Source organism: Monodelphis domestica, chromosome X (assembly GCF_027887165.1).
Source record: "Monodelphis domestica isolate mMonDom1 chromosome X, mMonDom1.pri, whole genome shotgun sequence".
NCBI lineage: Eukaryota > Metazoa > Chordata > Mammalia > Didelphimorphia > Didelphidae > Monodelphis > Monodelphis domestica.
Window position 1 is genome coordinate 46,742,065 of NC_077235.1, and position 144,179 is coordinate 46,886,243.

Genomic DNA, 144,179 nt, shown 5'->3' on the forward strand with positions numbered 1-144,179 from the left:
GCTGTGTGACCCTGGGCAAGTCACTGAACTCCCATTGCCTAGCCTTCACCACCCTTCTGCCTTGGAGCCCATACAGTGTACTGATTCTAAGATAGAAGGGGAGGGTTAAAAAAAAGAAAGTGACTTCCCCAGGGTCACAAGGCCAGTAAGTGCAGAGGTAACATTTAGGTCTAGCTTTTTTGCCTCCAAATCACTCCTCTTTTTCTTCTCCCACAGCCAAGCTTCCTTCTCATTTGTGTCTTGTTCAAAGTCTCAAGCAGAGAAGTCTCCATGCCATGTGGGCATGCAAAGTCTCTCCACTCAGCCACATTGACAGTAGTCATTTATAGTTTGGGAGAGCTGCCTTGGGCCTCGAGAGGTGAAGGGACTTGCCCAAGGTCACCTAGTCAGTATGTGTCAGAGCAGGATTGGAAGGAGACCCCCAGGCCCTCCCTCTGTCTGTCTCTGTGTGGTGTATCCCGGCGACTGCCACTTGGGAATCTTCTCTCCTTTTCTAGAAGCTTTTTCCTAGTGGGGCGGGGGAAGAGTTACTAATTCAATTAAAATGCTGAGCTGATAAGGCTGGCTTTCTCTCTATTACTGCTATCAGAGTGTGACAGAAATATTTTCGTAAGTGAAAAGAGAGAGAGATAAACAGACAGACAGACAGACAGACAGAGACAGGGACAGACATCCACAGTCTCCTTTTGGGGAGAATCTATTTCAAGCCTCTCTGCGGCAGCTTCTTTCCAGCGAGTGAGCCAGCAACAGCAGAAATCTAAAGCGGGCACCTGGGAATGCTTGATTAATGTGTCCTTGTATTGTAAAGCGAGGGGCCCCAGAGCCCTCTTCCCATGGCTTCCCCCGCTTTCTGGTGTCAGCCAGCCCTGAGCTCCTCATGGCGAGCAGAACTGAAATTCCCCGGGCGAAGCAGGCCTCGAGTCTTGGTGCCACCTCCAGCATCCCCGGAAGGCGCCAAGGGGGGCCTGCATTAGCCATTCACTACTAATTCGTATACATGAGCGGTTGCAAAGCAGTGCCCGAGTCCAAACAGTAGAATATTCTCTGCTAGGGCCGGAAGCTGTCGCCATCACTCTGGGTACCAGATGTTGAGCCGGCTCTGTGCTGCCAGCTTTCTCCGAGGCAGCCCATTCTCCTTTTGGAGGGCTCCAATCATCGGCAAGTTTCTCCCGCCATTGAGTCCTCAATCTGCCTCTCTGCAGCTTCCAACCCATTATTCCTACCAAAGAGCCAGAACTGAGCCCTATGTCTCTCCTCCAGGGAGAAAGCCCACTGGATTTGGCGGTCCTGGGTACCAGTCCCAGGCTGGTGACTTACTAGCCATGTGAGCTCACTCCATCTCTCTGGCCCTGTTTCCTCCTCCGGAAGTCACGGGGTGGGGGTGAACCCAAATGGCTAGTCTGGCTCAGATACTATGAGACATGGTCTGCCTAGGGCAGTGGGTAGCAGGATTGTCATTTCCTTTTTCCGGGAAAGTATGCCTCCCTCCATGCAGCCCACCATCTCACTTTGGCTGCCACATCACAGGGATGACACTGAGCTTCTGGTCCACTAAAACCCCCAGATCTCTTTCAGACAAACCGGCAGCCAGCCTGACGACACTGATTTTTCTGAATCAAAGTATATGTCTCTTAAATTCTGTCTTACCACTTTCAGCCCAGTGTGTTAGCCGCCTGAGAGCTTTGGGGATCTCGATTCTGACGTCCAGCATATTAGCTTTCCTTCCCCATTTCTGTGTCATCTGCAAAGTTTATCAACCTGGTCTTTATACTTTTGTCCTGTTTGTTATTTCTCCTCTATGTCTTCAGAATCTTTTTTAAAGAAAAACCCCTCACCTTCTGTCTTAGAGTCAATACTGGGTATTGGCTCCAAGGCACAAGAGCTGTAAGGGCTAGGCAATGGGGGTCAAGTGACTTGCTCAGGGTCACATAGTTGGGAAGTGTCTGAAGCCACATTTGAACCCAGGACCTCCCATCTCCTGGCCTGGCTCTCAATCCACTGAGCCACCCAGCTGCCTCCTCTTTCCTTTTTAAAAATATTCTCATCTTCTGTCTTAGAATCAATATTGTATATTGATTCCAAGGCAGAAGAGTAGTAAGGCCAAGGCCATGGGGGTGAAGTGACTTGCCCAGGGTCACACAATTGGGAAGTGTCTGAGGCCAAATTTGAACCCAGGACCTCCCATTTCTGGGGCTGGCTCTCAATCCACTTAGGCACCCAGCTGCCCATCAGTCTTATTCTTGACCACCACCCATCCTTTCAGGGCTGACTTGTCCATGGCCACCTTCCTACCTTCTCCTTCCTCTGAACTCTTCTTTCCCAAAGTCTCGGGTTTGGGTCAGATTGCGCCTTTTCCTCTTCTCCTCAATCACAAACACCAGGAACGAGTGGCCACTTCCCCCAGAGTTCCCCTCACTCCCACCCTAGCAACCAAGTCCTCCTGGTTTCCACGGCTAGATTTCCCCCTCGATGATTCCTCTGCCTTTTGAAAAGTGCAATTACCCCTAAGGCGAGTCCAGAAGTTATTAGCTGCTCAGCTTTGGGCAGAGAGACTTCCAGCAGATGTGTGGATAATGGAAGCCCCCCTCCCATCACCCATACATCACACATCCCTCGGTGGCAGGCTTGTGATGTGCCTCCTGACCTCCTAGATTTCCTCTCTGGCCAGGTGACCTGTAGCACCCTCCAGGACAAAACTGCTTCTATCTCGCCTCACCCAGACGTTCGGTGCCATCCTCCCAACCTTGGTCCGGTCCAGGCTTTGCTGTTTCTTAATGAATGATGCTTGCTGACCCCCGCCACCCCCTGCGGCCTCTGCCCTCTCCTGTCTCCTCTGCATGAGGAATGCCCTGCCAGAGCCACCGTCCGGGCCGGGGGCTCATCCCCCTTTGTCTCAGAGATAGCCATAGTCCAGCAGCACTCAGACCTCTTCATCTTGCTTCTGTCTAGACTCTGGGCATTGGTGCTGCAGGCAGACGTGGCGAGGGGGGGGGCGAGATCCTCCAGTTCTCTTCCTGATTTGGAGACCTTTGAGCTGCTGGGCTTGGCTCCTGCAAACTGCTGGCTTTCACCATGGCTATTCTGCCCATTCTGCAGCTCCTCTCTATGGTAACTAGCTTGATGGACCAAGGACAGAGTTTCCTCCCTCTCTCCCCGCCCCCACCCTGGCCATTTCAGTTTAAGCCCTCTTTGGGAGCCAGGGTGATCCCATGCCCCTTTGGGGGAGAGGCAAGCCCCCAAACCCAGGCCCTGGGGACAGAGGGTCGCCTGCACCCAGCCAGGCTCATGGGCGGCCAAGCTATGGCCCATCACTCTCCAGTGTCGCATCCTCCTGTAATGCAGCTGCTATCTGGGCTATCTGCTTCGGTGTATGTACAACACAGCCAATTTCCTTCCTCCCTCTTTCTTTTCTCTATCAGCCAAGCTAGATGCCACAGAGGGTAGCCACAGCGTCGACAAATAAACACTGGCGACTGAGAGAGAACTGAGTGGGTCCCCGGTTTCTCTGCGTGCCTCCATCCTCATCCGGGTCGCGCCCCTCCCTGGTCACCTTCCTCCCCTGACCCATGGCCAGCAGCATCTTTCCTCCTGTCTCCTTCCTGCCTCGGGCTTTGTGCCTTTTGTTCTCCAGCATCACTGCCATTTCTGGATGTCACTGCTGCCACTCCCCCTCCTTACCCCAGAATTCAACCTTCCCTTGGAGCAAAGAATGGTAACAAAGCCCAATGGTCACTGGAGCGACCCTGTTTGACACCATGAGGAACGTGCTGCTCTTGTCACCGTCCCAAGGAGGTCTTTTCCATGCTCCATTCTCAGGGTCCCCCACTCACTCTGGGGGCTGCCTTACTCACAATCTGCGCCTTTATTTACATCATTGTGTTCAACGTGGGTATCGTTCTTCTGATTCTGCCCAGTCTCTCCTTTTTTAATTGGAGGATAATTTTTGTCCTCACATCACCTTCCCTTCTGAATGTATGCCTGCCTCTCCCCCAAACAGTGAGTCATTCCTCATAACAAAGAATGAAAAGGAAAAGGGGGGGATAGTTCAACAAAACTAGCCAACACATCCCATGAGTCTGAGAGAGCATCCCATGTTGTGCACCCCCGGTCTCTCGCCTCTGCAAAGGAGGGACGAAGGTCTGCCTTCTCATCCCTTCTCAGTCAGGCTGGGTCACGAAAGAGAGTGTGAGCTAGCTGAGGGCAGGCCCTGGACCAGGGGAGGGTGAGAGCTAGCCGAGGGCAAGGCTCTTTCATTTTTGGCTTTGTTTCCTCAGTGCTCATAGCAGGCCCTCAATGGATCTAGCACAATCGTCCCAGTTGCCGTGTCCCTGTCGTGGCACATGTTGTTTTCCTGTTTCTGTTCATTTGGTTTATCTTACCTTTATTCCCATAAGCCCTGCCCTGCCTGTCTGTCTTCGTCATATTCATTGTTTCTCCCAGCCCGGTACCATTCCTTTGTGTTTGTTTGCCCCCCACGCGGGCCGGCCAGCCGGTGGCATGCTCTGGCCCCTCAGGAAGAGCTGCCGGTCTACCTGGAGCCTTTCTTTGTGGCTCTGATCTCCGAGGGGTAGAGGGCAGTGGGTGCTCTGGGAGGAAATGGCTGTGGAGAGAGTGTGCCGCTTGCCCGAGCTCCCTGCTCTCTCCCTGTTGCTGCTGTCATGGATGCTCTCTGCCCCTTCTCCCGAGCCTGTGCTATCACAACAACGGCAGAGCCTCCTCTTGGCTTTTCAGCCTGGCCCTTGTTCAGTGCAGCCCCCCCTCCCCTCTCTCCGCTACAGCCTTCCCCTCTGGATTGCTGCTACATTGTATGATTGTAGGAAATGAAGAAGTCAGTGTGCGTGGAGCATCTCAAATACCACGGGGAAAACACAAGAGCGAGAGCCCCCAGCAGCGTGGAGATGCTGATGACGCAGGGATCTAAGCTCTGTCCACACCAGCAGGCCAGTGCGGCCCCCAAGATCCCAGATATGGAAATGGAAGGGACCTTGGAGGTCATCTAGTCAATTCACTGCAATGCAGAGAAAAGAATACTGGATCTCCTGTCTGGGCCAAACTGGAGCACCCAGAACCCAATGGCTGTCATCCGACCAGGACAGAACCCCAAAGGACAATCACAGCCTCATTTCTTGAGGCTCTGATTTGGTTAGTACAGTTCAGGATCTGTTTACCTTTCTTTTGGCTACCACATCACCCCATTGACTCAGCTTGAGCTTGTTGTCCACCAAGACCCTCAGATCTTTTTCAGGAAAGTGTTGGGCTGACCATATCCTCCCCATCTTGCAGTAGAGAAGTTGACTTACATTGACTTACGGAGTTTCCGGTAAGTTATCGGAGAAGACGCCTTCCTCTTCAGCCTGTTGCCATTCTGGGGCAGGAGGGCTGACTGCTGGATACTTTTTACCATAATATTTGAACCAGCCCCAGCCCCAGTTGGGAATGAATGGCAAGGTCTTGCTGCTTCCCAGGTTTTTCTTTCTTAAAATTCTCCTTTTTATTGGTAGTTTTCGTTTTTCTCCGCTCTGCATTTCCAAACATACCCCTTTGCCCTCTCCTACCCCAAGAGCCTTCCCTTGGAACAGAGATGTAAAAAAGAGAAAAAAGGCAGTCCAGCAAAGCCAACACAGTAGGTGTTTCTGCCAGTGTATATAATATTCTCTCCCCGTAGACCCCCGCCTCAACCCTTCTCCACTTGGCCCTTTTCTCTGCACAAGCCCATGCTTGGAGGCCAATCCTGGCTTCTCTGACTATAGGCAAGTCCTGTGACTGCTGGGAGTCTCCGTTTTCTCAGCTGCAAAATGTGGAAGACAACAGACTCCATGAGGGCCTGCTCTGTCCTTTAACCACTGGTGTGACCTTGAGCAAGTCACTTTCCTACTCTGTCCTGTGAGAGATCTCTGGGTCCCTCCCTGCTCTCACATAGGCTCCAGAGAGCCCAGTCAAAGGGCTATTGGGGGGAAGACTTTGTAAACTTCGAAAATGCTCCTGAAAAATGAGCTATTATAAATAATAGCTTAATTATTGTTATTACAGATGATTATCATGGAGGTTAATAACAGCAATTAGCTCTCAAAATGTGGGTTGACAAAGGAATTACTAGGGGGACTCTCCATCTCGGAATATTTTGGAAAATCACTGCTATAAGCTGTCCGAGGCGAGAGCCATAGGAACAGAGCAGATGTTCTGCTGGCCAACAGACCAGATGTTTTGCTGCTACTTGATAAAATGAGTCATGAAGTGGAACCTATTGGCATAGTGGGGCCACTAAGCAGAGACTGCAAAAACATACACAGAAAAAATAAACAGGTTTGTCCATTAGCCGAGGAGCTCAGGGGACTGTGGAAAGCAAAGAACATCAAAGAAAGGCAGCTAGCTATTCCAGCGACTGGGATAGTCATCTTAGGGAGCCCGGGCCCTTCCCCAGCTTGCTGGCCAATCCAGACGCTTGCCATCTCTCCAAAGAGTGTCAGCAAATCCAGCACCTACAATGCCGAAACAGCGCCCCCCACCCCGCCCCCAGGCCCTGGGCTGCCGCTGCCAGTAGGGAAGATGGCAGCCCCTGCTCCGGAGGACCAGATAGGAGAGTCCCCAAATAGGGACGATACAGCATAGGATCAGAGTCTTAGAGCTCACAGGAACTGCAAAGGCCAAGGAGTACGGCCCTCTCATTTTACAGAGAGGGAAACTGAGGCGCAGAGAGGGGAAGTCACACACAAAATCAGCTTTAGAGCTGGAAGGAACCTCAGAGACTCTCTAGATCAATCTCTTGATTTTTACAGAAAAAGAAACTGAGGCCAAGAGAGGCTAAATGAGTTGCCTAAGGTGACACTGGTGAAAAAAAGCTAAAAGTGGGATTAAGTTCTAGAATCTGATCCCCCAGTCTGGGATTATTCCACTGTATCACACTGACACCTCCATGAAAAAATACAAAGGCAAGGTCAAGAGTGAAGAGGGTGAGAGCTTTCAGCCTCAGAAGGAATCCAGGGGCAAAACGCATTGTGGTCACTGTTAAGGAAAAATAACATTCGGAGGAGTCTGGTAAGTCTCCTATAGGCAGCTCTTCCCGATGTCCCTAGTTCATGAGGCTGGCTCTCTCTCTCTCTCTTTCTGTCTGTCTTTGTCTGTCTGTCTCTCTCCCTCCCTGTCTGCCTCTTCCTTTCTGTCTGTCTGTCCCTCCCTCTATCTGTCTTTCTCCCTGTCTGTCTGTCTCTCTCCCTCCCTGTTTGTCTGTCTTTCTCCCTTTCTGTCTGTCTGTCTCCCTCTCTGTCTGCCTGTCCCTCCCTCTGTCTATCTTTCTCCCTGTCTGCCTCTTCCTTTCTGTCTGTCTGTCCCTCCCTCTGTCTGTCTTTCTCCCTGTCTGTCTGCCTCTCTCCCTCCCTGTCTGTCTATCTTTCTCCCTGTCTGCCTCTTCCTTTCTGTCTGTCTGTCCCTCCCTCTGTCTGTCTGTCTCTCTCCCTCCCTGTTTGTCTGTCTTTCTCCCTGTCTGCCTCTCCCTTTCTGTCTGTCTGTCCCTCCCTCTGTCTGTCTTTCTCCCTGTCTGTCTGCTTCTCCCTCTCTGTACATCTGTATGTGTATGTGTGTGTGTGTGTCCCTCTCCCCCCTGCTCCCCGCTCCCTCGTCCCTCCCTCCCTCCCTCTCGCGCTTCTTTCGGGCTCACTCTGGCTCTCTGGCTCTCCCTCCCTCCCTCTCTCTCTCTCTCTGTCTCTCTCTCCCTCTCTCTCTCTCAGTGTGTCTCCTCTCCTGCGCTCTCCATCCTGCACTTCCTCGCATCCTCCCTCCCTCCCTCCCCCCCCAGCCAGCTTTCGGAGGGTAAACAATGTTTGCTGTCGTTGTGGTGGTTGTCATTGTGGTCTTCGTGGTCCTGGTCGTGGTTGCTGTCTTTATTGTCGTCGTCTCGGAATACCAGGTGCCTATAGACCAGGGCACGAACTTAAATGCTTGTTGAAGGCAGGAAGGAAGGGAGACTGCAGGCGGGAGAGCTCACTTGGAGCCGCGAGCGAGCGAGCCGAGAGGATCGGAGACGCCTCTGAGGCAGCCGGGAAACGAGCTGAGCTGGGGAGGAAGAGCCGCGGATTTCAACAGGCGGAGACAGGTAAGAGACAGCGGGAGTGGGGGGCCGGGGGGCGCCGAACGGGAAGGTACAGGGGCGGGCGCAGCCGCCGCTGGAGCCCGTTTGGAGGGCCGGGGAGCGATCGGAAATCGGCTTGTCAAAGGGAAATCGCCGAGCGCGAGCCGGGGAGATTGCCCTGGCCATCTAGCAGCGGGCAGGAACAGCTCGGGCACCTGGCTAGCCCCAGGGCGCCAAAGATTTCGGCCACGGCGTCTCTCAGAGGGCTGCCGGGACTGCAATCTGCTTCTGCAGAGGCAGCACCTGCAGCGACCGGGGGCAGAGAATGGCTGTGTTGTAGCTGGGTGCCCGCGGATAGATCCCTTAACCTCTCGGAGCCTCCGACAACTTCTGACACCAGAAATTGTGGTTGGCTAGGTCGGCAGTCTGGGGGCAGAGAGATCCAAGTTCCTTAATGTGTTGCTATATATTCGCAGGAGCCCAGATCTAGAGCTGCCAGGGACCCCCGAGGCCATCGAGTCCACCCCACCCCATTTTACAGAGGGGGAAACTGAGGTCCGGGCAGGGGACATGCTTTGGCCAAGGTCATGGAGGTAGCAAGTGGGAGAACAAATAGGGAGATCCCTATTTGAGGTCCTCTGAATCCAAATGCAACGTTTGTTCTTGCTACCGCACTGCCTTCTAGGGTGGGGAGCGATCGAGGTCTGCCCTGGGGGAGGGAATGGCCGTACCCCGGAAGGTCTGGCTCCTGGAAGTGCGAGGCTTTGTTAAGCATCTGTATGTCTGTCTGAGACGTTTTCTGGTTTCAATTCCGTATGTCAGAGTGATTGGGATTTGTGAATAAGAGAGCATCCTTGTGGTGAAGCGGAAAGGAGGAGGAAATGGTACAATAGGAGGAACCCGGGCTCTGGAGGCTGAGAACAAGGGTTCGAATTCTCCCTCTGCTGCTTGTTCCCTGTGTGACCTTGGCTAGGGCCCTTTCTCGTCTTGTGCCTCAGTTTCCTTCTCTGTAAAATGAGGGCGGGGGCGGGGGCCGCAGCTAACTGGTCTTCGGAGCTAGGAATCTCCTGGACAGTCGATTGAAATCAGGAGAGCCTCGAATTCCAATTGCGCCTCTGCCCCTCCCTGGCCGGGTGAGCCAAGCAGTTTTTACCCCGTGCGCGCAGTACTATACCAGAGGGTTAATAATGCCTGCGGCATCTCCCCGGAAAGGCTATTGTGAGGCGCCAGGGAGAAAAGGAGTGGAAACCCGTCTGTAAACAGTTCTCCGAGCACGGGCTCGGGGGATTTTCCAGGAGGGGCTTTCCAGCTGGAAGGGGCCTCGGAGACCCTCTAAGAGGAGGGAGCAGAACCGAGGGAAGGGACTTGTTTGGGGTCACAGGCAGTCCCGGGAACAGAAGCGATCCAAGTGATTGGCTGCAAATCACACAGGTAGTGAGTGGAGGGCTTGGGGAGGGGCACTGACTGGGCCGGGGGTCTGGGGGAGGATGACTTGCTCAAGGTCACTCAGGTAGATGCGAGCAGAGGTAGGCTTTTAAACGCAGGCAGGGCTTTTAACTTCCGAGCCAGCCGAGGTATCTATCAGAATTTGGTTCTCAGGGGGAAAAAAAAGAAAGAAAAGGGAAAAAAGAAAGAAAGAAAAAAAACGAGGCAGGAAAATATCCCTGAGCCCCGATTTTCAAAAGGACAAAATTTTTCCTCCCCGCAAAAGCGAATGAGACCCTCCCCGCCCCCCCGCCTCTCCCGCCCCCGCCTTCCCCCCCCCCCGCCCGCTCCCTCCCCCCTCCGCTCAGGCCCCAAATCCTGGTAGGTCATTCCTCACACTGACATCATGAGTATAAGTGCCAGGACTGTAATGCTGTCATTGCCACAGCGCGCCGGAGCCGAGGCTACCTCTCCCTGAAGCTGTCTCCTGCAGACATCAAGGGCAGCCAAGCAGCTGCGGAGCCTCCGCTCTCAGAGCGGGGCTGCGTCGAGGATCGGCGGTGAGCCGGCCGCAGAGGCTACCTTCCCGGCTCGGCTTGTAAGCTGCTGGCAGGGACTTAAAGCGCCCGCAGCGCAGCGGCTCAGCCCGGACCTGCCCGCGGCAATCTCCGCTGCCCGCCCGCCGGCTCGGCTGCCAGACAGCGGAGCACGCGCGCGCGCGCACACACACACTCGGAGGAAGCCGCTTGCTCCGAGGAGCGGAGCTCAAGCAGGCGTTTTCTTCTTTTCCAGCCCCGAACCTCGCGGACACGCTCGTGGCATAAAGAGGAGAAGGACTAAGCTTTGGCCGTTTCCCCAGCGGTGGCGGAGGCGGCGTCGTCGAGGGAAGAGCGGAGCCGATCGCTCGCTGGATCGGGGCATCAACAGGTAAGCCCATTTCTAGGAACTCGGCTGGGAAGGGAACCGCCCCGCCGCCGCCGCCGCCGCCGGCAGCTCTGTGGGACCCCCGACTCCCTGCGGCCGGCGCCTCCGAAGGCTCCTAATGAACTCTTGGCCTTTTAACCCTTTGTCTCTTGCGCTATCTGCCGCCGTCATTTAACTAGATATTGTCTGGCGCAAGCTCTTCTTCCTCTCCCTTCCGTAACGGCTAACGGGGGGTGGGGGGCGGGGGGCGGGGCGGTGGCTTTTTTCCTGTTCGCTTCCACTCACCCTTTTCGCCCCCCACTACAGGGTCGCTCCTGCCACTCGGGGCTTCGCCAGGGCCCTCCCGGTAAGTACTCCCCCCCCCCCCGCCCACTAACGGCCCCAGAGGGTGCGGCCAGCTGTTCTCCAGCTGTCAGGGGCCACTTCTTCATCCCGAGCATCTGGCAGCCCGGACCCTGCCCGCATTCTTCACTCGGTGCTGTTAGAATGAGAAAGCGAGAAATCGATGGGAGCCAGTGTTCCAGTGCGAGCTGGTCTCCATGGTAAACTGCAGCCGCTACCTACCTCCGGTGCCTACCCAGGGGGGAGGGAGGGGGGGCAGCTCGCGGCTGTCGAGGAAGGAGGGCAGAAGGGGGCTGCTGGGCCGTGGCCACAGCGCCATTGCAATTCGTGGCCCAGGCTCGCCCTGGGCCGGGGTGGGGGGCTCGTTGGGCCACCAGTCAGTCACCAGGGAGGCAGCAGGCAGGTGAACTTTGGAGGGTAACTGTTCGCACGCATTTGTTTAGGGCCCTGGAAAGAGCCGTGAGCTCTCCTTCAGACCTTAGCGGCGTCTGATCGCCGCGCCGTCGTCTGCACGCAGCAGCGCTCTCCTGGCTCTCCGCTTCCTAGACAAAGCCTCGACCAGTTTGGGAACCATGGCTCTGCCCCAGGACCTCGGGAATTCCTCCACCCATTTCCCAGTGGGCCCGAGCAACAGCAGCACGTACGTCCGAGACTGTGGCAGTGCGGGGAACGCGAGCATCAGCGATGGCACCATCAGCACCGTCAGCAGTGCCAACGACGGTGGCGGCAGCGGCGGCGGCGGCAGCGGCAGCGGCAGCAGCGGCGGCGGCGGCGGCGGCGGCGGCGGCAGCAGCCTGGACCACTCTCTGGTCAGCCTCTTCCACTGCATCATCCGGATCTCGGTTCTCTGCTCCTTCATCTGCGTGTCCCTCCTGAGTAACAGCATGCTGCTGCTGGTGTTCCGCCGGAAGCCTCCGCTCCTGCAGGTGGCCAACCGCTTCATCCTCAATCTCCTCATCGCAGATCTGCTCCAGACGGCCGTGGTGATGCCCTGGGTGGTGGCAGGCTCTCTGCCTTCCTTCTGGCCCCTGAGCGACCATCTCTGCACTGCCATGGTGACCCTGATGCACCTCTTCGCCTATGCCTCCATCAACACTATCGTGCTGGTGTCCGTGGACAGGTACCTGTCCATCATCTACCCTCTGTCCTATCCCAACAAGATGACAACCCTCTGGGGAGCCATGTTCATCCTGGCCACCTGGCTGGTGAGCCTGATTCAGAGCACCCCACCTGCCTTCGGCTGGGGGGACATCGGCTTTGACCGGGACAGCTCTCTGTGCCTCATCCTCTGGAATTCCAGCGCCTCCTACACGGCCCTGAACATCCTGCTGTCCTTCCTCTTCCCGGGGGCCATCCTGGTGGCCTGCTACGGGATGGTGTTCCGAGCAGCCCGAAGGCAGAACGCCTTAGTGCATCCCATGAGGCCCCGCATCCCGGAACCCGTGGAGTCGAGCACTGTGGTGGTGGAACAGGGGAGCGACGTGGAGGAGGAAGACGATGTGGACCGCAAGGACCCAAAACCTTCCTTCCACATGATCCCCCGGAGGCGCCTCTTCAAGCCCAGCCCATACCACTGCAAGGCTGCCCGAGTGATCTTTGTCATCATCACCTCCTTCATCCTGTGCATGGGCCCCTACTGCGTGCTGGCTATCGTCTCCTCCGTGGTGGGCCCAGCACACCCATGGGTCAACACCTGGGTCTTCCTGCTGTTTTTCCTGCAGTGCTGCCTCCACCCTTACACCTACGGTTACATGCACAAGAGCATCAAGAAGGAACTGGCCTTTCTGTTGCTGCGGCTCTTCTGCAGAGGGCCAATCGGGCAGAACTCCAGCATGGACAACAACTTCCCCATGGCCGACAGCAGGACTTTCCACTCCCACTACTCTGTGGCTTCAGCCTGGAAAGCCTAGACGGGCATCCAGGCGGCTGGCACCAGAGATCACTAGAGAGAGCATTTCTCTGGGCCATCCAGTCACAGGCAAAGACTGACGAGCAGTCATTTCCTCTGTAAATTAGTAGATTAGAAATGGAGGGGCCAGGCAGGGACTCCATGCTATGAGCCAAGAACTCTTGGGACTCTGAGCAGAACCTTCTCTCCTCCCCTCCAGACCCTCCAACCTCCCCCCCCCACCTCTGAGATATTTAAGCACCAAATTCCAAGAACTCTATCATCACACTCTCCACCCTAGAACTGTGCTCAGGATTTTCACCTACCCCTGGAGCTACAGCTACCGTGTCTGCCCAGGTTCCCTTAAAGGAACTTGGGTGGAAACACGGCACTTTTAGTAGCCAGGACCACAGTGGGCAGGGACTCCAGATGTGATAGTCACCTGCCACATGAACGTAGGGAAAATGACTCAAGAAACCCAGGTGAACTTTCCTTTCCAGGGTTTTTGAGATCAGCCACATGGTCCAACCATGGAAGAAGGCAACTGCCATCGCCGAAGGCTCAGTGATGGACAGAATGTCAGGAGGGGTTTCCAAAGTTCTGGCAGCGGCACAGAGAGTGGCCAAAGATCCCAGGACATATGTGAAATGGGAGTCTTGGCCACTGCAAAGGGGGAGGGAGGGAGGGAAGCACACCATCAGCTCTCATTTACTGTCAACTCCTGTTTTTGTAGGATGGAGAAGGCTACATGGGAAATCAGGAGACTCGCCCCAGTGGGCATTATTGACAAATATCTCCTATTTCCTATTGGAGTGATGTCGGAAAGGGAAACACTCTGGTGTTTCCCCTTTCCTCCTCCTTTAACGGACTTCTAGGCACAAAAACAGGATTGTAAAATAAGCATGTGTTCAATTTTCTCTGCCTGTTCCTTCTGTTTCAGAAAACAGGCACTTCTGCTAAGGCATTCCTTGAGGTGAACTGGACAGGGCCAAGGTCCTGCATTGTTGGCACTGCCCACAGGAGCGACGCCTCTCCTTAGAAAGCATGGTTCGGTGACAGCCGTCACACATAGGAACTAAGAGAGGCAAAGCGGCCGGCAGCAGTGGGAAACCAACTCTTGGGATGCCCAATGGTCCCAAAGGGGACGCAGAGACTGCTTCCATGCAGCCCCAGCTGTTTTTCTTCCTCCTGCAGAGCTTCTAATAGCCTCCGAGCTCCCAGCAGGTAAGGGAGAGAGAGAGAGGAGGGAGTCTGAAAAGACTTTGGAGAGGAAAGTATGACACTCCCTGGTGAGTAACTAATGTTATAGCACCACATAGATGGTATGCTTAGCAAATTTGCAGCTGCCACAAAACTCTGAGAACCAACATGTTGTAGAGCAAAGTCAGGATAGGAGAAGATCCTGACACACTCGAAAAGATGGGTCTGAATCCAATCTGGGGAACTGTTGTAGAGATTCATAGAGATTCTTACACTTGAACTCAAAAAATCCCCTCTAAGAACAAGAGGGGAAGGGAGGCTAACCAACAGTTCCAGAAATGACAGGGGGATTTCAGTGGACTCTAAGCTTAACATGAGCTTAGGACAGTGGGACGTGGCAATTCAAATTTCCCCCATGAGCTTGGGCTACATCAAGCTCTAGGGGCAACATTTAGGACCCCAGGAGTGATCCTTCTGCTGTCCTCTGCCCTGCTCAAACCACATCTGGAGCAGTTTGAGGAGGGGGGCACACTTTAATAAGCCACTGATAAGTCCGAGGGCACCCAGAGGAGGCCAATGGCTTCCAGATGACGCCGTAACAAGCCTGGTTGAAGGTACCAGAAATGTATTGGAAGGGATGTCACCCAGAAGGGGGATCGTTAGCTTCGTTCTGCTTAGCCCCAGAGAGCAGAACTGAGAGCAAATGGGTTGATATTTACTGCCCCACCATGTTCTGTTCCCAATTCAATCTAGAAATCAAGCTGTTCCATTCAAACGTAGCCTGAATATTTCTGTCAGAAAAGGAGGGGGCTTTGGGGAAACCCTGACAAAATATCTTTATGTTCCATTGGGTTACTAGAGAAGAACATCATGTCACATAGAGCAGGAAATAACCAAACCCTTTTGGCTAAGGCTATATACATCGGGGTCCCTATTCTGATTACGGAAGCTAGATCTCCCCGAGGTAAAACAGACACTCGGATGGTTGATCTGATCGTCCAGTCCCCTATAACCATGTCAAACAAACTGTGAAGCCAAATAAGTTGGGGGGTGCAAAAACATAAAAATTACGGTCAATTCCAGGGTCCCAAAATAGACGAGGCAATATTGACAACCTTGAACCCCATCTTTTTGAGATCCTGATATCCCATTAGAACTCCTAGGATCTCAAGCATTTTCAGAGACTTCTATCTATTCCTCCTCACTGAATGTGACAAGAGCTCTTGGGGGAAGAAGCTAAATAGCTCTCTAGCTAGGCTGAGAATAGCTGGAGGGTCCAGTTGTCAGTGGTCAGCATCTGGAGGGAAAGAACAAAATAGCATTTAGCTAACCGGACCCGAGCCTGTCGTATAGATCCATCCAGGAAAGCTGGCTTAATTCGGGATCTGTGATCACATGCATAGGGCAGGATGTACACTGAAGTTCATGGATTTTTTAAAGCTAAAAAAAAGGAACAGTATTGTATCTGCTCCAGTTCCTAAAGGTATGGCCATCTTGGTCTTTTATCTGCCCGTCCCCAAAAGGTACTTGAGGGAATCAGTGGCCCCAATGACCCATCTTTTAATCAGAGGAGAAAGAGACTGGATTTGGGCTCAAATCTCAGCTTCTCCTCTTTGGAGCGGTGTGACCTTGGGCAAGTCACTCAAGTTTTCTGAAGCCCCAGTTTCCTCATCTGTAAAATGGGGGGGTTGGACTGGATAACCTGGGAGGTCCCATCCAACCCAAGATAGGGATTCTGTGATTTCAAAGCTGTTTCTAGTATTTAAGGCTGTTCTCGGTTGACTATATTTTGGCTAGAGAGTACCCAGTTAGGCAGATTGTATTGTAATCACATTCTTTTTTATTTTTTTTATTATTTTTTTATTTATTTAAAATTTATTTATGTAATCACATTCTTAAGGCATTTGTTGAAATTGAGCCACTTGTTATTTTAAAAACTCAACTGCCAAAAACCATTTCAGAAAAAAATGTTTTGCCTGCTTCCCTCCGGTCTCTCCTCTTTCTCTCCCTTTTCTTTCTCTCCTTTCTCTCAGCCACCTCTCTCTTCCTTTCTCTCCCCAGCCACTATTCCCTCCTTTTCTCCTGCCTCTCTCCCCCTCTCTTCTCTCTTTTCCTTCTCTCTCTCCCTCCTTCCCTTTTTTCTCTCTTCCCCTTTTTCCTCTCCCCTACCTCTTTCTTTTCCTTCTCTCCCCTGCCTGTCTCTCCCTCCTCTCTCCCATTCTCTCTTCTCTTCCTCCTTTCTCCCAGCCCCTCTTCCCTGTCTTTTTCTTTCCCCCTCTATTTTCCCACCTCCTTATTTCAAGGCTGACCATAGCTAGCCATTAATCGACATTGCCTGTCTTGCTTTACCAGACTGCTCTCAATTCAAAATCAAATTCCCATCCTTCGAACCCTTTGGGGTCCATTTCACAGTGCACCTGCCATTCTCAGATCGTGTTGAAATCCAGCAATTTAATTTTCGAATACCTCTTTCCCCCATAATCTTATTCGGCTTTCATTCTTTTGGTAAATAATTTTTAATTATGGGAAAGATGTATATCACAGATCTTTTGATGGAAGCAAAGACCTTTTTCGGTGTGAGAAGCTAAGAAAAAGGACCTTTGATCTGATAAGATTCAGCTTTGCTGCCATTTTTTATTACAGAACAATTATGTGCTAACTCCAATAAAAGCACTAAATTAGGAAGTCAATTGGCACACGATATTCTGTCATTTGAAAATAGGTGAGCACAAGAGAAAAAGTTAGTTAGCCTCCCAGGCATTTATGAGGCAGCTAGTATATTGGATAGAGTACTGAATCTGAAGGTCTGGGGCTCCTGAATGAAATGCAGGCTCTGCCAATTTACTAGCTATGTGACCTTGGGCAAGTCACTGTGCCTCTGTGGGCCTCAGTTTCCTCATCTGTAAAATGAGGGGGTTGGAACAGATAGCCTCCAAGATCTCTTCCAACCCTCAATCCATCATGCTATATGTCTCTTGATTTTATGCCATTAGAAGATTGGCTGACAGATGTTTACCTTGAGAAGTTAAGATTTGAGTAAAGGAGGGGGTGCTGCCCCCCCAAATGCCAGATGGGAGAGGGATTAGAGTCATTCTAGTTGGCTCCAGGGGAACTAGGAACATTGTGAGAGTTTGATGGTAAGGAAGATTTTCCTGGCAAAGCTCTTCCAGAGTGGGATGGTATACCTAGGCAGGTAATGAGCTCCCCATTCCTAGAGGAGCTTCAAGCAAAGGCTAGCTAGCTATCCCCTTATCTCCTGAGGATGCTGGGGAAGGGATTCTTATTCAAGAAGTTGCAATTGGTGACCTCTGAGGTCCCTTCCGGCCTCCAGATTCTTTGAGTCTGAATAATGGCTTTCTTTTTTTTCAGCCTTTTGTGAGTCTACGTAATGACTTTCTTTCTTTGATTTTTAAAAGGCTTTTGTGAGTCCATATAACGACTTTCTTTTTTGTTTAAGGCTTTTGTGGTTCTGTATAATAACTTTTTGAAGGCTTCATATTTTGGCTTCTTAGGACATTTAAACATCTCATTAGTTCCAAATATAGGAAGTAGAATAGATGTTAAAATGATTTTATTTAGGATTATGAATTTAATAAAAAATAGTAGAGCATCTAGTTTGCCTGGGTATAAGAGCCGCTTTGACGCACAAGCTATCTAAAAATGCTTGGAAAAACAGTTGCGTCCCTACTTAAAGAGATGAGGGACCCTCTGTTGGGGCTTAGAGCCCCCAAGTTTCCCTTTCCTCCCTATCCCTTTAACAGCAGTGGCTGGTGCTTTTGGCCTCTTCATACATCCTCATTGGCGACTTGCCTTCCCACATTTACCTGCCTGCCTAAACAGCCTAAACTCCCTTTCCCTGAACCCAGGACCAGCTAGGTATTCACAGAAATTCCAGGCGAACCCCAAGGGACCCTGGAGCTGAGGAACTAACCTCCAGCTGACTGTCAGATCTGCTAGCCCAGGACCTTTCCGGTAAGTGAAAATAGAGGGAGACAGGAAGAAGGATGAGGACAGGGGGACGGAAAGGCAATTAAGTGACTGGAGGCGAGGTAAAGGACTTCTCAGCAACCTAGGTTTCCAGGTCACCAAAAAAAGGCATGTGGCTATCCTTTGATGTCACAAGGGCTTGGAAGGAGTTTGAGAAAGTGAATTATGGTTCTTTTCCTCCGATTCTGAGAATAATAACCATCATCATCACCCTCCCATTTCTACAGCATCTAGGGACTTACAAAGCTTTTTCTTCACTATAAGCATGAAACCTCTCATATAAGTGTTAGTCCCATTTTAGAGATTGGGAAGTTAAGATTCAGAGAGAAATGAAACTGTCTGCTCAAGCTGAAATAATGCTTCCAGTTAGATGTGAGCAACACATTTAGATGGCACTGAAAGCTGAAGCTTGCTGGCTTCTCTGTGGCCCAGTATGGGAGAGATGTGGAAATCCATCTCTTTTTGGGTCCTATTCATATCCTGCTATGGTGGGCCTTAGGTGCTCGACATCTCCCCCACCCACAGTGAAAAAGATTGGACCATCTCTTTGGCCAAAGATTGACGTATGAGGGTAGAAACTGAACTCTTCCCCCCTTTGTTCATCCAAAAATGCTATCTTTACAATTATAAAAGTCATCGTTAGATGACCAAGAGTCTCATTGAAATGATTGGACTAACCTTTTTTTCCAGTTCTGGATTTGGAGTCAAAGGCTTTGGCTTCCAATCCCATCTCCACTAAGGTTACCTTTGTGACCTTGGTCGGGTTATTTCCCTTCTGGGGCCTCAGGTCCCTCGTCTGTGAGATAAGGGGGTTGGATAAAATGTTATCTCCGATCTCTCTAGCTTGGTAATTCGTCTAAATTTGCCGGCCATCTCTTGGAGATGTTTACTGCTTGGAGTGGAGACATTATGATAATGAGTGTGACTAAAGGTAAAATTCTCAATATGAAACAAAGATGGCGCTAATACAACTAGAGTTAAGGCTCGATAGCCTTCCCCCCACCCAATGCACATTTTGAGATGCAAAATATCAAAAAATATTTCCCCTCATGCTTGGTTTTTTTTTTTTGCTTTGAAATAGCAGCCCTGCTGCCAAGAGGGAATACTCCAACAAAATGTGTTTTCTTCCTTGTTTGAGCAAAGGCTTAAAGGAGCCTCTCAGCTGCTTACCACTTGCTGAGATGGCAGAGGGGGGCCGCTAATCACTGGCTCACACAGCCCACTCCACTTTGGGGGGTTCCCACTTAAGCCTGGGGCTGGGTGGTGGGCAGGTGAGGCTCAGGATTGGTTCTGATGGTCAATCAAAAATCACTGGCTCCCCCATCCCTGCCATCTTTTAGAATCCCAGGAAATATGGGAACTCCTAGTCGTTCAAGGTTTGCTTGGTCCAACGGTTACTGAACATCTCTTTGTCTAGAAGGTTGAAGGAAGCCAACGAGATGGCTTTTAATTGGGGCTTTATTGTTTCTCTATGCGAGAGACAGCATGATACAGGAGAATGGCAAAGCCTTGGAAGCAAGAAGACCTGGGTTCAAATCCTATCTCCTGATATCACTCATCACTTGCTAGCTATATATCCTTAAGCAAGTAACTACTTAGCCCCTAAGCCTGTGTCCTTCTCCGTAGAATAGGGGTATCGCATGTAGCATCCCCTTCCGGGGGGGTGCTGTGAAACCCAAACAAGCTAATGTATATAATATGCCGCTTTGCAAACCTTAACACTATATAAATGTTAATTATTATTAATATTAATATTATTCCTATTACTATTGTTATTGTAAATGTTCTTTGACAACGAAGGTGCTAAATATTAGTCTGTGTCCGTGTAGCTAGTCGCTTTCTTATATGGGCAGTGTATACGCATCGTGCTAGAAAGGGAACTCCTGAAAGAGGGGAGGATTCAATCATTTCTCAATTTCTGGAGTAGAACAGCTCAGTTGTTTTTCTTATGGGTACAGAACAGAGTACAAGGGGTTTCACGTATGGCTAAGAGGCCAGCGTCTTCTGAAGGCTATCGACAAGGTTTCTTTTTAAACTACTGGCCAGACTGGGAGGTGAAACCCCATTCTAAGACAACTGGCTATCAACACATGAGCTAATAGTGTAGACTGAAGGCCTAGCCGGCATTGTCCACAACACAATGGGCACCTGTCACCCACCACCCCCCTCCCATTGACTGCATAACAAAATGGACAGCCAATTACAATCTTTCCCTCCTGGGAAGACCCTCTCCTGGACACTGAGCAGGAGACAACTTGGCACTGCCTAGGCCCATCTAGCACTTAACCAACAGAGATGTGTCCAGAGTAAAGCCTAGCTTTTGGAATCGGGCACCAATTGGCCATGACAAATCATGATAGCTCAACAAATTCCCCAGGAATTCCCTTTCTTCAACTTGTCTTTTTTCTATCGGTAATTCTTGGGAAAACATGACCTCCACAACTTGTCCCCACCCCACCGCTCTTATCCTATCAGTGCTTTGAATGTGACAAATTACTGGAACAGTGCAGTGGTCCAATTGGCATGAATTGGGTCATGGTATACCATTTAATTCTGGTAAGGACTCCAACCAGATGTTTGGAATATATTACCTTACATTAACATTTCTTCCACCTATAATGGAAGGGGGAGGAGTCTATGAGACCTAAAGTCTGCTCCTTTGTCTCCCCAAAATCTACTCAATATCTTTGACTCTGCCCCTTTTCTCACAACTACCCCAAGTAGCAAACAAGCTCTCTGGCCCTGCTCTTCACCAATGGTGTGCACCTCAATTTCTCTAAATTATTAAGACACACACACACACACACACACACACACACAAGAGGCGGAATGGACGGTGAATGGGGAGGTCCTACAATTGAGGGTGGGCACGGCTAGCCTCTAGATCACTTGTATCACACAAGAAAAAAAAGAGAATTCAATGAATTTTGTTACTGCTAGGTTTAAAAGAAAAAATGATTTCTATCTCCATTGAGTCCTCCTCAATTTCCAAAACCTGGGTTTAGAACAAAATTCCATGTGAGGCTCTCTGAGCCAGAAAATAATAGACGTTTATGCTCTTTACTATGGGAATTTTTCATTTCCTTTTTAAAAAAAATTTTTAAAGATGTTACAATATGTTTGTAATAGAAGTGCCTTTTCACAAAATTTGTCCAACTCTGGGGACAAAGCCCCCAAAGGCACAGTGTATCTTAACGGCACAAATTGGGCAGTCTGTCCTTCCTTCCTTCCTTCCTTCCTTCCTTCCACCAGAAGAAATTCCTTCGCCCTCAAATCACCTTCTTCCATAATAGCAACTCCCATTTCTTGAGCACCAGGCTGGCCATGGGACCAAGTCCAGGGTGCTTTATCACTATGCCATGCTGCCCACTTTGCCGTTTTGCCTAGCTAAGTTGGCCCAGTAGGCAGGGGTACTCTGTCAAAGACCAGTAGGCTTGCTTTAATGGAATCATTTATAAAAGGTTTTCAGCACACTTTTCTTGGACAGAGAATGGAGTCCTGCTTGAAGAATGTATTTAAAGTAGATTAAGTAATGCTTATGTCTTTAAATATACTATTACACTATCTTTGCTGTTTTCTTCTGTAAACTCAATAAAGTCTAATTTCACATCTCTGTTGGAAGTGGCTGAGATTTTCATTTTGACCAGACTAGAAAAACAGATGCACAATATGTATATACCACACTTCTAATGAGGGGCACACCTGATGGCCACCACTGGAGGGGGGGTGGGGAGTCAAGGGAAATTCCTCAAATAAAGGTGCCAGATCTGACCTCTGTCATGATCCAGTTAGGAGGGCAGCTCGTAGGATAAAGTTCTCCCTCTCTCCCACCTGGAACAAACACTTTGACTTAGTTGTGGGTCTAGTGGGAATCTGGCCATTGGCCAACATCATGGGCCATATATATCAGCTCCACTCAATTCCCTGCCTCCCTAGTACTCTGCCCACCCCCTCCAACTCACACATTGTCTTGGGTTTCAGGTTGGCATTCCCCAGAAGGTTAGGAAAAAGGAAGGCCCATGGGCCAAAGGAGAGAACATAGGATTCAGAATGAGTATATCAAGGAACCATTTCTGCTGAAGAAGATAGCCAGTGGGCCTTAAAGCCACTGAGGAGGACGGGAGTCGTTACAGAAGAGAGGCATGGGGTTGGAAGGGCCTCAGTCAGTTTTTTGTTCTGCCTATAAAATGAGAATGTCCAACTATGTGGATTAGGTTGGTGGCTCCAAGTTTTGTAGCCACTGAAAGAGTTGGCAAGGAAGTTAGGAATTACATAGGCTAACCCCACTGAAGCCTGCCCCATTCCTGAAAGTGGCCATTTAACCTCTAAATAAAGGCCTCTAGTCATGAGAAACTTACTATCTTGAGAAACAAGCCCATCTAGGATTTCCCTTTAGAAGGGGTCTATATGGACCTATGTGCAGTTCCCCAAAATCTAAGACCCAACCAAGATTTACTATCAAAGTCTATTTAGGAAAAGTTCAAACATCATTTGTTTTGAACCACCATGAAAGGCAAGGTTAGTTAGCAAGGCAAAAACAAGGGGGTGGTTGACAGCCGAGGGTCCTGATTAAGCCCAGAAACAGAGGCAGCAAGTGCACTGACCCTTTGTCACTTTCACGGGTTAAACCCATAGCTTTCCCTGATCCCCAAAGAAGGGTGATCAGTGACCAAATACAAACGGGCCAGGCTCTGCAGCTCAAGGTATGCAGTTTTATTGAATGACAAAGACAGAAGTGTTTGCTATTTCACCAGGTCTAAGATCTTGCCTAACAAATGGACTCTCCAAGCTACATAGCAAGGGCTGGTAGAAAGGCACAGTCAGTTTCTGAGTTGGAAAAATGCACATTTGACATAAGACTTACTAGCCAGTCAGTCTGATGGAGAAACCACTTGTGCTGAACCAAAAAGGGAGGTGGAAGTAGATAGAATACAAGGTATTCTATACCTGGTAGTTTGAAAAAAAAACTGATTTTCAGCTGTTCCTACTGATTTAAATTAAAACCATTTCAAGGAAATCAGTGTAAACCTGCATCCCCTAAAAGTTTGTTTCCTATGAGAGTGCTGTTTTCTGCCATTGAAACTATTCAACTCTGAGGTCTCGAAAAAAAAGCTTCCTCTTAAACAGTTAACATTTCCTTGAGAACTTCACAACAAGGAAGGCCATGGCAGAGACTTAATCCACCTTCACGACACTATAAATCTTGCTGACAAACCAGAAGCAGGCAAAAAATCCAATGGTCCCTGAAATGGAATGAAAAAGATCTTGGTTAAGTAGAAATTCTCACAAATCATAACCCTTTCTTGAAAACATAAAGCATGGCCATTTCTAGGAGGGCTTGCTGATGCTATGAAATTTTAGGAAATCCCCCAAGTGGGAGAGTAGATAGAGCTCAGGTCTGGAATCAGGAAGGCCTGAGTTCAAAACCAACCTCAGATACTTATCAGCTGTGAGACCATGGACAAGTCACTTCACTGTTCTTTGCCTCAGTTTCCTCATCTATAAAATGGAGAAGATAAATAGCCCTCCCCACCCAGGGTTGTTGTGAGGATCAAATGAGACAGCAACTGGAAAGTGTTCAGCACAGTGCCTAGAACACAGTGCTACAGAAATGTTAGCTATTGTAATTATTATTGTTGTTCTAGAAGATAGCAAAATCTTGGGCCACCAACTGAAACAATTGTGAAGTGCTCCCGCTCCATTCCCAGACTTTTTTAGATGTGACTTCATCAAGCTGAGAGGCAGCAGGGTCTTTGAGCTGCCTAGCTCTCTGAGAGGATGAAGTGATTTGCCCAGGGTCACACAGCTAGCACATGGCAGAAACAGGATTTGACTTCACTAAAGCTTGCCTGCCTCTCATCAAAGAAAGCCCTTTCTTTTCTTCAGTAATATTCTATTTTTCCCCATTACATGTAAAAACAATTTTGAACATTTGTTTTTTAAAACACTGAGTTCCAAATTCTTTCCCTTCCTCTTCCTCTCCCCCCTCCTGCGATAATAATCAATTTGGTCTAGGTTTATACACGTGCGACCATTTGGGAACATATTTTCCTATTAGTCATGTTGTGGAAGAAGACACACATAAAAAAAACCTATGAGAAAAAATAAGGGGGAAAAGAATCTGCTTTAATCTGCATTCGGACTCCCTCAGTAAAGAAAGATCCTTATTGAGGAAATCAAAATGATGACTTTTGCATCCTGCATTTAACCCGAGAGAGTAAGTTCTCGGTTTTGGAGAGACCTTGGTGAGGCTTCAATAGGCCTCATTTTTGTCATCTATAAAATGAGGGGCCTGCTGGCCTAGCTGGTTTCTGAGGTTCCTTTTAAGTCTCTAGCTAGCATCTTTTTTTTTTAAACCCTCACCTTCCTTCTTGGAGTCAATACTGTGTATTGGCTCCAAGGCAGAAGAGTGGTAAGGGCTAGGCCATGGGGGTCAAGTGACTTACCCAGGGTCACACAGCTGGGAAGTGTCTGAGGCCAGATTGGAACCTAGGACCTCTGGTCTCTGGGCCTGGCTCTCAATCCACTGAGTCACCCAGCTGCCCCCTCTAGCTAGCATCTTCTATAGTTCCCTATGCCAGGAATTTCCTTCCCTTCCCTTCTCCTCTACCCTTGAAGCTGCCTATCCTTTAAGGCCCAGCTCAATGCTCTACACTCCAGATGGCCATCCTGGATTTTCCCCATATAGTTATCTCTCCCTCATTTAAGTTCAAAATGCTTCCTACTTCCTTGGTTCACCTAAATGTAAGCCACACTGGAATATATTTCAGCCATTATCTTATCTTCCCTCTGAGACACTAACTTCCTGGAGGTCATAGAGATCCTGAGGATTACTGATCTATGGCTTGCCCCCAGAGTGCTCTGCATCTGGCAGGTGCTCAGTTCAGATTTGTGAATAAACAGCCTAGTGAGAGAGAAGAAAGGGCAGTAAGATCAAGGAGTGTGGGATGGAGAAGGACCCCTCTTCCTCCAGTCTGTTCAGTTAGCACCCAATGCTCACATTTGGCAGGGCACCACAGGAAGAGAAACCTAAGAGATGGGCTCTGCCCTCAAGGACTGTCCCATCTCATAGGAGAGGAGGAGAGATGTACCCATGAGATGATCACAGATTTGAAAATGGCAGTATGCCATCCAGTGGCTCAGCAGCTCAGGAGAAAATGGATGCTGCCTGGGTCTGAGTCCAGACTCTAGGCTCCCTCTGCTGAAGCCCAGAAGGCTCCCAATGGAGGAGCCTGGCCTTAAATGGGCCAGGTCCTGAAAGGGCAGGTAGGATGTAGCAAAGCCAAGAGGAGAAGCCCTGCTCATAGGTAGGTGGGAGCATAATGAGCCGAGGTAAAGTATGTTTGGAAGCAGAGCCCATTTTCATTTCAAATAACATCTTCCTTTCATGTTTCACAGGCAGCTGGGTATCTCAGTGGATAGAGTACCGGGCCTAGAATCAGGAGGTCCTGGGTTCAAATGTGACCTCAGACATTTCCTAGCTATGTAACCCTGGGCAAGTTACTTAACCCCCATTGTCTGACCCTTACCATTCTACCCTAAAAGTTGTTATAAAGACAGAAAGTAAGTTTAAAAAAAAAGGAAGGAAAAAAATCACAAGATATGAGAGTAATAGCAAGCAAGAACTTCCAGTTACATATGTTGAGGATTGTTAAGTCCATACATTATCTCGTTTGAGCCTCAGTACCAGTGTCAAGGGACAGGTTGGGATGGATCACTCCATTTTAGAAAGAAGGAATACTACGGCCCAGAGCGTTTGTTAAAACAACTTGGGCCAAGGTAACAATTCTTACAGAGCTAGAATTTGGCCTGAGGCTTTCCAATTCCATACCCATTGCTCTTCCCAATATGCTGGGAACATGGCTTTGATAGTTAATGGTTTCCAGGTAAATAAGCTTCATTTTCTCAGTCTTCATCATAAAGTGGAGGTCAGAGATGCTTCCAGAGCCTAGTATAGTACAAGCTTCAAAACAGGTGCTCATTCCTGCCTTGATACAGTCTTCCCTTTCAAATCTCTGGGTACCACTATCAGAGCACACTAGCTGAAGAGCCAGAAGGGTCTACGGCCATACCACCCTGAACGTGCCCAATATCGTTTGATCTTGGAAGCTAAGCAGGGTTAGTACTTGGATGGGAGACCGCCTGGAAATACCGGGTGCTGTAGGCTTTTTCAAAACCCCCTTTCTTTGAAAATGATCTTTGTTTCCAATGAATAATGTTTGGAAATGACCAAATTTGAAAAAAAAGAGCCAGAAGGGCCTCTGAACTCTTTCACCCAACCACCTCGTTTTACCGATGAGAATAGTGCGAGATTCAAGAGGGAAAGTGACTACTCAAGGTGAGACTGGGAGCAAGTGTCCAAACTTCTGATCCTGCTGAGTTAGCAGCAAACCTGTAAACTCACTGGAGAGCTGGGCCCTTCCTAAAATTCCCTTCATTCACTGCCTCACCTATTTGAATCCTCATAGAGATGAGACTTGGGAGTCTTTCATTTTGAATCAGGGCTATGATACTGTGCTGCTTCTTCCCATTCTAGTAGATTGTGTGAGCATTGTGGTTCAGTGCAAAATAAATCTAAGCAGAGGTGCCTGGGAGAACACAAATGGTAATGCATGCAGTGGCATGAGGCCCTTGACACATGTCTTCCTCAGAAGTGTTCAAAGATCTCTGTGGTTGATTCATAGACTTTGACCAGGACCCATTGGTGGCTGCTGTCACCCCTCAGATTCTCCACACAATTTAATCAGAAGCACCAAATGCCATTTGAGTGACAGCTAGGTAATACAGCGGATGGAGTGCCAAGATTGGAGTCAGGAGGACCTGGGTTCAAATCTGGCCTCAGATATTTCCTAGTGATGTGACTCTGGGCAGGTCGCTTAACCTCAATTGCATAGCTCTTGCCACTCTTCTGTCTTAGAATCGCTACTAAGACAGAAGGTAAGGGTTTTTAAAAATGCCATTCTGAAGAGAATAGTGACTCAGACTGGAGCTGCAACTCAAGGCGATACTCTTTGAGGGAGTGTCACTGTGCATACCTGAAAAGCCACACAGGTACACACAAATACTGAATTTACTGCTCAGCCAGAGAAACCAAGTTAGCCATTAGGCCAAATTCGCCAATTTATAATCATTACATACAGTCCTGCGGCATCTAAGATGATTCATATTGGAGTAAATCCTTGACAGCCTTTGAGCTTGCACAACATGACACACCTTTCTATGGGCTTCTGCATGTGATGTCTTATGGCCATAAAATAGCACAGTGGGACAAATTATTTTGACATCTTTTCTTCAAACTCAAGGCTTCAGCGAGTCCCAAATAAAATCTTATGACCACCACAAATCACGGCCATGTGCTAGCCAAGTTTAGGTGTATCGGTGTTCCATGGGAATCCCACCTACAGAAGAATTCTCGTTTGATGATGGATTATCCTGGTGAAACAGAGGCATGTCTTTGCCTTTCCACAGAAGCTGGATCTATTGTTACAAATTCAATCCCTGATATACCCATTTAGAAAAAAATACAAATTCTTACCTTTAAATATAAGGATTGACCGGACTTTACTTTTCATTTCCAAATACAGCTACGGGGTCATTATAAAAGGCTGAACCACTTAGAATTATAAAGATCACTTACAAAGGTTTCAATTTCTATTCTTAAATCTACCAGTTTCATCTTGTAGGTGAGGGTGGTATACTAGTATGCCTTTTTTTTGGTTCAAAATATAATTAATGCATTTCTAACTAATCTATAGGGTTTCTTCCCCTGGAATTGCTCTCATTTGCCCAGTTTGAAGTAGGCTTTTGAGTACAATTCTATTTTAACTTTCTAATAATTTAAAACTGAATCAAGCTGACTTTTCATTTTAAAATGACTGAGGAATGAAAAATCAATGACGATGCTAGGAGGGGGGTTTGTATAATAGCTAGGTTTTAGCTAAAGATTTTCAACTGCTTTGCTCCCCATGGTCACTATTTTTCTTTTAAAATTACAGTGAGTCAAAGAATAGCTACAAGGAGCCACCCCCGTCCTCTTCCCTCCTTTGGAGAGAGGTAGGAAGCTCATGGGCGTGCTATGGCACATATCTTTTCAGACTTTCTCAATGTATTAATTGGCTTTGCTGACTTTTTCCCCCTCTTCTCTTTCTTTCTTTAAAAAAATATTTATTATATAAGACAGACCTCTGGGAGACCGGAGGCAAAAAGATACTGGAAAGAATTTTTAGTGATATTAAAAAAATGTCAATAAAATTGATTTAAAAACAAAATTAAAAAGCTGATAGAATAAAGGGGAAAATTAGTACATTTTTAAAAAAATCTATTCAAGCATTTCATTGACTCATCAAAGAGGCAAAACTCTAAACTGAGGTCCATCCAAACTCCAAGCAGAAAGGTTTTCTTGGACTCAGTTCTAGTACTGACTCTGCCACTAATGTGCTGGGTGACTTTGAACAAGTCACTTTCCCTCTCTGAGCTTCTCAAACCCTAACTTCCTCCTCTATAAAGTGAGAGGGATAAACCAGGTGATCTTGAAGACCCTTTCCCTGATTCCAGCTCTCCTAAAGTAATTTCTAAGATATCCAGAGGTTAGAACTTCTTAATCCTCTTTTCACCAGTGCCCATCCTGCCCATCCCAAGTGCCCCATGCCCTTTTCCAACAGATCCTTTATAATCTCAAAGTGCACAAAAGAATGATAAATGTGGGGATATGATGCTTCAGTATATACCACTGACTCAACTCAAAAAGCATGGGGGAGAGTCCAGAAATAGAATCAAATAGATAAGAAAGGTGAGTGTTTGATTAACTTTTTGATAGCAAACATTGGAGAAAGGAATCATAATTTAATAAATGCTATTGGAAGGTCTGGATGGCAAGACGGTGGAAAAAAAGTGGACCTTTACTTTCTTTTACAAGAAATTCCAGTCAGTTCAATGAGAGGCTTTTTAAAAAACTTTTTTTTCAAGGTAAGCAGAAAATACAACTATCTATGTAGCCTAAATGTAGGCAGCAAACAAATCTTAATGAATCACACATAAGGAAGAAATGACCAGGACTAGTTAGATACTGATCCCAAATGTAATGCCACATCCCAAAAATGAAAGATCTTTTAAAGGAAAACAAAATTCCCTAGATGTATATATTCACTGAAAAGGAATCATGCAGCTTATTAAACACATTTATCATGAATTTTAACAACATTTCTTTCAATTCAAAATAGGGTTTTTGGTTTTCGGTATGAGTGTTTCCCTGTAACTCTTCTGTTATTCTCCTTTCCTAAGAGAACAATTTTTGGCCACAGTCAGATTTTGTACAAGCTAGATCGGGGGGTAAGGGGGAGTGGGGAAAGGCTTGCCTATATTAACATGCATCATTGGTGTGAGTCGCTGTACCATCTATGACTCCTGTCTAAGAATTATATTGAAGGGGCAGCTGGGTAGCTCAGTGGATTGGGAGTCAGGCCTAGAGACAGGAGGCCCTGGGTTCCAATCTGGCCTCAGACACTTCCCAGCTGTGTGACCCTGGGCAAGTCACTTGACCCCCATTGCCTAGCCCTTACCACTCTTCTGCCTTGGAGCCAATACACAGTATTGACTCCAAAACAGAAGGTAAGGGTTTAAAAAAAAGAATTATATTGAATGACATCAAATATATCAAGAATGGATCGGAAAAGGAGAAAAGAAGGCAGGAGCTAGTCATGGAGCAAGGACAAGTACTACAAGAGAGCCAGTCTGATGCTGCAGAAACGCCAGAGGAAAAGCAGCTAAGGAAGGCCTCCAAGCCTTATCTAAAAATCCTAGATGGAGGGTTTGATCAAAGAAAATTAAAGCATGAAAAGATAGGGAAGGATTGTAATCTGCATTTGTGAAGGGAATAACCTTCCAGACTGGATCAAAAAGGTGTATAAAAATATGAGGCGGATGTACTGTGAAAAACAATTTATATTAGGAAAAAAATGATCCCAAGATCAAGGCCTAGCATCCAGGATTTATGGAGAACTGATCCAAATCTATGAAGGCAAAGAATACCTAGTTTCAAATAGAAAAATGGTCAGAAGACATAAACAGGCAATTTACAAAAGAGGAAAAACAGACTGTAAAAAAAAACACAAAAAACAACCCCAACCTCTGGGAAACTGTTCCACCTCACTAATAATCAAAGCAACATAAACTTGAACAACTCTGAGGTATCCCCTGATTCCCATCAAACTGGCAAAAATAAAAATGACAATAATGCTGGCGAGGCAGCAGGGAACAGGTACCCAGACTGGTTGAGGAGCAGTTCTGCCATACAAAACAAGTCATAAACCTCAGCAGACCCTTTGATCCAGTATTTCTACTGGTGGAAATAATTTTCCATGGGGAAATAAATTTAAAGAATTATCTCCGGGAAAATATGGTTATGGCTACATTCCCTGTAATAGTGAAAAGCTAGAAAAAAGCCTAAGTGCCTGACAGTTGGTGAATGACTGAACAAACCACTGTTTGGCATAATGCGATTGAGTACTAGAATTGCCATTAAGAATGACAAATAGGAGGAGGACTATAAAGAAATATGGAAAACCTCTAAGAGATCATGCAAAACAAAAAAGCTCGAGCAGAACAGTTGGCTAGAACTATATAATCCAAACAATGGAGATGGGTTTTCCATTTTTCTGAATATACAATAAGTTTGGAAGGCATTTCAAGGGAGTTGTTGATAAAATTACACTGACATTTATATGGCTGTGTTTTTTCTTAATTGTAAATAGGTTTGAATATTGATCAATCAGACTTTGGTTATGTAAAGTTAAGTTTCATAATACAGTTATTTGGATGTGAGGAAAAAAGAAAAGGGGGAATTCAAGGACAAAATAAACATCTCCCCGACACGTCAAGGTTCTTATTGAGGTTATCAATCTGGCTGAATAAAAATAATTTCTACTCTATTTCAAAGTTGTTCATTTCAGTTCATTTTCATAGTTGGCCTCTTCAAAGATGAACTTTTGTGTAGGATACAAGAACAAAAAGGGACCTGTATAAGCCTTTGTGGCCTAGGACGTTTCCTCACACTCTCAAGAAGGCAGAGTGGCCTTGCATGCAAAGTGCAGGAAGTTTCCAAGCAAAACGTTTGCTAGAACTTTCCACACTGCTACAGAACTAATGAAAGGAGGCCTTTTGCACTATCATCCTTCCATCAATTAATTGCTCTTAGGGCTAGTCCAAGTACCTCACATCCAAATGGCCATTCTCCACTTACCTGTGAAAAGGAAAAAGAGCAAGACCATGATCATGGTGTAGCCAAAGTATAAGATGACGCTGGCAGGTCCTGTGATTTGGAGTTTTGAGAAGAAGTAATGGACTGCATAAATCAGGAGGTAAATGGCTGTAAAGCTGCTTGTAAGGAATGCCCTCCACCACCAATGGTAATCCTGAAACACAGCAAAATGGGAAAGGGCAGCTATGGTGGGAAGCCAGTACCTCAAAGGCCAAACCCACCCACTGTGGGAAAGGCCACATGATTTACTAGGGAAAATCCCTCTCGTGTGCCCTTGTTGATGTTCTGAAGCTGACCATTCAATGATGGCCTCAGATGCTTTAGGATCTGAAGAAATAATAAGGGGCCAAATATAGTACCTAGGGTTGGCCTATGTTTTAACCCTTAAAGAATGGGTCATGAGAGAAAAAAGGCTTTAAAATTTTTTATCTAAAATAATCACATCCCAACTTTTCCCATTCCCTCTCATCTCTAAAATTTGAATATCCTAAGCTACTGGGCACAAAATGATATTTAACATTAAAAAATCACTAGCAGGGGCAGCTGGGTGGCTCAGTAGATGGAGAGCCAGGCCCAGAGACAGGAGGTCCTGGTCTCAAATCTGGTCTCAGACACTTCCTAGCTCGGTGACCCTGGGCAAGTCCCTTAGGACATTGCCTAGCCCTTCCCTCCCTTCTGCATTGTAACCAGTGCACAGTATTGATCCTAATATGGAAGGTGAGGGTTTAAAAAAATCACTGGTACCAGTTAGGCCCCAAGCAACAACTAAACACCACAGAAGCAAAGTGGTGAGAAAATGGTTCCTCGAACCCAGGCCAAAGCTGCCAAAACACTTTCTGATTTGGATTTGTTTGTTCAACTGTACCATGATATTCCTGAGAAGTAAAGATGAAGGAGATGACACCTTGGCCAAAGAGGACAACCAAGGCTGGGTAGGTGACAAAGGCATCAGGCAGAAGTAGAAAGCTGAAAGGCTTAAAAGGGCTGCATTTTGCCATTTATGGAAGGCTCAAATGGCTGTCTACCTCAAAGATCTATTGCCTCTGCTGGACTGGGAGAAGACTTCCTATGCATACGACTCTGAAGTGACAGGCCAGAAAGTTCAAAGCACTGCTGCCTGGAGCACTGGGGAGGGAGGGATGACAGGTATCAGCTTGGGGGAGGGGCATATGCAGCATCAGAAACAGGAGTGGTTCCTCCATACGTGTACCCTGGTCATATGCATTCCCTGCATGGACATACCTTCAGAGAGGTGACCTAGCTCTATGTGCTACCCACATGTGGATGCCCTACCTGTGACTTCTACAAAAGTCCATTCTTCCAATTGAGTGGGCACAAACTTGGGGAAGAGTAAATCCAAAATTTTTATGGAAAAACATGCTAGTCTTACTTTATTTACCTTGCTAATATCATAATATATTATTGACTTTGTCCTATGGTTCACCAGTAAATGTCAAATAAACAAACCAAAGTCAGAGGCCCAGGGACTTGTGGGCAAAGATTTAAAAAGTATTCTGACCCACAAAGAACCTATGATAGCTAACTGAGAGACCAGAGTGAGGGAACTCCATGGGCTTCAAGAATCCATGCAAACTGGGGCAGCTGGGTGGCTCAGTAGATGGAGAGCTAGGCCTAGAGAATGGAAGTCTTGAGTTCAAATCTGGATTCAGACATTTCCTGGCTTTGTGACCCTGGGCAAGTCACTTCACCCCCATTGCCTAGACCTTATTGCTCTTCTGCCTTGGAAGCAATACACAGTAGTGATTCTGAGATGGAAGGTAAAGGTTTTAACATTTTTAAAAATCCATGTAAATCCATGAATGTTATTCTCTCTAGAAATGTAGATTGCAAGCCCATCACATGTGTTTAGGTTGCTGAGGTCTCCCCACCCCCACAGCCTTAAAAAAAATCACCCCATTCACAGCCAAGCCTCCAAGGATGAGATGCAATTCTTTAGCCCTGCAATATCAGACAAGTCCTTATCTCCCCTGTTAGAGGATTAATAGGCTGCAGCATGAACAGCCAGAGAGAATGGTATTCTGCCTATATCCTCCAAGTCTAGTTTTCACTGCATAACTACATTAGAGTCAAAAGAAAATAGATCAAACTAGTGCATAAGGACCCTGGCTGCACATTATGTTATTCAGGGCTGTGCCCTGCCTCCTTTCCCAGCCAGTTCATCTCCACACTCACACTCGCACTCCCACCTCACTGAGGAGCTTGTTGACCACCTTCTAAACAAAAACATGCCAGGCCAAAACATCATATTAGGAAGGGTCCATAAATGCATATCTAAGTCAAAGGAGATTGAGCTTTTACCTCCGCACATAAATGGAAATAGCAGAGCAAGACTGTAGCTTCTGAACAGGTGATGAGAAGAATAATAAAGACTAGGAAAAGGAAGCCAAACATGTAGTACATCTGATGAGACCTGGAAAATAAAAATAGATCCATGTCTAACTTTTCAAAACAACAAAAAGGTTTCATAAAATCAGTGCCATGATCAAAATAGAAATTAACCAATAATCTGAGGAAGATCAGTTTCCCATTTCTGCTGCTTCTAAATTTGCACCATGATCAATAACACATGTTAAACCCAGTGGAATTGCACATCAGCTACGGGAGGGGGGGGGGAAGAGCATGAATCATGGAACCATAGAAAAATATTCTAAATTAATTAATTTAATTTAATTTTAAAAAACTAAAAAAAATGAAATGTTTCAATTTAAACATAAAAAATAAATAAATGAAATAAGTTTGCACCAATTCTTGGAGATACTCTGCCTCTGGTTTGACCAGCTCCTTTTCTTAGAATTATTGCATTCAAATCTCCTGCTCAAGAAGCCTCACTGGTTTCCTATTACCTCTAGTATCAGTATGGTATTGATAGCCTAACACATCCTGGCTTCCTTTCTAAACTAATTTGCCTGTGTACTTTATGCAGCAGCCAAACTATTGTCTTTTTTCTTGTATGCAACATTTCAGTGCCCACCTTTGGGCCAGGCTGTCCTCCATTTCTACAGCGCTCTCCTTCTGCACCTTCATTTCTTGGAATCTAAACCCCTGGCCTCTTTGAAGTCTCAGTAGAAGTACCAGCTCCTACAAGAGGTTATTTCTGGTTCCTTTTCTGGTTAGAGCTTTATTTCCCTCAACTTTTAATTTTACTTAGAATGCTAGACTGGAGCCAGGAAGATATGAGTTCAAATCCTGCCTCAGAGCTTTATTATTTGTGTGACCAAGTTACTTCACCTGTCAGCCATGGTTTCCACATCTGTAAAATGAGAATGATGATAGCACCTGCTTCCTAGGGTTGTTGTTTAAACCAAAAACATTACATATTAAAAGTGCTTTTGCTATATAAATTTGCCCTTGTCCTTGCCTTATCCCCCCCAGAAAAATGTAAGAACTTTGAGGGCTGGACCTATACTTTGTATCTTTGCAGTGCCAATATCTCCAGGGCCCAGCACAAGGCCTGGCACATAGTCGATATTTAATAAATGGTTCTTGGCTTGCCTTGCTGCTGCTCTCTCTCCCACACACTTCTATTCCCCAATACACTCTTGCCTAAAGTCCATCACGACCAGAACTGTGGCTTTGCATACTGAAAGAGACAGTCACTTTTCGAAATGGAAAACTGCAGATGCTGAATGCCAGCAAGTCCAAGATGCAATAGGAAGCCATGGGGGGCATCCTGGAGACTGCAGGAAGCAGGGGGTTGGCATCAGGCAGGGGGCCTTTCCAGAGTGGAAGCACAAGGGTTTCTGACACAGATGGGCAATTTCAGACTCCCATTTCCAAGATAGGCAGATCACTAGCAATTTTTCAAATAAGAATTAGAACAACTGCAGGGTACCCTTTATATCAAATGACCAAAAACACAATCCACAAAACCCAGTATTGGTGGAGCTGTCAGGAAACAGGTATGTGGAAAAACTGGGGGTAGGGAACAGAACTGTGAATGGCTCAGTCTTTCTAGAGAGCAATCTGGTTCTTTGTGTATGTATATTTATAGTAAATACACACACACACACACACACACACACACAGTACACATGGTACACACATACCTACACCGAGAGCATTCAACAAACCCATCACCAAGCAGCAAACATCTACTCTAAGTGTCAGACCCAAGGGATACAAAAACAAACAATGCTTGCCTTTGAGGGTCTTCCACTCTACTGGGAAAGGAGAGAGAACATGCTAATAAAATAGGGTGTAATAACAATGAATACTATCACTGGAGTAGGGGGAGAATGGAGGAAGGCTTCTTGGAGGAGGCAGGAGCTGAACAGATTCATGTTAAATATTGAATGGGGATAGAAAGGGGCAAGTTAACAGCATGGCCCTGGGGTGGCGGCTCAAGGTAAACCTGTGGTCTGGTATCTACTGAGGCTGGAAGAGGGCAGGAAGGAGCCAGGCTGAGGACTGGGAGTGGCAATGAGAGCTGAGGAGAGGTCCAATTGATCAGGAAGAGCTCTGCAGCTCCATCTTGTCCCAAGCTGCTGCCTCCTCAGTGAGCTTCCTCAAGCCACAGTTTCTTCACTGGGCCTTGGTCTTGCTCATCTGCAGAATGAATGGGTTGGATTCAATGGCTGAGCTCTGATCTCAGCTCTAATGACCTATGAGCCTGCATTCATGGGGGGAAACTAGAAATGAGGCATATTAACGTGATGGAATACCCATCTCCAGCTACTCCAAATGACAAATACTTGGGTTATGGTGATATAGAAGACATTATTAGAATGTTAAGGGGAAATAGGAAAACCAGAATATATACCGACTCTAAACCCAACTACTTACAAATATACATGTAGTACAAAACATATTGGAATATATAATACGAACAGGCAAATTAGACACACAGAGAGGCCTGTGATCTCAGAGTAGAAACTCCCTCCATTGAGAGCAACCCATCCCCAAATGAGTCTTGGAGAGATCCCTGAGGCCTAGAAACTTGGAGTGATTTGCTGAGGGCCATGGAAGTTCATGTCAGAGATAGAATGTGATCTCAGGTCTTCCTGACTATTCTGACATCTAGCCCTCTCTCCACAGTGCTAAGGCGTGTGCCCACTGCTTTCCCCTCTCCCTCCATCTTTCCCACTATAGATCAATCAATTAATCAATCAAAAAGCATTTATTAAGTGCCTACTATGTGCCTTGTAAGGACCCTGAGCCAGGAGCTGGCAATACAAAGACAAAGAATGAAACAATCCCTTCTCTGAATGGGAAAGAAAAGTACTTACATATATAAATACATACAGCATAAATATAAAAGGAAGAAACACAAATATCACCAACAAAGCAGGTAAACACACCCAAATGCTCAAAATCAGGAAAGTCTTAGGGAAGCTTGGAGATTGCAGAGGGATTCTAGAAGGGAGAGACTCAAGGCAAGGAGGTCAATGTGGAGGCCACTGCAATAATCTAGGCAAGAAGTGATGAGGGCCTGTACTAAATAGAGTGGGAGTGAGCTGTATGACTGAAGACAATGGGCTAGAGGTAAGACACTGTAGATGTGGAAATGGCAAGACTGGTCAAGTGACCAGCCATGGAGGGTGAGGGAGACTGAGGAATACAGGATGGTATTGAGGTGGTGGGCCTGGGCAACTAACTGCAAACATGGTGGGACCTTTAGTAGACAAGCGTGTAAAAGAAGTGAGTTTGGGGGGGAAACATGTACAAACATGCATGCATGCACATACATGCACACACACACACACACACCCACACCTGTGTAAGGATTATTTATGCCTGACTTTTAGTTGCAGGCCAATTTTCATGAGCCATTCAGAACATGCTAGCTCCTAAGGGACCTGAAGGATAAGCCTCCACTGGCTGGCTATTTGGTCAGGGAAGGAAAGAGGAGCCTTAGATGCCTGATTCAGGGGTTGGGTGGCTCAGCACTCTCATTCTTACAAATAAGAGCTCCTAAAACTCAGTGAGAAATCTGAACTCTCAGGGCTCAATTCTTGACCAGTGCCCTCCAGCCCCAGCTCCAGTTGCTATTTACTGCTATTCTCCTTCATTAGTGTACAGCTGACTAAATTGGGATGTGAGGTATAAATGTTAAAAAGTCTTCTGGGGATAAGGGAAAAACCATGAAATGCACACCTCATTTTTAAAAAATCACATTTAAAGTTTATAGTCTCATTCTGGGGAAAAAGTGGAATTTCTTTACATGGCAAGTATGACCAGAGCACATATTTTTTATTGGCAAGAAAAACTAAATTCTAAGGAATTTCTCAACTTTGGCTTGAAAAAGGATTGTTCCATCAAAAACATCTGGAAAATACCATTCCCATCATCTGTTTTGCAGCCACGTTAAGGGTTTTGTCGCTGTAAACAATCTACCTTCTGTACCACTTGTACCTCCTGTGGGTTGCTTGGGCTAAGGTGGGCACTTAATGGGCATGATTAGGCCCAGTTTCTAAGGGCACACAGGCTTAGTTCAATAGATTTACTTGGGTCAAAGGCATGGGGCATCCATACACACAAGCACCACAGCACTCCATAGGGGGGCACCTTTCCCCCAATCTCCACAAGCCCAGCTACAGTAGGAAACCCCCACTTAGCCAGTTCCTGGCAATCTTGGCCTAAATCCTGCCAAGAACCAGGAAGTAAACAAAAAGGTCCTGGAGTTTGGGCCATAACTCAAAGCCAGGGAACTAAAGCCCTTTTACTGTACTCGGCAGGAGAGGCCCTCATGCCTTTATTCAGAGAGACTGACTCTGAATTTACATGTAATTCTAACAACCTCAGGGAAGGGATTTTTTCAGGCCATAGCAGATTAAAAGCAATACATAAGAAAAGGGAGAGGGGGTGGGGAGCTGTCAGAAGCAGACCCACCCAACAAGCAAAATCACCCAAATAAATGGCCACAGGTCACACCATGAGGACTCCAAATTGAGAAGAAAAGGTTAAACATTTCTTTCCACTTCAGAACCATTTCTGTCCAAAAATAATGTCTTGGTGTTTTCAGCTCAGATCTATCTGCATGTGTCACAAGGATTTGGTTTTTCCTTCTTTTTCAGTGGGAGCAGAGTGGAGAGGGTATGTGGGAGGAAGAGAGAGAAGATGGATTTTTTGTTCATTGAAAAATACATATTTAAAGGATATATCACCCCACCCACCCCCAAAAACATCTCCTTGTTTTGAAGGATGTTTTAGATACCTAGAAAATCCACTTTTGGATAATGCTTCATTTCTAGGTACTGGGGGGGGGGGGTTAGTTACTGTATCTGCACTGATAAATTCTGCAAAACACGAGACTACCAAACTCAGCAAATAATAGGGAACAGCTAAAAAATGTCTTCAATGAAGAAGGATCGATACTCACCAAATACTGTTCAGAATGAAAAAGAGTTGAATAAAAATACAGCCAAAGGGTAAAATGCCGCCCATGATGATGCCAGGAAAGGGCCTGGTAAAGAAAGACTGCTTAGGGATCTGCCGGGGAATCTGATTCGTACGAACTGGGTGCTCGATGGGCTTAAAGAGAAAAACCAGCATGAGATGAAATGAAGAAAACATTGTACAGAGAGAATCAGCATATAGAGTCCTGGAACATATGAATTCCCAGCCACCAAGTACTTAGCTACTCTAGCTCCCTTTCTTGCAAACAGGATCTAAGCTGGGCCAATTATAGCCACTTGGCCATCCTAGTCAGATCTTACTCATTCACCATTGCCCAACCTCAGTGGGTCTGTCAGTAACCTATCACAACAGGCCAAAGTCCATACTGGCCAAGGGTTCTTCTTTAGAAATAATCTTCCCTTGCTATCCAGATGGTACAAGGTATGATCTGCTCTCTTCTATCCTCCTGCTGGGTTATAGGCCCACCTGAATGTTAGCTTTCCTGAGTTTTCCCCAGCAGCCTCTGGCTATTTCTTTCTATAATTCTTTAGTGTTCTGGCTGCATTTGTGCCTTTGGTCTCCCTGCTCTCTTTTCTCATCTGTGGGATCAGCTAACCACAAGCCCATAAACCTTTTGCATGGCCGCTTCTCCTTGGCTCCTGTCCTTGGCCCATTTGCCCACTGTATACGTCTATTGCATTCCTGGGCTGGTAGGAATCAGTTTTCCTACAATATGTTTTCTTAATTTTGCCACATCAGAAGGAAGATTCTAGAATTCCATAGCTTGGGAAACACATTAACATGTTTGGAAAAACATAAACATTAACAACTATCTTTGATGAAATAAAAGTATTTCTTCAAAACATTTCCAAATTAATTGCTGAAGAGAATTACCAAAGGCAGCAATTTTTTCTATTGTAGATATATATATAGAAAAGATTGAGGGCCAAACTTAGAGTCAGCAAGATCTGAGCAAGTCACTCAATCACTTAATCTCTCTCAGTACCTTGGGCCAGTGGTCTCCATCAAATATCTCTGGATCAGTACAAAATTGTTTAGCATGAACTACTACGCATATGCTGACTTATTTCTAAATTCTACACCTATACCACTATACTAACAATGAGGAACATTACAACACATGCAAAAGTAGACATTTTTAAAGTCTGAGATAAAGATGAAATCATTTGATCTGAGTGTCAGTAGGGAGCCACTTGAGTTAACTGAGGAGGGCAATGACAAGGTCAGGACTCTGAGGTAGTGAAATCACTCCAGCAGCTGAATGGAGGATGGACTGGAGTGGGGAAAGACTGGAGGCAGAGAGAGCAGTTACTTCAAAGGTTCTTGTAATGGGACAGAATTAGGGTGGATGGTTGATGGAATGGATTGGTGATGTGAAGTGTTGAGGATGTCCAGTTATGGCACTGGGCATATGGTGATATTCTCACCAGAAACAGGACGTTTTGGAAAGAGGAGTTGCTGAGCAGCAAAAGGGAGGGGGTGCAGGGGGTGGGCCGGGAGGATAATCACATATCATACATGACTGTTACTCACTCCCACCAAAAACATCCAAAACAAAAAAATTCCAAAAGGTAGGAAGAAGTGTAGGGGCTTACTCACTAGCAACTGGCCAGCAGAGATAGCTACTGAGGGACGGGTATCTACTCTAGTCCTCATGTGACTGGTCCTGTCCAATTCCTGAAGGGTGGTTATATAGCAGACAAGCCCAAAATCAACTGTGGAACTTGGGGGCATGGGGGGAAATGGTGGGATAGGACCTTTCTTCTTATCTTCCCACTGATTAATTATATATTCCCTAGAGGTCAAACCACCAATTCCTTGGGGGATCTCCAGAACTTCCCACTCAGGAGAACATGGTTCTATGCAAATCATTAAGGCTCTTAAAGATAGAAAAAAGATGCTGATCTACAGCAGTGGAGTCCCTACACTGATGAGATCATGAGCATCTAGAGACCCCCAAAAGCTTCAGCTAGCAAACATCTACCCTCAAGTCCTCTTGCAATGCCTCTCTGTGGTGTGGAGGTGACCCTGTGTTCCAAAACATTAGGCCATCAGAGAACAAGCCCTGGCAAGAAAAGCTCTGCCTATAAGCTGGGCAATGGACCATATGTCTTTCATCAGAGAACCAGCCTAGCTAAACTGAGAGGCTCATCAGTAGAATGATGATGAAGTTTTTCAGCCACAGCCACTCATGAAGACTGTCGCCTAGAGTGGAGAGAGGAGGCGGGGATGGACCTGCAGCAGTAGCATAACCCCAGGGAACACCTGGCATGCAGCCGCCGCAGTGGCAGTGAAGGCCCGGATACTGGGAGGATGCTGGGAGGACTGCAGGAGCTGCAGTATGTCAATAAAGAAAGACTTGGGATGCTATTTAAGGTCAGGTGAATATTGCCCAAGTTTACCTTTTCTTTGAATCCAAAATATGCACCAATAAATGTTAAGGGAACCGAAACGCCGAACCACAATGCAAGGATGGCCACCAGAGTACCAAAGGGAATTGCAGCTGATGATCCTTTCACCCAAAGAATAATATTCATAATGAAGAAATCGGCAAAGACTATGCTGGGGGGAAAAAGTTAAACAGATAAGGATCATAAAAAAGGAGTTTCAGAAAAACATCAGACATACTTGATAAAAATGCTAAAGCTGCTTTTGGTAGGAAGGAGATAAGAAGTAGTAGTGGGAGCAAGGTCACACTTTCAACTGGAATTAAATCAAACCCTGCCAATTAACCACATGATCAAGACTTAAATTCGGTTAATTTACAGTGAGAAGTGTCATCTTGCAAGGTCTTTTTAATTTGAATGAAGACAAAGAAAAGAATAGAAAAGAAATACCAAATGGGAAAATAAAATCCAAAATCTGGACATGGAGAGAACCAAAAAGATCCTCTAATCTAGTTGTCTGCCTTTGGTTAGCTCAGAGTCAAGTAAGTAAGAAGTCAAACAGTTGGGAATTACGACCAGTTAAAGAGGGCAGCTGCCATGCCATCCAGAATAGTGCAATCCATAGTTCTTTTTTCAGGCAGACAGAATGTAGCTTGATTTTTGAAATACAAAGTGTTTACAGTGAAGGGAGTTCATTTAACGGCCCTTTTCTCCCAAAAGACCAATAAAATTCCTTCCAACAAATACCAAATTCTACCTCATTGATCCTGAAGAAACTCCAATTTTCTCTGAGTTTTCTTAGTCATTTCTTATGACTCACCTTGCTTCTTACCATAGTAAGTGACCTCATGGCTATAGCTGCCTAGAACCTGCACAGTTACAGTTGATGCTCCTGTTGGACTACAGGCTATTTATCATAAAGAAGAAAAATCTGGTCTTCCTTTATTCTCCTTTCAGTATGGACTTTAAGCCAACTCACAGAAACACTTGATTTAGAATTCCCAAATGCCTTAATGGCCAAGCCATTGTACTAGAGCCAGGAAGGCTTTAGCAACTATGAACTTGGATCAAGGAAGGAGGAAGATAGAATAGAAATGGAATGAAAACTAAGAGTCAAGAGATCAGGGTTCAAATCGATGCTCTGACACTTGATGATCCATAACCATCACCTTGGTTTCTTCATCTGTAAAAGGAGAATAACCCTCACACTGGCTACATGTCAGGGCTGTTGTGAAGATAGCACTCATAACATTTGTTTAAAGATATTATATTCTTGAAGTGCTCCTTATTATCTTTCCCCCATAACATTTTTATTCCATTTGAATAAGTTTATTTAGTCAATTTAGAACATTATTTCTTGGTTACAATAATCACATTATTTCCCTCCCCTCCTCCCACCCTTCCCACAGCCAATGCACAATTTCATTGGGTATTACTTGTGTCCTTGATCAGAACCTGTTTCCATGTTGTTGATGTTTGCACTAGGATGTTCATTTAGAGTCATATCTCCCTCGACCCATGTATTCAAACAGTTGTTTTCCTTTGGTGTTTTAACTCCCACAGTTTTTCCTCTGAATGTGGACAGTGTTCTTTCTCGTAGATCCCCCCAAGTTGTTCAGGATCACTGCATTGCCACTAATGGAGAAGTCCATTATATTCGATTGTTCCACAGTGGATCAGTCTCTGTGTACAATGTTCTCCTGGTTCTGCTCCTTTCACTCTGCATCACTTCCTGGAGGTTGTTCCAATCCCCCCACAACATTTTTGAGGGGGGTGGTACTCTCCAGGGATAGTGTGTGGTAAAAGGGGAAAAAGTGCTCAAAAGATTCAAATCTCAGGGACTTAATTTCTTCCCCTGTCAAATGAGTGGGTTGAATAGCATGACCTCTGAGGTCTATTCCAGCTCTAGGTTCAGAATCCTGTCCATGACCTTAGACAGGTCATTTCATCTTATCTGAGCCTCAGTTTCCTCCTTTGTCAAATGAAGTGGCTGGAACGGATTTTGAGATCCAATCTAGTTCTAGATCTATAAACCTGTGTGTACCCAAGGGCAGGTACTCTACCTCCATGTGCCTCAGTTCTTCCCTCCTGTTCATCATCTCACACCATTAAGATATCCTTCCTCCAAATATTCTCTGAAAAGAGCAGAACTTCTGCTGGCCAGGGCCAACCGTCTACTAACCAACCCTTGATGTCATCCCCTCCTGGCATATTCAGCAGATTGCCTCTTTTGGGTTTCTGACTCCTCATCTAAGCTTTGATTTCTTTCTACCTTCCTCACCAGTTATGATCTTGTATCTCTCCTCTCCTCCCACCATTCTAGTTCCCCCAGGCACAGACCTCAGCATCTAGCCCAACTCCTCACAAACGCAATTGGTTGTAAATTTTGTCATCCTGTTTTCACATCATCTTTCACCTACATGGCCTTCTCTCAGTTACACACCGACAGGTACTTCAGGCCCTCATCTCCTCACTACTGCAATAGATTCATAGTTAATTGGTCTCATCTTAAGTTTCCTCTTTCCAATTCATCTTCCACTCAGCTGCCAAAGTGATTTTCCTAAGTCTATTGATGTTATACACACCCTCCTCAATAAACTTCAGTGGTTCCCTATTACCCACAAGATCAGATCCACAATCTGCTGTTTGGCACTGAAAACCCTTCACAATGTGATCCCCTGCTACTATTCCAGTCCTCTTACACTTCCCACGAGCCCCATCACACACCCTACAATCCAGCTATTCTTCCAATTAGACAGCCCATATCCTATCTCTGCACCTTTGTGTGGGTTGTTCTCTCCACCTGAAATTCATTCTCTCTCTCTCCCTCTCCCTCTCCCTCTCCCTCTCCCTCTCCCTCTCCCTCTCCCTCTCCCTCTCCCTCTCCCTCTCTCTCTCTCTCTCTCTCTCTCTCTCTCTCTCCTATCCAACATCATTTCTCTGGCATCTTTCCAGACATAGTTCAAATCCCACTTCCTGCAGGACATTTTCTGGCTCTGCTCATCCACTAAGACTTTCCCATCTGAGATGACCTTTCATCCACTCTGTATACATCTTGTCTGTACCCTGTTACTGATGTGTTGTCTCCCCCATTAAAATGTAAGTGCCTAATTTAAAAAAATGTAAGTGCCTTGTGGGCCAGGGTTGTTTTTGCCTTTCCTTGAGGCTAGAGTACTTAGCACAGTACCTGGCACACAGGAAGCCCAAATGACTCACTTGGTTTCATGGGACAGTTGAAAGTACTCTTTTGGTCATCATTCTCTCATCTCAATACCATGGGTCTTGTCTCTCCTGTAATACAACTTTGCTCTTTTCCTGAGTTAAGCCCTCAGATTTTATTTATACTTTTTCCATTCTTTTCACCGGATCTTTACCATAGGCCAACTCTTTCTATTTCTTGAAATCTTTTCATCAGAACACTCCTTTCTCACCAGTCTTACATCCTTGGAAAGAGGAACACTGTCTCTAATTCCTGTGTTCACTTTATCACCATTGAGAAACATCTAGGGAACATCTCTCTGGGGTGCAGCCCATACTATGGACTAGGACTTTGCAAGGAGTTTAGGAAAGAGGATCCTGGGAGTCCAGACCTAGGACTAGAACAGGGGAGCCTTCAAGACCAGACAGACCCTCTCTTTCATTTGATAGAAGGAAACTGAGGCCTAGTCAGGGGAAAGGACTCACTCAAGGTCACACAAAAAATCCTAGATCAAGAGCTAGAACATCAGAGGCCATTAGGCACACCCCCTCATTTGAAAGATGAGGAAACTGAAGTCCAAGGAAATGAGGTCAGTTCAAGGTTACACAGGGAGTATGTGACAAAAAAGTAGAATCTTGAACCCAGGTTTTCTGACACCGGAGCCAAGAATCTTTTCACTGGACCAAGCTTCATCAGCTTAACATATGTTAAGCGTCACACAAGACTTAGGGATAATAAGGGACAAAGGAGTTGAGAAAGATGAAGTAATCAGGAAGACTGACATGGAGGTGGTTTTATCTGAGGAGACAGAGATGGAAGTATGCATGCCCTTGTTCAAACACCCAGGAAGACCAGTGTGGTTGGTGTGAAGGGCTCATGGACTAGAACATTGGGAAAGAAGATTGGAAAATTGAACTGGGACCAAATGATGTGGACCTTGCATGTCAAAACTAAAGAAATCTGCCATTTATTTTCTAGGTAATGGAAAGCCCCCTGAAGGTTTTAGACTAGGCACTCTGATAGAGTAGAAAGGGATGAAAACACAAGACTCAAACTCAAGATTTGGGTTTCAGTGCTGCTTCTTATTGCAGAAGCAAAGGATCATGGAACTAGACTGGAAAGGATCCTAGGTCATCGAGACCAAAGCCTTCATTTTACAGAGGAGAAACTAAGACCCAAGGTAGGGACAAGACTGGCCCAAGATCATACAACTAGTAAGTGCTTGAAGCTGGAGTCAAACCCTGATCTCTTTCTGGCTCTGAGTCCTCCACTGTCTCCTCACAATCCTTGTATACTTGGCAAGGTCACTTAAAGCTTCTCAGCCTCAGCTTTCCCATTTAATAAAGAGGCACAAACTATACCTACCCTATCTACTGCATAGGATTGCTGTGAGGGTCCCCTGTCAAAAGCACTAACCTAGTGCTCACTAAGACAGGCATGGGAGAAGATGAGTCTGGCAGCAGGTTCAAGTTTAAATCAGAGTTCTCATCACTGCCAGATGCAGTGGGATGGACATCCTGAAAGTCAGGGTTGAGAACAGAGCCTCTCCCAGAGGCAAGAGCCTAGCAAAGTGCAAGGCCCTGGCTGTGGCCAAAAGGTCAGAGGCTTGCAAAGAACACAGCCCTGGTCATTGAATCCCCAAAGTGCACAAGTTAACAACTACCACATTTTAACAAATGCTTTTCATATGTGATGCCCAGGGTCCCTTCCTCTGAGAAGGCAAGCCTGGTGGGGGCTTATGTACTTCAGCTCCTTATTGCTTTCTTCCAGTTCTCTCTTCTCCTTTCCTTTGTTTCAGGGGCTGAAATGACTATCCCCATTCCCCAGGGTTTGCTATATCCACATTGACACTTGTAGAAGTGCACGTTTCATTTGTGCTCTACCTATTACACCTTCCCTTCATGAACATTCCTCCACGTGTCCACTCCTTTTCTTTCTATCACACATAAAACAGTCTCTTCTCAGACTACACTCAACTTCTTTCTACAGCTTTCCATTCTCTGCTCTCTTTTACTTCCTTCCCCAGCTACCACCAGAAATCTACCTTCTCTTTTCTCTTCCCATTAACTCCCAAGCCCCTCTTGTAGGCCTTCTTCTCCCACTGGGCCACATCCTCTACTTCCACCTGGCTGCATCCCAGAGATACACATTCACTGGGATGATCTGGGGCCCTTGAGGCCAGGCTGGCTGTGCCAATCTCCCTCATATCTTGTCAGATTGTAGTTGGTTTGAATCTGAACCCCCTTTTCCACAGAGAAAATGAGATATACTCTCTGTCCTGTGGGAGGTGCCAAGTAGGCCCTCTGTCCACAGCCTCTCTGCTGGACTGCTTTTTTTCTATTTCTATGTAGACACACAACTACAAAGATCACCTGAGGATAACATAATGGACATGATTCCTTTCTGTCTTGAAATAACAGGCACTGAGCAGGTACATAAGCCTATGCCCTTGCCAGAGTAATATTTTACATTTCTACTTAAAAGGAAACTGAGGCCAAAGAGTCTAAGCAAGTTAAATCCAATATGACACAGTGTCACAAATGGGATGGTCACTTGGGCTCCTCCTGAACTCAAGTCCATTCTTCTTTCCTCCATACTACAGGCCATGACCCTATTAATGGGGCTCTGAGAAATCTCTGAGAAAATTGGATGAAAAAACAAGGTTCACCAGATTTTTTTGGTCTAGTATTTGGTCCCCAAATAATGGGAAAGCAATTGGCTCTAAAGCCTTGATGTAGTAGGCAAAAAGAACACATGGGCCTCTTAGGTGGGCGGTAGGAGGAGGGCTGTCTCCCTTTGGAAGTCTTCAAGCAGAGGCTACATTAGCCCCTTGTCAGCTGTGCTATAATGGGACTTCCTTTCAAGTATGGGTTGGATTTGATGGCCACTGAGGTGAGGGCCTTGCCAACTCTAAGATTCTGGGAGTAAGGAGCAGCTAGGTGGCTCAGTGGATAGAGCACCTAGCCCAAGTCTGGAAACTTCCTCTTCCAGTGTTCAAATCCAGCCTCAGACCCTAGCTATATGACTTTGGGTAGAGTTAAATGACTCACCCAGAGACTGATGGGTTACAGTATAGCTTTATGGTGTTAGGGCCTGGACTTGTTTGAAAGGACCAGTTTTCCATGTCTGTCCAGGGTTTTAGTTCACAAGGGCTCCACAACACTGACTCAAGGAGAGGAAATAAATGACCATCAAAATGCTGGGGTCAGAGGCAGCTAGGTGGCTCAATGAATTGAGAACCAGGAATCCTGGGTTCAAATTAGATACTTCCTAGCTGTGTGACCCCAGGCAAATCACTTAACTCCCACAGCCTAGCCCTTGCTGCTCTTCTTTCTTAGAACCAATATGGAAAGTAAGGGATGTTTTTTAAGTTGTGGTCAAGTCAAAAGCCCTCTCAGAATTGTACAGTGTACCTCACCCCCAATTTCTCATCCTTAAAGGGGGGGGTACTGTTCAGCAGGCAATGGGTAAAAAGCAGCAAGTGGATGGATGTGTCCCAGAACATCAGATAAAGGGAATGTGCTCTGTGTGGCAGCCCAAGGGGCTCCCAAGTGGGGGGGGGAGGGCTCAGCTTAGAGGAGCTATAAGAGAAGGCCTAATCTATGCCTGGGCAGGAAAAGCCACTATGGAGGAGGAAAGAAACCTTACAGGAGGTGACCTGTCAACTGACAAGTGCCAAGGGTAGGCTCCCAGCCTGGAAGAAACTGGAGACAAAGAGACGAAGGTTCCTTTGTCCTAAGGTAAGGACAGCCATACCTGGACCCTCCCTTGCTTGTGTTCCTCAGAGACTGAATTGGGAAAAATTCTCATTCTTCTGAGCACTATCACTGCCTCTACATCCATCCCCCAAGTCACCTTCTTGAAATAAAAAAGAGTAAAGTAGGTTATGATCAGGGCCGGCCTGTTAGGCCTGATGGGACTTCAGACATCCCCTCACCTCCTTGACTTAACAGTTTCATGTGACTGGGTTTCAGTCTAAGTGCCATCAGCCAGTCAACAGAAGCACTGCTTTGCTCTCAAGCTTGTCCTTTGAGATTGCATCAGACAGTAGCTATAGTACAGGAATTGGACTCAGGAATCCTGGGTTCCATGTGGTCTAGCCCCAATCACCTAACATCACTGAACCTCAGTTTCTTCATCTGTGAAATGGAACTGATAATTTCTGCCCCAACTGCTTCATAGAGTTACGAGGAATCACAAATGAAAGAAGAGCGTCCTAAATTTTTGTAAAGGGCTTCCACTGACACGTAGGACAGTGGCCAGAATAGGGGATGGCTGCAGTGCACAGTGCACTATTATTACAGGCCCCTTACAGGTTTGCAGGCTGAGCCTTCCATAAAAACGTGCACTCTCTGGGAGCATGGATCATGTCTCTGTCTTTTTTGGTAGGCTCAGGGCTTAGCACCATGCCTGGTTCATCCGCTGTTGCCATTATTGTTCAGTCACATCCAACTGACTCTTCATGACCCAATTATGAGATTTGGAGGGGGGGGCAAAAATCCTAAAATGGTTTGCCATTATTGCCTTTTCCAGCTCACTTTACAGATGAGGAAACTGAGGCAAATAGGGTTTAGTGATTTGTCTAGGGTAATAAAGCTAGTGTCTAAGGCTGGATTTGAACTCATCTTCCTGACTCCCAGACAGGCACTCTAGTCACTGGGCAATCTAGCTGCCCAACTCATAGTGAGAGCTTTGTAAATGCTTGCTGATTGACTGGATCACATCACTGAAGAGAGGGAGGACAGATGTAGTTGAGTAGTGAGGATGTCCTAATCTTCTGTGGATCTGCCATGCTTGCTGCCCCATGCTCTATAGAAACTCTTCTCTCCAAGGTTATCAAAGAACTGAATGAGGGGCTAAGCCTCAGCAACCTTAAACTACTATTATATCACCATCTCTTCTTGGCTTAACACAATGACCTTTTTCAGCATCATCCTTTTGGATCTCTCCATAGCTCTGGCCATTAATCCCAATCCTGCTCTCTTGAGCAATTCTGTCTTGCTGTCCAAGGACCCAGCATCCTCCCAACTGCCCAGTTCCAAAAGCTCCTGGATTTCTCACTCCATCACACCATACAGCCACCCAAAGTCTCTGGCATCCAAGCCTTGAGTTCCCCACACAAGTCAAAGGTGAGTAAAATGAAGGAGCTGAGCATCATCCCCAGGCTGTAGTCTGGCTGAACAGGAGAATTGTGGGAAGGGAGGAGAGCTAGATACAGGATGGAAGCTGAGGAGGAAAGCAGAAAGCCAGAGGGAGATTAGAGAATTTGGATCCCACTGTGGGCTGGAATCTGCTCTAAATGCTGAGAAGGGATAGGATCAAGGGTGTGGAGAGAGGAATTAGTCTTGACAAGCAGAGGGGCTACCCCTTCATCAGAGACAGGAGACAAAGAGAGAGTGGTTTGGGGGAGTGGAGGATGTTAGAGTGATGTGAAATCTGGATTAGGGCACAAGAGGGCACTCTAGGCAAACGGCCTCAGGTTTGTCGGTGAAGGAAGATGCATGGTCATCAGAGGATGGGGTGGGGGTTGGGGGAAATGCCCTGAGAGTCTTGAGGAGAGGCCAGGTTAGGGAGGGCTTTCTAGTTGTAATAGGGAGCCACTAGTTTCTTTGGGAGGAAGGGTGGTGACAGTCAAACCCATGCTTTTCCAAAATTACTTTGGCAGCTGAATGGAAGCTAGATTAGAATGGGGGAAAGACTTGAAAACAGGAGTTCAAGTCTGTGAGTCAATGAGCATTTATTAAGCACCCACTACATGCTGGGCAGTGTGCCAAGCACTGGCTTTTAGGACAGTTCAGGTGAGAGGGTAATGAGAGCCAGTACCAGGGTGGGGGTAGTGTCAGAGAAGAAAAGGGGGCAGATAGGAAAAATGTTGGGAAGGTAGAAACAACCAAATCGGCAACAGACTGGACGTGTAGAGTGAGAGTGAGGAGTCCAGAATGATACCAAGACGGCAAACGCAGGTGACTGGGAAGGTGGTGGTGATGCCCTTGACCACAAAGGCAGAGTTTGGGAGAGGATGGCTTGGAGAAAAAAGATAATGAGCTCTCTTTTGTACATACCGTGTTTGAGATGCTTTCAGGACACCCAGCTTGAAATAGGTAGTTGGTGATGTGGGACTTGAGGTCAGAAGAAAATATTGTATTGGTTGGTATCTCCAACACTCACTTAGGATAGTACTTGGCACTGAGTGGGCAGAGAACTACTTGCTGACTGGCTGATTGGCTTCTGACCATATTCTTTCTTCCTTCTAGCATGATTTCAATTATCATCTGTATCCAGATGAGTTCCAGATCCACAGGCCTAACCCCTTCCTGACTGCCTGCTTGATATTACCTTGATATTCTACTGGCATTTCGAGCTCTATGTCATCTTTCCTCCTAAAACCCTCACTTCAACCAAGTTGTGTATTTCTCTCCTGGCTTCCCAGCTTCACAAAGTCAGTCAGTCATCTTTGACAGTTCCCTGTTTCTTGTTCTCCAGAATCAGTCAGTGATTCCACGCCCATACCATCTCTCAGAACCATCCCCTTTTCTGGACTCACAGTGCATCTGCTTTTGCTCAGGGTCTTAGCACCTCTCTTCTGACCTACTCTAACAGCTTGCACCTTAGCCTCTGTGCCTACTTCCAGAGTCTCCCCTCCACACAGTGGCCAAAGAAATTGTCCTCTGACTACATCACTTCCTCTGCTCCAAAGTCTTGGAAGAACCTCAGTGGTTCCTTCCTCACCATCTCTGGGATAAAAAAGAAACTTCTCAGCATGCTGTCCACATGATGCCTGCAATCTATCTTCCCAGACTTCTTCCTACACAAGCTGGCTGTGCTTCCCATATTCCTTCTCATGGCTACCTTACATTCCTTTGCTTCCTTCAAGGTTCAAGTCTCCTCCTCCACTAAGCCTCCCCTGATCCTCTGACTTGTTGGTGTCCTCTCTCTCCCAAGCCCTATGCATTGACTTATCTGTACCCATGATACACCTCCTCAGCGACAAGAACATAGCTTGGCAGCAGGCATTTTTTTGCCTCCCCAGACATACCACAGAAATTCCAGGACATTTCTTCTCATTTGGCCTTGCTCTGAGGTAAAACAGGTGATCAGCATTCTCCTTAAAAGAACAATAACAAAGTGCTAACCATTTCTGGGAAGGAGGAGGGAAGAGAAGGAGGGAGACATTTTGGACCTTATAACTTCAGAAAATGTGTGTAGAAAATTGTTATTACAAGTAATTGGTAAAATGAAATATCTCAAAACAACAACAACAAAAGTTCTTTCTCTACCCCAAGTACAAGGCAGCAACATAGCATAGTGAATAGAGTGCCAGGCCTGGAGTCAAGAGTTAAAATCTGGCCTCAGATAATTCGCAACTATGTGACCCTGGGCGAGTCACTTTACCCTGTTTGCCTCAGCTTCCTCATCTGTAAAATGGGATGGAAAAGGAAATGGTAAACCACTCTAGTATCTTTACCAAGAAAACCCAAAATGGGAACACCAGAAGTTGGACACAACTGAAAAGTACTGAACAACAACAGCCTAAGTTCATAAATCCTCTGGGTCAAATCATTCTATTTCCTTTAGCTTGACCCCATATTACCTGGTTTCTAGTCCCTTTCCATGGTGTAGAGTGGCTAGAGAGTTGGCTTTGGTTCCTGCCTCTGATACATCCTAACTGTGTGACCCTGGGCAAGTCACCTAACCTCCTCAGTATTCCTAAGAACTCTCTAAGGCTCTAAGTCACCAAGAAAAGGCACACACTGGGCAGCTCAGTGGCTCAGTGGATGGAGAACCAGGCCTGGGGACTGATAGTCTTGGGTTCAAATCTGACCTCAGATACTTCCTAGCTATGTGACCTTAGGAAAACCATTTAATCCCAGTTACCTAGCCTTAAGACAAAAGGTAAGGGTTTAAAAAGAAAAGAAAAAATAGTGTGAGGGAGGTCACTCAGGTAGCACACACTAGATAAGAGTACCAGGTCTGGAGTCAAAAGAATCTGGATTCAATTCTGGCCTCAGACACTGCCTAGCTGTGTGACCCTGGGCAAGTCACTTACCCTTGATTGCCTATCCCTTACCACTCTTTATGTCTTAGAATTGATTCTAAGAAAGGGTTAAAAAAAGAGAATAGTGTCAACTTTTTCCATCATCGAGTGCAGGATAATTGTGGGATTTATGATCAGTTTGGAAGCTCATCAAGGGCAACATCTTCTCACTCAATAGAATGAAAAAGAGAGTTTTTCTCATGGTGGGATCCCTACATGTTCATTCTAGTTTACCTGAAAAGAGTTAGGGAACAGAAACAGATGCCTGTAGCCTGCATGACTCCCTCAGAGTTCCTTCTCCCCACAAAAAGAGTTCTTGCCAAAGGGCACACTATCTTGCTGAAATTGCCACTACTCAAGTCCCTGGATTCTACCCCACACTCCGTAAGCCAACTCAATGGAACAAGAGGCCACAAAACAAGAGCCAGAGTCTTCTAAATCCTTTATGGCAAAACAGACTCTTGGCTTTGCCTAGCAAGACCATCTGCATTTAGTTGAGTCACACCAATCTGGCATGAAACCTCTCCACAACTGGCTCCTCTAATTATCAGTGAAACCAAATTCTTCCTTCCTCACAGTAGAATGCCATCCGCAAAGAAGGGGGGAGAATCTGTTTTGGTACAAGTTGAAGTGTAACCTGAGAAGGGCTGCTATTAAAAAGCAAAAGCCTTTTAAAAACACATAACAGAATTTGGTATTTAAGAGATCATCAATTTGTTACTGGAGTAGGAAGAGCTGGATTTTAGGCTTCTGCCACTTATCAGCTCTGTAAACTCCAGGGGCTCAGTTTCCTTCTCTGTAAAATAGGAGAGTTGGACTAGCTGACCTCAGAGATCCCTTCCAGGTCTTGATCTAGAATGCTTCATGTCAGCCTAGGCCAGTCATCTCATTTCCCTGAGCCTCAGTTTTCGTCCTCTGTAAAATGAAGGGGTTAGATTCTATGGCCTCTGAGATCTATTCCAGCTCTACCTAGAATGCTAAGTGTGACCCTGAGCAAGTTACTTCATTTCCCTGGGCCTGTTTCCTGTTCTATAAAATGCAACAGCTTGGATTAGATGGCCCCTGAGGGCCCTTGCTTGGCTAAAGTCATTTTTCCATGACAGCTACAGGAATGAGCAAAGACGGGCAGAAATCGTGCTCCAATTCCACAATAGCTTACAGGGGCAGTGGTCCCTGCTTTGCCTTTCCAATGTGATGCAGAAGGCATCCAAGAGTTTCTGAAACTTCCCAAATGACAACCACACACTCGCTGTGGCCAATAACTCTTTTTCCTAGAGGCAAGATATTCAATATACAGAAAAATGAAGAGAACATGGAAATAACAGAAAGAGCTACTTGGAGAACACGGTGGCAATTAATCACTTCACTGCTTCCTCATTATTATCTATAATGATTTCTCCAAGGCAAAATACCCCCAAAAAGGATAAATTTCAAAAGATGGCACCTCCAATACTAACCCAGGGCATAACAGTGCTGTCAGCAAAACATTCGTCTTCCACTTTTCACCTCGAAATGCTGAGGAAGAAATTGAAAAAGTCATCATTACTCAAGAAACCTGATTAAGCGATTTTTCCAATATTTTATAGTGACAAAGGTACCATTTCATTCCTATAGCTAGGTCACAATTCCCCTATTGACTTATCATTTGAAAAATGCTATTTTAAGGCCCTTTAATCCCGACACTGAACACATCAAGAAAGTCGAATAAGAACCATGGCTATACTTACTCTTATACATCTTAGCAGACACATAGCCAGCAGGCGTTCCCAGCAGGACCCACAGTATGACTGCACAGGTCATTAATGCACCTCTATTGGCAGGTGAAAGAAACCCAAGGCAAGCTAAGACTAAAGGCATGAAAAAAGAAAATTCAGCCAGCGAAAATAATCACTTTGCAATTACACAGTGCTTTATAGCAAATTAAGGGTAACTCGATTAGGATTTCACATTATAAGCAGCAGCTACAAAGGATATTCTCAGGGGGCCAATGAGTGAGTAGTACTTCAAACAAATTATAATAATTTAACTCACCTCTCATGATTTTGGGGGGGAAAGAAAAGTATGATTTTTTTTTAAAAAGCAAGTGAGGCAACTTTGGAAACTGAATGAGTTTCAAAGTGACTGAAAATACTTTCTCAGCGTCATCCTCAACAAGTAACATAAACTCCAGTGAGAGTTTGTTCTTCTCAAAAAGTTAAAACAGAAATGGAGACATGAGGAAAAGAGGGGAAAATGAATGTAGTAATAATGATGACAAAAAACCCAAGAGATCCTCTTTGGATCAGAGGAATCAACAAGTCTAAGCAACAATAACTAGGATCTCAAAGAAGGCAAAGAGGAGCAAAAGAAGGGGGGGAGTCAGAAGTGGGGGCATTTCCCTTTTTTGTATTCATTTCCAATATAGTCCTCTACAAAAATGGCAAGCTTCTCTTTGGGCTGAGGAATTAGGGTGTTTCAAGATCTTCCACCAATTCCATGCCCATTACAGAGTTCATTCTGCTGAGATCTAAAAGGATTAAAAGAGTTAAAGTAAGAATTTATGGAAAACATACAGCTACATTTAGCTAAGCCTAACCATCAATATTTTTAGTTTAATAATAAGCAAATGAAATGAAAAATATATCACAAGAAATGTTTCAGCAGTTTTTACATCATTACAGGTATCTTAACTGCATCCAAGTCATATAGGCTTCATTTTTTAAAAAGGACTCATTTATTATATTGCTTGTCTTTTCAATGGGTATATAAGGACCTTGAGAGAGGCTGAAGATAGATAAGAAAAAATTAAATTTAAGAAGGTAAAAAGGAGTCACTTAATCACTGTATTTTTTAAACATCTCATTGGGTACTTTTAAAGTTGAATTATACCATTTTATCTCATTTATTTCACATTTATAGCATTTTCCATAAGAAAAGATCACTGAAGCATTTTTTAAATAAAGACAAGGAAGGACAGAAGGAAATACAAACAAGCCTGGCAATATGGAAAGTTAACATGTTGAATTTATCATATGCTATTTTTTTAAAAAAGCAAACTTTTATAGAATGGAAATGTGTGATTTAACACAAAGATCTCTTTTTCTGTTCTCCTCAGTATTTGAAAATGGTCTCTCTTTTTCTGAGGATGTTTGTTAAATTTGGAAAACAAAAATGCTTTTAAGTAAATCATTTTCTGAGGAAGGAAAGAGGGGATTGATTTTCCACCATGGAGATTTGGGAGCTGTGACAAAAAGACTCCAGTTTTTGACACTGTTTCTAAGAAACTCAACTTCCAAATGCTACTCACATAATGTAATAAAGGTCATAATGAAAATTTGTGTTCCTTGACCCAGGAACACAGCCAGCAGCATTGCCTTCTTTGGAGGCCTGAAGACATCTCCATGAACCAACTTCCAGCCAAACTCTTCTTGGGCATCTTCCTATACACGTGAGAGAAAATGTCTTTGATAATTATACAAGTTCCTGCCTCAGAAATTTGGCATGCATTCGATCCTGAAAATTATGTGAAACAAAATCTTCCTCCAAAGACAGATAAACTGGAAACAAGGGCCTCATTAGCCATAAAATTAGTGATGGAAAGGGTCCAAAATTATCTCTGAGAGCATTTCTCTAATTTTACAGATAAAGAAACTAAGGCCCTTGGGTGTTGGGAGGGAGGTGACTTGCCCAAGGTTATATAGCCAAGATGAGACAAGAACCCTGGGCTCCAGACTTCCACTACAACAAACGTGTGGTCTGTCATAATGCTCTTCCACTAGAGAACTTGGCAACAATCTTGAATGCTAGGTAGGGCACATTAACTAAACAAAGCCTAGCATAACAATTTTGTTTTTCAGATGAGTTGCAACCCGTTGTGTGCTATAATGACATACTAGGGGAATTAAAGGTAACAACACATCTGTTCCCCCCACTGATCCTTTTTAAAATTAAATTTAGAGATTTTTTTCAATTAACAAGAATCTATTTTCTCTGCCTCCTACCTCTCCAACCCCACCCTCCATCCTAATTGAACAAAAGAAAAAGAAAACCTTTATAACAAATGTACATAATTAAGTGAAGCAAATTCCCACACTGTCCATGTCCAAAAATCTCTGCCTCAGGAGTCCGGAGGTGGGCAGCTTGCTACAGCCCACAAATGAAAAATCTAAGACTCCACAGGTAATTACAAGAGTCAAAAATTGAAAACAGGAGCTTATTTCAATGGAATCGAATACCCAGGGCTCTGCAAAACTGAGTTTGCTCAAATAAACCAAGCATTCTTAACTGAGATATTTCTGTAGAGCAATATTCTTTCATCTGCCCATGACCTACGACCCTATGAAAACCAAACCCACCAAGAAGTTGCTTCTATATAATCAAGTCTCTATGTGTCTCCTTTGACCTGGACATTTTTATCTATTCCACTCTGAGGTGTTTTGAGACTCTCAATTTCTCAATTTACTCATCACCTTCAAGGTAAACATAGATTTATGAATGTCATCTAAAATTTCCTGTCTAACTAGTGCATGCTGGGTAGTACTGAAGGCCTTCTATTCTAAAGACAAAGATCACATTGTTTCCCAGTTTCTAGGAAAATTGAGAGAGAGCAGAGTCTTGTTCAATAACATCTATGCATGTTTTACTTACAATTGAATCAATCTGATTGTATCTTGCAATATCTTTATGGAGAGTTCTTAGGATAATCATGGCCACCATTCCAGATAAGAAAAGAACAATGATGAGGGAGTTCATTATACTAGAAGTTAAAAAAAAGTCACTCTCATTTTAATTTCTTATTTGCTGTGTTAAAAACAAGAACAATGCATATTTGTGTACAGCTAAAGAAAGGACAACGAGTTAGCTGGGCAGCCTTGTATTATAGGTCAGCCCAGCTTTCCTAGGTTTAGGTGCACATTCCTGGCATAGACCTATCAACTTATAGATGTAGATAGGAAGCCACTGTTGAAGAAATTTCCCTTTTGCTAAGGCAGATAAACAATTGTTTGGCATTTCATAGTCTTCCCTATAGAGTTCCCTGAAACTTTCAGAAGTTTAGCGATTATGGGGGCAAAACTCAAACCCATGTTTGGCCTCCTCTTCCTGATTCTGAGGCCAAACTCCAGAATTTGTTAGAGTAAAGCCTAAGTTTGACATCTGTTGATATATAGAAAACTCCAAGTTTTATCAAAGGCTATAAGAAGTTCTTGAGACACTTGAGATAGGAAACTGGCTGCCTCAAAGAAGGGGGGGAATCTCCTATTTTTTAAGTAACTTTATTTAATCAGTTATTTGAATGAGGAGAAAACTCTTTTTAAAAAAAGGTACAAATAACACAGAGCCTGATACACTGTGGTACAATCGAATGTAATGGACTTCTCTACTAGCAGTAATGCAATGACACAGGACAATTCTGAGGGATTTATGAGAAAGAATGCTATTTACATTCAGAGGAAGAACTGTGGGAACAGAAACGCAGAAGAAAAACAACTGCTTGATCACATGGGTTGATGGGGTTATGATTGGGGATGCAGACTTTAAATGATCACCCTAGTACAAACATAACTATGGAAATAGCTTTTGATCAAGGACAATGTAAAACCCAGTGGAATTGCTCCTCAGCTATGGGAGTGGTTGGGGGGAGGGGAGGGAAAGAACATGACTCTTGTAACCAAGGAAAAATATTCTAAACTGACTAAATAAAATTTAAAAAAATTTAAAAAAAGGTACAAATGCTTCTTCTCAAAGGAACCTTCTGATCAGGAGAGGTTAACTGGATTCACCCAATACCAACCACACTTGCTGGGAGATCTGGGAATGAGGGTTCAAGACTTCAACCGGGAACAGGGGTTCTCAGATTTGCTCAGTCCACAGATCATGCCACCTATTTTCCCTATCAACTTCTACTTGGTAGTTTGTAAAAAACTTTAGCAAAATTAGTGGCAAGTTTGGCACTGCTTTTCTGAGACACCCAAACATAAGGAGCCTGAGAACAAGAGCGATCGGCAAATTAAGACATCCATCAATCAGCCTGAGCTCCAAGCCAAGCACAGTCACTGTTATGGCATCAATACCAGCAGCCCACAGACCAGCTGGAAGCACTTCCCTTGGACAACCACTAAGGACAGGTGGTTTACCATCCAAATAAAACAGAACTCAGAACAGCTCTGCAGAGGGTATAGCAAAACAGCTCTAGGGCACCACTGAACAGAAGGCAGCCAAGGTATTTGGTCACCACTCGGAAGGGGGGAAGTGGTGGTGGGGGGGTTGATTATGGTTTCTCTTCTCCAAAAGCTCCCTTCTCCTAGAGCCTTGGATAAATAACAGTGCTACCCAAGAGGCAACATAGCTAAGCCAGAGAGGTGGGAAAAAATAGGTGGCTCTTTATGCCAGGAGAGGACAGTGACATTCTGCCTCAAGTCCAGGCAGTGGACGATCAATGCCTGGATTAAAGTGGTATAGGGAATATAGTTCTACCTGGGTATAAGCCGTTCCTCGCCTACTTCTACTGACAAGAAAAGGGAGAAGACAACTAGGACTCCTGGAGACAACTTGCTGAGAGCAGCATAGCACCAAGGATTTTAGATCCCTAGGTCTAGGCTTCCCTGCTCTGTGCCAATATGATCTTTGTGGGAAGTTGGTATGACTTTCCCTCTGAGGCCTCATCATGGGGGTCTCAGACAACTCTGGTCAAACTGAAGCAGCTCCAAAATTCCAGTCCAACCACTAGCATTTGGGAACAGTATATGATAGTGCCAGGCCTTCAGTTCAGCAGAACCTATTCACCTGCCGGAGACCATATGGATAGATACTATACATGTACATAAAAATACACACACCCTAGAGCCTTGTGACCCTAAATTCCTCAGTCTATCTTTATTATTTACTCCTTAAATTCAAATCCCAGCTCTTATCTATCCAGGTTATTCAGGCCTAATCCTCATTAGGCCGGACCACTCTGCACGCAGTATATACCACAGGCCAAGTGGCAACATTCTTATGGTCATCCATTCACATTTATCTCTCTAAACTGCTTTCTTACCCTTGTGGATCACGTCCCAGATGGAAAACAGAAGACAGCTTCTCTGCCCTCCCTGATTCAATCTTCTCCCTTCTCTTGCTGTCGAACTTTCCAGTCTCCCATGATTAGTTGAAATCCCTACCAGTTTATGCTGTTTAGGCTGTTTTCCCTCCCAATTTCTGCTCTCCAAAGGAATGTTCTTAACCCAAGGCCTATAAGCTTTTTTTCTAAAAATATTTTCATATAACTATATTTCAAATATAATTGATTTCCTTTGTAATACTGTATTTTATGTACTTAAAAACATTATTCTGAGAAAGGGTCCATAGGCCTAATTAGATGGCCAAGATGGTACAAACAAGGTTAAGAAAACTCTTGCCTTAATGGAAAATGTACATTTAGAATTTCCACAGAAAACTTACCTAAACCACTGGATGTTGGTATGAGGCATGGACTCCAAAATGTAATCCCACCGAGATGCCCACTTAATGTTATTGTTCTCCTAAAACAAAAAGCAGAAGCCACATAATGTGAATTTTCAAACTATTCCACCCTAATCAGACTGTACTTTAGAAGATCTGATTTAGCTATTTCCTGATCAAATACAATAGAGATACTTGGACTAACAGAATCAGGTCTTGGGAACTCTACATTTCTCCACCCTCCTTAGTTTAACAAGATTAGGAAGGTCTGCATCAAACTCAAGGATTAAGTATCTGAGAAAAATGGCCTTCAACAGACATGTGCAGAAAAAGCGGACAGACTCCTGGGCGGTCCTAAGTCAAGCTAAGCTATCATTGGTACAGATGAGACTTAGGAAAGTGACATAAAACCATCTATATAAGGCACATCACTGGCTCTCTTTACTCTTTTTTCCTGAAGAGGTGACTCTGGCTGGCAGTGTGCTAGGCTTTCTGACATCTTGGGAGTGGTGGCAGTTATTTGTCTGGGTTTGGCAGTGAGCTTGCCCTTGAGCTGATTCAAGTTTGGACATCTTGGCTGAGCCCTTTTGGAGGTCAGGATAATTCCTTTCTCCTTCACACTCAAAACTCTCCTAATCTTCCCACCCAGTACTAGCCCTTTCCTTCTTCCTTCTTAATCTCCTCCACTATATCAATTAAATCACCATAAAATTTCCAGCTGACTTGGTTATTTTATTATTTGGGATTTTCCCTGGTGACCAAATTAAATTTAGATTTTAAGTCACAACGCTAAAATTATCTTTACAATAACCAACCACAGACTAACTTTCTGTTGGTTTCAATTTTCAGATGCAACCTGCCAAAACTCTGCATTCACTTGGCTTCTGTGACATTCCATCTCATTCCACAGAGGTGGGAGTCTAGCCCTTTCATCTACATGTCTTGGTACTGCAATGGGTTGAGTCAGGGCTGGAGGGAAAAGCCTGAATGTGGAGGAGAATCTAGATTCTCATACTGGAAAATCAATGTAAAGTACAATTTTCTGTATATGAACTTGGCCGCTTTGTTGAACGGGCCCTTATGCCTCTCAGTTATCAACATGTGAAATTGGTGTGGCCTTCAGACAGCATTGCCAATCACTACTGTGCAAAAAGGATCTGCTTAGTCTGATAAGGCAGTAAGGCAGCTTTTCTCTTGAATACCTGGCTGTCAGTACCTGCTCACACGTATGTGTGTGCACACACACACACATGCATAAATGCACACACCTGGCCCTGGGGTGGGGGATTAGCCTACACTGGGTTTTAGAGGAATCAAGAAAAAGTGCCAGAAGTTATAAGAACAATCCTGATAGACCCAAACTTCTGTGCCAAAAATCACACATAAAATTGCTACCCCAAAATAATGTCTGCCCTCGTGACACCCCCATAGGCACCAGTCCTTCACCCTCGGGTGCTTGAATGCTACTCAACTGGGTGGGCTTCCCACTTTTTAGCTGCCCCTTTTTCCCTATTATAATTGTATCCCTCAGATGAGCTATAATCGTGGAATGTGATAACAGTTAAAGAAAGCTAGATAGCAGGAACATCTTTGACAAAGAGAAAAAAACACAAGTTAATCCAGATATCATCATCAGCAAAAGACACTTACTTCGAATTTCACTGAGTAAGTATAGATCAGTTTCAACTTATTAGTAAATTCCCCAGGTATTTCCATAGGGGATCCTTCACAAGTCAGATGACCTTCGTCTGTATGTTTATAGCTAATAAAGGAGGAGAAAACAGGGATTTTTAAGAGACCATATTCTCTAAAATTTCTGCTAGATAGTTACTAAGATAATAATAATAATAGCTTTTATATGGAACTTTGAGCTTTACAAAGAACTTTACAAACTGTCATACTTAGCTTCTCAACAACCCTAGGAAACTGATGGTATTATTTTCTCCTTTTTTTACAGATGAGGAAACCAAGGCAGAAATGATGAAGTGACTTGCCCAGAATCACACAGCTAGTAAGTGTTTGAGGCAGAATCAGAACTCAGGTCTTCCTATCTCTAAGTCCAGTGCTCCAACTGTACCACCCAGATGCTTCTAAAGAAACTCCTAATGAGAGACTGAAGATGTCGTCCTCCACTTTGTTCCACATTTAAATATCTGAATATCATAAAGAGTGAAGGTTCTAAACATGTCCATTGATCACAAGATAGTCACCACCATATTCTAAAGGTCAAGAGAGAATTCCTGTCTCAGAGAACAAATCTCTGTCCTTTTCACCAGGCAGCTCCGGAAAGCATTCTTCCAGCCAAAGACTTTGCTCCTCATCTGTGATCTTCCCTTTGGAGTCTTAAAGGTCTTACCTTGTAAGCTCTGCATGGGGCAGGGGAAGGAAAGAGAAAAAGCAGGAATCCCACTGTGAGGATCAGGCATCATGCTAGGCACCAAAAGACATCATGGAGAGACCCTCTGGGATGCCATGAGGAGTGTGGCACAGAACCACAGAATGTTCAGCCTGGAAGGCTCAGTCAGCTCTGCCACAACTGGTTGGGTCCTTTTGCCTAAGTCATATGCTCTGCTCTACTCCCACCCAGCTTTTCTAGCACTGGATGGCTCTAGAGCTCCCCTAGCCCAGTTCTTTCATGTGCCAAAGGAGGTAAGTGCAACCTAACACAGTGAGGTGACCTACACAAGGCCACACAGCTCAGTGGGGATGAGAACTACCTCTGAGGTCCAAACTCCCAAGCCATTGTCCTTGGGGCCTGTCAACCCACCTCAGGCAATCTTCATTCAGAAAGTATCCCTGCCCTTTTCTAACCAGATCTAGCCTCATTTTATACAATCATGATGCTCCAGACAGACAGACATGTTTATTATATGTGTGTAGGAATACACAGGCATGTACATATAGATAAATATTTACACATGTGTATATATGTACACACACACACACACAGTAACCATCATACAACGTTAACTTTGCAAGTCAGAAGGGACCTACTTTGATTCAACTGATTTTAACTCATGTTAGGCCCCATGGAGGGGAAGGGAGATGCCAGGCTTCCAAAGTATAGATAATGTCCACTCCCTGCCCTTATGAAACTCAAGGATATTCCGGGGGAATATGATGCACAAATAACTGTAACAAAATAACAGGTGATTAATCAATAAGAGAGACAAGAGGAAATTGCTAGGTAAGGGCTAAGGGGGAAAAGGCCATTACTGACTAGGGTGTGGTTCAAGGACAGCTTCCCAGAGAAGGTGGAAATTAAATATTTAAGTGCAAGTGGGGTCATTAATCATTTTTTCACCTGACTTTATTTTTCTGCATTAATTTAAAAGGCTATATTAAAAACTCCCTTGGTGTTTGTTTTATATATATATATATTTTTAAACTAATCTAATTAAAAAACCACACGCTTAAAATTACCTTTTCGGCTCAAGTCTAGCAGTAACCAGCCGAGCTCCAGGCCAATTTTCATCTTTTCCACTGTGATATGTAATCGTGATGTCAACATGATTGAAGAGGTAAAAAGTATTTTTTTTGTTAAATTCAGACTGCAAAAAAAAAGAACAAAATTGAATGTTTAAAGGCATTTTTTACTTTTCCCTACAACGGAGAAGTCTAATTATAATAAGAAATAAGATTAGCTACATTATACAAAGCTACTAAGAGAACTGAGTTTTATGACTTTGAAGGTCCCTTCCAGCTTTAAATCTATAAGCAATCATGCGCAACTGCCCTATAAATTAAACTGCTAGCTAAGTCTGGGGAAAAATGCATTTTATTGATGCCTTCTGTCTTTACAACATAGTCAATTCCAAACGCCCACTGCCTGTCCAGAATGCATCCTCCCTTGTGACAAAGAAAAACAATTAAGCTAAAACATCGGACACAGTGACTGCATCTGACAATATATACCACATTCTGTCCTGGCAGTCCCCCGCCTCTCTGCCTTCAGGGGGGAATGTAGGTTTCATTATCTGTTCTCAGGGACCTTCACTGGTTTTTCAATTACTCAGAGTTTGACTTCCTTTTAGAGAACTTTTCGTTTACATCACTGAAGTCATTATGAATGCTGTTCTTTCCGTTATGCGTCAGTTAATACAAATCTTGCCATGTTTTTCCAAATTCTTCATGTCTGTCACTTCTTGCTGTAAAATAATATACCATAACATTCATATGCTATTTTTTCAGCCATTCCCAAACTGATGGGCACCCACTATTTCCAATTCTTTCATCTCCCAAAGAGGAGCCTTCGAGTATATACTGGATCATTATTTGACTTCCTTGGGGCCCAATAGGGGGATTGGTATGGAGGAGTTCTTTTTCTTGCTTCACTCTAAATTAATGCCCAGGATTGTTAGACTAATGCACAATTCTCCCATCAAAGAGATGTCAACCGATTCTACCATAACCTGATGGCCCTGTACATCAAATATTGAACAAAATGGAAAGCCTATTTCAAACATGGTTGTGAAATCTACAAACTTTATCTCTAGATCCCATATCTGACGGAAAAGTGAATGAACCTGATCAACACATGAAGACTTATCAATGGCTCCCTAGTCTGGGGCTGGGGGTCACTTTACTTCACAATACTTAAAGCTGAGCAGATCCCTAGGTTTGGTTATTCTAGTTCTAAACAAAACTTATTTAGTGGCCATGAGCTGGAGGACAGAGGAAAGGTAGAATTCCTCTTTTGGTATGATCATCCCAAGATTTCAATCCTAATGGGAGGGCCTAGGACAGGAGGCTAAATCTAAACATTTTATGAATCACTGTGTGGCCTTTGCTTGACCATCTCCAGTGAGGTTGATACATCCCCTCAATGTGGTCCAAGACTGGATTAGGATATAGACATAGAACTGCTAATGAATACAGAGTTCAAAATCCAGTTAAAGGTCAATCCTCCTTCTATGGACCACTTCAGCCATGCTGCTCAAGTTCCCAATATGGACTGTTTATATGCAAGGAGAAATATCCTCTATTCTCAGTTTACCTACTCCAGCACAAATACTTCCAAGACATTTACCCCCAAACGTTAAAGAAAACCAGTGACGAACAGCATTTTACTTTTGTCTGAACATACAAAGAGGCAATAGGATTTTCAAAGATAAATTAAATTAACAGATTATTCCCTACCTATTATTGGATATGAACAGAATGGATGAACAGAAAAGAAGGTCAGCTAGTCATGTAGCAAGAGGCAAGGATGTATGATAGGGCCCATATGCTCTACAAATCTCTACAATGTCAAGAAATTGAGAGGAAGGTCCCTCAGCACACATAGTGAATCCCTGTTGAGGATTCATAGGAAAAAATGGCCAAGAGAAGCACAGGATGGAAAAGTATGGATAAACTATGACTTGTACCATTAAAAGGAACCACCCTCAATGATAAGACCACAGACAACCAATCTAGATGGTCTTAAAGGCACCGAACGATGAATGTTGAAGAACAACGAATAGGTAAGATGTGTCTAGTCATCTGTAACAATTTTTATCCACAGATGTCAGTGGATCCACCACCCTTAGATTCCATCTTGTTTGGGTTACATGAGGAAGGAGAAATGGGACTAAGGAAAATAAAGATAGGAAGAAAATCTTGCTCCCACTATGTCTGCATGCTCAAGGGTAGTACAATAAGGAAATGGCTGTCAGTATCATGCTTCAAGTTCTCAAGAAACATTCAATTGTATTGTTAAAAATCTTCTACAATAGAGACAGACAGGTGGCCCAGAAGGACCTGGGTTCAAAATCAGTCTCAGATGCTTCTTAGCAGTGTGACTCAGTACAAGTCACTTAACCCCAACTGCCTAGCCCTTGCCACTCTTCTGTCTTAGAATTAGTACTAATTTTAAGTCAGAAACAAAAGGGTTTAACTTTGGACTTCCAAATAAAGGGGGGAAAAGATGACTAAGGTCAGAAAAGATCAGAAAAGAAGGCAGGCCATTTTCTGTGTTAATGTTAATAATATGCACTGTTAATCATAATAGCTGTGGATAGGCTATCTATGGGAAACTTTCTTTCCCTTGGGTAACCCAACCCACAACATGACTTCAACTATTACCAATGACTTTAAGGGATCTCTCTAGATATTGTTAGAAAAGAACCAGCCTCAAATGTAATCCAAATAAAATTAGCAATGCACTAGGACTCTTTTAAAGTATTCTTTCTACTAAACCATACTGCTTCTGACCAAATAAGCTGTTGAGAAGGCATTAGGAAAGAAAAAAAGGACTGGCTGGCTGACAAGAACATTCCAGATGGCTTAATATTTGTTCCTCAGGGTCAATTAATAATTGGCTTTTTCATGGACGTTCATCTCATGAGTTTAGTAGCATGAGCTAGTTGTCCATAGACTAACTAATCAACCCTGAATAAACTTGCTACCAAAGTCTCAAAGCTCAAATCCAGAGAGCTGAGGCATTCATTAGACAATGGGCCCTTGATCCAACAAAGTATAGCCAATGAGCCATGGTCATGAGCCATCACTAGAGATACCAATTAGTCAACTATCCACATTATTACCATGACTCATGACATGAAAAGAACATCAAAGATCATGGATGAGTGTGTGTTGCTGAACTAATGCAATGCTATGGTCCTGGGAACTAATAAGGTCAAACAAAACAGGAAAAATATTTAACACCACAAGATATTCATTTGTTCCACACAACTAAAAGTAAAGAGCAAACTCTTCCACCTTAGAACACATACTAGCTGTGCAGCTGATAGAAAACCATTCAAATACAATGAAAATGACCAGTAAGTCTTTCAGGAGACTAGCAGAGTATGGCCATGATTACCCATCCTGACTTTGAGAAAGTCCAATGATAGCTTCAACTCTCTCAGGGGTTAACATATGAGCCTTGGAAATTCTCAAATCAAATGTGAATGTGATTTTGAAATGAATGACAAAAATATGTGGCATCCAGCAACAATGCAAGAGAGAAAGGAAAGCTGGAAAGAATGAGGCCAGGAGAGGCTGCTATTAAAAAACAGATGGCAAGGCCCAAAAGGGTGGGAAAATAACTGGGGTTTGGTGGCAATGAGGCATTGGAGTGAACTATCTTTCTGTACAGTAGCAGTAGGGTCTAGCTTGATGACTATTAATATTGAAACCTGCCAGAGATATCACAGCCAAGTAACCTGAAATACGTCAGTGTCACAAGTCATATTAACATTAAATGGTAAAGCAAGGGGGCAGCTAGAGGGCTCACTGGATACAGTGGCAAATCTGGAGTTGGGAAGACATGGATTCAAATCTGGCCTCAGACATAGCCTAACTATGCGACCCTGGACAATGTGAACCCCCCACTGCCTAGCCCTTACTGCTCTTCTGTCTTAGAATTGGAAAGAAGGTAACAGTTTTTTTTACTGGTAAGGCAAAAATCACTACTAACATGATTCAAGAATGCCACCAGCTAACCGCTTCCACTGAACAAAACATGTCCACAAAATAGATGCTAGGAGAATGCCACAAGCAGAAAGAGGTCAATCTTAAGCAGATTAGAGAAGAAACATGGTGATCTTCACCAGAATACAATTTCATGCAGAAGAGTTAACCCCCTTGGAGGCTGGCACACCAGTTGGTATATTAAAGTCAAAGAAAGGTGAATGCTCTCAAGCAAAGATATCCATCATACCCCCCCCCCCAGGTGAAAACTTGGAGCTACAAACAGGAGATGCTCTACACATCAGAATATGAACTTTTCAGAGAGAAGATGCAAGAAGTCCCCATGTATGCAAAAACTGAAAATTCCCACCAATGGAAACCATCTGGAGAAGAAGCAGCTATAAGTCGGCCCTGGCCTGGGAATCAGTCGACCTAGGTGACTTTCAGCTAATCACCTCCTCTCTTGGAGTCTCATTTTCTTTCTCTATAAAATGAGGAAATCTATCAGTCTAGATGATCTTGAAGGTCCCTTTCCAGCTGGGATATTTATGGTTCTAAACCTATACAGAGATGGCTGCTAGGTGAATGTCTTTAACGAACTACACTCTAAATTTAGCCCTAATGTCAGTTCTGAAAGTCTCTCACCATTTCCATCATTAACCTCTACAAGGAAAAAAACTGGTTTCTGAATAATTAAAAAAAAACAGAGACAAAGACTAGAGAGAATTTTAAAAGTGAAAACTTGCTAACGGAGCATACTATATAACTAGGTGCCAATTAGTGCGAGTAATGGATCCCCAGAAATGTTTGTATATACCCAAATGTGTACTATTCAAAATTATAATTATGTAAAATACAGTCACTGGTTCCAACCCAATGGAAATTTGCAAGTGGGAATTTGAATAATGTGACCACTTCTGGGTAAATCCAATGTTTTCATAATCAGGACCTAGCTGTAATCTTGAACTCCTAATACCTAATTAATTATATTTCCTATTGAATTACATAGGTTTAAGCATTCAGAATTCTGACTACAGATTTTCCCAGTAATATTTTCACTTCCCAACCAAGGGAAAGAGAAGACTGTAGATATGAGTTAGACTAGCTCTTTTGAGCTCCCTTCCCTTTAACTCTGCAAAACAGAAGTTCTCCAAAGCACTCCAAAACTTCCTTCTCTTTTGAATCTCCAGCAAATGGACAAAAAAATGACCACCACAAAGCTTAGGGACCCTCTTGAGGAGGGAATTCTGTAACTCCCAAGATGAATTTCAAAGATAAAAGTCACTCAGTGACTCTCAAGAAGTCTACAATGTCTTAATTTTCCTTGCTGTTAAAAAAAGGCATTAGCCCCATACCATGGTCTGTTCTCCTTTACTGGCTTACCTGCTTAATTTCTGGTGCCCCACTGGGATTGAGATTTACAACAGGTCAACAACAGGAACTTTTATTTTCTTTTAGATCTCTTTGACCCATTATTAACACACATATTTAAGGCTGCCCATTTTTGGCCTTTGTGTTTGGGGCACTACCAATTTAGCAGTGCTTAAATACGGAATATTGATCCTCACATCAGGATTTCTGTACTTATTTAAACATAGACCGAGGCAGCCAGGTGGTACAATGGAAAAGGAGCTGGACTTAAGGCTTAGGAAGATGGGTTTGAATTCTGCCTCAAATACTTACAAACTGTGTTGTCTTGGACAAGTTACTTCCCCAAATCAGGCCTTAAGTTTCCTGAGTTATAAAACAAAGGGGTTAGATTTGCTGGCCTCAAAGGTCCTTTCAGCTCTAAATCTATGATTCTGTGATCTTGCCAACAACTTCATGGATGAATTTCAGCATGTCAGGACATACAGGACTGATATATTAAAGTTTCACAAAGGTACCACCAATCTGATAACAGGGCATCTAGGTGATTCAGTGAATGGTGTGCCAAACTGGAGTCAGGAAGACTCATCTCCCTGAATTCAAATCTGACCTTAGACACTTCCTAGCTGTGTGACACTGGGCATGTCATTTAACTCTATTGGCCTCAGTTTCCTCAACTGTAAAATAAGCTGGAGAAGAAAATGGCCAACCACTCCAGTATCTTTACTAAGAAACTGTCCCCAAAATGAGGTAAAAAAGTCAGACATGACTGAAAGGAGAGAACAGAAACCACCATCATGTAAGTCGATGTGAGGCTAGGGTAAGATTTTGAGAGTCTTAAGGCCATAGTTTCTGAACTAGATCCCTTACTGAAGATGAGCAGGAGCCTTGCCCAAGTCATACTGAATATTATGTGACCTAAATGAATACAGTAGGGATATAAGATAACAGCTGCTAAATGTCTGTGTCTACTAAAGATCAGAGAAATCAAGGACATTCAATTGTTCAGGAAAAATTGCTGCATCGAAATGCATTTTTATCTATGCTGAATGTGTGATTCATCAATTTCAGTATACTCTGGAAATGAGCTTATGGGAAGGGAAGATAAAATGTGCGTGTGGAGCAAAAGTCACAAAAGTATTATCTAGAAACCCTGGGGAATTTTACATTAAGAACGATAATTCTTTATAAATCTTCCAGGACTGTGGAGAATGATTAAAAAGTCACTGCCCAATAAGCAACTACAATGAGAGCTTCTGCTGCTGCCAGTATTCATATCTGTGTAAATATATTTCCAGCACAAGCATGAGCCACCTAAAGTTGTCCTTAATTGGCTCCATAAAAACACAACTTTAGGCAAACAACATCACCGAGGACAGTGGGTGCCTTGGGAACAAAGGTATAAATAAGAGATAACTTGGGAAGTAGAGAATGAGATGGGGGAGGAAGAGGACTAAGGCTGCTCTGGGAGGAGATAGTCCTCCACTGACAACAGAGGTGGGGAATGAACTAGAAAATGGACAAGAAGAAAATCCCCAAACTCCCTGCAAAAAGATTCCCTGATCTAATCACAATAAGCAAAACCAACCCCAAAGCCCCTAGAAACTATCCATAAGCCCAAAGACTGTGCGATGATTCAACAAATTGGGGAACATTAATATACTGGGATGTTGGGCCACATAAAGAATACAAAGGAATATAGGAAGGCAGAAAGGGAGCCAGAATGAAGATATTATCATGGTGTTATATAATAGCTATAACTATACAAATAGCAGCAATAATATAGTAAAAAAAAATACACATCCAAGTGGTTCAGTGGATAGCGCACCAGGCCTAGAGCTGAGAGGACCTGGATTCAGATCTGGCCTCAGACACATCCTAGCTGTATGACTCTGGGCAAGTCACTTAGCTTCTATTTGCCTCAGTTTCCTCATCTGTAAAATGGAGATAATAAGAGCACCTACTTTCCCAGGGCTACTGCGAAGAACAATGAGATAATAATTGTAAAGTGCCTGGCACACAGTAGACTAGATAAATGTTTGTTGCTATTATTCAATGATGTTGATGATAATGGAAGTAGGAAAGGCAGGATTTAGAAAAATGAATGGATCTGAGGAAGAGTGAAACAAGAATAATGCTGAGGTTAGGAACCTGAGAGACTAGGAATATGGTGATGCCTCCCCAGAAATGAGCCCAATCAGTTTGGGGGAAATGGGGGAATGGAGTTCAAAAGAAACAGGAGGCATTTAATGTAAGCTTGCTGAATGGACCCAGCCAGGAACATTGGACAGTCAAAAGGGCTACAGCCCAGAGATTAGAGGCTTTTCTTTTGTGAATGTAGGTTCTGGGGTTTTCAAAGCTCTTAGAAAGCACCTAACATTGGGGTAAATGACCTCAGCGAGACAGTGTATGATAAACCCAAAGACCACAGCTTTTGGACAAAAATTTACTATTTGACAAAAAACTGCTGGGAAAATTAGAAAAGAGTATGGGAGAAATTAGGTTTAGATCAACATCTCACACCCTACACCAAGATAAACTCAGAATGGGTGAATGACTTGAATATAAAGAAGGAAACTAGAAATTAGGTGAACATAGAATAGTAGACTTGTCAGATCTTTGGGAAAAGAAAGATTTTAAGACCACGCAAGAGTTTTTAAAAAGTACAAAATGTAAAATAAATCATTTTGATTACATTAAATTTAAAAGGTTTTGCAACCAAAATTAGAAGGGAAGCAACAAATTGAGAGGGGGGATCTTTATAACAAAAACCTCCAACAAAGGCCTAATTACTCAAATTTATTAAGAGCTAAATCAATTATACAAAAAAGCAAGCCATTCCCCAATTGATAAGTGGGCAAGGGACATGAATAGGCAATTTTCTGATAAAGGAAACATAACTATCAATAAGCACATGAAAAAGTGTTCTAAATCTCTTATAATTAGAGAGATGCAAATCAAAACAACTCTGAGGTACCACCTCACACCTAGCAGATTGGCTAACATAACAGCAAAGAAAGTAATACATATTGGAGGGGATGTGGCAAAATTGGGACACTAATGTATTGCTGGTGGAGTTGTGAATTGATCCAATCATTCTGGAAGGCTATGCCCAAAGGGCTTTAAAAGACTGCCTGTCCTCTGATCCAACCATAGAACTGCTAGTAGGATTAGTACTCCAAAGAGATAAAAAGGAAAAAGATTTGTCCAAGAATATTCATAACTGCGTTCTTTGTGGTGGCAAAAAATTAGAAAATGAGGGGATGCCCTTCAATTGGGGAATGGCTGAACAAATTGTGGTATATGCTGGTGATGGAATGTTATTGTGCTATAAAGAATAATGAACTGGACAAATTCCATGTGAACTGGAAAGACCTCCAAGAATGGATGCAGAGTGAAAGTAGAACCAGGAGAACTTTGTACACAGAGACCGATACACTGTGGCACCATCAAATGTCATGGTCTTTTCTACTAGTAGCAATGCAATGATCCAGGACAATTCTGAGGGACTTATGAGAAAGAACACTATCCACATCCAGAGAAAGAACTGTGGGAGCAGAAACACAGAAGAAAAAACAATGCTTGATCACATGGGTCGATGGGGATAGGATTGGGGATGTAGACTCTAAGCGACCACCCTAATGCAAACATTAATAATATGGAAATAGGTCTTGATCAATGACACAGGTAAAACCCACTGGAATTTCGGGTTGGCTATGGGAGGGGGTGGAAGGATGAGAGGGAAAGAATATGAATCATGTAATCATGGAAAAATTTTCTTAATCAATAAATTAAAATTTAAAAGTGGAGAAGTTCCATGGAGACTGGAACAACCTCCAGGAAATGATGCAGAGCGAGAGGAGCAGAACCAGGAGAACATTGTACACAGAGACTAATACATTGTGGTACAATCGAACGTAATGGACTTCTCTATTAGTGGCGGTGTAATGTCCCTGAACAACTTTCAGGGATCCAGGAGAAAAAAACACCATTCATAAGTAAAGGATAAACTATGGGAGTGGAAACACCGAGAAAAAGCAACTGCCTGAATACAGAGGTTGAGGGGACATGACAGAGGATAGAATCTAAATGAACACTCTAATGCAAATACTATCAACAAAGCAATGGGTTCAAATCAAGAAAACATCTAATGCCCAGTGGACTTACGCGTCGGCTATGGGGGGTGGGGGGGGAGGAAAAGAAAATGATCTATGTCTTTAACGAATAATGTTTGGAAATGATCAAATAAAATATATTTTTAAAAAATAAATAAATAAATTAAAATTTAAAAATAAATAAATATATGGATTCTATAAGGTCAAAAAAGAAGAAAAAAAGAAAGCACCTAACAAATGCAAAAGTTCCATGCTCTGTGCTCCTTGTGGTCAATTAATTTATTTGGACATTAAGCACTCATAGTTGGTTATAGTTCAGTTCTTTCTATCTTATTCTACTCTTTCTGTCCTCATTTGGGGTTTTCTTGACAAAGATTGTGAAGAGGTTTACAAATTCCTTCTCCAGGTCATTTCATAGATGAGGAAACTGAGGCAAACAGGGTGAAGTAACTTGTCCAGGATCACACAGCTAGAAAGTGTCTGAGGCCAGATTTGAACTCTGGTCTTGCTCAGTCCAGGCCCAGCTCAGTCTTCCAGCTACTCTGTGCTAGGGAGATCCAAATGTTCAGTAAGTCACTATCTTTACCTGGAGGATACCTTAGTCTCTTAAGGGAATGCTACACATGCTCAAGTACTAAAATGAGTACGTGATAAACACCTATGCTGACCTATAAATGGAGTCCTCTGGCCTAAGGACAAGGAAGGCTCTTGCAGGCCAAGGGGGATGAATGGAAGCTTCTGGAAGACCAATAGCAGGCAACAGGAGGTCTCAGACACAGAGAATGGCAGGAGCCAAGACAAGGAAGTGAGGCACCAAAAGGCAAGCAATAGACATTGGCTGGAACAGAGACAAATAGAAGGCAGAGATGAGGGGAAGGATGGGATGCCCCTGGCTGGAGAAGGAATTGGTAAGAGGCAGCACACTAGGGTCAGAGAATCCTGGCTCTGATAATTCTAGTTGGGTGACCTTGAGGAAAGTCATCTGAACTGCCTGAGCCTCCCTTCTTTTATCTCTCCTTATCTCTAAAATGAGATGGTTCCATAGGATGATGGTTCCCACTAATCCTTGAGGCATAGCTTGTTTTTACATTGGCGGGGCTGGGCAGAGGAGGTGCTGCCCCCAATCTATTTCAGGACAACTCAATGCCATGTGGTTACCCTGAGCATACCAAGTGCTCTCCTACTTCCATTTCTTTGCTTCTCTATAGTCCCTGTACTTTTAAAAGTCCTTTCTCCGGCAGCCTGCTTGATCACTATCCATCCTTTAAGGCTCAGTACAGACACTGCCTCCTTCCTGAGTCTCAAACAGAACAGCTTCACAATTCTCCAATATGCTTATGTACAACTGAGTAACAACATGTTTGTGCCTTGTCCCCCCAGTCACTACACTGCAAGCTGTTTAAAGGACAGTCCCAGAGCTTGTCTACAACCTCTCCCCTAGGGACCAATAGAATAGGAGTAGCTAGGTAATTCAGTGGGTACAGAGCTAGGCCTAGAGTCAGTTAGACCTGAGTTCAAATGCAGCCACACTCATACTAGCTGTGTGACATTGGGCAAGTCACTTAATCCTGTTTGCCTCAGTTTCTTCCTGTCAAATGAGCTGGAGAAAAAAATGGCAAACCACTCCAGTATCTCTGCCAAGAAAACCCCAAATGAGGCCAGAGTCAGAAAGGCCCGAGACTACCAAACAACAACAAACAGTGGGTACTTAATGCATGAGTGAACTGACTGAGGGTCAACAGGCACATAATAAATTTGTGTTGTAGTGGACATGGGGGAAGACACTCTGCCAGTCAAGGAGGCAACTTTATGAAGAGTCAGATCATCCCTTTGGAACTGGAAGGGACTCTTGAGGTCCCTCTCTGTTCTCCAGATGAGGAAACTGAGGCCCAGGCTGGGATGGAACCATTTGCCAGTCACATGGCTAGACAGCATCCCAGCTAGTACTAGCTATCAGCCATGTTTTCTTATTCTCAGTCTGGTGCTTTTTCCCCACTGCTTTTCAGTTAAGTGGATGGAATACAGAGACTATATTGTACTGATTTTTCTAAAGCAAAAGCCAGTCAGTTGCTAGTAGCACCTGAAAGACAGGGAACATCCAAAGAAATAGCTTTGAATCTATGTTGGAAAGATTTCAGATGGTCTTCTGGACCCATGGGGGGGTGGGGGCAAAATAGCAACGGGAACTACTAAGTATCAAGTTCATGTGGACAGCCTCATCTTCATCTGTGAGTGATGCATTTTGGGAAAGAAGCTGTGGAGCAGGAAGAGATCAATGAGCCCAAATCTAGCAGAACAGAGAAAAATCTCAAAATCGGGGAGATGGAAGAGGTATTATTGTCAGGGATTGGAAAATATATGAGAAGGCAAAGAGCTGCGAAAACAGCAGCATACCAGGGGGAGTCTGGGAAGCCAAAGCAAAGAATGATTTTCCAGGCCTCTCTCCCTAAGCCACAGTGTTAGCTACCAACAAGAAGAAATAAAAGGAATTCCAATAGAGCACTGAGAGAAACACGGTAGGAGACAGGCCAAGGGGGGAAAGGAAGAAAGGAAATCAAGCTGAAAAGTCAACAGCCAATCACTGGGATTTATCCAGTTGATCTTCTTGGAGGGAAGAGGGGAAGGAATAAGAACATACTACCTTGAATTGAAAAAGGCCCACAGGAGTCCTCCTCATTTTAAAGTAAGGTTCATCCCTGATAAGGAGACCCCTAGATTCTTTATTGGCAGAGATCAAAATCAGAAAGCTTTGAGGGGAAACTGAGTAGCATCCAGAGAAAAACTGGGAAGGACAAGGAGAAAAGGGGCCATAGCAGGAGGATAAACACTGAGGTAAGTGAACCAAGCAGGCCAGAATCTAAAAAGCCTCTCTTCCTTTTAGAAATTAACCTGGAGCCACTGCTTTGAAAAATACCAGGATATGTTGTTCATGGTCTTGGCTTCACTAGGCAATGAGATCCAAGACATAAAACAGGTTAAGGACTCACTCTGGCCTAAGACGTGAAGTAGATTTCTAAGTGTGGCAAGTTCAGCCTCTCCTTTGGTGTCTTTAAGAACAGAAAAGAAGAAAAGCTGGTTTGAGGGGAAAATCTCCAACTGGATTTCTTTGATCTTTCCCCCTCCTCATCCTTTGTGTTCTCTCTGCCCTGATCTGCCACTGCTGCCATGCCACCCAGCCTTTCCTCCTGGAAATTATCTTCTCTTCAGCTTTTCATGAGACTGGTGCTCTCTCCCCTTCTCCGTCTGTCTCTTTCCCCATCCCTGTCTCACCGCTCCTCAGTATCTTTACTAGATATCCCAAATGACATCAAATCTCTATTGTGATCATTCCCCAAAGGCTCTGTCCTGGGCCCTCTTTTCCCTCTAGACTACAGGTTCTTAACCTGTTTTATGTACTGGCCCTCATAACCCAGTGAAGCCTAAGAACTCCTTCTCAGAATTATATTTTTAAATTAATAAAATAAAATACACAGGTTTGCTGGACAAAAGAAATATATAATAATTTCTAATTATATGGAAATACAGTTATTAAAATAGTTTTTCAAAGAAGTTCAAGGTGGCTCAGTAAACAGAGTGCCAGGCCTGGAGTTGAGAGGATCTGGATTCCAATCCAGTCTCACATACTTCCTAACTGTGTGAACTTAGGTAAGTCACTTAACTCCAACTGCCTAGGCCTTACTGCTCTTCTACCTTGGAACCAATATTTAGTATTTAAGACAAAAGGTAATGGTTTAAAAAAACTCATGCTCTTGGGGCAGCTAGGTAGCTCAATGAATAGAGAGCCAGGCCTGCAGACAAGAGGTGCTGTCAAGCTCTCCTTAGTTTCGGTTCTAAGACCAAAGGTAAGGTTTTAAAAAAGAACCTTTGCTCTCTGCTCTCTCTAGGTAGCCTCATTAGCTCCCAGATTAATCTATCCAGCCCCCAGTCTCCACGGAATTTTAATCCTACATCCCAAACTGCCTCCTGGCCATCTACAACCGGATGAATGAGAGATAGTAAACTCAACATGTATAAAGCTGAACTTGCAGTACATTTTCCCCTGAAACATTTCCTTTTTCCAAACCTCCCTATTTCTGTTGAAGGTACCAATCAATGTTCAAGTCACCACAGTTTGTAGTCTCACTGTTGTCCTCAGCTCCTCACTCTCTCTGCCCCCTAGGCTCAATCGGTTGCCAATTCTGCTATTTCTACTTTAATATCACCTCTCAGTGCTAGTTCCTTCTCTCAGTTCACCATCTTAGCTTGGGTCCTCATCACCTCCCACTGAAATTACTGCGACAGCCTCCACACTGGCCTCCCTGACTCCAGGCTCTCCCCTCTCTAATCTATCCTACATTCTACTGCCAAAGCAAATTTCTCATTAACACGGATCTGAACATGTGACTCCCCTACTCACTCAATTCTAGTGGCTCTCTATTAGCCCAAAGGAAAATACAAATTTCTCTATTAACCTTTTAAAGCCTTTGACCCTGGCCCCAATCTGTTTTTTTCAGTCTCATTGTATAGTACTCTCACGTCTGCACTCTAGGATACAGCCAAACTGGCCTGGACTCTGTTCCTCATACATGGTACTCTTTGGCCCATCTCTATCTCATTCTCCCATCTCCCACTGACCATCCCTCCTGCCTGAAATGCACTTTTCCCTACACTCCATATCACAGATTCCCTCTATTCCTTTCTGACTCAAGTCAAGGTATATTTTCTGCCCAAAGCCTTCCTTGGTGCCCCCAACAGTCAGCGCCCTTCCCTTTCCCTCCCAAACAGCCCTGTCTTTAACTGTATATGCTTGTAGATAAGCTTTTTGTCTCCCAGAGTAGAATTTGAGATCATTGCTAATCAGGATGCTTTCATTCTTTGTCCTTGTACCACCAGCATCTAGGTCCTGGCACATAATAGGCATTTCCTAAATACCTGCTAAGTCACTGATCTCACTGGGCCTGTGATCTGAGAGCTAGAAGGAGCTCCCAAATGAGGAAACTTCTTCTGCCAATTCAGATTGGCACTTAAAACGGTGTGACACAGAGGCAGGACTCACAGGGAAGTGGGAAACGGGAATAAGCATTTATAAAGGGCCTACTATGAGCCAAGCATGGGGCAAAGCATTATTTGATCTTTACAACACCCCTGGGACATAGGTGATATTATTACCTTCATTTTATGATTGAGGAAAACAGAATCAGACAGAGATAATGACTTACCTAAGGTGATGCTAGCTAGTAAGAGTATATGGTTGCATGTGAACACAAGACTTTGTGCTCTCTCTGTTGTGCCACCTCAGGGCCTCTCCTGCTATGATATCCACAAGTACAGAGAAAAAGAAAAAGCAGATCCAGGAGAGGTTGTGGTCAGAGGAGGGCCCACCTGGCACCTCCTGCAAGACAGGGATTTTGCCTCATTGTCTCTGTGGGAGAGGGGATACCGAGATTTAAACCACCTGAGATCTGGCCAAGATATGAGGGAGATTGGTACAGCAGGTCAACCTCAAGGGCCCCAATCAATGCACTGAGAGCAAAGCCAGGGGTTTGTAGCCAGATGGAAGCAGGGAGGGAGAAGGTATACAAGAGGAGCTTGGGAGTGAACAGGAAGAAAAAGGAAAAGGCAGGCTTCTGGTGGTAGCTGGGAAAGGAAGTAAAACAGCGAATGGAAAAGAGAAGGATGAATAGCAATGCTAGTGAGGGTAGGGAGTAACTGCCCCAGAAGAAATGGCTTGAGCTTTTATTTATCCAGCTCTTTGTGGCCTAGCTAAGATTCTTTTTAATAACCCTTACCTTCTATCTTAGGATCAACACTTTGTATCAGTTTCAAGGCAGAAAAGCAGTAAGGGCTAGGCAATGGCAGTTAATGGGGGTTATTTACCCACAGTCACCTAGCTAAGAAGTATTTGAGACCAGATTTGAACCCAGGACCTCCCATCTCTGAGCCTAACTCTATTCTCTGAGCTACTACTGCCCCTCTTTAGCTAACATTTAATAATAATATTTCACATTTGTATAGTGCTTTAAGGTTCAGAAAGGGCCTTCCATGTATTTTTATAAATGCTGTGAGATCTAGGCTACAGGTTACCCCCATCTTACAGATGGGGAAATTTAATTGAGGCTGAGAAGGGTTCAGTGCCTTACTCAGAGTCACCAAACTATTAAGTGTCTGAGGCCAGATTTGAACTCAGGAAGATGAGTCTTCTTGACTTCAGGCCCAGCTCTCTACCATCCCCCACTTTGCTCCTCATCATCCTATGAAGTAGAGAGAACAATGAGAGGGAGAATCTAGAGGCAGATTAAATTAAAGACAAATTAACTAAATAATTGAATTTAATTGAACAATTAAATTAATTGAACTGAATTAAAGAAAGGGAGATGCCAATGGGGTTCTTGAAAACCAGAACAGTTTCTTGTTCATACTAGGCATTCCGTAACTGGAATTTTATTGGAAAGTAGCTTTGTAGTCACTATTTAAAAATCCTGTTTTCCAGCAAAAAAATCATTTCTCCTTTTTTCCCTTTGGAACCACCCAAGGCCACAGCAAATGGCTCAGGTGCCACCTGTAACACACAGTGTGTCATCACCAAACCCTAAAGTGGACTTTTCCCCCAAGACCTCAGGGAGCTTACAGGAAGATGTGGCCAGGCCCACAAAACAAGGAAAGCTGCCCCCCCTTTCTGCTTTGGAAGATGCCGAAGCCTAATCAGGATTAAAGGCTCTTCTCATTTTCTATTACAACCAGCTCAGTCAGAACAGCAAAATGGGTCTGTCTGGATGATTATCTGCCAGCAGTCTGGTGGTTCCTGCCTCTAAGATAAAAGCAGGATGCTACAGCAGAAAAGAGAGCTAAAGCTGGCCTAAGACCTAGGCTTGAGAGCTACTGCCACTGAGTAGCATAGTACATCGAGCCCTGGAGCTGCAGTCAAGAAGACCTGAGTTCAAAATAGACCTCAGACACTTCCTAGCATGGTGACCATAGGCAAGTCATTGGCCTCTGTCTGCCTCAGTTCCCTCATCTATTAAATGGGGGTAGGAATAACAGTGCCTACCTCTCAAGGTTGTTATTGTGGGGATCAAATGAGATCATATCTGTAAAGTGCCTAGCATAGTGCCTGGCACTTAGTAAGAGAAATATAAAGTTTTATATATATATATACACAAACACACACATATGTAATAATTTCCTATCACTTGCTATTATTATTACAGTAGAGTAGAAAGAAAGTAGTAGCTTAGCATCAAGACAATAGAGTCTAATCCTGGCTCTGACACCCTCCTATACTAATTGGCTAACAATGGGCGTCACTTAACCTCAGTTTTTTATCTATAAAATGGGAATGGTACAATGTGTAATAGCTCCCAAATCCCACTGCCACCAGAAAGCTTTATACAAAGATTAAGTAGCTCTCTAGATGTGAGTTGTCATTGTCATTCTCCTTGACCATGTCATCCTCACAATGCTGTAATTTCAAAAATAAATGCACTAGGGAGCACTGAGGTAGTTCAGTGGATTAAGGACAGGCCTCAAGATGGGAGGTCCTGGGTTCCAATCTGGCCTCAGACACTTCCCAGCTGTGTGACCCTGGGCAAGTCTCTTAACCCCATTTGCCTAGCCTTTATCCTCTGTCCTGGAGTTGTTACTAGGTCAGAAAATAAGGATTTTAAAAACCACACACACATACAATATGAGTTCAAGTCTTATCTCTGCTTTCTATTGTCTGTGTCACTTTTGGCAAATCATTTCCTTTCTCCATGTTCTAGGCAACTCTCTGCGACTGTAAGATAAAAGAAGCTTGCTATCTGGTACTGATGGAATGACTTTCCTCAGCTAGCAGTTCTCTCTCTCTTTCAATAAAATCCCATACCCAGTCCGTCTGCCCAGCCTGACATTATTGTTCCATAATGACCAGAACAGAGCATAGCAGGGTAGGTGGTGAAGACACAGACACTCATGTAAGGTAACCCAGGAACCTAGGAGTAGAAACATGATGCAAAGAATCTGGCTGAGGAAGGGGATCAGAAGCTCCCATTGGCACAGGTGTACACTACAGGCCACCTAGATAAAACAAAGAATTAGATGAGGCATTTAGCAAATAGATTCAAAAAGCTGGCAAAGGAACACAATATAGAAATGATGGGGGACTTCAACTCTCCGGGCATCTGCTGGCACATTCACTTTGCCAAAGGCAGAGAAGAAAATACTTTTCTGACTTGCCTTAATGATCATTTCATCCTTCTGAAGGTGAAGAAAGCAACAAGAGGAGCTGCTATTCTGAACAAGCTTCTGCTCAACAAGATGAAACTAATCACCAAAATGGAAGTCTGGAGAACCTTGAAGGTAAGTGACCACTCTCCATCAAAGTCTGTGAGAGACACCAAATGGAGAATCAAGTATCATCTACCATGCACCCCTGACTGGCAAGGGTTCAGAGGAAAGAGAAAGTCAGGAGGCATATCAGACTTAAAAGCATGGAAAAGCTTTCTGAATCAGATTCTGAAGACATAGGCAGAAATGATTCTGATGAGTTCCAAAAAAGGGGAGAAGCAAGGGATCAATGATGGTGCACAGGAATTGCATTAACAAACTCAAGACACTAAAGATAAAAGGAAAGGCAGATAGGGGCAGCTAGGTGGTACAATGGATAGAGTGCCAGTCCTGGAGATAAGAGGTCTTTGGTTCAAATCTGACCTCATATTTCCTAGCTGTGTGACCCTGGCCAAGTCACTTAACCCCTTCTGTTCTAAGAGTTGTTACTAAGAGAGAAAGTAAGAGGGAGGGAGGGAGGAAAGGAGGAAAGGAGGGAAGGAGGAAAGGAGAGATGGAAGGAAGGAGGGAAGGAGAGAAGGAAGGAAGGAAAGAGGGAAGGAGGGAAGGAGGGAAGGAGAGATGGAAGGAAGGAGGGAAGGAAGGAAGGAAGGAAGGAAAGAGGGAAGGAGGGAAGGAGGGAAGGAGAGATGGAAGGAAGGAGGGAAGGAAGGAAGGAAGGAAGGAAAGAGGGAAGGAGGGAAGGAGGGAAGGAAGGAAGGAAGGGAGGGAGGGAGGGAGGGAGGGAGGGAGGGAGGGAGGGAGGAAGGAAGGAAGGAAGGAAGGAAGGAAGGAAGGAAGGAAGGAAGGAAGGAAGGAAGGAAGGAAGGAAGGAAGGAAGGAAGGAAGGAAGGAAGGAAGGAAGGAAGGAAGGAAGGAAGGAAGGAAGGAAGGAAGGAAGGAAGGAAGGAAGGAAGGAAGGAAGGAAGGAAGGAACCTGAAAAGCCAATATGGCTTCACCAAGAATACATTTTAGCAAATTCTCTTCATTTGAGTCATTTTTTTAAACCCTTGGGTCTTAAAATTGATACCTACCTGCCCCTATCTGAATCATTTGAATACTCTCCACTGTTTGTTGTTCAGTCATGTCTAACTATTGTGACTCCAACAGGGTTTTTCTTGGCAGAAATACAAGAGTGGTTTGCCATTTCCTTCTCTTGCTCATTTTCCAGATGAGGAAACCGAGGCTAACATGGTTAAGTGGTTTGTCCAAGGTCATACAGCTAATAAGTGTCTGAAGCCAGATCTGAACTCAGGAAGATGAATTTCCCTGATTCCAGACCAGGCAATCTAATATCCACTGGTTTATTCTCTAATGCCCAAATCTTCCCCTGTCCTTCGATCAGATGCTCCCATTCCTTTGAGTTATCATTCTATTAAATCTTTTCCCTTCCTGACCCAAATCCTCCAAAAAAGGGGGAGATCTGGCATCTGTCAACTGAAATTGCTCTCTGCAAACTCAGCAATGAAGGATAAATTGTTAATTCTATTGACTGTTTTTGGTCCTCACCCTTCTTAAACCCTCAGCAGCAGATGATACTCTTGACCTTATTAATTTTCCTTGTTTTCCTAGGCCCTCTTCTCTTCACTCCCCACACTATCTCTCAGAGATCTCCTTAGGATCCAAGGGTTCAACTCTCACCTTTATGCAAATGAAGTCCAGACCTACACATCCAGTCCCAGCCTCTTCCATCAATTCCAGTCATACATCAGCAACCGTCTACTGTATAGACATCGCAGATTCAACATTTCCAAAACAGAGTTTTATCTTTCCCCTGAAATGTTCGCCTCTAAACGTGTAACTTCCCTATCCATGTAAAGGACATCGGGATTCTTTTTCCTTTGTGCAGTCTCCTATCAAATAATAGGCACATCCAAAATTCCTGCTGGATAATTTTCCTTTTTTGACAAGGTAAAGAGACTAATGGATGGGGGAGGGGTGTAGAAATTGTCTACAAAGATTTTAGCAAAGCACTTGACAACATCTGGATTAACTGGGCTGTGCAACTATTAGAAATACTAATATCAGTATATTGTTTTGCACACCCACAGACTTCCTAGTGTCCCCCCGCGTGATTTGCAGAAAATGTAAATTGCTAACTGAGAAGAGAATGTGAATGTGGGCCCCTTACAGAAATGGGCAGATTAGCAGGTGGTGAGGGGCAGGTAACAAAGGCAAAGAGTGGAAGGAGGCACCTCATTCAGATCTGCAATGGTCACATTTGCTTCTGGTAAACAATGTGCTCCTTCCCAGACATTGCAGGTCTCATTTCCAGCCTCTTCATTTGCAAAGGAAAGGTACAGAGCCCCCAACCTGCCCATGCCTTGGGACTGCTTCTCACCCATTCAATTGCAATGGCAAACAGGAGAGCCTGGGAACTTAAAAGAAGCTGAGGAACCCTGAAATGTACTAGGCAGCCACCATAAGTCCTGGCCTAGGAAGAGTGGAAGAAAGGTTGGGTCAAGGGGCATCTGTTTGCTGGGATGATTCTGTTCTCTTGAGAGCAGAACCAGAGAGGCCTCTGCTCTTAGGAAACAGTTCTGATGAAGAAAGTGTAGGAGCAGTCTGCTCTAAGACTTCCCCGAGCCAGAAGGTGGGGACAGGGAAAGTCTAAGGGGCTGCAAAATGGGGCTAATGACAGCACCCAGGCAGGGGAGCTTGCCTGATTCTCTTTCATGCTATTCCTATGGATAACACAGAGAGAGAAAGAGAGAGCAATTGACAGGTACTTAGTAAGTGTCTACTATATGCCAAACCCAGTGCCTTTGAGGGGCTGGAGTCCCAAAAACAAAGAATTCTAGACTGAGAGCTAGATGGCCTCTCTGGAGGAGACATGAAAGGCCAGAGGCCAACTTCCTCTTTCTACATGTGCATACATAAATCTATACAGAAGAAAAACAAGGTTGTTGCCAAGGGAGGGCACTGTCAGTTGGGGGATAAAGAAGATCTTTAGTCAATCAATCTTCAAGCCTTTAGAATGTGCCAGACACTGAGGATGCAAAGAGAGGGACAAATCTGTTTCCTCCCCTCAAGGATCTCCCATATTTGATCCTGGAGGCAATAGGGAGCCACTGGAGTTTACTGAGGGAAGACAGTGACGTGAGCAGATCTGTGTTTTAGGAAAATCACTTTAGCAGCTGAAAAGAAGAGGGAATGGAGTTAGATGAGACTTGAGGCAGGAAGACTCACCAGAAGGTATTTAAATAAAGAAGATGTGAGGCTCCCCATGAGGGCCTGTGCTACAATAGTGACAGTGTCAGAGGAGAGAATGGGATGTATTTGAAAGATATTTCAAAGGCCTTAACAACAGCTTGGATTTGGGGAATTTGGTGAGAGGAGTAAGGAGTCCAGGATGACTCCTAGGTTGGGAGTCTTTAACAAGGACATATGGAAAGGGGAGGGTTTGGGAGAAATTATGAAACCTGCTTTGGACATGATGGTTCTGAGAGGATGACTACTGGACACAGTTCAAGAGAGAGATTGGCCTGACTTAGAAATTGAGAAAATACACGGAGAGCTATAGAGAGGATAACTGACCCCATGGGAATTAATGATATCTCTAAGCAAAAAGTAGAAGAGAAGGGAAGGGAACTCAGGGCAGACAAAGTAGTGCTTGTGAGCTGAGTTTCAAAGGAAGAAAAGATGCTGTGAGATAGAAGTGAAAAACAAGCACACTGTGGCCATGGGGCACAGCCAATGCAAACGTATGATAGTGAAAGATGGTACCCCATGAGTTGGGGATGGCAAGAAGGTCAGATTGACAGTGCTAAAGAATGAGGGAAGGGGAACAAGAGATGAATCTATAAAGATGGAACCAGAAGTGGTAATTGCAATAGTCTAGGTAAGAAGAGACACAGGCTATGTGAAGAATGAGAATGGGTTGGACATGACATATTGTAGGGACAAATATGACAAGATTTGGCAACCAATTGAATATACAGGGTGAGAGAGAGGGGAGTCACAATAGTGCTGAGAAATGTGTGACAGACAATAGCAGATTCAGAACTGGTTGAATCATCAGACCCAAAAAGCAGCCATTAATGAGTTCATGTTTAATTAAAAAGGTCTCTAATATAATGCCCCAGGGATCTGTTTTTGTTCCCATGCTGTATAACAAAGCATCATCCTTATTAACAGACTTGTATAAAAGCAGAGAAAACATGTATCTGAAATCTGCAGATGATACCAAGCTTGGAAGAATTCAAAGAAAAGAATCCAGAAAGATCTTGACAAAGTTGGGGGAAAATGAGTCAAAGAGAAGATGATACTAATTAGGGATTAAATATAATAATTATTATGACAGCTAACGTTTATATAGTATTTACTATATATCTGGCACTGTGACTAAGTGTTTTACAACTAGCTCATTTTATCCTCACAGCAACTCTGGAGAGTAGGTGCTGTTTTTATTCCCATTTTACAGATGACAAAACTGAGGCAAAGAGGTTGAGTGACCTGCCCAAATTTGGAACTTTGCCCAAAGGGCTAGCATACTCTTTGATCCAGTTATAGCACTACTAGGTTTGTATCCCAAAGATATTAAGAAAAGGGGAAAGGATCTACTTGTAAAAAAATTTATAGCAGCCCTTTTTATGGTGGCAAAGAATTGGAAATTGATGGGATGTCCCTCAATTGGGGAATGACTGAACAAAATGTGGTATATGGTGGTGACGGAATACTACTGTACTATAAGGAAGGATGAACAGGATGATTTCAGAAAGGACTGGAAAGAATTCCATGAACTGATGCAGAGTGAAATAAACAGAACCAGGAGAACATTGTACCTAGTAACTGTAATATTGTGGGAGGCTCAAATGTGATAGACTTTGCTATTCTCAGTAATACAATGATCCAGCACAATTCTGAAGGACTTACAACAAAGAAGGCTATCTGCCTCCAAAGAAAGAACTGTTGAAGTAAGAATGCAGATGAAAGCATTTCTCACTTAAGTTTATTTGGGTTTTTGGTTTTATAAGATTATTCTCTTACAAAAATGAATGATATGGAAATATAATTTGCATGATAATACCTGTATAATCCGGATCAAATTGCTTACCAGCTCTAGGAAGGAGGGAGACAATTTCGATCTTATAACTTTAGAAACTTATGTGGAAAATTGTTATTATGTGTAATTAGTAAAACAATATCTTTATAATTTTTTTTAAGTCAGTGACTTGTCCAGGGTCACAGAGTTCGTGTCTAAGGCTGGGCTTGAACTCAAGTCTTCCTGATCTAGCCTGGCTGTTCTATCCACTGTACCACAAGCTCCCTTTAAGAAACACAAGGTGGAGGTGTGCCAAGACTCTAGTTCCTTTAAAATAATCAGGGTGTTTCAGTTGGACTAAAAAAGATGGAAATGGCTGCCTTTCCCCCAAAATCAATACTATCATAGGTTATGTTGAGAAAGATATCAATTTTCAAAGAGGGGGATCTACTACCCATTTTATTATTGTCCTGCCCAACTCTTCATGACCCATGGACCATAGCTGTTCAAGGGACTTTCTTGGCAAGGATACTGAAGTGGTTTGCCATTTCCTTCTCTAGTGGATCCTTTTGTCAGGTAGAGGTTAAATGACTTGCCCTAGGTCACATAGCTAGGAATTGTCTGAGACCATCACTCTAACCACTAGCTGCCTTCTAGGCACACAAAGATTGTGATTTGCTCAAGATCACATGGCCAGGAAGTGTCTGAGGCTGGATTTAAACTCAGGCCTTCCTAACTATAGGCCCATCACTCTATCCACTGAGGTGCAGCTGCCTTAGGTCACATATGAAGGACTGGGCTGAACTCTGCGTTCCACAATTAAGGAAAGACATAAATATGCCGGAATACATCCAGAAAGGGGTAGTCAGGATGGTAGAAAGGGTTAGGTAGTAAAAGGTGATAAAGGAGATGGCAGTTGTTAAAGGAGCCTGATTTAGCCCAGAAAAAAAAGTAGATTTAGTAACCAGGAGAACTTCCTGCAAGAATATGGAGTGGTTTCATAGGGAAGAAGAGGGCCTGGCCTTATTGAGCTTAGTCCCATAGGCCCAGAGTCTCTAAGCAGTAGTTTCAAGTAGAGTTTGTGGTATGTGACAGAGGAGGCAAGATCAGACTCAGTAACCTCCAAGGTCACTTCCAGTTCAGAGATTTGGGGATTTGAGAGCCTTCTCTCTGGCCCTTCTTCAGCTTTTGAGATACAGTATTTCCACTGTGGGCCATAACATGGTTTTAGATAACAATGAAGCAAAGGCCTAGCATGGCATAGTGGGTAGAGCCCTGGACTTGGAGGCAAGACAACTCAGGTTCAAATCCCACCTCATATACTGACTAGATGTTAGCTCTGGGGAAGTTACTTAACCCATGTGATCTGTGCTTTCCTCATCTATAAAATGGGAAAGTTGGATTTAAAGACCCCTCCTCTACCTTGGGATCCATCCATGATACCACCTCATGTCTTGCTATAGTTAGATTCCCCTCCCTTCTTGATAACACTTAGCACTATAAGATTTTATTGACCCTTTGGGCCACAATAGCACAAAGGAACCATCTTTATTGCTTTCTAAAGCCTTTTTCTAAGGTATAAATAATAGCTTTAAGTCGATCACCTTGGCAATATAGTTCAAATTATGTTCCCTTAAGTCAAGACTTTACAGGAGAGTCTGATGAATTAGAGAATTTAGCACACACCCGTTCCAGCAGCTCACCTCACTCATGCCATTATTACCCAAGACCTGTTCTAGCACCCAGCCCAACCTAGAGGCTTTGAGAACTCAGGGCACAAGCAGCAGGCCCAAACCAAATATGAGACCATGTACACAAGGGCAGAAATTACAGAGAGGAACCTGAAGGGGTTTCTGCTCAATATATCCTCCCCCAGTTTCCTTCCTCCTTCCAACTCTTTTGGCTTTCATCTGAATTTCTATTTACAAATGAATACTGTATATTTGCTGTAGGCAAATATGTTTTCTTACCCTAGAGACAGAAGTAATTTTTAAAAGGCAGGAGTAGTTATAAAGGCACACGGTACCATTTGTAAATGTGAAGGAAGGGGAGCAATACACGTTTTGCTCATGAAACTATCTCCTGGCCACTGATTTCTGTACAAGAGTGACTGGGCTGAGCTATCTGTGACCTGTGATCTCAGGCAAAGAGACCTCTAAGAGAATAAGGAAGGGGGGGCTCTATTGGGGAGGAAATAACTGCTGACCTAGTGACAGAGAGCTTTAATCATCCAATTCCTTCAATGGCATCTGGAGCCAAGATTTTGGCAAGGTAAGCCCACAGCACCCAAGGCTTTCCCATTAAATCAAACAACTTGGGACACAGACACACAGGGAAAGGCACCACGAAACATGAGAACACTGATGCTATATTACTTAACCACAAAGATGTCTCAGCTGACAGCTCTGAAACAAGGTATGAAGGGTCTGCCCAAAGGCTCAGTCTTTCCCTGCCTAAAAGTAGACCCTGAGTGAGCCCAGCTGCCTCAAGACAATCCACAAAGCTATCACTTGAGGACCCCACAATTCTGCTGCCCTGCCTGCCTTACTTTGCCAACAGGAATACATTAAAGGCACAAGTGCATGAAAGAAAATTGCTATAACTTGGAAATGGTATTGACTCATAAACAAGACAGATGTATAAAAAGAGATTTTAATTTAGCCTAAATGACTATATTAAACACTTTCTCCTCTGTGTACTCATACAGTGTGTGAGGGACCATGACCAAACCTGGCTCTCTCCCCAATGACAAGCTTTCTCTGATTCGACCACTAAGCCCCTGGGCAAATCCAAAACATTCTGCCTAAGTTAGCCTGGTTTTTCTACTAAAAACAAACTCATGAGAAGTAGTCATCTTGGATCAAAAAAAAGTTCATTTTAATTTAAACAGATATATCCTTCATCTCCAACCTGTCTCCTTCCTCTGTGGGAGAGGACAACCCAGCAACATTTGAAGGAGGTGATAATTGCCAATTGGCGCTAGTTTTAATGATGGCCGATCATGTCAGCAATTTACAGCTCCTCCACCAGAGTCCCACTCTCAAGTGTCAATGTAGCGTAGAGGTGACCCTGGGCTCTTAGAGGCTCTCTGCCAGCACAACACAAACTCTACAAGACAACTTCCCCAGCAAAAGAGGCTTCTCTAGAACTCTGCGTCTTATCCTGTCCTATTCTCTTCCATCCCATCCCATCCCATCCATCCAAGGACCAGCCAAAGTGTGAGAAGCCTCATCAAAGGCTAGCTAAGGCATAAAGGTTATCAACAGGACTTGTGATGGACATGCCTGCACCAAGGAAATCATGGGGTCTTTGCAAGTTAGGAGATCATTTACAGATTATAATGAAACTATCAAATACTATCCTTGCCACTGAGTGGGTCAACTAGAGTTTATCCATCCTGGATTTAATCTTCCAAAGACATTTGGCCATAGCAGAAAGCCCCATTTTGGACAGCCAAACTCCTATGAAGATACACATGTACTCTAACTCCTACTTCCTGACCTCCTAATCAACCCCTGTAACTTGGCTTCTAGCCACCCCACCTCCAACACCCCAGGGTGATCTCTTAACTGCCAAATCCAACCACTTCTTCTCAGTCTTCATCCGTCCTTCCTGACTTCTCTAATTAAGCTTTTGATACTATTGAGCACCTTCTCCTTCTCCATCCCTCTCTTCTCCCTCCTATCTCATCACCTCTCAGTATTCTTTGCTAGCTCATCAGCCATTACCTATCTCATCACTAGGGGGCTCTGTCCTTGGCCCTCTTTTCTCTCTGCATACTCTAACTCAGTGATGACATGGATTCAATTCTCATCTTTAAAAAGCTGACTCTCCAATTCCACATCCACTCTAGTCTCTCCTGAGCTCTTGTCCCACATCACCAACTGTCTATTGGGCATCTCCACACAGATGTCCCCAAAACATCTCAAGCTGAGGATATCTGAAGCAGAACTCATGACCTTTCCTCATAAATCAGGTCCTTCCTCCAAACAGCCTTATTTCTGTTGAGGACATCACTAGCCTTCCAGTCATTCAGCTTTCATCAACTCCCTGAGAGCCCATCAGTCATCTCCCAAAATCTCTCACACAAATGTCTCCGTCTTGTGATACTATCCAAAAGGACACCTGACTTCCAGCCTCCAAGACAATCTTCCACAAACATATGGCTGACCATGTTCCCTTCCAGCTCTAGAATCGTCAGGATCTCCCTATAACCTCTGGGAGAAAATACAATATCATTGCCTAGCATTTCAAGCTCTTCATAATCAAGTGTTAGGTTACTTTTCTGGTATTATCATATATTATTCACACAATCTATGCTCCAACCACATTGGTGATCCCTGAACTTGACACCTCACCTCCTACAACCATGCCTTTGTCTCTTATTCCTGTAATGTGTTTTCTCTCATCTCTGCTTCTTAGAATCTCTAGTTTCAGGGACAGTTAGGTGACTTGGTGGACAGAGAGTCAGATCTAGACATGGGAGGTCCTGGGTTCAGATCTGGTCTCAGAAACTTCCTAGCTGTGTGATCCTGGGCAAGTCACTTAGCCCCCATTGCCTGGCCTTTACTGATCTTCTTCCTTGAAACCAATACTTGTATCAATTCTAAGACAAAAGGAATGGGTTTTAAAAAATCTCTAGTTTCCTTTAAGGCTCAGTATATGTGCCATTTCCTATAGGAAGTCTTTCCTGATCCTCTTCTTTCTAAGTTACTCTTTCCCACCTCCTCAAATAAGGACTTTTATGCTCATCTATTTTTAAGTTGTTCCCCTCCAGGAGAACCTAAGATCCTTGAGGGAAGGAATCATTGTTATTTTGTCTTTGTAGTCTCTCTCAGGGCTTTGCACACTGAAGGAATGCCTCCTTACTCATGAATTTCCTCCATTTGCTCATTTTCTTTTGCTCCAAAACACATCAGATTTTTTCTTCCCCATCATTTCCTCCAGGGGGGTATTATGTGATTGCTAAGAGCAACAGGAATTAATCTGAAATTTTCAAAATTGCCAAACTGACCCTTTTATCTGAAACTAAAAATCAACTCCTATCTCTTACTTGTTTACTATGTTCTAATAAAACCCAAAACCAGTTTCTACTCTCCTTTTCAGTCTCAAGACCCCTTCCTGGATACTTTTAAAAATGACTGAGGATCCCACCGAAGACCCTTTGGTTCTGTGGGTTCTATCTCCTGATAATGATCACACTGGAAACAAAAACAAGCTTAGTCTCATTATAAGAACAGTTTTTATCTCACAGCCCCACCTGAAAAGGTCAGTGGACTGTACCTTCAGAAGGGCTGTATAAGGAGATACACCATGTAAACAAGGTAAGTAAAAAGAAGAGAATCTGAAAAGAGGAAGGGCATGTATCACTAGGAGGATCAGGAAAGGCTTCCTGTAGGAGGGGGTCCCTGAGCTGAGCCTTTAAGGAAGCCTAAGATTACAAGAGTCAGAAGTGAGGAAGGAGGGAAAGAGAGGGAGCATTTCCCATGGGGAGATGGCCAGGAGGGCATTCCTGGTGGGGAGATGGCCAGTACAGACAGGACTTGTGTTTCCACTGCTCTTTTCAAGCCTTCCAGGGGTTCCAAAGGAGTGCAGTGAAGATAAATGATGAACATCTTTCTGCCCAGGGTCCTAAGCCCCTCTCAGGAGGCCTGTTGATGGCTAGGGAAAATTATCTGAATTCCCTACTTGATTTTAGTGATATGGAGGAATCAGCTAAAAAGAGAGGGGGAGGGAGAAATCCATGCAGATAAATGAGATTATCTCAAAGATCCCTTCCAGCTTTAACCTTATTAAGAGCCTAAGTTTAGTACATTTTCAACAGAATGTAATATTTTTATGAAGAAAAAAAGCCCTGAGCCCTAAGTCACCCAAGTGCTGCCTCTGAAGCTTTTCATGTTGGACTTCCCAGGCTGTCAAATAAGAACAATAATAAGGAAGAGAGAATCAATATGGTTTTGCATGTGATAGAAATCGATGCAGAGAGGAAAGCAGGGCATACAAAAGCCACCTAAACTTATGAGAAAGAATGCTCTCCACCTCTAAAGAAAGGACTGTGGGAGTAGAAACGCAGAAGAAAAACACATGATTTATCACTTGTTTATATGGGGATAGGATTTGGGATTTTGGTTTTAAAGGATCACTCTATTACAAAAATGAATAATATAGAAATAGGTTTTGAGTGATAATACACGTATAACCCAGTGGAATTGCTTATCAACTCTGGGAGGGGGGAAGGAAGAGGGGAGACAACATGAATCATGTAACTTTGGAAAACTTATGTGTAGATTTGTTATGGTATAAAACAAAGAAAAAAATTTAAAACCCTTATCTTCCATCTTAGAATCACAACTGTGTATTGCTTCCAAGACAGAAGAACAGTAAGGGATAGCAATGGGGTTTAAGTGACTTTCCCAGGGTCATGAAGCTAGGAAGTGTCTGAGGCCATATTTGAACCCAGGACCTCCCATATCTAGGCCTGGTTCTCAATCTACTGAGCCACCCAGCTGTCCTCAAAATAAAGAAAAAAAAATTTTTAATGTTTTTAAAAGTCACCCAAATGAACTCTCCTTTCCATAGTCCTTGAAACTTTCCAAAGTCCCTTTCCCACCAACAACCCTGTGGAAGAGGTGACTAGGTCCACAAGTGTGCAAATGGGGAAACTGAGGCCCTGAGAGGAGACATGACTTACCATACAACTATTAAGTTTCAGGACCCAGATTCAAACTCTTTCCAAGCTCAGTGCCTGGCCTTGAATTGGGGGAATGAAACAAGCCAGCAACTTGTCCCAGTGAACAAAGTCCTCTCCTTCTGTTCAATACAAACTTAAAACCTCTGCAACCCTAAGGCACTGAGGTCTAGCTCTGAACCTGGTTCCATCTTTAATTCCTCTAGCTCAAGAATTCTGAACCCCTTGTGTCACAATCCTCAAGGAAAGCCTCTGGATCCCTGCTCGGAATAATCTTGATTTAAAGGAAAGAAATAAAATACCAAGGATTACAAAAGAAGTCAATCAGATTGAACTAACAGAGGGAGCAAAAGGTTCATAAACTAGTTCCCAGGCCTCAGGCTGGGGACCCCTGTTCTACCATATCCTAATATGGTCCCACTTCTGTTTCTCCACTACATTCTCTGCAACTGGTATTTGTTCAATTTGTGTAGGCTAGCTTTACATGAGATGGAGGGGGAATAAGCATATTTATGACACCTACTATGTGCCAAGCATTGTGCAAAGCACTTGTAATTATTGTTTCATTTGATCTTCCCTTTGTATGCAGTCTGCCTTTCTGTTCCTATCTTGGTCTTATTTAAAAGGAATTATTAAGTAGTTTCTTTAAAAGACACAGTACTCGAAAGGAGAGTCAATCCTGCAAGCCAGGGAAATGGAGAAACCAAGCCAGAGAGGTTAAATGACTTGCCCAAGATCACACAGCTAATGTGTTGGGACACTGGATTTGAACTCAAGTATTCTTGCCTATAGGTCCAGTGCTCTACCTCCTGTACCACCCAACTGCCTAGTTGAGGCAGCAGGATACTGTGAATAGCTCCAGTCTAAAGTCAGTTAGATCTGAGTTTGAATATGCCTACTGACACATCCTGACAACAATGACCCTGGAAAAGTGCTCTAGGATGAAAAGGTACTGCCCTGAATGGGTAAAGGGCTTTTCTTCTTCTAGTGAAATCATAATCCCGGCCCCTCTCCCTGGTTTGCCATGTTTAATACACTTGTTTAAATAATGCTTTTCATATGGGAGAGGGCCTCTAGGGGGTTGTAAAACAGGTCACATTTATTATTTCAAATTTGATCGTCACACATTAACAGAGAGAACACTAGGAGTTTCATCATCATCATCATCATCATCACAATCATAATCCCCATTTTATAGATGAGGAAACTGTGGGTGGGGGACCTTAAGTGGCTTGTCCAGGGTCATACTGCCAGTAAGTGTGTGAGTTAAAATTTGAACTCTGGCCTTCCTGAACCCAAGTCCATCATTCTGTCCTACTACCTCACCCAGCTGCCTACTGAGTTTTCAGTTTTTGTTGAATGAATAAATGCCCATCAAATGTAAGACAGGTATCTGTTGCCCTTGGATGGGGAGGACAATCTTTCAAAGGAGATCCATCAAAGTAGTTTGCTCAAGGGCACACAGTAATTTAGTGGCAGGGCACTGAATGGATGAGAATCTAGGTCTCCTGACTCCTGCTCCAGTGCTCTTAATAACATTTTGTTGCTAAAGCTCAAAGAATTATCTTCAGAACAAAATATCATAACCTTGCCTGGAGAGAAAGGGATGATAACCTGTTTTCCCCTTTTAATTCAGTTATTACTCACAGTTCTTGGCCTACTCATCACTCACAGTTCCTATCTCAGTCTTATTTAAAAGGAATTATTAAGTAGTTTGTTTAAGAGACACAGTACTCCAAAGGAGAGACAGTTGTTACAGGGAATGGCATTTAGCGGGCAAGGGAAAGCATCATTCCCCTCCCCTCTGGCTGGCGCAGGAAGCTGGCCACACTTACGTTAATGTTACAAGCATCTTTCACTCTACCACTTGGGGTAACAAAGCAACCAATTGGAAAGCCGGGATTACAGTACTTTTGTCCATCCTCCACATCATAGCACCATGTAACTGGCATATTATCAATGATCCTGAGGCAAAAAAGAAAGGGAAGAAAACTGGTAGCAAGCATTTTGAACAGGGTGTCTGAAATGAAGGGATTCCTTGTTTCATGAAAATCAAGCTGCAGAAACAGATTCAATCTCACAAGTTATTTCATCTGGAAAAGCTACCTGAGTCTCAGCAAGCCAGGCAGCCCCACCAACTTCCCAGAGACATCAACCCACCAGTGATGTTGATAGTTCAGTTGCATTCCTTTCTTCAAAAAGTTCAGCTTCTTTACTTCAGTCTCATTACTGGGACTATAAGATTTGACACATGCCTTCTTACATGTTTCTTGACGGTTAAAAGTAAACTTCCAGAAAAGAAAAGAAACAAGAAATTTATCAGAACTTCTTCCAACATTTTATAAACTGAGTATCTAAAAACAAATATTGTGTTATGGGGAGTGGGATTTTCCAGTAAACTATTTCCCCTTTCTACTTTAAAGCAATGCATTAATTAAGGCTCCCTTGGTCACCAAATAATTCATGTTCTTTAACTATGTGGGATTAAAACACATCACTTGGGACCATTTATGATGGCAACCTTGGGTTATCTAATACAGTTCCATATAATACGGGTGATGTCATGAAAGTCTTTTGGTGGTTTTAGTTGTAAATCTAGTATCATGGGGCATGTAGCCAGATTAGCCAGCTGACCTCTGGACGAAACTAAAAGAAAGGGAAATATATCAGAGCCCTTCGTTCTCTTCTATCTTGCCACCCCAACACTGTCCTGCTCCCCAACCAGATGCAGAACAGAAAAGCTTGGAGAGGGCACTCAAACCATCTAGCAACAACAGAGCCAAGCATCACGCATCACTCTGATGATTGGTGCTATACTGTTTACTGCATAGGCATAAATAGCATTCTTGTGGAACTAATTAACCACATTAGGTAGAGGCAGACTGCATCCTAAAACTGCACCAACCACAACACAATATAATCTTTGTACGTGATGCCTGCAGTCCAAATCCTGTTGGCTCTCTTTCTTGGGTGGCTCGACTGAGCAGTGCTGTCAAACTTAGGTCCGCTGAGGACAGCTTTCTTTAACAAGGCCAGCTCTGTCATTGTGACAGTGTTATCACCTAACAATCTATGTGTGTAGACATTAAGACTCTACAATTTTAGTAGTAGAAGGACCTTGAAGGTCATCTGGTGTCCTGTCCTCCCTCAAGTCTGTTGTAATCATAAGTGACCAGCAGAACTAACAATGGCCATTGCTCCTACCCCCCCTCCCCATCTCATCTGCATGAAGGCAGACCAGACATGGCAGAAGCAAAAACTCTGCTTGCTAGTACTAAACTGCCTAAGATATATACTGGGCAGAAACCACCCAAGGCAAGATTAAAAGTATCAGGAGAAAGCAGCATTGCTACAGCAATAACAGTACTGGGGAGAACCTGACAGCCAATAATTCAATGGCTTTCCTTCAATGACATTGATGACATTGGATACTGGCTCCTCTGAAAGAGAACAGAGACTCCATGCTGTCGGGCAGGAGGAGGAGGATTCAAAGGATGGAGTAGATAACCTTGTACGGTGATGACGCTATTCTCTCTCCAAACAGCACTTGGCCAAGATTTTCAGAAGGTCTTTTTTCTTCTGAATCTTGACAAAAGTCAAAGCTGAAAAAAATGAGTTCCACTAAGATATAAAATCAAGAAAGAAATCTACCTTTAAGATACATATACTTCAAATTCTTCAGCTAGACTCTCTCCAATAGGGTTATGAGCTCCTTTGCTGGTAGTGGAAAGTCTTATTGCTCTCCATTTCTACCCGAAAATTTACACAATTGCTTTTAAGATGCTTCATCAGCTCTTTCTCTAATCTCCAAGATTATGATCTTATATGGAAACAACAAAATACTTTATGATGTGGGCTACCATGCAGTATGGAAGACTCTTCCCACCCCCACCTCCATAATGAAAATGACATTTATTTGCTTATTTTTGCAAAAGGCTATTCTTGATCAAGTTTCCTCATTTTTCTTTAAGCATCTACTTGATCTCAAATTTGTTCCCCCACTACCCTTCCGCCCCAGACCACAGAAATAGATTACATCTCTAGACAGACCTTCTTACTGTTCCAAGGTGAGATGGACTTTAAAAGAATTTGGATAACTGTGTCCATTTGAAACAACTGCAGGAATAACAAGTTTTGCCCATTTCAAAGACCTACAAGGATCTCATTAATAACCTTTAGGACTCTGTCACTGATATTATTGCATCTAAGTTTGAGAGCTCCCTCAATGTGGTACAAGATGAAAGCCTAGTTTTAGCACAATTGCAATAGCATCTAAAGATGCTGGAATGCCAGTAGGGTCTTCCTATTCCCAGTTAGTAAAGCAATAAGTATTATAGGGCCTCCCAGGTCTTTCATGGTTTTGTTCTTTTTTTGACCCAGCCCTGTAATTTCACTGGCTGAGGAAATCAGGAAATTCCCTCTACCAATGCAGATCAGCAACTCTTCTGCAAAGGTCCAGATTTAAGAGAGTTGCTTGGAGCACAGGGACATCATGTGTATTGATTGTCTAATGTTACATAGCCAGGATGTGTCAGAGGTGAAACTTGAACTCAGAGCTCCTTAACTCTAAGACCAGATCTCTAGCCACAGAATTCCAGTCTGCCTCTCTCTTTTCCAAGATAAACTTTGAAATCAGTACCCAAAAGACAAATCAACAAGAAAGTTTGAAACATGTACTATCTTCTATGAATGACATTGAGAAATATCAATCCCAATCAATACAGGTAAACAATTAAAAAGTTGCGCCCCCCCCCCACCATTCTCCAATTACCCAGCAAAAAAGATCTAAGAAAAATGTAAATTGGGTGTGCTTGTGTACAACATACCAACAAGTTCAACAACATCATTTTGAATAACCCATGTAAAGAAGCCATATAACCAAGATGTAGACAATAACATAATAGGACTTAATGGTTTGGGGGTTTTTTTAAACATAATTAGGAGTAAGGCAAGTACCAGGGCAGCTAGGTGGCTGAATAGCAAGAAGATTGGGCCTGGAGTGAGAAGACCTGAGTTCAAATCTGACCTCAGACACTTATTAGCCATGTGACCCTAGACAAGTCACTTCACCCTGTTTGCCTCAGTTTCCTCCTCTGTGAAATGACCTGGAAAAGGAAATGGCAAACCATTTCAATACCTTTGCCAAGAAAATCCCCAATGGAGTCACAAAGAATTGCATGTGACTGAAATGAATGAAGGAGGTGGTACTGGAGAACTTCAAAACCAATGGGATCAAACTCAGAACAGAATCAAGACCACTAAACTATACATAAAGATCCCTGAAGCTGTATATTGACTTAGAAATCCACATAGTAATTTTCTCTATATATTTCTATTGTATTCTTTATTTTGTTAACTATTTCTCAGTTCCATTTTGATCTGGTTCTGCCCACTCTGAGTATTATGATGCCACCTGTGCCCTAAATCATCCTTTTCCCTCTTACATATCATTTATCATTACTTCCAAATTACCAATCATATGTGATCTTGATGCTGATGCCCAACAGTCCAAGCATTTTTATGCACCAAACAATTAGGTGTTGTGGGGACAGGGTTCTTTTCAAAACGTTTTGAGGAAAATGATGAAATTTTGAAAATAAACCACATTTTCTCAACTGGTTCCAAAAATGGTAAATGTTTTATGAACTGATTTATAATTAACCTTCCTGAGAAAGGGAAGATATAGAATCACTTCCTAGAAGTCCCAGCCAGGCATTTGTGTCTCAGTTTGAGCAGGCTCTTAAAATTGCCCTCACGACTTCCTTTGTTCCAAGGTTGCAGTTACTGTCATTTGGATGCCCCGATAAGAGATAAGGCGCATTTCCACACGCTGAGCAATACCCCACAGATCACTCATGCCATACTTACGCATCATATTCATATGGCAAAACAGATTCCACCGAATCCAGTCTGTTCACGAAGAGCTCTATTAGAGACTGAAAAATGGAAAAAGGGTTATTGATAATGGAAAGTAGAATAATAGACTGAATTAACTTTAGGGCGATCAGGTCTATTGCTATCATAAATTTACAGCTCTGTACAGAGGAGTCTCATTCATCCAGGATCATGGGGAATGAGGTATTCGAGCTCAGTTAAGTTCTCAGATAACTGCAGTGTCAACATGCCACTGCCATGTTTTAGTCATCGGGGCCAGCAGGGCTGGGGAATGGACCAGGATTTCACTGATAAAGGGTCCTCCCATATGAGGAAGCTTCCCCTACCAAAGGAGGTCATAGATTTCTCTGCAACATACAAGTCTTAGAGAGCTATTTAGGACCCTCATAGGGTAAGTGACTAGATGAAGGTCACACATCAAGGAAGTGTCAGAGGTGAGTTGGTGAGACTTAGCCCCCCATCCTCCTTCGTCGGACATTGGCTGGCTAGCCACCACACTGCATTGCATTTCCTGGAACACCAATCTTTCTAAAATGTAAGATTATATACTTTTGTCTCTGCTTAACATTTTTAGAACAAAATAATTGAATTTTCCTCATAACACAGAATCGGCATTATGAACTCTAATTACCATTGGGTGAGGCGTGTGACTGTGTATCATAAGACAGTGTGGTCTGTGGAGCTTATTTGTTCCTACATCAAATAGCCTCAGAGAGCTGTACCTCTATAAGCTATGTCCACCTGTCAAGTTTCCCTTGCTGTGGGCCATACTTTCGTGCTGCTGGACTGACTCCAGCCCCCCCCCCCTACCCATTTGCTCCTTCTGTGGCTTCTAATCTACTGTGGGCCAAGAAGGCAGAAAACCAAGCTTCTCAGGATTGTGACTAAGGATTACAATTCTCGAGTACCAGAAAGAACCAGAATTAGACAATTAGCATTGAAATGCTCAAACCTGCAACTTCCATGTAATGGTTAGTCAAGTCCTGATTTCTCAGCGTCATTTTATAGATGAGGATACTAAGACTTCAAGGAAGAACAGCTTGGAGAACAGAAGAGAGGTATTTATTGGCTTTTAAGGGCAAAACTGGAAGCAATAGACACAAACTCAGAGAGGGAGATTTCAGTTAGATATAAGGAAAAACTTCCTAGCAATTCCAAGTATCCCAAAGTAGAATGGGCAGGCTACTTCAGGAGGCACTGGGTTTCTAGTCATGGGAGGTCTTGAAGCAGAGGCTAACTGAGGACCCCATCTGTGATATTGAAGAAGGTATGGTCTTCTAAGGTAGCATGGTCAATTACAATGGGGTCCAACTCAAAGACAAGTGGGGGCCTCTATACTGTACATAAGGATCCCCAAAATCTGCATATTGATTTAATTTTAAAATGTAATATGGCAGGTGGGGGGGGCAGCTGGGTAGGCAGCTGGGTAGCTCAGTGGATTGAGAGTTAGGCCTAAAGATGGGAGGTCCTAGGATCAAATCTGGCCTCAGACACTCCCCAGCTGTGTGACCCTGGGCAAGTCACTTGACCCCCATTGCCCAGCCCTTATCACTCTTCTGCCTTGGAGTCAATACACAGCATTAAAGTCCAAGACAGAAGGTAAGGGTTTAAAATAAATAATGAAAATGTAATGTGTGGGCAGCTAGGTAGCACAGTGAACAGAATGCCAGTCCTGGAGTTTGGGAAGATCAGGGTTCAAATCTGACCTCAGACACATCCTAGCTTTATGACCCTGGGCAAGTCACTTAATCCCAATTGCCTAGCCATTGCTGCTCTTATGTCTTAGAAATTGATACAAGGACAGAAGGTGAAGTTTTTTTAAAAATATATAATGTGATCTGTCTTACTGTATTTTTAATTTACTTTTTTAGATATTTCCCAATTATATTTCAATATCATTCAGGCCATACTTGGTAACATTGAGGACTACATTTATCCCTGAGGGTCATAGATCTCATACCTCTGGCTTAATGGAGAGAGTTAGAGAGACCAAGGTTCTACTGTGTGATCCTGGGTATGTTCCTTAACCAGAGCCTCAGTTTTCTCATCTATAAAATGGGGATAATAATGGCACCTACCTCACTTACTTTGTTGTAAGAATTGTGCTATAGAAATGCCAGTAATAGCAGAAGCAGCAATATTCCTATTCAGATATTCGGGGAGGGGGGATAGTATATGGCTTTGGAAGGACTTGAGCCTCTAGGTCTAAAATAAAAATAAACAGATTCTGAGCAAGGGCCAGAATTCCCTCCCTGGACCCAGAATGTAAGTCCTCTTGTCCTTGAGAAGGGCTGTGGCCACAAACTTCATCCGTCTGCAGCCATGCTAGTGATGAGCTCCTATCCTCAGCTATCTCCACTCTTGGCACACAGCCATACAGGGGTCCCAGAAGCCTGTGCAGCAGGGCTGGCCTGATCACATCCCCATCACAAGGAAAAGCCTGAGAAAGTCGGAACATCTCCACACCTCAATGAGGCACTAGGGGAGGCTATTAGCCTACTAAATAGAGCTTCACCAAGGTAGAGAACAGATAGATAGTCTAATGCTGTGAAATCACAGAAATAATGATCTCCTCTCCTACTAGATTCTAATGTTTCTGATTTTAACATGAAACCCCTTAGAATCCTGCAGAAGAGGAACAAATAGGGTTAGCAAAATGAATCATGGATAGGAAAGAGGGCTGTAACTCATATCCAGGGGCACCAGGATTCAAAACCAGATCTATGCTTCCCCCAGAAAAGTAAGTGAAGCATAAAGAATTCTATTTTTCATGCACTAGCAAAGCTAGCTACTTAAAAAAGAACTCTGTGACATATTCCCCGGTGAAGCAAAGGGTCTTTTGACCCAAATAAACCAGCCCCTAAGTTAGCAGTGTTATACACCTGGATATATGCATGTGATTCTCTTAAAGGAAAGCCCAGCACAAGTCTATGCTCCTGAAGTAACCACGTAACAGACATTCTCTAACTGCGGAAGGATTTTCTCCTTAATACCAAAGAAAGGGGAAACAGCTATGGGTCTTTAAATAAAAGGACCCTAGGAGAAATGGTATACTATAGCCAATGGGCATGATTTATGGAAAGATGTGGAATGAAGGACTTCTTTGGGAACTGCAAAATGCCAACCTACAATTTTAAACAGCAGCAACAGCTGAAGGCATGATGATCCCCACTGGAGTGGCTGCCTCCTATCTTTCCCCTCTTTGTCCCCTCAAGCTCTCCAAAACCAGAACTGAAAATACATAGTACAGGAGGTATGTTATACAGGGGAACAGACTAGAGATACCTGGCATGCAAGCCAAGAAGAGAGGGCAATTACAACCTTACATCTGGTTGGGGAAGAGAGAAATGAAGACAGCAATAGCACAGTGGGAGAGCCAGAGACAACCAGTTATCTACGTGTGAGTATTCTAAGATCAACTACAGAATATTATAAGATTTCACGCTGAAAGGGACCTCAGAAGCCATTAAGTCTGACCCCTCCTCTCTCACATTTTACAGCTGAAGAAGCTGAATCTCTGAGAAGTTAAGTGACTTGCCCAAGATCAAACAACTAGTAAATGTCTGAGGTAGGATACAATAATAACTAACATTTAGATAGCACTTACTATGTGCCAGGCACTGTGCTCATTCAGGGCTTTACAATTATTTATTATCTCAGTTGAGCCTCACAACAACTCTGGAAGGGAAGTGCTATTATTATCCCCATTTTATAGATGAGGAAACTGAGGCAGATATTAGTGAAGTGACTTGTCCAGGTTAACATAGACAGTAAGTGTCTGAAATGGAATTTGAGCCCAAGTCTCCCTGACTCCAAATTCAACACTACCCATTGCACCACCCAATTGCCTGCCTCCCCATTTCATCAACATAGAATCACTGAATGGCATAGCTAGAAGGAATCTTAACAATTACTTAGACCAACTGCCTCAGTTTATAGCTGAAGAAACTAAGTTAGGTTCAAATAGGTGAACTAATGTTTCTCTTAAGCATGCAGCTAGTTAGCAGCCAGTGGGCACAGGCAGCCCTTCCATAAAGGTCTCCTGCTACTTACTACAGCATTGTAACAGGTATTACGGAGGTACAGACAGGTGGCCCTAGAACATGTAGGTGGCAGAGTGGATAAAGAACTGGGCCTGGAGTCAGAAAGACTCATCTTTTTTTTAACCCCTTATCTTTGTCTTAGAATCAATACTCTATGTTGGTTCCAAGGTAGAAGAGTGGTAAGGGCTAGGCAAGGGGGGTTAAGTGACTTGCCCAGGGTCATACTAGCTAGGAAAAGACTCATCTTCTTGAATGCAAATGTGGCCTCAGACACTTTCTAGCTGTATGATCCTGAGAAAGTCACTTAATGCAATTATTGCCTCAGTTTTCTCATCTGTAAAATGAGCTGGAGAAGGAAATGGCAAACTACTCCAGTATCTTTACCAAGAAAATCCTAAGTGGTGTCACCAAGAACCAGACACAACTGAAAAGGACTGAACAACAAAAATCACAGAGGTGACAAAATTAAGGAAAAGGCTCCTATCTACAATTGAGTTGGTTATGGGAGGGAGGTGGGAGTAAGGGAGGGAAAGAACAAGAATCTTGCAACCATAGAAAAACATTCTAAATTAATTAATTAGAATTTTCCAAAACTTAAAAAAGGCTCTTATCTAGTAGCAGCTTATTATAATCTAAAGGAAAACATATATGCTGTACTGACCAAAAGAAAACAAATGTGGATGTGGGGAAACATCTGGATACTTAAATGGAACACTGCTCTCCTCAAAATGGATGTGCCCTTCAATAATGCAGATGACCACCCATCCATCCATCCATCCATCCATCCATCCATCCCTCCCTCCCTGCCTGGCCATCCTGAGCAGCATGTCCTCCCACAATTTAAATCCAGAGGGAGTGTTTACCCAACATTCTGGGGGCCTTCCTTCCTTTCTCTCAAGAGGGCTGTCCACCTGTCATCCTGATCCTTCCTCTTCTCACAACTTTTCCTCCTGTTCTTACAAGTTCCTCCTCAGTTAGACTTTGCAGCCTGCTTGTATCCCTCCTGGCACTTCTCTACAGACCTCTGTGTGAATCATGTGAAATTCACAGGGGCACATGCCCCATGCTACAAGGAGAACTTTGTTTCGCTAGTGAACAGAACCAGGAGAACAATGTATGCAGTAAGAGGAATATTATACGATGATCTATTGTGAAGGACTAAACCACTATTAGCAAAGTAAGGTTTGAAGATAATCACAAGGGACTCATGATGAAAAATGTCTTCCACACCGAAAGAAGGAACTGGTGGGTGCTGAGTTTGTACCCCAAAGAGATAAGGAAAAAGACTTGTACAAGAATATTCATAGCTGTGCTCTTTGTGGTGGCAAAAAATTGGAAAATGAGGGGATGCCCTTCAATTGGGGAATGGCTGAACAAATTGTGGTATATGATGATGATGGAATACTATTGTGCTCAAAGAAGTAATGAAGTGAAGGGATTCCATGGGAACTGGAACAACCTCTAGGAAGTGATACAGAGTGAAAGGAGCAGAGCTAGGAGAACAATGTACACAGAGACTGATACACTGTAGCACAATCTAATATAATAGACTTCTCTACCAGCAGCCATGCAATGACCCAGGACAATTCTGAGGGACTTATGAGAAAAAATGTATCCACATCCAGAGAAAGAACTGTGGGAGTAGAAACACAGAAGAAAAACAACTGCTTGATCACATTGTTTGATGGGGATTGGATTGGGGATGTAGACTCTAAACGATCACCCTAGTGCAAATATTAGCAATATGGAATAGGACTTGATCAATAATACATGTAAAACCCAGGAGAATTGTGTGTTGGTTATGGGAAATGGGGGGGAGGAGGGGAGGGAAAGAACATGAATCATGTAACCATGGAAAAATGTTCTTAATCAATTAAATAAATTTTAAAAAAAAGAAGAAGGAACTGGTGGGGTCTGAGTACAGATCAAAGCAGGCCATCTTTTACTACATTTCCTTCATGAGTTTTTTTACCATTTGTGTGAATGATATGTGCCTTCTATCATGACATGAGCAATATGGAAATATGTACTGCATGAAAATACTGGTATAACCAGTTTTTATCAGACTTTACTGCCTAATAGGAGGGGGGAAGGGAAGGGAAGAAGAAGGAAAATCTGAATGCTAAAATGTCAGAAAACAATGGTCAAAAATTGCTTCTCCATGTAAATGAAAAAAAAAGAATTTTTTAAAATAAATTTTTACCTAAATATAAAAAAGAAAAAGACTCCGGAGAGCAAAGATATAAAACCAGTGAATACTATTTAGCCTGTGGTAGTGACCCTGCTGGAATACTTTGAAGCTCATGAGCACAAGTACTCTGGGGACCTGAACTCCTAAAGATGCTCATGAGCCTCCAGGGATGGGTTCACTTTCAAAAAGCAGGCCATTAGCCTCGGCCTAAAGCAAAGGCATTTATTAAAATGGTATAGTAGCAACAAGACATCCCCTGAATAAATCTAGGGAACATTCTCCTATAAAAACACAATGGGAAGAAGGAACACTAGCAGAATTGTGCATGTATAAACACACATATACTCACAGGGAACATGTGGCCAAAGCAACTCACACCACCAGAGCAGCAGGATCCTAATGGCTTTTCCCTTCTTCTCCTGCCCATACACTGACTCCCTACTGGGAAAGCTGCTTCCTTGGGCTCCCTGGGTTTATTCAATTGGCACAGGTCCTCTGGAACTTGGCCAGAATTATACACTTCTCCCAAGCTTTGGGCTAAGCTAAAACCCTGGCCTGGGGTAGGTAAGTGGCTGAATGGATAGAGTATCAGGCCTAAAGTCAAGAAGATCCGAGTTCAAGTCAGGTCCCAGATACTTATTAGCTATGTGACCCTGGGGAAGTCACTTAACCCCTATTTGCTTCAGTTTCCCATCTGTAAAAATGGGGACAAGAATGTCTACCCTTTGATCGAGCCATAGCACTGCTGGGTTTGTACCCCAAAGAGACAATAAGGAAAAAGACTTGTACAAGAATATTCATAGCTGCGCTCTTTGTGGTGGCCAAAAATTGGAAAACGAGGGGATGCCCTTCAATTGGGGAATGGCTGAACAAATTGTGGTATATGTTGGTGATGGAATACTATTGTGCTCAAAGGAATAATAAAGTGGAGGAATTCCATGGAGACTGGAACAACCTCCAGGAAGTGATGCAGAGTGAGAGGAGCAGAACCAGGAGAACACTGTACACAGAGACAAACACACTGTGGTATAATCGAACGTAATGGACTTCTCCATTAGTGGCAATGCAATGTCCCTGAACAATCTGCAGGGATCTAGGAGAAAAAATACTATCCATAAGCAGAGGACAAACTGTGGGAGTAGAAACACCGAGGAAAAGCAACTGCCTGACTACAGTGGCTGAGGGGACATGACAGAGGAGAGACTCTAAACGAACACTCTAATGCAAATATTAACAACATGGCAATGGGTTCAAATCAAGAACACATGTGATACCCAGTGGAATCATGCGTCGGCTATGGGGGGTGGGGGGCTGGAAAAGAAAACGATCTTTGTCTTTAATGAATAATGCATGGAAATGATCAAATAAAATACTATAAAATTAAAAAAATAAAAAATTTTGAAAAATTAAAAAAAAATGAGGACACACTGGCAAAGGAAATGGCAAACCACTTTGCTGGGAAAATCCCCTGACCAATTCCATAGAGTCAAGAAGAGCTAGATATGACTGAACAATATCAATAACCTGGCCTAGAGAACTTGCTATCTGTTTTCAGAAGTGACCAAGAAGCCACAAAGAAGGACCAACAGGAATCTAAGCCCAACTGGATTCTAGCTTCAGACAAACTCTCATCTTTTCCACCTGGCAGGCTCTCCTGTGAGTCCAGAGTATGGGAGAATAAAAGGTATCTGGATCATTTTTTAACCTTTTCACTGACAAACAGGACATTCAAAAGTCTAATCACCTTCTAAGGTGGAGAGTGGACCACTTGAAAATATTCAGTGGCTGGCTGCCTTATTGCTTAGTCTCTCAATACAGACTCTTCTGTTATTGACAGTTCACATTCTTGCTCTAACTTCTGGTTTTGGACTTCCATTCATGCGGTCTAGGGTCCAAACAAACCAAACCTACTTGCTATTCTGCCATAGAACATTGCCTCCTCTATTTCTCCACTTCTGAACAAACTGTCCCCATGCGTAGAATGCATCCCTCTTCACTCCAACTTAAAATCTCTAGCTTCCTTCAAAGCTCAGTTCCAACATTACCTGTTATATGAGGTCTTTTCTGATTCCATCCTGGTGTATTCCCCCCATCAGTCACTGTTTTATTTTGATATCTGGCCAAGAAACAGAAAGTCGACAGGTCTGGATAAGTGTGCCCAGTATCTGGAAGGATGTGAGGGGGACCTTGGCAGGTTTTGAACTCCCTGCCCTTACTTTTCATCAAAGATGTGGCCAGCTAAACTTCAAATACTCCACTAAACTCCACTGAAAGATTCGAAGTCAGAGGTGAGGAGTGAGTCCATTCCCGGCATGGGGAGAGCTTACATAGAGCTAAGAAGACAGAAGACATGTTACCAGAGCTCTGGGTTTTGCTTTCAACTTTTCACAATATGGAGATGTCTGCTACATTTGGAGAGCCTCCACAGCTAACTGTTGGATAATGAGCAGGAATGCCCAATTGCCTTTCCATCTTGGGAAATAGTCCTCTAAACTGAAGACATTCCCCTCCACTTCTAATGCCTTCTCCCAAGCCCCCACCAAAAAAAAAGATTCTTTGTATATGTAAACTTGTGCCCCATTTGGATTTCAGCCAAGGTTAAGTTAGTGAGAGGGAAAGAGTTTTCTGTAATGTAAAGGGGAAGGACTTCAGAAAAAGGAAGTATCCCCCATCTAACAAAAGGCCTAGGGGCCACAATAGTTCCGTCTCCTATGAAGAGGCCAGCAAGATGAAAGATGAACTTACCTCAAAGGTACATCCTGCATCCCTTCTTTTGTCCCTAGTCACAGTGTACCCAAGCAAGACACCAAAAGAAGTTTGGGAAATACAACTGGCTACACAGTGGATCAAGTGCCAGACCTAAAGTCAAAAGTCTTCATCTCCCTGAGGTCAAATCCAGCCTCTGATACTTCCTGTGTGACCTCAGGCAAGTCACTTCACTCTGTTTGCCTCAGTTTCTCATCTGTCAAATGAGCTAGAGAAGGAAATGGCAAGCCAATATATCCAAGAAAACCCCAAATGAGTCATAGTGAGTTGAACTAGAAAAAAATTGACTAACAACAGGACTGATCAAACCAAGCCAAAAGAGTCCCCAGTTGAGAGATCTGGCTCTGAATCAGAAAAAAAATGTGGAACAAAAGAAGCTAGACACCTCCTACCTGCAGCTTGGATGCTCGAAGGGGCCCCAAAGAAGAAAATTTTCTGCTAAACCTAGACTAAGGATCTGGGCACTTGCTTAAAGAGCACACTTGTACTAGAGTTACTCCAACAGTGCCACCAAAGCAAGCAAGCTGCTGAATGTGGAGAATGACTACTATCCAGTGAAAAGCAAACCCAGGAGGATCCAACAACAGCATTTGGGCCCATAGAAGAGCCAGCTTGGCAGTCAAATGCCCAGTGGGATGACTAAGATGAGATAAAATGCCATGCTCTAAGGAGCTAAGCAAAAGAGTAACCCACAGCTCTTGTGCCATGTCACAAATCTGGAAGGACCCTCTGGAGAGAAAAAAGAGACAGTGAGGTCCTGGAGTTGCCTCCAGGAGGATCTCTGTCAAGAAAACCCCAAAGGGGGTCACCAAGAGTTGGACACAACTGAAGTAATGAAACCAGAGTTCAGCCTCATTTGTGGAGGATAGGTGGCAGAAATATTAGAGTGGTTTTGCCATTTCCTTCTACAGCTCATTTTACAAACAAGGAAACAGAGACAAACAAGATAAAGTGACTTGCCCAGGGTCACATAGCCAGTAAGTGTCTGGGGCCAGATTTCAACTTAGGTCTTCCTGACTCCAGGCCTGGTACACCACCTAGCTGTTCTGAATATCCTGACTGATAGTCAAGGGAAAGTGTACCAATGAGGACCTGTGAGCTAGTGTGTTAGGGAGGATTGCTAGGCATAGGCTTACTCTCTTGATTCAGACTGTGAAAGTGGCAAAAAGCACACCTCTAGGAGAGTGAGCCCAGAAAAATCGTTTCACGTATGTGTACAAGTGTGTACATACACATATACACACACACACACTCCTATAAGGGGGGCAAGTGTTTCTGCATTATCTTTACATCTCCAGTGTGTGTACATAGACATGACACATATACCTGTATAGTAAGTGTCTATGCATATGTATACGCACTAGGGATATGAAGACAAGAGGGAAACAGTCACCCTCTCTCCTTATATATACACACATGCTTCCCTTCATATAGCAGAAGCTCCTTGATGACAGGGCCTGTTTGTTTCTTTGTACCCCAGTGCCTAGCACTGTGCCTGACACATATCAGATACTCAGATAAAGAAATAAATACTCAAAAAAATAAATAATGTTGATTGACTGAGACCTAGAGAGGCCCTGTCTAAACAGTAAGTAGCAGAAATAGCAAAAATGGAACCCAGGCCCTCTTGACTATATATATATATATATATATATATATATATATATATATATATATATATATATATATATATATATATTTTAATCCTTACCGGTTTCTATTATTAAGCATCACCTTCTGTCTTAGAATCTTCTAGGTAGCAGGTATCCCATTCCAAAGCAGAAGAGCAGCAAGGGCTAGACAAAGTGGGTTAAATCCCTTGCCCAAGGTCACATGGTTAGGAAGTATCTGAGACCACATTGGAACCCAGGATCTCCCATCCCCAAGTCTGCCTCTTTCAATCAACTGGGTCACCTAGGTGCCCCTTGACTGTAATTTCAGACTTCTGCCACCTGTACCACCTTAAGGTCCCATAGCCTCCCGGAGGCTCCTCTCATTGAAGTGTGCCACACCTCAGGAGGCATGAGAAGTTAGTTGCCAGGGGTTTCAAATCCAAAAACCTGAATCACAACCCAAACCAGCACTAATCACTAATCCAAATTAATCCAAGGTTACAGGGTGAACCCTAAAAGGGAAAAGGGACAGTTGACCAGAGATGGAGCTTAGTAGCCTACCCACAATTCTGATTGGTGCACAAGTGTAACTAGGAGACCTCAGAATGTAAACTTTCGCAGCAGTTCCACTCGTGATATTCCAGCGGGATGGTGAAAGAAGTCTTCCCAAAGGAAAGGTTTCTTTAGTGTTGGAAATAAGGAAACGACAGAAAAATGGCTCTATTTCAGCCATCCCTTTCTGTTGTATGGGCCCCACAGGACATTACTCAATAAATAATTGATGATGCTTCTAGAAGTACACAGAGTCAGCCCAGGGTTTTAATCGTTGTTTTTTGTTTGCAAAGTGAATGATGAAGAGGGAGGAGGGCTTTGTCAGCCGGGAAAGGCTGGGGTGGTCCTGAGAGCCGGCTTGCAGTGGTATTTATTGGCCAGGGCATCACTCAAACGACAGAGTGCTTTCATGGCTCAGGAGGAGGGGAGGGCAAGGAAAATTGAGTTTGTCTAGACAAATTTCCCAGCTGAGGCTCAGAGGGAAGTGCCACTGTTTGCACAGGCAATTCCGGGAGAGAGGGAGGGAGGAGGGGCACGGATGAACACCATGCACACCTCGGGGACTAGAATGGGCTGGCCCAGGGAACCTTCCCGTATTTCCCCCCACTTCTCCCAGCTGTCCCAGGTGAGGGCTGCCGGGCGGGGCTGAGCCCTAATGCCGTCGAGCCCCGTCAGGACCCTCCTGTCCATCGAGATTCAACCCTTCTCCCGCGCCGTCCAGGGCCGTCCCCGAAGGGGCGCCCCGCCCCAGCCCGCCCCGCCCGGACTCCAAACCTAGCGCTCACCTTACAGCCGGAGATCTCTTTGCCCTCCTCACAGAAGCTCACCGGAGCCAAGCCGGGCAGGTAGAAAGCCCGGGAGCGCCAAGGGGCCGCCCCGGCGAACAACATAACAAGCAGCAACCGCCTGGTGCCCGTCCCGGAGGGAGAACGGCGGAGGAGGCGCCCGTGTTTGGCGGGCGCGCTCATGGCTGGGGTTGGGCGGCAGCGGAGCGCGAAATTACCATGGGCCGGGGGCACTGCCTGGGGGCTGAGGGGAGAGGGCTCCCGGGGCCGCTGGCGGGAGTGCGAGAGAGTCCCGAGAAGAGGCGGGCCGCGCGCGCGCGCTGAGTGCGGGGAGTTGGGGAGGGGAGGGAAGTGCGAGGAAGTGTGCCTAAGAGTGCGGGGAGCCGGTTAGGGGAGGGACAAGGTGAGAGGGGTGTGCCCGCGGACGGGTGACTCGAGAGCGCGCGCGCGCGCATCCGCCTGCTTGAGTGTCCGAGTCTTCTGTGGCGCGCGCCTCGGAGCTCCCCAGAACTCCTAAGGGCAGGAGGGGGCGGGGCTCCGTATCACAATGGTCCGCGCGTTCCTGAACGTGCCCTCCGCCTGGCACGTGGCGCCATTTTTATTTAGGGCTCTGGAGTAGGGGGAAGGTACCAGGCTGGAGACGGGCGAGGCGGGGGTGCCTTTTTCTAACTTCTCCCACACTCCTACAGGACTTTCTTTGGGGAGAAAGGGCAGAGAATCCCCCCCGTGATTCCTCCCCTTGTCTCTCTTAGCCCAACCCAGCGGCGGGGGATGGGGGGCCGCGGAGGTGGAGTGGTCTAGGTTGGGAAATGCTAGCCTCCGTGATTGCCTGGGGAGGAGGGGAAAACGTTCCTGTGCTTGTTCTTTGTAGTTTAACAGAAGCCCCTAGTGCTTTCGGGTTCACTTGAGCTGTCTACACTTTCCCTGTACTCACGGGAGCGCATTTAAGGTGAAATTGAAGAAAGTTAGGATAAGATCAGGTGGAATGAGTTGGGAAAGGGAAGGGCTGAGGGGAGCAGATGTTCTCTGGGGTTGAGGAGTCACTCCGCCCAGCCCGGGGGGGGGGGTCACCTCATCTTTTCCTTTCTCCTAGCTGGTCTGTTGACTGACAATCTCGCTTAAAGTCAGAACAAAGGCATGCAGCTCCTAACCTCGCTGGGAGGACAAAAATTGAGTTTGTGCCCACAGACTGAAAAAATAGAGGAATCTCTCAGGGAGAGATAGATGTGTGACCTATCAGATGATGGGAGGGGGGGTTTAGGAATGGAAATGGTATCACAGGATTAAAAACTTTTATAAAAAGATTTGGGGCACAGCTAGGTGCCTCAGGGGATGGAGAGCCAATTTTTGGAAGAGCCACTTGGCATGGTTAGATTGGATCCTATTAACAGTCCTGTGAAAGGGGAGGTGAGAAATAATCCAAAACTGAGTAAGGGAATACTACCGGGACAAGTGCCCTGTTTAGAAGAAAAGGGAATCAAAACATGAGTGCATCCCCACCCACCCTAACTCAGTTTTCTCCTTGAAAAATCATCAGATGGGGGTGGGGGGGCAGCTGGATGACTTAGTAGATTCAGAGTCAGGTCTAGAGATGAGAGGTCCTGGGATCAAATATGACCTCAGGTACTAACTAGCTGTGTGTTGGACAAGTCACTTAACCCCTATTGCTTAGCTCTTACTGCTCTTTTGCCTTGTAACCAATACTTAGTATTGATTCTAAGATGGAAAGTAAGGGTTTACCCAAAAAGGGGGAAAAATAACATATAGACAGAGGGAGAATGAGTAAAAAAAAAACATAGAATGTTCAGAACACAAAGAACAAGTATTACTGTAAAGCTATTCAAACCAAAAGAATAGACTGAATCATATGAGTAGAGATGATAGCTCAAACATTTTGTTGCTCGGTCATATGCAACTTTGTACCCTATCTGGTGTTTTCTTGGCAGAGGAAACATTTGCCATTTCCTTCTCCCAGTTCATATTACAGATAAAGAAACTGAAGCAAACCCAGGAGCACATAACTAATAAGTGTCTGAGGCCAGATTTAAACTCAGGAAGATGCATCTTCCTGATTCCAGGCCTGGTACTCTATCCACTATGCCACCTAACTTCCCCCAGTTCAGGTATATCTTCTAGTGGTCTTTGAATGGTTCCCAAAGTGATACACTGCAGGAGGCAGTTAGTACCATAGGACCAAGGTGATAAAGGGTATATTCCTGGGGCTGGGATGGGTAAATGCCTGAGAGAATCAGGGCAGCCCTAAACACAGAAGACAGGGAAGACTGGGGATTATAAAGGTACAGGCTATGTAGAAAAAAGCTCTACACAGAAAGCAGTTAAAAAGAGGGACACCTGAGTTGAGCCTTCCTGTTTCCCATGAAGACTTGCCTTCTTGTCAAGGCAAGCCCCTCCATAAGTACAAATGACCTCATCCCACCCTGACATCCCCGACAGATTGCCCCCTCTATCATCTATTCTTTCACTAAGATTTAATCTACCTGTCTACTGGCTGCCTCCAAACACTCCCATGTTCTCCATCTTCAAAACATCCTCACTGGATCCCTCCATCCCCACTAGCTGTCATCTAGCTCTTCTCTCTTTCCTGGCTAACTCTTTGAGAAACTCATCCACAACCTGTGCCTACACTGCCATTCATCTGAATAGCTTTTCGGTTCATCTCTAGTCTGATTTCTGACCTCTATTCAATTTAAACTGCTCTTTCTGAAGTTACCAGGATCTAATGGCCAGATCCAACAGCCTTTTTTTAATCCAACTCCTTCTTGGCCTCTTGGCAATTTTTGACACTGTTGATCATTCTCTTCTCTTAAATACATTCTTCTCTCTCAGTTTTCTGTACTCTCTTCTCCCCAGGTTCTTCTCTTACCAGACTGTTCCTTCATCTTTTTATTGTCATACAAAACACACTTCCATATTGGTCGTTGTTGTAAGATTACATTCACATATAACTAAAACTCCAAAATAAAAACATAAATACACTGATGTGAAGGACAACTCCAACGGTTCTTCCTCTGGAGATGGAGAGCATTCCCTGTAATGTCTTTCAGGATTATCCCAGATCAATGCATTGCTGATAGGAGCCAAGTTTTCGCAGATAATCATCATCCAATATTGCTGTTGTTATGTACAATTCCTTCTCATTTTCCTTTGCTGGATCACCACTGGAGTCATGCCTGCTGTGAGTATTGCCAGAGGCTATGCCCATGGAGCCCTCCTCTCCCTTTTGGGCTCTCATCAGCTCCCATGGATTCATTTGTCATCTCAATGCTGATAACCTCTCTCCTAATCTTGAATCTCACATCTGCCTATTGGACACCTTGAGAAGGATGCCCCGTAGACATCTTGGATTTACCATGTCCAAAATGGGATTCATTGTCTTTGTCCCCAAACTGTCCCATCTTCCTAGCTCACTATCAATGTAGAGAGTGCCTCCATCCCCATAGTCATCCAGGCTCATGTCCCAGGTATCACCCCCATTTCCTTTTGATTATCTTCTTGTATGTTCTGCCTATGTACCCTCAATCAACCTGGGGCTCCCTGTTATCTCCAGGATCACAAACAAAATCTTGTTTGGCTTTTGGAGCTCCCTTAAGAACCTAGCCCCTTCCTGCTCTTCTAGTCCCCTTATATGTCATTCCCCACCCTGAATTCTGTGAACCAATGACTCGGACCTTCCATTTCCCAACTCAGTGTCTTTTCCATGCCAGTTCCCCAAGCCTGGTCCCCTCTCTTCCTCTCTTCCTCTCTGCCTCCTGACTACCTATGTTTCTGGCTGGTCTCAGCTCAAATCTCACCTTCTACTAGGAGCCCTATCTGATTCTCCTAAATCTTAGTACCTTCCCAGAGATTATCTACAATTCATCAAGAATCTGTTTTGTTTCTCTTTCTCTGTCTCCCCAATTAAAGTGGGAACTTCTTGAGGACAAGGATTGTAGCTTTATTTTTAATTCTATCCCTAGAAGTCAGCACAATGTCCCACATTGTAGGCTCTTAGTAAACATCCCTTGATCAACCATCAAAGGAAGTTAACACTTTCAACAGGCTGAGAAGTAGGAGAAACCATTCCAGACCTAGAGAATAGGTTACACAGAGCCATAGAAATACCAGAGATAGAGTTCTAAGAAAGCATCATTGAATCCAATTCAGCATTTGGAATTTCTCAGGGACTGAAAGAAAATGAAGGTTCTGGTAGCTTTTTACCCCTTTTTAAAGGGTAATAACTTTATTATTTATATATCAAAGGGATGTAATGAAATATTGAGGTACCATCCCCTCCAAAATAACTTTATCAAAGGAGCAAGATGAACAGCTTTTGAAATACCGTCAAAAATAGCAATAAAATGATCAAATCCAGTGTTGGGTAGGATGCAGAGAAACAGGCCTCTAATACATTGTACAGTTGAGTCACTAATTAAGAGCAATACCACAAAGAGACAAAATCAAACCCTGTTTCCCTAACTTGAACTTTTATCCCAAAAATATCATGAAAAAGAAAAGAGGACCTACTTGTGAAAAAAATATGCAGAGCTTCTCTATTTGTAATAGCAAAAACTGGGAAAATACTGTATATATATCCAGCAACTGGAGAATGTAGTAATATGTTGTGGCAAAGGAATGTAATGAAATATTGAGGTACCATCCTCTCCAAAAAATGAAACATGCAAGAACATGTAGAAAGGACTTATCTTTCCCCAAAAAAGAATTCTTCTGCCCAACTTCCCAAGCTTTTCTCATGGTTTCTAACTGTAATACCAGTTCCCAACCTCAAAGTCATCTTCAGTTTGTCTCTCTGCTCCTAAACCCAACCCCACACCCCTATATACAACTATCCAATCAAATGCCAAGTTTTGATTCTGCCTTCCCAACATCCTTTGCCTCCATCCCTTTCTCTCCACTCACACATCCTCTGTGTTAATTCTTGCCCTTCTACTTCAGTAGTCCATTAATTTGTCTTCTAAAATCACGGGATCTCAAATTAGGAAGGGAAATAACCAAAAAAGAGCCTCTGCTTAAAGGCCTTCAGTGAGGAAGAACCCACCACTTCCCAAATCATCTGTTAGGAAATTTATCCTTCCATCAAGTCGAAATCTACCTCTTTGAAACTTCCTCTAATTGTTCATAGTTTAGCCTTCTGAGGCCAAGGAGAACAAGACTCTTTCAGACCATAGGAGGGTCCTTCAAATACATGTCTCCCTTGAGTGAGGATTCTCAAGACCAATATCTCCACTTCCCTCAACCAATCCTCACATGACATGGATTCAAGGCCTTTGACCAGCCTTATTGCCCTCCTTTGAATGCTTTCCAGACTATCAACCTCTTTCTCAAACTCAGAACCAATAACCAATACTCAGAACCAATAGCAATAATCCAGATGTGATCGATCAGACTCCAGCAAGGTAGAGAGGGACTGCTACTTCCTCTTTCCTAGAAATAGCACTTCTCCCAATGCAAGGCTGTAGCAGTTTTAGGGGCTGCTGCAGTCTATTAAAACTCTCAGATCATTTTCAGCCAAACTATCTCCTCCATCCTATACTCATGAAGCCGAGTAAGACTTTACATTTATCCCAACTGAATTTTATTTTATTAAATTTTATTTACTAAATTGTATTTAATTAAATTAAACTTAAGGATAAAAAGAGGGAGTGAGGAAAGGAGGGAGAATGAGTGAGGAAAGGGAGAGGCAGAGAGAATGAGAGAGGGAGAGAGTAAGAGAAGAAGGGTGAGGGAGAGAGAGGAAGGGATAGTGAGAGAATGAGAGAGAGTGTAGAGGGAGAGTGAAAGAAAGAGAGGGAGATAGAATGAGAGAGGGAAGGAGAGTAAGAGAGGGAGAAAGGGAGAAACAGAAAGTGAAAGGGAGGGAAAGACAAAGAGAGGGGGAGAAAGAAAGGGGAGTGGAAGGAGAGAGATAGAGGAAAGAAAATGAGAAGGAGAGAAGGAAAGTAAGAGAGGATGAGACAATGAGGGAGGGACAGTAAGAGAGTGAGAGCTCTGAAAAGAGAGAGAAGGAGGAAGGGAGATGTGAAAGGAGAGGGAGACGGAGAGAGAAAGGGAGAGGGAGAAGTTAGCTGAAATGAGAGAGGGAGGGAGAAAGAGTGAGAGAGACAGGTAGCCAGAGAGTAAGAGAAAGGAAGGGTAAGGGAGGGAGGAAAGAAGGGGAAGAGAGAGCCAGGGAGAGAGACAAAGAGAGAGGGAGGAAAAGTAGTGGAAGGGAGGGGAGTGAGAAAGAGAGAGAACAAGATAGAAAGAGGGAGGAAGAGAGTAAGAGATGGAATGAGAGAGAGAAAAAGAAAAGGAGAGAGGCAGAGGAAGAGAGACAGAGAGGGAGTGAATGAGAAAGGGAGAGAGGAAAGGAGAGGAAGAGAAAGAAAAAAGAGAAAAAGTAAAGGGGAGAGATAGAGAAGGAGGGGAGAGAAAGAGAGGGAGAGCAATTAATAGCATGGAGAGAGGGAGAGAGACAGAGAGAGATGGAGGAGAGGGAGAGAATGACAGAATGAAAGGGAGGGAGGGAGTATAAGAAAAGGAGAAAGTCAGATAGATGGAGGGAAAGAGAAAGAGGGAGTGAGAAGAAGAGAGACAGAAAGAGAGGAAAAAGAGAGAGAAGGGAGACAGAGGGAAAGAGGGAAGGATGACAAATGAGAGACAGGAAGTGTGTGTGAGAGGGGGCAGCTGGGTAGCTCAGTGGATTGAGAGCCAGTCCTAGAGACGGGAGGTCCTAGGTTCAAATCTGACCTCAGCCACTTCCTAGCTGTGTGACCCTGGGCAAGTCACTTGACCCCCATTGCCTAGCCCTTACCACTCTTCTGCCTTGGAGCCAATACACAGTATTGACTCCAAGACGGAAGGTAAGGGTTTAAAAAAAAAAAAAGAAGTGTGTGAGAGGGAGAGAGGATGGGAAAGTAAGAGTGAAAGAAAGTGAATAGAAAAAAGAAAGAGAATAAGAAAAGGAGGGATAGTCAGAGAGAAAGGGAGGGAGAAATAGGGAGAGGGACTGATAGAGAGCAAAGAAAGAGAGGGAGAGAGAGGAGAGGGAGAGAGAATGAGAATGAGAGAGAGAAAGCATGGGGAGGGAGGGACAGAGAAAGATGGAAGGAGGGAGTTAGGGAGAATAAAGGAACTGAAGGGAGGCAGAGAAGAAGAAAAAGAGGGAGGGGAGTGAGAGAATGACTTAGAGGAAGGGAGGGAAAGAGAGAGAAGGAGGGATAGTGAGAGACAGAGAGAGGTAAAGAGAATGTTAGAGAAAGGGAAGAAGGGAAGAGAGATAAAAAGAGAGAGGGATGGAGGAAGGGAGAGGAGGCAGAGAGAGAATGAGGAGGGAGAGGAGGAGAGAGAGTCACAGAAAGACAGGAGAAAGAGGGGGAATATGGTAAGAAAGGGAGAGGAGGGAGGAAGAATGAGAGACAGGTAGTAAGAGAATGAGAGAGAAGAAGAGAGAATGAGAGAGAGATGGAATGGAGAGAGAGGAAGGAGAGAGGGAGACAGAGTCAGAGAGAGTGAAAGAGGGAAGGAGAGAGAGAAAAAAGGGAGAGGAATGTGAGAGAAAAGAGATAAAAGGAAGGAGGCAGAGAGTTAAGGACAGAGAGAGGGAGTAACAGAGAGACAGTAGGTGAGGAAAAGAGTAGGAGATAGAGAAAGAGATGGAGGGAGTGAAGGAAAGTTGTAGAGACAGGGAAAGAGAGAGGGAGATAGAAAGAGAGAGAGGGAAGAAGGGAGAGAAAGTCAGAGAGGGAAGGAGAGTAAAGGAGAGGAAGGGAGACAGAAAGAAAAAAGAGGGAGGGGAGTGTGGAAAAGAGAGAAAATGAGATAGAAGGAGGGAGGGCGAGAGTTAGGGACAGAAAGGGAGTGATAGAGAGGAGGGAGAGGGGGAAGGAAGAGAGATAGAAGAGTGAGGAAGATAGGGAGAGGGAGGGAGAAAATGAGGGACAGAGAGGGGGAGGGTGGGGGAGTGAGACAGAAAGAGTGTGGGAGAGAGGGAAAAGGAGTGAGTGAGAGAGGGTACAGGTAGAGAAAGAGAGGGACAAGGATAGTGAAAGAATAAGGGAAGGACAGTGAATGAGAGAAAAAGGGTGAGGGAGAGGGAGAGACATGGAGGGACAGAGAGTAAAAAAGATGAGTAAAAAGAGGGAGAGAGAGAGGGAGGGAGGGAGGGAGGGAGGAAGGGAAGGGGAGATATATGTATATGTATTTAATATACAGAAAGAGAAAGTGAGGGAGGGAGAGAGAGTTGGAGAGACAGGGAAAAGGAGAGGGAGACAGAAAGAGAAGGAAGAAGAGAGAGAAAGTCAGAGAGGGAAGGAGAGGAAGGGAGGAAGAAAGAAAAAGAGGGAGGGGAGTGTGGAAAAGAGAGAGAATGAGATAGAAGGAGGGAGGGAGAGTGGAACACAAAGGGAGTGATAGAGAGGAGGGAGAGGGAGAGAGGGGGAAGGGAGAGAGATAGAGGAGGGAGGGAGATAGGGAGAGGGAGGGAGAAAAGGAGGGAGAGAGAGGGGAAGGGTGGAGGAGTGAGTCAAAAAGAGTGTGGGAGAGAGAGGGGAAAGGAGTGAGAGAGAGGACAGAAAGAGTAGGAGAGAGAAAGGGACAGGGATAGTGAAAGAATAAGGGAAAGACAATGAATGAGAAAGGGTGAGGGAGAGAGAGGGAGGAAGGAGAGGAAGGGGAGATATATGTATATATATTTAATATACAGAGAGAGAAAGAGAGGGAGGGAGAGAGAGGAGAGACAGGGAGAAAGAGAGGGAGATAGAAAGAAAGAGAGGGAGGAAGGGAGAGAAATCCAGAGAAGGAAGGAGAGGAAGGGAGGAAGAAAGAAAAAGAGGGAGGGGGTGTGGAAAAGAGAGAGAATGAGATAGATAGAAGGAGGGAGGGAGAGAGTTAGGAACAGAGAGGGAGAGGGAGAGAGGGGGAAGGGAGAGAGATAGAGGAGTAAGGGAGAGAGGGAGAGGGAAGGAGAAAAGGAGGGAGAGAGAGGGGAAGGGTGGAGGAGTGAGTCAAAAAGAGTGTGGGAGAGAGAGAGGGAAAAGGAGTGAGAGAGAGGACAGGAAGAGTAAGAGAGAGAGAGAGGGACAGGGATAGTGAAAGAATAAGGGAAGGATAGTGAATGAGAAAGGGTGAGGGGGAGAGAGAGACATGGAGGGACAGAGAGAAAAAAGATGAGTAAAAAGAGGGAGAGAGAAAGGGAGGAATGAAGGGAAGGGGAGATATATGTATATTTAATATACAGAGAGAAAAAGGAGGGAGAGAGAGTTGGAGAGACAGGGAGAAAGAGAGGGAGAAGAATGGAGAGAAAGTCAGAGAGGGAAGGAGAGTAAAATAGAGGAAGGGAGGAAGAAAGAAAAAGAGGAAAGGGAATGTGGAAAAGAGAGAGTGAGATAGAAGGAGGGAGGGAGAGAGTTAGGAACAGAGAGGGAGAGAGGAGGGAGAGGGAAAGAGGGGGAAGGGAGAGAGATAGAGGAGTGAGGGAGATAGGGAGAGGGAGGGAGAAAATGGGGGACAGAGAGAGGGGTAGGGTGGGGGAGTAAGAAAGAGTGTGGGAGAGAGGGTACAGGAAGAGTAAGAGAAAGAGAGGGACAAGGATAGTGAAAGAATAAGGGAAGGACAGTGAATGAGAGAGAAAAGGTAAGGGAGAGGAAGATGGAGGGAGAAAAGGAGGGACAGAGAGAAAAAAGATGAGTAAACAGAGAGAGAGAGAAAGGGAGGGAGGAAGGGAAGGGGAGATATATGTGTATATATATATACATATATATATATATTTAATATACGTAGAGAGAGAGGGAGGGAGAGAGATTTGGGAGAGACAGGGAAAAAGAGAGGGAGATAGAAAGAGAATGAGGGAAGAAGGGAGAGAAAGCCAGAGAGGGAAGGAGAGTAAAGGAAGGGAGGAAGAAAGAAAAAGTAGGAGGGGAGTGTGGAAAAGAGAGAGAGTGAGATAGAAGGAGGGAGGGAGTTAGGAACAGAGAGGGAGAAGGAGAGAGGAGGGAGAGGGAAAGAGGGGAAAGGGAGAGAGATAGAGGAGTGAGGGAGATAGGGAGAGGGAGGAAGAAAAGGAGGGACAGAGAGGGGAAGGGTGGAGGAGTGAGTCAAAAAGAGTGAGAGAGAGAGAGGGAAAAGGAGTGAGAGAGAGGACAGGAAGTGTAAGAGAGAGAGACAGGGACAGTGAAAGAATAAGGGAAGGATAGTGAATGAGAAAAGGTGAGGGAGAGAGAGAGAGAAAAAAAAAGATGAGTAAAAAGAGGGAGAGAGGGAGGGAGGAAGGAAGGGAAGGGAAGATATATGTATATGTATTTAATATACAGATAGAGAAAGAGAGGGATGGAGAGAGAGTTGGAGAGTCAGGAAAGGAAAGATAGAGACAGAGAGGGAGGGAGGGAAGGAGAGAGATGGACAGAGGGAGAGGGAGTGGAGAGACAGAGGGAAGGAGGAAGAAAGAGAAGGGAAGATATATATGTGTGTGTGTGTATATGTGTGTGTGTGTGTTTATATACATAGAGGAGGAAAGAGAGAAGGAATTAGAAAGGTAGCCAGGGGAGGAGGGAGGGACAGGGAAAGTTGGAAGGAGGGAGAGAGTAAAGGAGCTGAAGGGAGGAATTAAAAATGGGGCAGCTGGGTGGCCCCGCCTATGGAGAGCCAGGCTTAGAGAAGGTCCTAACTTCAAATCCAACCTCAGACACTTCCCAGCTGTCAAGTCACTTAACCCCTATTGCCTGGCTCTTACTGCTCTTCTGCCTTGGAACCAATGCACTATAAAGGTTTCTTTAAAAAAAGCCGAAGAAAAAAAGAGGGAGGGAGATAGAAAGAGGGGGAATCAGGGAGAGAGAAGGGGAGGGAGAAGAAGGTAGAGAAATGAAGAGAGGGAGGGAGGAGAAGTCAGAGAGAGTTAAAGAGGGAGAGATAGGGAGGGACAGTGAGAGAGAGGGGGGGAGAGAAGGTGTAAGAGAAAGAGGAGGGACAAGGGGAGAGGGAAGGATGGAGAGACAGAGACAGAGAGAATGAGATAATGAGAGGAAGGGAGGAAGAGAGGAAAAAAGAATGAGAGAATGAGGGGGAAGGAGGAAGAATAACAGAGGAGTGAGAAAAAGAGAGGGTTAGAGGGAGGGAGAGTCAAGGAGAGCAAGGAATGAAGACAGAAAGAATAAAAAGAACACTGTAAGAGAGAGACAGAGATACAGAGGGAGTGATAGAGAGAGGGAGGGAGAGTAAAGGTGAGGACAGGAGGAAGAGAAAAAAGGGAGGGGAGTGAAAAAAAGAGATTAAGATAGATGATAGATTGATAGATGGAGGGAGAGACAGACAGAGAGGGGGAGAGTTTAAGAGAGAGGGAGAGAGGGGAGTGAGAGGGAGGGAGAATAAGGGAGAGGGAAGAAGAGAGAAAGAAAAAAGAGGAAGTGGAATGATGGAATGAGAAAGGGAAAGGGGGATGGGAGGAGGGAGGAAGGGAGGGAGAGGAGGAGGAGGAGGAGGAGAGAGAGAGAGAGAGAGAGAGAGAGAGAGAGAGAGAGAGGGAGGTATGTGCCTGGCTAGATGTGGGATCTCTGGGTCAAAGAGTATTTTAGGTTTGGCCTGTTCTGGAGACTGCTGTTCTGGCTCTTTGATCTGTTCTAGAATTTTCTGAAGAATTGGAATCAAACTGTGGTGTGCAGTATGTAGCTTTCCTGCTTTCAGCTTTGACAAAGTAAACAGGGTTTCCCCTTTTCCCTTCCTGTTGCCTTTCTTCCTCTTTCCATCCATTCTCCACATAACTGTGCTGTCAAACCCTGACCCTAAGGCCTAAAGAACAGGTCTAGTCAGGGGAAGGCCCCTTCTCCAAAAGCCACAGAGCTGCCCCCTTTCCTCTAGGATAAAACACAGTTCCTCTGGCCTTTAATATCTGGCAGGGACGTAGCCTTCCAGGCTTCCCTCTCATTACCCTTATTTGAACACTCGACATTCCAGTGCACTGGCCTCCTTGCTGTTCCTTGCAGGTGACCCTGTGTCTGCTCCGGCCCTGTCCTTGTACAGGCTCTCCCATGAATGGAATGTTCTCTCATATCCTCTCCAATCAAAGCTGAGCTGAAATGCCACCTCCCTCCAGAGACCTTGTGGAAGTCTTCCCCTCAGGGCTCTCCCTTCCTTCCCCCCCCCCCACTCCCCCATTACTGTAACCTCCGGAATATTCCCCTATCTCCATGGGCCCTTTCCTGCCAGGAAAGGAAGACCCTTGGAAGGAGGACAAAGGATCCTGTTGGTCTTTTCTCTCTCTATCTCCAAGGCCTGACCCAGTACTTAAAACAGGTCTGCCCTCTACTTGCTAAAATGCTCTAAGTGAAGGGATATGATGTCAAGTTTATTCTAAGAACTCTCTGTGCCTGAGTTACAGCTGTATCAACTCTGAGAAGTCTCTCTCAATTCCCATTCTCCCAACTGTGTCTCAGACCCTAGAGCCAGGCTGCATCTGGCCCTTGGATTCTATGAGTACCCAGAAGAGTCTCAAGGGACTACCTAATGCTGCAGCTTGGAGCCCCCACTGAGGGGCTCTCAACAGAGAATGATTTTAGTCATGTGTGTTAAGTAGCTGTTTAAAAATGGCCTTTGCTAAGTAAGAGCAGTTGATAGGAACATCTCTTCAATTTGGATCTATTCCATAGCAAATCCAGGGGAAAATTGGATCAAATTCAGAGAGCCCAAGTGCTGAAGGAGTCAGTTCACAAACAGTGCTCCCACTCCTGGCAATACTTTTTTAAAATTTAGAATATTTTTCCATGGTTACATGATTCATGATCCCCCCTCCCCAACTCTTTCCTCCCCCCTCCTGAAACTGACAAGCAGTTCCACTGGGTTATACATGTATCATTGTCCAAAACCTATTTCCATATTACTGATAATTGCATTAGAGTGATCATTTAGATTCTACATCCCCAATCATATCCCCTTGATCCAAGTGATCAAGCAGTTGTTTTTCTTCTGTACTTCTGCTCCCACAGTTCTTTCTCATAAGTCCCTCAGAATTGTCCTAGATCATAACATTGCTGCTAGCAGAGAAGTCTATTACATTCGTTTGTGCCACAGTGTATCAGTCTCTGTGTATAATATTCTCCTGGTTCTGTTCCTTTCGCTCTGCATCCATTCCTGGAGGTCTTTCCAGTTCACATGGAATTCCTCCACTTTATTATTCCTTTGAGCACAATAATATTCCACAATTTGTTCAGCCATTCCCCAATCAGAGAGCATCCCCTCATTTTCTAATTTTTTGCCAGCGCATCTATGAATATTCATTTACAAGTCTTTTTTCCTTATTATTTCTTTGGGGTACAAACCCAGCAGTGCTATGGCTGGATCAAAGGGCAGACAGTCTTTTAGCACCCTTTGGCATAGTTCCAAATTGCCCTCCAGAATGGTTGGATTAATTCATAACTCCACCAGCAGTGCATTACTGTCCTGACTTTGCCACATCCCCTCCAGCATTCATTACTTCCCTTTGCTGTCATGTTAGCCAATCTGCTAGGTGTGAGGTGGTACCTCAGAGTTGTTTTAATTTGCATTTCTCTAATCAGGAGGAATTTCGGACACTTTTCATGTTCTTATTGATAGTTTTTATTTCATCCTGTGAAAATTGCCTATTTATGTCCCTTGGCCATTTGTCAATTGGAGAATGGCTTGATTTTTGTAAATTTGATTTAGTTCCTTATATAGTTGGGAAATTAAACCTTTATCAGAGAGTTATAAAAATATTCTCCCAGTTTGTTGCTTTCCTTCTAATTTTAGTTGCATTGGTTTTATTTGTATAAAAACTTTTAAATTTGATATAATCTGTAAAAATGAAGATTTGAACCCCGGACTTCAATCCCCAGAAGTCCTTGCTCTAGTTCCCAGAATGCCTTCTAGTCTCACCTGAGTTCCCACCTGCATGGGATCAAAATTTCTATTTAATTGACTGTAAAAGCCTACTGAGGGCTCTTCCTACTTCCTCTTCCCAGCAGACACATCTCTCATGATGTAAGTGAAATTGAATGGGCCTTTCGGCCCTCTTAGGCACGTGCTTTCTTACTTGTACTTTCTTAAATTCTTAATCTTTAATAAACCTCAAAAAATATAATACTTCTAGCAGAGAAACTAAATTTTAACTGCTACAAATCAAAAAGTCATTCATTTTACATGTTGCAACATTCTCTATCTTTTGCCTTGTTACTTTGGGTATTTTTTAAGGGAAAGAGCAGGATAAGAAGAGGGAAGAGCAAGTAGTTTATTTTCCTTGGAAAGTATTGAACTGGAAAAAACACAGAACTATTAAATAGTCAGAAAAACCACTTCTTTAAGGAGCGGGGTTTCTTTTCTCACACACCGTACAACTCTGCAATTCAGTCAGCTCTGCCTGTTTGCTATTCTCTAGACACACCTCCATGCCTTTGTACAGGCTGCTTCACAATTACTCTCCCTCCTCATCACCACTTGATGGAACCCCTAGCTCCCTTGAAGGCCCAAGCTCCAGGGACACCTTCCTCAAGAGGCCTTGCCTGATCCCTCCCCTCCTCTGCTATTAAGGGCAACTTTCTCCCCTGCCATCACTATCCTTTATTGGCATTGATACTTCATGTATGTATTTGGGACAATATCTGTATTCCTCTAGTAAAGTATAAGCTTCCTGTAAGGGGGGAAAGGGGTTAATTTTTAAAGGGTCAGACTTGATTATTTAAGAGTTTGGTTGCCAGGAATTTAATCAATTCCAAAGATATTTTATTTACAAAATGTAAAGAGAGTGAAGCAAGAAATCAGAGAGAGGATAAGGTAAGATATCTAGCCTGAGCACTAAGTAATTTACTCCTGATCCCTCTGGGCAGGGAGAATTAGTTTCAACCAACCTCAGCAAAATTGAGGAGGGAAGTCTCTTCAGAAAATCCAGCAGTTAGAGTCAGCTTTTCACTTACCAAGTGTCCAGTCAGCAGATTCTTCTGCCCCTCTTCATCAGCCTCAACTCAAAAGCATGAAGAATTGTCCTCCAGCAGAAGTGAAAGTCCAAGTTGAACTCTGCTCCAAGAATCCCAGTTCCAAGTTGAACTCCACTTTTACAGATATTTTCTCTTGCATCATTTCCCCTAATTTCACATCTACCAATCACAGTTGATGCTCTGCTCTAGGACTGTCCAGAAGGCAGTTAGTCTATTCTGATTCATTACTCACTATCACACACAGGGGCACAAACCTCCCACTTCATGATTAAGTGAGATATTTGTACTTTTGGTGATTAGATCTAAATGGGCAGATCTTCATATTTAACTTTTTAAGTACTTGTTTGCACTTTTTGTGATTGAATCTAAAAATAGGCAAGTCTCCATACTTGACTTTTAAGTATGATGCTTACACTTATGGGGATTAATATCTAAAAATAGACATAAGTTACAATTTAAATCTTCACAATAAGGGAAGAGCTAAGTACCTTCATTGTTACAATCAGGGAAGAACCAAATCTAATATTCACATTCCAGGGGGCAGAAATGACCTTTTGATTTTATATTCCCAGCACCTGGGATACAGTCAGTTCTTAATAAATGAATCCTTGAAATATTTTAAGACCAAGCAAGAGTTAGAAAAAATGACAAAATGCAAAATAAATAATTTTGATTACATTAAATTTAAAAGGTTTTGTACAAACAAAACAAATGCAACCAAAATTAGAAGGGAAGAAACAAATTGGGAAATAATTTTCATAACAAAAACCTCTGATAAATGTCTAATTACTCAAATTTATAAAGAGCTAAATCAATTTTACAAAAAAATCAAGCCATTCTCCAATTGATAAATGGGCAAGGGACATGAATAGGCAATTTTCAGTTAAAAAATCAAAACTATTAATAAGCACATGAAAAAGTGTTCTAAATCTCTTATAATCAGAGAGATGCAAATCAAAACAACTCTGAGGTATCACCTCACCTAGCAGATTGGCTAACATGACAGCAAAGGAAAGTAATGAATGCTGGAAGGGATATGGCAAAGTTGGGACATCAATGTACTGCTAGTGGAGTTGTGAATTGATCCAACCATTCTGGAGGGCAATTTGGAACTATGCCCAAAGGGCGATAAAATACTGTCTGTCCTTTGATCCAGCCATAGCACTGCTGGGTTTGTACCTCCAAAGAGATCATAAGGAAAAAGTCTTATACAAGAATACTCATAGCTGCCCTCTTTTTGGTGGCAAAAAATTGGAAAATGAGGGGATGCCCTTCAACTGGAGAATGGATGAACAAATTGTGGTATATGCTGGTGATGGAATACTATTGTGCTCAAAGGAATAATAAAGTGGAGGAATTCCATGTGAACTAGAATGACCTCCAGGAATTGATGCAGAATGAAAGGAGCAGAACCAGGAAAACATTGTACACAGAGACTGATATACTGTGGTACAATCGAATGTAATGGACTTCTTTACTAGTAGCAATGCAATGACCCAGGACAATTCTGAGGGACTTATGAGAAAGAATGCTATCCATATTCAGAGGAAGAACTGTGGGAGCAGAAACACAGAAGAAAAACAACTGCTTGAATACATGGGTTGATGGGAATGTGACTGGGGATGTAGACTCTAAACGATCACTCTAGTGCAAATATTAATAATATGGAAATAGGTCTTGATCAGTGACACATGTTAAACCGAGTGGAATTGTATGTCAGATACAGGAAAGGGGTGGGGGATGGGAGGGAAAGAACATGAGTCTTGTAAACATGGTAAAATATTATAAAACATCTAATTAAATAAATTTTTAAAAAAGAAAGTTCAAAATAAGTTGAAAATAAATTGAAGTTGAAAATAAAAATAAATAAATAAATAAATCCTTGTTTGGTTAGTGAGAATTGAAATTTCATTGACTTGTGGCAACATAATAAAATCTTAGGTTTTACTCAAAGAGGAGGAGGAGAGGCTAATAAATGAGGAACAGTTTTGCAAAAGAACATATAAATCAGTTTGGACCAGGCTAGTGTTTAAGTGTGAATCTTAAAAATTCTCAGACCCTACTTTAGAACACTTGATTAAGACCATTCCCCACTTTAAACAATGAAGGGACTTAGTCAGGAATGTGAGAACTCTACTCTACCCATACTTAAGCATACTTTGGGGGAAGATAAAGTTGTAAACTCTTTACTGAACAATAAAAAAGTACTTAACTCATACTTATAGTAAAGCAAAAGCCTTAAGCTAAGTCTGTTTTGAGGAAGGTGCTAAGTACCCATGAAGGTCAGGCAACTTGTAAACTTGTAAGTGGCAAAGAGGTGAGAACTTACTCAAAAGTTTAGTCTACTCAGGTGTGAATTAAGAATGGTCTGTCCTTTGGAAAACGTCTACTGTGATTGGTAGACATGAGAACTTAGGGGAGGTGACATAGGAGAAAATTCTCTTTAAAAGGAGATGAGAAGCTGAGAGCAAGGGACTCTCTCTCAGAGAACTCTCTCTGGAGATGGAGCTGGCCAAAGCCGAACTGGTGGGTCTCTGAACATTAGAGTCTTTCTTGGACAAATCTTGTGGTGAGTTGATAAAAGACTGACTGATCTCTCTCTTAAGGCTTAAGCCTTAAGGCTGGCCTAAGCTGGTCTAGCCTTTTTCCTACTATTCCCTCTTACTCTGTTTCTCTCCCTTTTCTTTAATTCCTTCATTTGTATTAATTAAAATCTCCGTAAAACCCAACTGATTTGGGTATATTTCATATTTGGGAATTTTTCCCTGGCGACCACTTTATATTTGATTTCACTCAAGACAATATCTTGAAACCATATTTCCGCGGTCATAATTTAAGCCAACCACTTTTTTAATCATTACAGAAGTCACAGAAGAACATCCAAGGGCAGGAAAGATCCAAGCAGTCCATTGAAAATGAAGAACCTGTAACTCAAAGAAATCATTGGTTCAAGAATCAAATCATCAAGAGATGATCATTGAAGCTTTGGGAGTAGATCAGATTGACAAGAAGAAAGATAAATCATAGAGAAGAGAGCCAAGAACAGTCATGTCAAGAGGAAGAAGAGGAATGAGGAAGAAGATAGGAAAGGAGACATCAGAGAGGCAGAAAGCCAAACAGAAGATGGTAAAGCAAGTTTGGTGCTGGGGTTGGAGCCTACCCAAAGGGACAGTGTGAGCAGAAGTCCTCTCTTTGGAAATAGGACACTATTAGGCTGTACCACACTGGGAGAGGTATTTTTCCCATAGCTCTGTGTGTGTGTGTGTGTGTGTGTGTGTGTGTGTGTGTGTGTGTGTGTGTTCAGAGAGGCTCTTGAACCTGGTGCCTTTTGATTTTGGCAACAGTACATCTTGACAGATTGTACCCGCCCCACACCCTCCCAGGTCTTCCTTTGAAAAGAAGAGTGTAAATATAGTAAGCATACAGAAGGAAATTAGACATTGATCATATCAGGGACTTTTAGCTCAGAGACATGTATGCAAACTGTTATTTATCCAAATGGGAATGAGCTCAATCAGATAATGGCTTTGTACAAGGAACTATAAATTCTAACAGTATATAACAGTTATTTTGAGTCAGAGAGAAAGAACACGTGTAGAGGAAAGCTGGACTTCACTAAGGGTATTAAGAACCACGGGATGTGGGCACACAGAATAGGAGGGATGAAAGTGAAGGCTGTGTCTTCCCAGAAGACCTAGCCAAGCAGCCAAGGTATTTTTCCCAGGGTTCTACCCCCGTGCTCTTGCTATCTTGACAGAAAACAAGAAAGTCCCTGAGCCTCTTGGCTATGGGTGAACTCAAAGAGAGAATATGTGTCCTTTTAGACAAGCCCAGAGAGATTTCTGGAACAGAACAGACATACAACAAACATCAATAAAAGATTAAAGGAAGGGGGCAGCTGGGTAGCTCAGTGGATTGAGAGCCAGGCCTAGAGATGGGAGGTCCTGGGTTCAAATTTAGCCTCAGACACTTCCCAGCTGTGTGACCCTGGGTAAGTCCCTTAACCCCCATTGTCTAGCCCTTACCACTCTTCTGCCTTGGAACCGATACACAGTATAGATTCCAAGACAGAAGGTGAGCTTTAAAAAAAATAGATTAAAGCATCAGACACTTCCTAGCTGTGTGAGCCTGGACAAGTCACTTAACCTCCATTGCCTAACCTTACTGCTCTTCTGCCTTGGAATCAATACACCGTATTGACTTGAAGGTGGAAAGTAAGTTTTTAAAAAAAGATCAAAGCAACCTTATATTTGACAAGAGCATAGATCCAAGTTTGGGGGAAAATAAATCATTATTTGGCAAAAATTGTTGGGATAACTGGAAAAGTAGTTTGGCAAAAACTGGGTATATAGGCCAAAACCTTATATCATTCATAGATAAGATCAGATCAAAATGGATATATGACCTAGAAATAAAAGGAGATGCCATAATTTGAAGAAAAGGGAACATATTTCCTATCAGATTGATGGATAGCAGAAAAATTTGAGTCAACAAGAGATAGAGAGGGCTGTGAGATATTAAATGGATAATTCTGAGTACGTTAAATGGAAAAAATTCTACAAATAAAACAAACATTGCCAAGATTAGGAGGAAAGCAGAAAATTGTGAAAAAAATATTTTATAGACAGTCCCTCAGATAGAGGTCTCATATCTAAAAATATAGAGAGAACTTGGTCAAATTTATAAGACTAAGAGCCAACCTCAGTTGATAAATGGGCAAAAGGTATGAACAGGCAATTTTCAAATGAAGAAATCAAAGCCAAATATAGGTATATTAAAAAATGCTCTAAATCACTACCCATTAGAGAAATGCAAATGAAAATAACTCTGAGATACCATCTCACACCTCTCAGAGTGACTAAAATGACAAAAGTGCAGAATGACAAATATTGGAAAGAATGTAGAAAAATGGGGATGCTAATACACTGTTGGTAGAGTTGTAAACTGATTCAACCATTTGAGAGAGCAATTTGGAATTATACCCAGAAGGAGCAGCTGGGTGACTCAGTGGATTTAGAGCCAGGTCCAGAGACAGGAGGTCCTGGGTTCAAATGTGACCTCAGACACTTCCTAGCTGTGTGACCCTGAGCAAGTCCCTTAATCTTCATTGCCTAGCTCTTACCACTCTTCTCTCTTGGAACCAATATACAATATTGATTCTAAAAGAGAAGATGAGAATATTTTTTAAAAAGGAAAGAGGGGGCAGCTCAGTGGATTGAGACAGGATGTCCTGGGTTCAAATCTGGCCTCAGACACTTCCCAGCTGTGTGACCCTGGGCAAGTCATTTAACCCCTGTTGCCTATTCCTTACCACTCTTCTGCCTTGGAACCAATACACCATATTGATTCTAAGACAGAAGATGAGGGGTTAAAAAAAGGAATTATACCCAGAGAATTATAAAACTGTGTATACTCTTAGACAGCAATACCACTGCTGGGTCTGTTTCCCAAGGCGATCAGGGAAAAAAGAAAAGGAACTGTATGTTCCAAAATATTTCTAGCAGTTTTCTTTGTGGTGGCCAAGAACTGGAAATCTCAGTGATGTCCATCACTTGGAGAATGGCCGAACAAAGTGTGCTATAAGACTGTGATGAAACGCTACTTCACTACAGGAAGCAAGGAACAGGCAAACCTTTAAAAACCTTAAGAAGAACCGCATGGGATAACAAACAGTGAAATGAGGAGACCCTGGAGAATGTTATCCACAGCTACGGAATTAATAGTGGAAGAATAAATTGGGAATGCCACCTCCAGAGAGTGAACTGAAAGGTGAAAACATGATTTGTATGAACATGTCAGCCTCCCGGAAGATACAGGGAGGTACGAAGGGCCTGGGACACTTGTGGATGGGATTCATTATGTAGATATGATAGAAGAGATTTGTGATTTCATTTCTATACAGTCTTCTTTCTCTTTGTGTATGGAAATGCTTATTCGGCTTAGTTTTGTGAAATTTGGAATTAAAAAAACCTTTTTAATTAAAAAAGACAAAGATAAGCTCCTAGAGTCTGAGCCCTTCCAAGTCCCCTGGCAGATTTTTAAGGGAGAGAGAGGGAGCAGTTGCCCTCTGAACTCATTTCTAAGCCACAAAATCAAAGAAAACGAAACCCCAGTTCCTCCCACCAAAAAGAAACCAGAGAAACAGAGAGCCAAATCTTCCTCTTTCGTTATATCTACTCTTCAAACCGTAAAACACATTGACATTTCCTACCGTCTCGTAGGAAGGTTGTACTAGAAGAGTTCTTTTGGTTGACCTGACAGACCTTTGTTTCCTTTTCACTGGTGGAGGTAAGCCAGCAACACAAAAATTCATTGTCAAGTAACTGGGCATCTTTTCTCAAGGGTCCTGCTAGAGGGAAAGAAAGATTTCCCTTGTAGAGACATGTTTGTTCTGCCAGTGTCTAGTGTCACACAAACTCCCGACTTCATCCTCTGAAGTCCTACTCTTGCTGGTGGGCTGAGTCCCCAGGGTGCTTCTGCTCCTTCTTCCCTCCTGATTCTAGGTGACTCAGAAGGACTCAGGCAGCAAAGTATCTTTCTAATAGTTCACAAGCCCCCACTAGTCTGGTTCCTCCCATTAGTTAATATCAATTAGTTGACCAGACTTAATTAATTTTTTTATCTTCTGGCTTAGAATCAATAAGTACTATGTATTGGTTCTAAGGCAGAAGAGTGGTAAGGGCTAGGCAATGGGGATTAAGTGACTTGCCCAGGGTCACACAGCTGGGAAGTGTCTGAGTCCAGATTTGAACCCAGGACCTCCCATCTCTAGGCCTGGTTCATCCACTGAGCCACCCAGCTTCCCCATGGCCTGATTTCTTTTAGTCCTGCTTTCACTCTAAATAGTCTTCTCCCAAAATTGCCAGTCTGTTCAGTATGTTTTCATGCCACCCAAGGGGTGTAATATTTAGTCCTATGGGCAACACGCTGCCCCTTCCAAGGAAGAAAAAGAGTGCAGTCTAAAGAAAAGTCCTGCCACAGTCTTTGTGAAGGCGACTCCACCAATCTAGAGATCCACCAGGGACTTACTCAATAGTCAAATCTGCCACTTGAGACCATGGTATGTTCCTCAGGTGCATTCCAGGAAGTGGAATGCCAATACCAGAGCTACAGGGACCTAAGTTGCAGGGATTGCTGGGTACACAGGCTGACTTCCAGGAAATCTTAGAAACTTAAGAGCTCCCAAGAGGGCGGGTGATCCGTCCACTGAATTCTGCTCTACAAATATTTATTGAGCAGCTACTGGTCCCAGGATATGTGAGGTGCTAGGAATATAAAGAGAAACTCACAGCATCCTCTGCCATCATGGCAGGGAAGGCCATAAGGAATGCTAGCACAGAGCAAACCAGTTGGGTGGAACTTTGGGAATGGAGACACCTAGAGTTTCTAATGACCGTAGCAATTATAAACTTCATCGTAGTAGGCTCTTGCTCTGTTGTAATACTGCTCTGTGACCTTACTGGAAAATGTTGCTTGGAACAACTGTGATTTAGGAATAAAGGAATGAACTCGGAATAAACCGAGTGTCTAATTTCTGGGATCTGTTCATTTCCATCTCTGTGATCATCATTCCAAAACATATTAGAGATGGGCTGGTAAAGATGTAGACCTGTGCAAAGGCCATTTGTAAAACCCAAATGGAAGGCATTATTTGATCATCTCTCTCAGACACGTGACACAGACTACAATTATGGAAGAGAGGAAAAGAAAGAAAGATATCTCCTTCCAAAAGCAGGAAAGGTACTGAAGAACAGTAATAAGGCAGATTTGATTCCATGACCACCTTTGAGTTATTTTGTTTGTTTGAAATCAAGTAACAGATATCTCCTTTTTGTTTTAATTTTTTAAAACCCTTACCATCTGTTTTGTATTGGTCCTAAGGCAGAAGAGTGGTAAGGGCTAGGCAGTGGGGGTCAAGTGACTTGCCCAGGGTCACACAGCTAGGAAGTGTTTAATCCAGATTTGAACCTAGAACCTCCCATCTCTAGGCCTGGCTCTCAATCTGAGCCACCCAGCTGCCCCCTATCTCCTTTTTGAGCTAGCAAAGCTCCACTTCCCATCCTTTGTCCTCTTCTTTTCTCTTTGTACACACAGAAATGAGTAGCAGAATACAATTTCTGAAATCTTGTTCCATTGAAGTTGGTGTTTCCTAACCAGAATGTTGGAATGCTTCTAGTCAGCAAAAAGCCCGAATTAGGGCATCACACACAGCAAAGCAACTCAGCCTACGGTGGGAGAGCGAGTTGTGTTGTGGCAGCGAATGCTGCTTCTGGCCCAATGAGTTGCAGCTCAGACCCCTTCATCTTAAGGAATGAAAATATTTATTCCGGGATGCTATATGTAGATAGTATAACCAGGCTGATGGAAAAGCCAAAGCAGGATTTCAAGTTGCTATGTTTATTGTAGGTCTGCGGAATTACCCTTGGGAATTCTCTGCCCTCCTTCTGATTGTTCCTCCCATGGGCATCCCGGGGGCATTCCAGGTCAAGGGTTAGGGAAGAGCTTCAGAGGTTCCCAAAGCACCCCGTGCCCTGTTGGTCAGGCTCTCAAGGATGTTTGAGTGCCTGAGTATCTTTTCTCGCCCTTACCCTTTTATCAAAGGGGCTAACGTCCTAACATCCTTCAAAGGGGAGTCTGCTATACCCTCCTCCCTTCAGCCTTGGCCTTGCGTAAAGATAATTCACACTTGCAAGCTCTTATCAACTGAGAGGAAGGGCACAGGGAGAACACAGGATTTGAGTCTATTTACTAACTAGTAAAAAGCACAAGATCTAAAAGTAACATTTTTAAGAAGGATTTCAAAGTGTTTCTAGGATTTTTAAAGCACCATTTAGCATTGCCAAACCACATCGAGCCTCCTAGTTCTGGCTCCAGGAGCCCCTGGCCTGTGTGAACTCAGTGGTTTTCCTCTCTTTGCCTCCTAAGAATGCATGTCCTGCCAACTTGTACGCCAGTTCAGGGATCGCTTGGTAGGAACCATATTCTGGCTGGGCTGGGGAGAGCCCTGGGCCTAGGATTTCATTGAAGCGCCAATGGGGAGACTTGGCTACCAATGCCTGGCAGGGCCTAGTCTCCTACTTCAAGTCTTAGAGAGTTGCCCAGGATCGTATAGTCAGTGTGAGTCCCAGGCAGAACTGGAACCCAGATCTCCCTCAAATGGGCAATCAATCCACTGTGTTTAGTTTCCTCCTGAATAGTCTCACCCTACTACTGGTAGCCCAGCCAGAGTCATTCCTCTCTCCTTTCTCTCAGGGCAGTTAGATGATCTTTTTAAATGACCCCTTGAGGGGGGCATCTGGGTGGCTCAGTGGATTGAGAGCCAGGCCTACAGATGGGAGGTCTTGGGTTCAAATCTGGACTCAGACACTTCCTAGCTGTGTGACCCTGGGCAAGTCCCTTAATTTCCATTGCCTAGCCCTTAATACACGATATTGATTCTAAGACGGAAGGTGAGAATATTTTTTAAAAAGGAAAGAGGGGCAGCTGGGTGGCTCAGTGGATTGAGAGCCAGGCCTAGAGATGGGAGGTCCTGGGTTCAAATTTGACCTCAGACACTTCCCAGCTGTGTGACCCTGAGCAAGTCCCTTAACCCCCGTTGTCTAGCCCTTACCGCTCTTCCGCCTTAGAACATAGTATTGATTCTGAGATGGAAGGTGAGGGGTTAAAAAAAAACAAATGACCCCTTGCCTCACCAGGTGGGTCTGTGCCAAGTAACACATGTTTTGAAGGTGCCAGGGCAAGACCCAAAATTCCCAAATGCTTCAGAGGATGAAAAAGCCTGGGAAGCCCTAGTTTGCCAGCTCTGGCTAGTGTCAGAAAGGGCTACCTTCCCAGAGTGCAATCGGAAGATAAGTGAAAATTCAGATCACTGATACAAGATAGCAATTATAGCCAATGATGCCTTCAAATGATACACTTGTATTTTACATTTAAAAATGCTCTCAGTAAATGCCAATGAACAGGATGCAAAATTGACCCCCGCCATAACCACAGAAGCAGAATTATTTCTGTTTTGATTTTTTAAAATAATGATATGCAAAGCCTTTCTCTGAAAGGTCACTGTAGTATATAGGTGCCCCCAAGCTCTCAAAGGCTGCGCCATCAGAACACCAACACTGGCAGGTCTTGCTAAGGGAGAAAGGCTTCTTGTTCAGTTCAGGGATGGATTAGGTCTCTTTCCCGACTCATCCCAGGCTCATCCCTGGGAACTAGAATGAATTGCTTCGCTGTGAGAACTCTCCAGTTTAGTGAGAGTAAAAGAACACAGGAACTTAGCTCTAGAGCTGGAAGGGACCTCAGAAGTCACCATATCCAAACCCTTTATTTACTGGATGAGACAAAAGGCCCAGAGAGTTTCAGTTACTTGGCCAGTGTCACAGAACCAGTAAGTGAGGCAGAATTTGAATCTGGATCTTCCTGATTTCAAGTCCAATGCCTTATCCATTGTGCCATGCTGCCCACACTTGGATTTAGGAAGCCCTAAATTCAGATTTAACAAAATAAATAAGAAAACAATAAAACATACCATGATATATTTTTTAAAAACCCTCACCTTCCATCTTGAAATCAATACTATATATTGGTCCCAAGGCAGAAGAGTAGTAAGGGTTGGCAATGGGGGTTAAGGGACTTGCCCAGGTTCACACAGCTGGGAAGTGTCTGAGGTCAGATTTGAACCCAGGACCTCTCATCTCTAGGCCTGGCTCTCAATCCACTGAGTCACCCAGCTGCTCCCATGCCATGACATTTTGAAACTAAGTCAATGTGCAGCCCACAGGGATCTTTATATATGTTTCTATTTGAGTTTGACCCCACTGGGCTAGTCTAGGGAACCATAACATACTGTGTATTTCTAGGATTGGTCCAAGGTATTTAATTGGGTCTGGCCAAGAACAATAGGCCAGTGTGCTTCCATTTAAAATGTCTTATTAAAGAGATGATTAGTAATTATCTAGAAAAGGAAGCAGTCATCCCAAAGAGCCAACATGAACTTCTCCAGAGTTGGTAATGCATGGCACATGAACCACTCTCTCTCTCTCTCTCTCTCTCTCTCTCTCTCTCTCTCTCTCTCTCTCTCTCTCTCTCTCTCTCTCTCTCTCTCTTCTCTCTCTCTCTTTCTCTCTCTCTCTCTCTCTCTGTCTCTCTCTCTCTGTCTCTCTCTCTCTGTCTCTCTGTTTGTCTTTCTCTCTCTCTCTCTCTTTCTCTCTCTGTCTCTGTCTCTGTCTCTCTCTCTCTCCCCTTTCTCTCTATCTCTTTCCTCTCTCATTATCCCTTCCCCTTCCTTCCCTTCTCTCCTCTCCTTTCTTTTCTCCCTCTTTCTGTCTCTCTCTTTTTCCTCCTCTCTCTCCCCCTCCAGAAAATAACCGATTCTTTCGTTATTGGGGGATGGGGGCAGTTAATTTTGTATCATTGGCATTTACTGAGTGTTTTTTAACTAGACTGGTAAAACAGGGGGTTCTGTGGTATGGGTGATGAATAATTTGATAGCCATCAACAGGAGGACTCCATTGGAGTTCCTCCACCTGTGCTCAGCTCTGTGCTTCTGGACATCTTACACAAGATTTACATAAAGGCATACAGAGGAGGGGCAGCTAAATGGCTCAGTGGATAGAATGCCAAGAATCATATTCTTTTCCTCCCTCCGAGGCACAATTCCACTGAAACCCCTTCATAATCTTGACCCTGTACCAGTGCCTGAGGATGATAAAGTCAAATGAAAAATAGTTCTTGCTCTCAAGGCGTATCCATTCCAATGGGAGAATACAGCATGCAAACACACACAACTCTGAGGTCTCCTCTAGCTCTAACAGGATATAGACATCTTCTCAGAAGGGCAGATAAATCTGACTAGCTGAAGCCTTTCCCTGAGGGAGAGATAGAAGGCAGGATGGGCCAGGAAGGTCAAACTAAGTTATCACCCCTCAGACCCTAGGGAGGACAGCCAGGACCCTTTATCCCAGTGCTCTGGGCCAACAGCTCTGCTTCTAACCTATCCATTCAAGGGCGACTTGTTCCTTCCCTTCCATCATCCAAGAGAGCAACTGGCTTATGGGATTCCTTTCGGCCCTAGATCTATATTTTAGGCATGTTGAGATTGAATTGCCCAAAGCATGTACAGGTATACATGTCCAAAAGGCAGATGGTCAGATGGATCTAGAGTTCGGGGGAGAGAGATCCAAGTCAAATATAGTAGTAGTAGTCTCTCGGTAACCAAGGATGACGATTGTCTTTGTGCATTTTCATCTATGGTGTCCTAAAAATCTTAGTGCGGTTTTGAGCTTCATGTATATGTGACTCTTCATGGCCCAATGGGCCATAGCTCTCTGTGGGGTTTTCTGTTTTTCTTTTTTAAAACTTAGAATATTTTTCTATGGTTCCATGATTCATGATTCCTGTTCCCCCCACCCCTTTCCTCCTCCCCTCCTGAAACTGACAAGCAGTTCCACTGGGTTATACATGTATCAATGTTCAAAACATTTCCATGTTATTCTTCTTGAACCATGTAATTGATCCTATGTTTTCTTCTGTATTTCTACTCCCACAGTTCTTTCTCTGGATGTGGATATATTCTTTCTCATAAGTTCCTCTAGATTGTCCTGGGTTATACATTGCTGCTACTAGAGAAGTTCATTACATTCGATTGTACCACAGTGTATCAGTCTCTGTGTACAATATTTTCCTGGTTCTGTTTCTTTCACTCTGATCACTTCCTGGAGGTCATTCCAGTTCCCATGGAATTCCTCCACTTTGTTATTCCTTTTAGCACATTAGTATTCCATCACCGACATATACCACAATGTGTTCAGCCATTCCCCAATTGAAGGGCATCCCCTCATTTTCCAATTTTTTTGCCACCACAAAGAACACAGCTATGAATATTTTTGTACATGTATTTTTCCTCATTATCTCTTTGGGGTACTGTGCCGAGGGAATCTTATCCCCTCCCCCTCTAGGGTTACTGAACTGGTTCCTCAACATTCCCCACATATCAGAGTTTGTGTCAGTGAACAACCGAATGTCAATTTAAAAAGTAGGTGGGGCATACTGGGGCTTTTTGCTCAGATGGCTGGAGAGAGACAGGTAATGGGGAAGAGGAAGATAGTTGGAGGCTAGGCACAGGTGGTTTGAGATCTTAGAGTAAGGCAGTGAGATTTAACTTTATGCTTATCATCTATTAATAAATTTTATGAAAAATAATAACTAAGAGATATATTAATTTTACATATAACAGTACAAACTCATCAGTGGTATAGCTGGATCAAAGGGTAGGCAGTCTTTTAAAGCCCTTTGGACATAAATACAAAGGCAATTTATATTTTTGTAAATATTGACCCATTTCACCTAAATTGTCATTTATTGCCATATAATTGAACAAAATAGTTCTTAATAATTACCTTAATTTCATTAGAGATGAGATCACCCTTTTCATCTTTGATACTATTGAATCCCACATTAACCATGCTGCCACCACCTTTGAAGATGAACGACGTCGATGTCTTGCCGCTGCGCGTGAACGCCAACACCAGGCCACAACCGCACCTCCCGTAACAACTGGCATCCCATGCCCCATGTGCCACAAACTCTACGCCTCAGCCTTTGGACTCCAAAGCCACATGAGGGTACACCGTAGATGAAACTGCACAAACACAATAGTCATTTTCGGTCACCAAGAGACTACCACTAGACTATATACTATTGAATCTCTTCTTTCTTTTTTAATTAGATTAATCAGTATTTTATTTTATTTGTTTTTTCAAAGTACTGGCTCCTAGTCTTTATTAATTCAATAGTTCTTTTACTTTCAGTTTTATTAATTTCTCCTTTAATTTTTAGGATTTCCAATTTAGTTTTTATCTGGAGATTTTTAATTTGTTCTTTTTCTAATGTTTTAAGTTGCAAGCCTAATTCATTGATCTCCTCTCTCTCAATTTTGCTGCTATAGGCACTCAGCAATATAAAATTTCCCCTGAGTACTGCTTTGGCTATACCCCCATAGGTTTTAATGTGATGTCTTCTCATTATCATTCTCTTTAATGAAGTCTGTAATTGTTTGTATGATTTCTTGTGGGGTTTTCTTGGCAAGGATACTGGAGTGGTTTGCCATGTCTTTCTTCACTGGATCCTTTCTTTGGTCAGGCAATCAGTGGTTAAGTGACTTGCCCAAGGTCATACAGCTAGGAAGTATCTGAGGTCCAATTTGAATTTTGGTTTTCCTGACTCCAGGCCTAGCACTCTATCCACTGAGCTGCCTCCTATTTTACATTTTAAGATATTAAAATTTTTTAAAAATAAAACTGCAGTGGAAGGGGGGAGGGAGGAAGGGAGGGAAAGAACATGAATCGTGTAACCATGGAAAAATGCTCTTAATGAATTAATGAAATAAACACATTTTAAAAATTAAAAAATAAAAAACTAAAACCACTCTAAGACTTTTGGGACACCCTGTATATGGAGTTAGGAGTCATTTACATAGGAATGATCACTGAAATCATGACAAATTCCCCAAAGAAAAAAAGGTTGTAGATAGAAAAGAGAAATCCTAGGCCTGATTTTTGGGGAACATACACAGTTAGGGGCCGTGATAAAGAAGGAAGGATTTATAAAGCACCTATTCTGTACCAAGCACTTTACAAATATATAAATTCAAAGTACAGTGTTAACCTTGAAAAACATAGAACCACCAAAGGAGTTAGAAAGAACAAGTCTTTAATCAGGACAAGGAAGACAGTGCTCCAATGGCCACCACACAGAGCCAAGCTCTGGGACTCTGGGAACACTGCCCCCAGGAAAATGTACCTGGTAAGGGGATTGAGCTAATGAAGTTGGGATCCTCTATATACTTTGGGGGAATGAAAGAAAGGAAGCACACACCAACTAGTTAAAAGGAAACTTGGTCAAGGGGCTGTAGGTGAGGCTGGGGTACCAGGGAGTGGCCTAAAAGAGGCTAAGAAGCCAAAAAAGGGTACTTGAGGCTTGAGTATCTCCATCATTCCCATTTGGGGTACATAGTGGATGCTTGATGGAACATTGTTCCATCTAAGAGCAAGGTCAATCTGGGAGTTCTCTGAAGGCAAGTTCTCAGGGGACAAAGACAGATTTGGGGGGGGGTGTCCATAAAACAAAGTCATCAACATGAATTTGACTTTACCTAAAGAATTCTGCAAGAAATCTGCATCCCCAAAAAATCGAGGTGAACTTTACGGTGTATTATATGTTATTTCTCTCCACATCTACCAGTCTACTTGGGGTTCCTCCAACTACCCACACTTCCCCTCAAAAGAATCTCCCCAAGTGAAAGCACTTAAAAGTAAGGAAGCCTCTAAGAGACCCCTGGGACTTGGCTTGAGACCTCAGGTGCTGAGAGAGGAGACCTTTGGTCAGTCCCTTGCCTTCCCATCTCCTCTAGTTTGAAGCCAAGTGGGCCCCAGCCTAGAAGCCTGTGTATTCCTTCTCTTGCTCTCCAGTCATTTCTCTGTCTCTAGACCCCAAGAGTCCTTGAATTGTGTGAGGGCCCCTTCCTTCCTCCCTGGCTCTCTTTCTTAGGTACACAGGCAAATTCACTTTATGGGAAGAATCTCTTTACTGGAGGTCTGCTGAATATTCCTCTTACATAAAGGGAACTATCTGTATTATCTCATTTGATCCCCACAATCCCCCTAGGAGGTAGGTGCTATTATTATTAGCTCCATTTTACTGTTAAGAAATCTGAGGCAAAATGACTTGCCCAAGGTCACATAGCTAGGAAGTATCTGAGGTTAGATTTGAACTTAGGTTTTCTTGACTCCAGATCAGACTCAGATGCCAAATTGTAAGAAGCTGAAAAGTGAGTGGGAGGTGACAATCTTGTTTGTTCTATGAAATGCCAAATTTGCCTTTGTCCCTGGGGCCCTAGCCTTCAAGAAACTCCCCCACTGACCCTTGTCCCAGACTAGGCAATAAGCCATCCAGCAACCACTGAGCACCCCTGGATAGGAGTAGTTTCTCTTATTGTATTTATTTGTTATTTAAACCCTTACCATCTGTCTTAGAATCAATACTGTATATTGGTGCCAAGACAGAAGAGCAGTAAGGACTAGGTCATGGGGGTTAAGGGACTTGCCCAGGGTCACACAGCTGGGAAGTGTCTGAGGCCAGATTGGAACCCAGGACCTCCCACCTCTAGGCCTGGCTCTCCATCCATTGAGCCACCCAGCTGCTCTGGGGTTGTATTTAGAGTGCTTTCCAGGTACTCTGGCCTCCACTACAACCTCTTTCCTTATTCCCCTTGTAGTCAGTCAGTTGTTTCTCCCTGACTAGATGCTCCATAAGGTATAGCTATAACTCTAACCCCAAGTTCTTGACTTTGATGGAAATTCCCATGTGTTTTTCCTGGAGACAGTGTTCCCAGAATCTCCGAACTGGGGGCTCTGTATGGTGTCTGTACAGCTCTGGGTGGTGGCCAGGAGAGCTTTGTCTCCCTTCTCCGGATCCAAGATGTCTTCTTTTACAACTGCTTTGGTGGTTCCGGATTTTTAGGTCAACAGAGGAAAGGAAGTAGAGGCAAGGATCATGGATGTTTTCTGCTGGGATTTTGAATGAGAAAGGAAGGTTTGAGGGGATGGCAGGGGCCAGTAAGGGCTTTTTTTAGGAATGACGGAGACGGGAATGTTTCTAGGCAGCAGGGAAGGATCCTGTAAATTGGGAGAGACTGAAGATTATGGGGGTGGGGGAGAAATGAAGCAGCAGGATCCTTGAGCTGGTGAGAAAATATGGGATCTCTTCGTGCAAGCACAAAGAAGGGTTAGCCTTGGTGAGAAAACAGGTCACCTCTTCTTCAGAGATTGGAGCAGAGGATAAATGGGAAATGTGGAGGGATTTTGAGATGCAGGGGAAGAGGGGTGGAAGCTCATGACAGATGGCTTCTACATTCTGTGCAAAGTAGGAAAAGTAGTCTGCTAAGGAGAGGGACAGCTGGGTGGCTCAGGGGATTGAGAGCCAGTCGGTCCTGGGTTCCAATCTGGCCTCAGATGCTTCCTAGCTGGGTGACCCTGGGCAAGTCACTTGACCCCCATTGCCTAGCCCTTACCACTCTTCTGCCTTGGAGCCAATACACAGTATTGATTCTAAGACAGGAAGGTGAGGATTTAAAAAAAAAGAAAGGGGGCAGGATCCAGGTGACAGTTTTGGGACTTCCTCAGCTGTATTGAGAACTAGGATCAGAGTGGGAGGATGGTGAGAATAAACCAGGCCCAAGGATCCAGGTAAATGTTTAACAATGGTTTGGAGTAGGGCAGGGAAATATGCCAGGGCCCGCTTCGCCTCCTGTTCTAGAGTCAGTGGTTAAATTTTCATTGAGTGGATTTCTGCCTTGGAAGCCAACAGATCTACAAACCCATAATTTTATCTATACTTAAGAAAGCAATGGAGAAAATGGTTACCAGTTTAGATTTGCCTTAGAAATGTATGTCTCCCCCTTTTCCCCCATTGGCTGATTATTAAGCATTTACCAGCATACCTCTGGGCGTGAGACACTTTTAAATTTCACCCACATCATTAACATTTTCCCTTCCCTTTTTGAAGCCTAGAGAAAAATCAACAAAACAGCAAGTCAGGCCCCAAGTTGTATCCTCTGTTGATTCCCAAGGTATGTTTACACTGTAAATTGAGCAACTGGTTCTCCGAGCTAGTCAGTAGGAACTCTCCAGCACACCCAGGGAACCCAGGTTCAAGCAGTGAATAGTGCAAACTTGAACTGGTTAGCTAGAGTAACTACAAAATAGATAAAAATAATAAAATATAAAAATAACATAAAAACACAAGAAAAAATACACTATAACATAGACAATGTTAATTTGTGGTTTTCTAAGTCTATGTGCAGTTTGAAGGGGTCCATTTCTTTTTTTTTTAACCCCCTCACCTTTCATCTTAGAATTAATACTGTCTTTTGGTTCCCAGGCAGAAGAGTGGTAAAGGCTAGGAAGTGGGGGTCAAGTGACTTGTCCAGGGTCACACAGCTGAGAAGTGTCTGAGGCCACATTTGAACCCAGGACCTCCTGTCTCTGGGCCTGGCTCTCAATCCACCAAGCCACTCAGCTGTCTCCAAGGGATCCATTTATAAGTTTGACACACCTAAAGGAACAAGATTGTGAAGGGAGAAAAGTAAGTCCAGAGCAGGAGCTGGAAGAAGAGGGAGGATGTCCAGGAGGCACAGAAGACAGAGGAATTTCTGAGTTTTAGATCATGGAGGTTGAGTACTCAGGAGAGATAACCAAGCAACATTTATTTTAAAAATATTTTAAAATTTATTTTATTTAATTATTTACTTTTGAATATTTTTCCATGGTTACATGATTCATGTTCTTTCCCTCCCCTTCTCTCCCCCCCCCCCCCCCCCCCCCCGGCCATAGCCAACAAGGAGCAATTCCATTGGGTTTTGCATGTGTCATTGATCAAGACCTATTTCCATATTACTAATATTTGCACTGGGGTGATCCTTTAGAGTCTCCATCCCCAATCATGTGATCAAGCAATTGTTTTTTCTTCTGTGTTTCTGCTCCCACAGTTCTTCCTCTGGATGTGGATGGCGTTCTTTCTCATAAGTCCCTCTGGATTGTCCTGGGTCATTGCATTGCTGCTAGTAGAGAAGTCCATGACATTTGATTGTACCACAATGTGTCAGTCTCTGTGTACAATGTTCTCCTGGTTCTGCTCCTTTCGCTCTGCATCACTTCCTGGAGGTTGTTCCAGTCTCCATGGAATTCCTCCACTTTATTATTCCTTTGAGCACAACAATATTCCATCACCAACATATACCACCATTTGTTCAGCCATTCCCCAACCAAAGGGCAGCCCCTCATTTTCCAATTTTTTGCCACCACAAAGAGCACAGCTATGAATGTTCTTGTACATGTATTTTTCCTTATTATCTCTATGGGGTACAACCAAGCAATATTTATTAAGAACCTACCATGTGGGGGAAGCTGGGTGGCTCAGTGGATATATGGCCAGGTCTAGAGATCCTGGGTTCAAATCTGACCTCAGACCTTTTTTTTTTAAATAAAGAGTTCCAAATTCTTTCCCTCTAT

The 144,179-nt window shown here is 43.9% G+C and overlaps 2 protein-coding genes across 4 annotated transcripts; one reads left to right on the forward strand and one right to left on the reverse strand.

The window, feature by feature from the left end:
• The first annotated feature begins 7,795 nt into the window (after positions 1-7,795).
• GPR101 (G protein-coupled receptor 101) lies at positions 7,796-21,444 on the forward strand. Of its 2 annotated transcripts, none has more exons than XM_056809380.1 (4): positions 7,796-8,089; positions 10,283-10,417; positions 10,721-10,760; positions 11,200-13,344. In XM_056809380.1, exon 4 carries the CDS (start codon positions 11,329-11,331, stop codon positions 12,664-12,666), a length of 1,338 nt encoding a protein of 445 aa, XP_056665358.1. In that variant the 5' UTR covers positions 7,796-8,089; positions 10,283-10,417; positions 10,721-10,760; positions 11,200-11,328; the 3' UTR covers positions 12,667-13,344. The 2 variants fall into 2 exon arrangements, with proteins under 2 accessions (XP_056665358.1, XP_056665359.1); XM_056809381.1 differs by lacking the exon at positions 7,796-8,089 and adding an exon at positions 9,903-10,088 and having other exon boundaries at positions 11,200-21,444.
• A 1,085-nt stretch (positions 21,445-22,529) lies between these two features.
• LOC100010349 (transmembrane 9 superfamily member 2-like) lies at positions 22,530-110,662 on the reverse strand. 2 transcript variants are annotated; one of them, XM_001363320.5, is made up of 17 exons: positions 110,183-110,659; positions 98,206-98,273; positions 95,846-95,939; positions 94,498-94,625; positions 94,173-94,302; positions 62,927-63,054; positions 61,154-61,265; positions 59,504-59,583; positions 56,711-56,819; positions 55,371-55,503; positions 53,812-53,931; positions 53,542-53,599; positions 40,866-41,025; positions 38,426-38,577; positions 33,406-33,517; positions 31,069-31,240; positions 22,530-23,074 (listed from the first exon to the last, which is right to left on the reverse strand). In XM_001363320.5, exons 1-17 carry the CDS (start codon positions 110,363-110,365, stop codon positions 23,007-23,009), a joined length of 2,007 nt encoding a protein of 668 aa, XP_001363357.1. In that variant the 5' UTR covers positions 110,366-110,659; the 3' UTR covers positions 22,530-23,006. The 2 variants fall into 2 exon arrangements, with proteins under 2 accessions (XP_001363357.1, XP_056665357.1); XM_056809379.1 differs by lacking the exons at positions 38,426-38,577; positions 40,866-41,025 and having other exon boundaries at positions 110,183-110,662.
• Positions 110,663-144,179: the final 33,517 nt, after the last annotated feature.

What these genes read in the sequence shown, in the direction of transcription:
- GPR101 (XM_056809380.1), top strand. Translation starts at nt 11,329, where the DNA reads ATGGCTCTGCCCCAGGACCTCGGGAATTCCTCCACCCATTTCCCAGTG.
- LOC100010349 (XM_001363320.5), bottom strand. Translation starts at nt 110,365, where the DNA reads ATGAGCGCGCCCGCCAAACACGGGCGCCTCCTCCGCCGTTCTCCCTCC. An exon ending in TTGCCATATGAATATGATGC is followed by an intron (nt 95,940 to 98,205) that starts GTAAGTATGGCA and finishes CATTTTTTTCAG; the next exon opens with CTTTGACTTTTGTCAAGATT. An exon ending in TATGACCTTTATTACATTAT is followed by an intron (nt 53,932 to 55,370) that starts GTGAGTAGCATT and finishes TCATGCCTTTAG; the next exon opens with TCTTAGCTTGCCTTGGGTTT.